The 144,179-nt window shown below is 40.4% G+C and overlaps 6 protein-coding genes and 3 pseudogenes across 6 annotated transcripts; 7 read left to right on the forward strand and 2 right to left on the reverse strand.

The window, feature by feature from the left end:
- Positions 1-6,267: 6,267 nt before the first annotated feature.
- On the forward strand, positions 6,268-7,646 carry LOC129628136 (olfactory receptor 52B2). The gene has a single exon (XM_055547567.1). It carries the CDS (start codon positions 6,417-6,419, stop codon positions 7,383-7,385), a length of 969 nt encoding a protein of 322 aa, XP_055403542.1. The 5' UTR covers positions 6,268-6,416; the 3' UTR covers positions 7,386-7,646.
- Positions 7,647-17,676: 10,030 nt separating this feature from the next.
- LOC129628339 (olfactory receptor 52B2-like) lies at positions 17,677-19,125 on the forward strand (annotated as a pseudogene).
- A 14,312-nt stretch (positions 19,126-33,437) lies between these two features.
- Positions 33,438-34,403, reverse strand: LOC129628262 (olfactory receptor 688). The gene has a single exon (XM_055547679.1). It carries the CDS (start codon positions 34,401-34,403, stop codon positions 33,438-33,440), a length of 966 nt encoding a protein of 321 aa, XP_055403654.1.
- A 21,895-nt stretch (positions 34,404-56,298) lies between these two features.
- On the reverse strand, positions 56,299-57,516 carry LOC129627757 (synaptobrevin homolog YKT6-like; annotated as a pseudogene).
- Positions 57,517-75,017: 17,501 nt separating this feature from the next.
- Positions 75,018-76,762, forward strand: LOC129628284 (olfactory receptor 52L1). The gene has a single exon (XM_055547700.1). The coding sequence runs from the start codon at positions 75,044-75,046 to the stop codon at positions 75,995-75,997; it is 954 nt and encodes a 317-aa protein (XP_055403675.1). The 5' UTR covers positions 75,018-75,043; the 3' UTR covers positions 75,998-76,762.
- Positions 76,763-90,485: 13,723 nt separating this feature from the next.
- LOC129628576 (olfactory receptor 52L1-like) lies at positions 90,486-91,448 on the forward strand. The gene has a single exon (XM_055548036.1). The coding sequence runs from the start codon at positions 90,495-90,497 to the stop codon at positions 91,446-91,448; it is 954 nt and encodes a 317-aa protein (XP_055404011.1). The 5' UTR covers positions 90,486-90,494.
- A 10,984-nt stretch (positions 91,449-102,432) lies between these two features.
- LOC129628256 (olfactory receptor 56A1) lies at positions 102,433-103,377 on the forward strand. The gene has a single exon (XM_055547673.1). It carries the CDS (start codon positions 102,433-102,435, stop codon positions 103,375-103,377), a length of 945 nt encoding a protein of 314 aa, XP_055403648.1.
- Positions 103,378-119,115: 15,738 nt separating this feature from the next.
- LOC129628137 (olfactory receptor 56A1-like) lies at positions 119,116-120,068 on the forward strand (annotated as a pseudogene).
- An 18,415-nt stretch (positions 120,069-138,483) lies between these two features.
- Positions 138,484-139,437, forward strand: LOC129628138 (olfactory receptor 56A4). Its single transcript, XM_055547568.1, has one exon. It carries the CDS (start codon positions 138,496-138,498, stop codon positions 139,435-139,437), a length of 942 nt encoding a protein of 313 aa, XP_055403543.1. The 5' UTR covers positions 138,484-138,495.
- Positions 139,438-144,179: the final 4,742 nt, after the last annotated feature.

A 144,179-nucleotide genomic window follows, 5' to 3' on the forward strand; every position in this document is an offset into this window, starting at 1 on the left:
TCTTTTGATAAACATCTGGATTGTTTCCAGTTTTGGGTTACTATGAGTAAAGCTCCTATAAACATAGATTTTTGTATGAGGCTTTGTGAATTTGTGTTTTTGTTTCACTTGGATAAAAACCTAAAGCACGGGTTTGTGGTTTTTTTTTTTTTTTTTTTTCCTTATAGAGTTCCTAGCAACATATTTGCTCCAAAATTTGCAAGATAGCTGGGAAGAATTACTCTCCTCCCAACAGTGGTAGAGTACTTTAGTTAAGTGCTCACACAAAGTGAAATTTGCCTTTAATGGTGTAAAAATTTTAATCAAACTTTCATTTATTCTGTCTCTTTTTTTCTGTGATTGGCAGATTGACAATTGAAGTGATTGACCTTTCAGGGTAGCTCCAAAATTCTACCTCTCAGCTCCCTTAATCAATGTTTCTAGACTGAATCTGAATACTTTGAAATGTTCACCTGAGTGAGCTTTTTTCTTCTCTTCTTATCAGATACTTAGTCTCTCCAAGCCTCTGTTTTCTCATCTACCAAGTGGATATAAGAATCATGCTTTATCTCAGTGGGTTGTTCCGAGAATTAAATGTGGTAATTTATATTAAACTCTAACACCATATTTGGCAGGGATTTAGTAAGGGCTCAACAGTCATTAGCTGTTATTTTTATGCCTGGGATTTCTGTCACTGCTCTTATGCTGTGTCTTCAAATACTTTGTGTGTACTTTGGAGCTAATAATGATCTCTAGAATTATTGCTCCCTCTTGGCATGAGGGGAAGGGTTTTAATTTCTCCTTTGCTTCATTGATTGAAGGAGAACTGATCCCAGGGGTGCCTCTAACACCTGCCTCCAGAAGAAAGAAGCATGTGGTGTCTCCAGTCTCTAAATATAGGCACTTTATACAGAGCAGGACTAGTGACACCCCTCATGCTAACATGGTCAAGCTCCAACTTTCTCTTTTCATCTCATTCCTCTTCTCTCAGAGCAAACAAGGTTTTCAATTGTTCTCTGCTACTTTCTCAATTCTTCACCAGATACTGTGATATTGTAGGTGAGTTTCATTGAGAGTGGTAGGGGGAGGGATTGGCAGGAGAGTATGTTTATGTGCCTATTTAGGAGTATCAGTAAAGGACACAAATGAATTGGGAGAGAGGAGATGGGTGTGTAGGAGAAAAGAGGTCAGTGAGATAAAGGATGAGAGAGAGACTGCAGCATGACAGAGCTCAGGGTAGGGAGTGCTGGGGGAGATGTCAGTGGGACAAGGAGGTGACACTGGTTAGGAATGTGAATGCAGAAAGTGGCCAGGAAAAGCACCAGAAGAATATGGGAGAAGAGAGACTTGAAAGTTTTGAAGGCAGTTCATACAGCAGTCAGAATCAGACTGTACTAGGACAGAGGATATAAGTGGGGCTGTTCATGAAAATGGCTCAGATTTTGAGCACCACCTTGGAAAAACAACCAAAGTTACTGGTGAAAGGTTAACTGACTAATTCCATGGTCCATTTGTTAAAATGTTTTCTAAGTTCCACTAAACCAGATGCTGTGCTTAGTACTATGAACTCCCAAATCCCAAAGTAAGGAGGACTCTTAAGGAAAGGTTATCGGGTAATCTGGGTGTCAGGTGTGTATAAAGCAGAAAAATTCTCATTCATTCTGCCATCCTACATTCTGCAGAATGGATACAGAAATTGGGAGAAGAGCTTGTGTCTTGGAACTGGGGTCTTCCTTGTTTTTGCCATCACATCATAAGACTATTGCAACATTTACACATGATACCCCACTATATGATTACTTAAATGTTGACAAAATCCTCAAAATGCTTATGAGGAGTGAAACAAATGGGATAGTGGGACATTTTTCTTGAGATGTTTATTTACTAAAAAAACATGAATCTCTATTATCAGTGTCTCTGCAACATAAATAACACTGGCTTTAGATTATGAAGCATTTTACATGCCAGCTTTCAGTGCACATGAGCAAGAGTGAGGCTATTAGAGGTGTAAATCTGAATTTGCTCCAATTTATTAAAATAGTGAGCCATTTATAAATGTTGGTACTTTATGTATTATTAGAAACAAACTTCTTGTGACACATCCCCCAACTATGCTTCCATATACTGTGCTGGACACAGAGGCCAGCCTTATAATCTAGAGTAGAAGGGAGAAGGCTATTCTATCTGTTAGATACATGGCTTCAGTGTTTAGACCCTGTGCACTGTAAAGAACCTGAGAGTGGTGAAAAGCACATGAGATCTGAAACACATGCCCTAGAAAAATGGCAAAATAAAATTAATACTTGTTGAAGTAAATGTCTAGATAATACAACTAGGCAAAAAGTAATTGACTCAACTCCTATACATTTATCTAACAATTATATCTGATGTGGTTTGTGGGTGCATTTTAGTATGTTGTTATGAGAGTTAGAAGAATCTTCCAAAATAAAGATGCATAAAGACATGAAAGGCTTTTATATAACCCCTTAGAAAGAGAGTTCAGTTCAGTTCAGTCCCTCAGTCGTGTCCAACTCTTTGCAACCCCATGAAGTACAGCAAGCCAGGCCTCCCTGTCCATCACCAACTCCCAGAGTTCACCCAAACTCATGTCCATCAAGTCAGTGATGCCATCCAGCCATCTCATCCTCTGTCGTCCCCTTCTCCTCCTGCCCCCAATCCCTCCCAGCATCAGAGTCTTTTCCAATGAGTCAACTCTTCACACGAGGTGGCCAAAGTAGTGGAGTTTCAGCTTTAGCATCATTCCTTCCAAAGAAATCCCAGGACTAATCTCCTTTAGAATGGACTGGTTAGATCTACTTGCAGTCCAAGGGACTCTTCTCCAACACCATAGCTCAATAGCATCAATTCTTTGATGCTCAGCTTTCTTCACAGTCCAACTCTCACATCCATACATGACCACTGGAAAAACTATAGCCTTGACTAGATGGACCTTTGTTGGCAAAGTAATGTCTCTGCTTTTTAATATGCTATCTATGTTGGTCATAACTTTCCTTCCAAGGAGTAAGTGTCTTTTAATTTCATGGCTGCAGTCACCATCTGCAGTGATTTTGGAGTCCCCCAAAATAAAGTCTAACACTGTTTCCACTGTTTCCCCATCTATTAGAGAGATAGTAGGCATAACCAAAAAAATAGAGTTGGGTGGGACTCATTGGAAGAAAAGAAGACACTAGGAAGAGAGGGAGCAGAGTCTGGTCAGGGGCTGCAGGGAAGAAGTGGCTTAACTTCTCCTGCCTGTACTGAATCTTCCCTATAATTCCCACTCCTAGTTCTACTCGGTCCTGGAGCTGAAGCTCTGATGCCCATCATTCTGCCATATCCCTGGGGATTCTGTAAATAATGGAGATAATCTCTGTTTCTGCTTTGACAGATACATGTTTTTCAAAGCACTTGAGGGAAGCCTAGCAGGAAGTTCTGACCCAACTAAGTCCATCACTGTGGACTTTCCTGGTGTACCACCCCAGCCCTCAGACCTTTTTTTTTTTTTTTTTTTCTGAATTGAGAGGCATGTGGAACTTCACTGACTAGAGATTGAACCCTCATCCCCTGCAGCAGAAGTGTGGAGTCTTAACCACTGGACTATCAGGGAAGTCCCCCAGGTCTTGGTTCTGAGATACTATCTGAGAGATATATTTTCTTTTTTCTCTCCTTGGGCACTTCTCTCATCCCTTTCCCTCTTATTTATCCCTAGAAAGGAAACCCTTCCTTTGGTTAGGGTTAGATGATTTAATATTGCTGAATATTCATTAATGTGTTTTGCTTAATGAAAATAATACAATAGGATGATGGCCAAACAGGTTTATAAATAATAATGATCTACTATTCTGAGCCCTTTATATGAATTAACTCATTTAATCCTCTTAATTACCTCATAAAGGCTTCCCTGGTGGCTCAGATGGTAAAGAATTGGCCTGCAGTGCAGGAGACTCAGTTTTGATCCCTGGGTCAGCAAGATCCCCTGGAGAAGGGAATGGCTACCCAGTCCAGTACTCTTGCCTGGAGAATTCCATGGACAGAAGAGGCTGGCAGGCTACAGTCCATAGGATTGCAAAGTGTTGGATATGACTGAGTGACTAAAGCTTTCACTTTTCACCTCATCAAGTTCATTGTTATCCACATCTTACAAAGGAGAAAATGGAAACATGCAGAAGTAAAGTGGCTTGCCTAAGATCATCAAGTTAGTTAGGGAAGAACTGGGAAATTAACCCAGAAGTTGTCTCCAGAAGTCAGGGTCCTCAAATATAGTACCATATTCTCTCCCACTCACCGTGGCTCCTTGCCTCATCTCTGCTGTTCTTTTTTCTTGCTCATCTGCATCTGGATACTCTGAGGGCTTGAGCAGGTTCTCACTGTGAGACTTCGATGTGTGCCTTGTGCCTGTGATCTCTGACTCTTTCCTAAATGAGTCTAAACCTCTCCTGCTTAGAACCCTCAGCAGAGATGAGACAGAGCCCTGGGAAGGCACTGAATGAAATGAAAGTCCTTCTTCACACAGGCAGATGCCTTTTCCAGAACCTCATAAACAGCCAACCAGGCCTCACAGTCCCTCTTCCAGTCTTGAATTTGGTGTCTCACTACTGAGGTCATAAGACATTATTAGAATTATAGGCAGAGAGCCCAGGTTGTTATGAGGTCATATATCAGGTATCATTTATTGAAAAGGTGTCTGTTAACAACTAGTAGGGTCGGGAGAAATGGTGAGAAAAATTTTCAGTAAATTTCCTTCTAAGGAAAATGAATTTGTTTTCTAGTGGGGCTCTTTTATTTTTTTTTAAATTGAAGGATAATTGCTTTACAATGTTGTGTTAATTTCTGCTGTACGACAACATGAAAAACTATATATATATATATATATATATATATATATATATTCCCTCCCTCTTCAGCCTTTCTGATGGGTCTTTTGTTTATATAAATTTGGGGCTCATGCTTCAGAATAGAGGCAGAGCAATGCTACCAGTGGCTCTTCATCTCTGTGCTTATCCCGGGAAAGCTCAGCCTCTCCTCTGAATAGAAGTAAAATGAGTATCTAAAATATATGGTGCTGGAAGGCTGTCAAATTATTAACTCCTCTGAGGCCCTTACTTGTTTGAATCTGGCCCTGGTCCCTTCCCTATGCCCAACTGGAGTCCTATTGCATCCTCTCCACAGCCCATTATGCTCTGAGCAAGTGCATCTGCATAAAGGCAGGGGGATGGACTCATAAACTGGGGCTTTCATTCCTTTGGATGCCCTCCTCACTGGGACCATCTGAATGCCATTATCAGTAGGTCCATCTATTAATAGTATACCATACCCCAAATTCTTCCCTTATTCTCTCTATGGTCTCTTTCCTCCATATTCCCTTCCAGATTTTAAATCACTCATTCCTTCCCTAATCCTAAGAGCTGACAGTCCACAGCTTCAGAAGGAAATAAATCTTACCTGAGTGGTAGGAGGAGTGAAGGCAAAGAAAGCCCTTTGCCTAAATTTTCTTAGCCAAAGGGAAATCTGAATTTTTTGAGAGTGAAGGAACAAGTGGGATGAAAAGGAGGGCTATATTAGCAGAGCCAGAGAGGTGTGTATTGATTTCCTGTACTCAGGATACTTTTCCTTGGGTGCTCTTAAGGATAAGGAGATTTAAACACAACTTTTATGGAATCATTTTGGGGAAGAGCAAGCAATGAATATGAACCCCTCTCAATTTCACCAACTGCTCCACTCCTTACAGCCTTTAGGGAAAGTTTTAATTTGGGTCAGAATGAAGGAATATATTTTTCAGACTCCTTCTGGATTGCCATTTGCTGCTCCATTTCCATGAGTGTCAGGATATTAGGCAAATTTCATGTGAAATGTTCAAAGTAATAGCCAGATAAGTTTAATGTGATTAAATATAATCAAGTTAAATATAGTTTAGCTAATAGGTGTTCAGGAAGGAAATGTATTGTTATGAACATGGGCCATTACAAAGTGATATGTTTTAAGAAAGTATTTTAAGGTTAAAATTTGAGTAAGCAGAGAGGAAAGGGAAGGGAAATTCAGGTTAACACAGAAGGGAAAAAACCTTGTGGGAAGAAAAAAGTACAACACAGGTAAGAGGGCAAATGCTGGTTGGGTGGAAATGGTAGAATGAGGTCAGAAAGGTAGGATGGGACCAAAGTTTGGAAGCAGAGTGGCTGGATGCAGGGTGAAGCCTCTATTGATTCTTGAAGAGTGATCACCACAGAAGCTCTCCCTGCAAATCAAGCATCAAGGGTCAGAAGTCATTTCTACACCCAACTGAGCATTGTCTAGGAGAACATTCCCCTGCAGAGTCCCATGGTTCAGAAACCAATGCTATCTTTTGTGATCTCTGATGTACTCAGAGGTGCTTTCTGTTCCTATGTCTTTCAGCAGACTCATTCGCTTCTGTCATTATAGAGGTGATCCTAAAGTACATCATGACTCACACCAACTTCACCATCTTCCACCCTGCAGTTTTTGTCCTACTGGGCATCCCTGGGTTGGAGGCTTATCATGTTTGGCTGTCAATACCCTTCTGCCTCATGTATATCACTGCGGTTCTGGGCAACAGTATCCTGATAGCGGTCATCATCACTGAGCGTAACCTTCATGAGCCCATGTACTTCTTCCTCTCCATGCTGGCCATCACGGACATCCTGCTGTCCACCACTACTGTCCCCAAGGCCCTAGCCATCTTTTGGCTCCATGCTCATGACATTGCCTTTGATGCCTGTGTCACCCAAGTTTTCTTTGTCCACATGATGTTTGTGGGGGAGTCAGCCATCCTATTAGCCATGGCCTTTGACCGGTTTGTGGCCATCTGTATCCCCCTGCATTACAAGACAATGCTAACATGGCCTGTGGTGGGAAGGATTGCTGTGGCCATTGTCACCCGAAGTTTCTGTATCATCTTCCCGGTAATCTTCTTGCTGAATCGACTGCCTTTCTGCTGGACCAATGTCATCCCACACTCCTACTGTGAGCATATTGGAGTGGCCCGCTTGGCCTGTGCTGACATCACCATTAACATCTGGTATGGTTTCTCAGTGCCCATTGTCATGGTCATCTTGGATGTGATCCTCATCGCGGTGTCATACTCACTGATCCTCCAAGCGGTGTTTCGTTTGCCCTCCCAGGATGCTCGGCACAAAGCCCTCAGCACCTGTGGTTCCCACCTCTGTGTCATCCTCATGTTTTATGTCCCCTCCTTCTTTACATTATTGACCCATCGCTTTGGACGTAACATACCTCGACATGTCCATATCCTGTTAGCCAATCTTTATGTGGTGGTGCCACCGATGCTCAACCCCATTGTCTATGGTGTAAAGACTAAGCAGATCCAGGATGGGGTAGCCCACCGGTTCTTTGGTATTATGGCTTGGTGCTCTGCTTCCTCTCTGGGCTAACGGCTTCCTTTGACTCCTCACTCCCAGCTTTACCAAGGAAACTAGGTGTGAAGCACAAGATTTCCTGGACTGAGAGAGCTTTTGCTTCCCTTCCTCTCTCTCTTCCTTTTTCTTCATCTTCCTCCTGGGTTTTTCAGACACTCCAAGCCTCCTGTCTCTGTACGTCTATTGAATCTTGTGCAGATCTCAAAATGTATGTACTGAGTTATTATGGGTTTTTATTTGTACTCCTAATTGACTGTAAACTCTTTGAAATCAGAAGAGTGTGTGTCAGTCATATTTGTATGCTCAGTACTTCACAAAATGCCTGGAACATAATAAATGTTTGAAAAATGAATGACAGCACATTTACCTCCTCAAAAAAAATAAAATTAAATTAAAAAAAAAAAAAAAAAAGAAAGTGCATCTCTATTATGCACTGAATGATCTGCTAAATTAGTCCACAAACCCAGTGACTGGTAAACCATCTCCTTACAAAGGTAGTTTGGCATCTTAGAGACAAATAAGCTGCTGACACAGCACAGTTCTTCTTACTTCTCACACCTTTGCCATATCTCAGAGACCAGGGAATAACAAGGGTGGAGGAAACAGGGTACTCTTGATATTCTCTTATACTTGGCTTCTGGCTAACCTCAATATTAGGAATTATAGCGCATTGTTCCTGGCCAGGTTGGCAAAATTGGAGTAGTTTCTTGAAGTTACCGATCTTGGCTCTAATTCTTTCATGCTTTTTCAGAAAAGGCCATATATACTCATTTCCTCAACCACAAACTGTGCTAATGGGTCCCCCATCTCTCTCTCCATCCTAGAATTCTCATTTGAGTTTCAGATGCGTAAAAATCCACCTATCAACTGACTGGATCTATATCCTATCATCTCTAGGATATAGAAGTACCATTCATGGTAGCTTTTCTTATTGTTCCTTTTCTTAGAAACTAGATTATGATAATTGTATCAACTTCATTGAGCTGGAAACCCTGGGGAGTTACTCAACTTCTTCCTCTCTAGCCTGCTCCCCAAGAATTGGTTGTTACTGATATTGATTCTATTACTAAATAGATATCTGGGTAGTTTTTGGAGTTGTATCAGGATTCCAGTTCTGTCCCCATCATTTTCCAGCTGTGTGAACTTGTGAAATTTATTCAATGTTTTTAGTCCTCAATTTTTAAGTCTGTAAAATGAGAGTGGAAAGAGAAACTTGTGGGGTTGTTGAGAAGATTAAATGAAATAAACCATATATACAGCACTTATTTTTAGCTCATAGTAATACGTATCTGAGAAATAGTTCACTAAGGCTATCAGTATTGTTAGGTTTCTTTTTAACACTGTTTCTATCCATTACTTATATCCCCTATCATCTTTCACATCAGATATTGCATTAGTTTTTAAATTGATTTCAATGTTTTTAATCTTTTACAGTGTAACCTAAACTATAAATTGACCCAAAGTTAAGCATTCTAAAAGGCATGGCCAATCATACTGCTGCTGCTGCTGCTGCTAAGTCGCTTCAGTCGTGTCTGACTCTGTGCGACCCCATAGATGGCAGCCCACCAGGCTTCCCAGTCCCTGGGATTCTCCAGGCAAGAACACTGGAGTGGGTTGCCATTTCCTTCTCCAGTGCATGAAAGTGAAAAGTGAAAGTGAAGTTGCTCAGTCGTGTCCGACTCTTTGAGACCCCATGGACTGCAGCCTACCAGGCTCCTCCGTCCATGGGATTTTCTAGGCAAAAGTACTGGAGTGGGGTGCCATTGGCCAATCATACTACTTTATGTCAAATATTTTCAACTAGTCTTCATTACTTACAGAAGTGTTTTCCACAGAATATTCTGTAGAAATAATAGGTATCATAATGGATGTTTTACAGAAAAGTTCCGTACTCAAATAAGCATGAAAAATGCTGACACTGTGAGTCATGCACATGGCTATCCAAGAGAGGGCTGGTTTTCAGCCTTTCCCACACATTTGTGACCATAGATATTTGTATTCATGTTAAATAACTTCTTGATAGCACATCAATTTACACTGGTAAAGTAACCTAGTGTTTGATCAGCCACAATTTGGAAGTCATAGGACCATAGAGTAATATCTAGACTAAATATTAATTTAATAACCTAGCCCTGATTTACTTTTCTATCATTACCTCAAAACACATCACCATGTAGTAGTAGTACATTAATATATAATATAGTAATACTAATGATAATAATAATTATAACAAAAGCTAATGTTTAGTAGGAGATCACTGTATGCTAGGAACCATGTTAAGTGCTCTGCTGCATTAACTCATTTAATCCTCATACAACCTCATGAGATAGTACTGTTGCTACCTCTATTTTATACATGGGGCACCAAAAGCTCAGCTAGGATAAATAATCAAGACCACCCAGCTGGCAAATGGTAGAGCCCTAATGTCAACTCCTCTTTGAAGTCTTTGCCAATCTCCCCCAACTCAGAGGTGATCATCTTGTTCTCTGGGTCTCACAGCAATGGTATTTATGGCTTCAGTTAATTATTAATCACTCTATGAAACCACAAGAACTTGAGTTCTGTGAGGACAGAGAATTTGTCTCATTCATTATTATGGTTCTCGAATCTGGCATAGAGGTCACTGTGTATATTAATGGATTGATTAATTTAAAATGTTGGTGAGGTCGTTGACCTTTGGACCTTTCATTATTAAGTAGTATCTAATTTTATGACTGAGAATCATTTGGACACACACACACACACACACACACACACACTGCTTAGCTCCTCCTGACCTACTATTTCTTCTATATACCCACAGGTTTCTATGCTCATTGAGGTCCAGTAATATCGGCAGGGCTTTAACATTCTGTGTACTGACTAGCAGCAATTATATCCACTAGTCCACTCTGTGTCTGTATGTTAGCCAGAGAAATGGAATTGTTAGCAGGTGGAGTTTGGACAGACTGCTGTAGCTAGGAATAGATTACCCACCCTCTCTGGTCAGTGACCTCTGGAGACTAGTCCTAAGGGGATCTGCTTCGTCCAATTAAATGAGATGCTCCCTAAAGACTTAGTAGGGTAGAAACTCTTTCCTTGCCTAAGGGATTCCTGCAGCTGCGGTATAAATACTGTCCTATTTCACTCCACAGTCTGCATCTGGCATCTCCTGTCATGTGTTGGGGAAGCATGCATGAAACTGGGGTAAGTTTCTGGGAAGGGAATAAATATTTGTCTCATAGGATTTTTAGGTTTTCCTGGAATAAAATCCAATAAACTGTTGATCCAGACACTGTCTTCTCAGGCCCTCTGTATAAAGTAGTATAAATATACACTATTCAGAAGTGTGTATATCTTGACATATTGAACTGCTGCAAGCATTTTTGGTACATGGTGCTGGGACTACAGCTAAATTCCCCGCCCCCACCCCAGAATATTACAGTAGTATAAAAAACAGTGGAACATTGAAAAGTAGGTATAGTGAAACTCACAACTTAGTGTAAGTTGAAATATTTATATGAAAACTAGAAAGTATTACAATTTTACTGGTTTTAACTGTAGCCTACCAGACTCCACTGTCCCTGGAGTTCTCCAGACAAGAATACTGGAGTGGGTATCCATTCCCTTCTCCAGGGGATCATCCCAACTCAGGGACTGAACCTGGGTCTCCTGCATTGCAGACAGATTCTTTACCATCTGAGCCACCAGGGAAGCCCACAATAGAAGAAACTCAAATAATATTTTTCAAAATAAAATTATGGAAACATTTAACCATTAAAACCACAGAAAACATGTACAGGTGGCCCTGAAAAGCACAGGTTTGAACTGCACAGGTCCACTCATATGCAGATTTTTTTTCAATAGTAAATACTACAGTACGAAACCATCCATGGTTGGTTGAATCCATGGATGTTTTTTAGTCACTAAGTTGTGTCTGACTCTTTTGCGACCCCATGGACTATAGCCCCTCAAGCTCCTCTGCCCACTCTGGAGTGGGTTGCCATTTCCTTCTCCAATAGGGAGGGTCCACTGTAAAGTTACATACAGATTTTCTACTATTTGGTAGGTTGGTGCACATAATGCTTGCATTGTTCAAAGGTCAGCTCTATGTAGGGACTCCCATTTTTCCTTTTGTCTTGAGTTCCAATGTGGTTGAGTACAGCATTATCAGTCCAATCTTTATTTAAAATTCTGATGTTTTATTCATTGTGATAGTTCATATAATTTTTATTAAAAAAATTAAAACCATAGGTTCTGAAAAGGCTCAATTACAGAAAAGTCCTGAGATTCTGAATCAAAGTGCATACCTTTAATCAACACCTGCAAACTTCGTGCTGTGCTGGCTGAGGCCAAAGGTCAATGTTTCTACACAATTATTGGAGGGAGGAGCACACCACCCAGTCCATCCTGGTGTTGTAAGAAGCCCCTCTCAGGGTAAAGTTCTTAGATGCACAAAGACAGGCGTTGGTACTAAAACTGAAGACCTCATGTGCTTGAGAATCTTCACAGCTTCTATTGGACATAGTTCCTTTTTAGGAATGAAAAAAAATTCTCCCATTTTTGAGCCATTCTTTTATGCCATTCTATGAAATTTCATGTAACTCGAGGGCTTCCCAGGGCTTCTCTGGAAGCTCAGACAGTAAAGAATCTGCCTGCAATGAGGGAGACCTGGGTTTAATCCCTGGGTCAGAAAGACCCACTCCAGTATTCTTGCCTGGGGAATTCCATTGACAGAGGAGCCTGGCAGGCTGCAGTCTATGGGGTCACAGAAGAGTCGTATACTAATGAGCAACTTTCACTTTTCACTTTATGTCAATTCTACAAAATTGCATGTAACTTTATAAATATTTTTAATGATATAGTTTTGTAAATATTTAATGTTCTGCTAATTTGATTTTGAATTGTAAGTGTCAAGTATTCTCTTTTGGGTGTTTTTATGTTTTATTAGACGTGGTTATAAAGGAAAAATTGTATGTTTTTAGAATGTTTTTATGAGTAAATTTAATGTACTGAAAATAAAAATTAAAAAAGATTGTATTAAAGTATTTATCTAGCTTACTGATTTTTGGATACCCTTGTAAATTTTGCACCCAAGGTAAGTGCCTCCACTTACCATGGGTTGCCATTTCCTTCTCCAATAGGTAGGGTCCACTGTAAAGTTACATACAGATTTTCTACTATTTGGTAGGTTGGTGCACCTAATGCCTGAGTTGTTCAAAGGTCAGCTCTACATAGGGGCTCCCATTTTTCCTTTTGTCTTGGGTTCCAATGTGGTTCAGTGCACCTTTCCTGTACTGAACCTCACCTTAAGAGTCAACATCTGGAGGGCAGAGCAGAGAGTCATAAAGAAATGGAACCCTGGTTGATATCTTGAATCTTTACATAAATCTGATACTAGAAACATACTTTTCAATTTCAGGAACAGACATTTCCCTTTGTGCTTGCTCAAGCCAAATCAGGGTTGGATTTTCTCTTAATTATAACATAAAGTGTCTTATTAATAAACACAGTAAAAAAATCTTATGCATTTTAATCTTCAATTTGCTTTTTCACTTAACTATATGCATGGTTAATTTTTGTTATTCAGTCACTAAGTCATATATGACTTTTTGTGATCCCATGGACTGCAGCACGCCAGGCTTCCCTGTCCTTCACTATCTCCTGAAGTTTGTGCAAACTCATGTCCATTGTGATGCTATCTAAATATCTCATCCTCTGTCACCCCTTTCTCCTCCTGCCCTCTATCTTTTTCAGCATCAGGGTTTTTTTTTTTTGTTGTTGTTGTTGTTGTTTTTAAATGAATCAGCTCTTTGCATCAGGTTGTCAAAGTACTGGACCTTCAGCTTCAGCATCAGTCCTTCCAATGAATATTCAGGATTGATTTTGTTTAGGATTGACTGGTTTGATCTCCTTGCAGTCCAAGGGATTCTCAAGTCTTCTTCAGCACCACAATTTGAAAGCATCAATTCTACTCCTTTTCAAAAAATGGAAACAAGACATTTCACTGTAATAAGTGTACCATTATTCATTTATTGTCCTATTGATGAACATGGAAGTTATAAAAATTTTTTTTACTATTGCCACAATGTAGCAATGAATATTCTTATAGATATATCTATAGGTTTTCATGTGGAACCACCAGCTCTGGAGGCTGATCATTTATTTTTATGTTTTCCAAACAATACAAAACTACTATATTTTAATATGATACTGATTTTCATTTTTTTACCTTTGAACATTTGTTCATACATATATTGGCCATTTGTTTTTCTTCTAGTCTGAATTGCCTATTTTGATTCTTTGCACATTTCCTATTTTTTCTTATTCATTTATGCCGACTTTTAGTATTCACGGGCTTCCCTGGTGGCTCAGACGATAAAGAATCTGCCTCCAATGTAGGAGACTTGGGTTTGATCCCTGGGTCAGGAAGATCTCCTGGAGAAGGAAATGGCAACCCACTCCAGCATTCATGCCTGGGAAATCCCATGGACAGAGGAGCCTGACAGACTACAGTTCATGGGGTCTCAAAGAGTTGGACACAACTGAACGACTAACACTTTGGTATTTAAGCATGTTAACTTTTAGTGTATTACATGCTTTGTAACTTTTTTCCCTAGGACTTTTATTTATGTTTGACTACATTTTTGCATAATTAAATTGTTCAATTGTTACTGCTTATGAAATATGGTTTTATTATCTCAGGAAGAGCTTTCCAACCTCCCAGACATTTTCTTTTAATTTTTTTCTTAAGGTCTTAATTTTAATTCTTAACATTTTTGTAGTTTTTAAAACAAGTACATCTTTAATTTATTTGGAATTTCTGTTTTTTACTGAGATGGGAACTGATTTTATTTCCTTAACAACAGTAACGTAGTCCAACAGCCCAATACCATTAACTGAATAGGTCTTCCTTTCTTCACTAAGTTAAAATGCTACTTTGTCATATTCCCTCCACTTCTCTTTGGTTTCTCCTGCCTGCAGGATCTTAGTTCCCTGACCAGGGATAGAACACATTCCCCCTGAAGTGGAAGGGTGGAGTCTGAACCATTCAACCACCAGGAAGTCCCAACTTTATCACATTTGAAATTCTAAATATAGGCATTTCTAGTCTTTTTATTCGGAGAAGGCAATGGCACCCCACTCCAGTACTCTTGCCTGGAAAATCCCATGGACAGAGGAGCCTGGTAGGCTGTAGTCCATGGGGTCACTAGAGTCGGACACGACTGAGCGACTTCCCTTTCACTTTTCACTTTCATGCATTGGAGAAGGAAATGGCAACCCACTCCAGTGTTCTTGCCTGGAGAATCCCAGGGACGGGGGAGCCTGGTGGGCTGCTGTCTCTGGGGTTGCACAGAGTTGGACAAGACTGAAGCGACTTAGCAGCAGCAGTCTTTTTATTAAGCAGTACTCATTCGCCTGATAACAGTAACTAGTGTTTAGTTTTTCTATGCCAGGCAGTTTACAGAAAGTATTTAATTTAATCCTTGCAAAATAAGAATGAATAGTTCATTTCACAAATATGGCTACATTTTTGAGATGTGAAAAACCTGCTCTTTGTTAATAATCAGAAAGTTGGAAAAAAAACTCAGAATTTGAACCTGAGGAAGGCTTCCCAGATGATAAATATTTAAACTTTGCTTGAACAAAGCTATGAAGATTGGAAAATTCAGATTTTGTGTGGAGAATGGATTATGGTCTAATTCAGCTGTGCTAGAGTGCCTAAAGGGGACTGAAGCTAGAGAAGAGAGTAACAGTGGGATTGTGGAAGGCTTTGCATGCTAATCATTATATAGCTTTTTACAAAGATGGAGCCAAAGTTGAAGAAGGAAGCCTATGCCTCTCCCAAAACTGAAGCCAAAGCAAAGGCTTTGAAGGCCAAGAAAGCAGGGCAGAAAGAAGTCCACAGCCACACACACACACACACACACACACACACACAAGATCCAGATATCACCCATTTTCTGATGACCCAAAACACTGAGTCTCTGGAGGCAGCCTCAGAAGAACACCTGTAAGGGGAAGCAAGCTTTATCACTATGCCATCATCAAGTTCTCTCTCACTACTGAGTCAATCATGAAGAATATAGAAGAACATAACACACTTGTGTTCATTGTGAATATCAAGGCCAACACATGCCAGGTCAGACAGGCTGTGAAGAAGCTCTATGACACCGAAGTGGCCAAAGTGAATACCCTGATCTGGCTTGATGGAGAGAAGGCATATGTTCTACTGACTCCTGACCATGGTGCGTTGGATGTTGCCAATAAAATTGGGATCATCTAAACCTAATCCTGGAGAAGGAAACCTGGAGAAGGAAATGGCAACCCATTCCAGTGTTCTTGCCTTGAGAATCCCAGGGACGGGGAAGCCTGGTGGGCTGCCGTCTATGGGGTCGCATGGAGTCGGACACGACTGAAGTGACTTAGCAGCAGCAGCAGCAAACCTAGTCCAGCTAGCTAATTCCAAGCATATATATTTAAACATTATATTTAGATTATCTATCTATTTAAATCTCTATATCTACGTATATTGTTGTTGTTGTTCAGTCACTGAGTTGTGTCTGACTCTTTGTGACCCTATGGACTGCAGCATGCCAGACTCCCTGCCTTTACTCTCTCCTGGAGTTTGCTCAAATCCATGTCCTTCGAGTCAATGATGTTATCGAACCATCTCGTCCTCTGCTGCCCCCTCCTCCCTTTGCCTTCAGTATTTCCTAGCTTCAGGGTCTTTTCCAGTGAGTCAGATCTTCACATCATGTGGCCAAAGTATTGGAGCTTCAGCATCAGTCCTTCCAATGAATAGTCAGGGTTGATTTCCTTTAAGATTGACTGGTTTGATCTCCTTGCAGTCCAAGGGACTCTCAAGAGTCTTCTCTAGCCCCACAATTCAAATGCATCAGTTTTTTGACTCTCAGTCTTGTTTATGGTCCAGCTCTCACATCTGTACATGACTACTGGTAAAACTATAGCTTTGGCTGGGTGGACCTTTATTGGCAAGGAGATGTACTACTTTTTAATATTCTGTTTAAGTTTGCCAAAGCTTTCCTTCCAAAAAGTAAGCATCTTTTAATTTCATGGCTGCAGTCACCATCTGCAGTGATTTTGGAGCCCAAGAAAAGAAACTTTATCACTGCTTCTACTTTTCCCCCTTCTTTTTGCCTTGAAGTGATGGGACTAGATGCCATGCTTCATTTTTTTGAATGTTGAGTTTTAAGCCAGCTTTTTCACTTTCCTCTTTCACCCTCATCAAGAGGCTCTTTAGTTTCTCTTCACTTTCTGCTGTTAGAGTGGTATCATCTGCATATCTGAGGTTGTTGATATTTTTCCTCACAATCTTGATTCCAGCTTGTGATTCATCCAGTCTGGCATTTTGCATGATGTTCTCTGCATGTAAGTTAAATAAGCAGGGTAACAGTATACTAATGTTGGCAATTTGATCTCTGATTCATCTGCCTTTTCTAAATCCAGCCTGTACATCTGAAAGTTCTCAGTTTGCATACTGTTGAAGCCTAGCTTGAAGTAAGTATTTTGAGTATCACTTACTAGCATGTGAAATGAGAGCAATTGCCCTTCATTGGGATTGGAATGAAAACTGACCCTTTTGAGTCCTGTGGCCATTGCTGAGTTTTCCAAATTTGCTGGCATATTGAGTGCAGCACTTCAACACCATCATCTTTTAGGATTTTAAATAGTTCAGCTGGAATTCCATCGCCACCACTAGCTCTGTTTGTACTAATGCTTCCTAAGGCCCACTTGACTTCACACTCTAGGATGTCTGGTTCTAGGTGAGTGACTACATCATCGTAGTTATTCAGATCACTAAGACTTTTTTTGTATAGTTCTGTGTATTCTTGCCACCTTGCCTTGATCTCCTCTGTTAGATCCTTATTGTTTCTGTCCTTTATCATGCCCATCCTTGCATGAAATGTTCCCTTGATAGCTATAATTTTCTTTAAGAGAAAAAAATACGTGTGTGTATATATATATACTTTCCCTGGTGGCTCAGCTCCTAAAGAATTCACCTGCGAAGTGGGAGACCTGGGTTTGATCCCTGCATTGGGAAGATCCCCTGGAGAAGGTAATGGCTACCCAGTCTAGTATTCTGGCCTGGAGAATTCCATGGACTGTATAGTTCATGGGGTTGCAAGGAGTCATACACAACTAAGTGACTTTCACTTTCATATATATATATATATATATATATATATATATATATATATATATATAATTATGTAAGGCTTGTAAGAGGAAACATAAAAAGATTTTTTTTGTTTTGTTTTCTTTTGAGCATACCACCCAGGCTGCAGTACAGCTGATGGCTGTGGAGAGGTTGAGGTTGGGAAGCTAGGAGAGGAAGAGACTAGATTAGTTATGAAGCTATTGCAACAGAATGGGTGAAGGATGGCCAAAGCCTGAGTAGAAGTATGTAAGTGAGAGTGGTAAGTTATGTCTGTATTCTAGACATTGCTGAGTTGTGATCAGGAACCTATGTCTATATTTATGTTTGCGGTGCTAGGCTAGGAAGTGAAAGCCTAACAATATATATGCTAAGTCAAGGCATTAGTGATTGATTTCATTATCTAATGTTTAACTTTAGTGAAACTTATTGCTGATTCTGCTTAATGACTCCTAATTTCTGTGGTCTTCATAGACAGATTCCAAAAGCAGGCATGTTTGGTGCTAACCTCACCACTTTCCACCTCATTGTGTTTGTTCTACTTGGCATACCAGGACTGGAGAACTACCACACCTGGCTCTCCATCCTCTTCTGCCTGATGTACATCACTGCAGTCTTGGGAAATGGAGCCCTTATCCTTGTTGTCCTCAATTAATGCACTCTCCATGAACCCTACAATGTCTACCTATCCATGCTGGCTGGCACTGACATTCTGCCATCCACCACCACTGTGCCCAAGGCTCTTGCTATCTTCTGGTTCCATGCTGGGGAGATTGCCTTTGATGCCTGCATCACTCAGATGTTTTTCATCCATGTTGCCTTTGTAACTGAGTCAGGAATCCTTCTGGCCATGGCATTTGACTGCTACATGGCCATTTGTACTCCTTTGAGGTACACAGCCATCTTAACTCCTCAGTTCAGTTCAGTTGCTCAGTTGTGTCCGACTCTTTGTGACCCCATGGACTGCAGTGCATCAGGCCTCCCTGTCCATCACCAACTCCCAGAGCTTGCTCAAACTCATGTCTATCGAGTCAGTGATGCCATCCAACCATCTCATTTTAACTCTTACTGCAATCATAAAAATGAACCTGGAAATCTGGGGATGGAACCCTGGGGCCATTTTCCCTATCATATTCTTGCTGAAGAGGCTGCCATACTGTTGAACCAATGTCATCCCCAACTCATACTGTGAACTCATTGGGGTAGCCAAACTGGCCTGTGGCTGGCATCACCGTCAATATCCGGTATGGCTTCTCAGTGCCAATGGCATCAGTTTTGGCAGATGTTGCACTCATTGGTGTTTCCTACACTTTGATCCTCCAAACTGTGTTTAGACATTCTTCCCAGGAAGCCTGACACAAGGCTGTCAATACTTGTGGTTCCCATATTGGATTCATTCTCCTTTTTTTCATCCCATCCTTTTTCATTTTCCTTACTTATTGCTTTGGCAAGAACATTTCCCACCATATCCACATCCTTCTGGTAAATCTCTATGTGTTAATTCCCCCCATGCTTAATCCCATCATCTGTGGAACAAAGACCAAGGAAATCAGGGACAGTGTGGCTCACATGCTATCTGTTGTGGGGAAGTCTTGAGAAAGCTCATGGCTCCTTTACAGGTTTTCAAAGCAACAGGAAAAAAGAGAACTTACCAAGTTCTCAAATTTAGACGCTGTAGTGTGTTGCAGAAGAATGCACATGGGCTTTGAAATAAAATGCATCTGGATTTAAATCCTGGCTTCCTTACTTTCTGATTTTTGACGATGGGTAGATTCCCACTTTTTGGAAATTTAGTCCTAACCTATAAAATGAAACATTGTACCTAGGCTCTAAGGCTTAAATTAAATATGTAAACAACATGATACATTGCTTAGCATTTAGTGGACTCTCAGTGTTAGCTATAATTCTAACTTGAAGTTGTTGGCTGAGGAAGATTTTTTAGATTTCATGTATATGAGATTTCCAATGTTTCCAGAGGCTCCTCTACCTCCTGCTTACCTTCCAAGAACATCATCACCTCCAACACCACTGCCATCATAACCACAAGTTTATTTTACAAATCAAATTATATAATGAATATAAAAGAGTGTTTTAAAAATTATACTGTTGGGGTATGGAGGTTCCTTTAAAAACTAAGAATACAGCTACCATACAACCCTGCAATCCGACTCCTAGGCATATATCTACAGAAAAGCATGATTTGAAAGGATACACGCAGCCTCATGTTCATTGCAGCAATGCTTACCATAGCCAAGGCGTGGGAACAACCTAAATGTCCATTGACAGCAGAATGAATAAATATGAATAAATATGAAATATGAAGCATTAGCATGAAAGAAGTCAGACACAAAGACACGTACTATAAAGCTTACATGTGGAATCTAGAAAAACCAAACTAACAGAAACAATGGAATTGTGATTACCAGTGTCTGGGAAGTGGGAGAAATGGAAAAATGTTGGTTGAAGTGTACAAACTTCCAGTCTTAAGACAATTAAGTTCTGGGGATCTAATGTACAATATGGTAATTATAGCTAATAATGCTGTATAATACACTTGAGAATTGCTTAGAGAGTAGATCTTAAATATTCTCATCACACACAAAAAATGATAATCATATGATGGGGTAGAGGTGTTAGTGGTACTATGGTGGTGATCATTTTGAAATATATGAGAGTATCAAGTCAGTATATTGTACATCTTAAACTTACACATGTTACATGTCAAATATATCTCAATAAGCCTGGGAAAAAACACTTGGAGGAGAGCTATCAGTAGTCATTCAACAGACAATATTATCATTTTTTCCTTTTCTGTGTGAATGGCAAGTGATGTTTTATTGTGTCAAATAACTAGAAATTTGAAGTTATGCTTACTAATACAGTCACTGATTTTCATAATTTTCGAATAATGCAAAGCATATTTACCTAACAGGATTTAATGAAGATTAAATGAGATTGTGTTTGGGGCAATTCTTAAGCTGCCAAGTACTCTATATAGAGTATTACAATTATTCTTATGCCCCCTCCAGATGGATCAGATCAGATCAGTCGCTCAGTCGTGTCCGACTCTTTGCAGCCCCATGAATCCCAGCACGTCAGGCCTCCCTGTCCATCACCAGCTCCTGGAGTTCACTGAGACTCACGTCCATCGAGTCAGTGATGCCATCCAGCCATCTCATCCTCTGTCGTCCCCTTCTCCTCCTGCCCTCAATCCCTCCCAGCATCAGAGTCTTTTCCAATGAGTCAACTCTTCGCATGAGGTGGCCAAAGTACTGGAGTTTCAGCTTTAGCATCATTCCTTCCAAAGAAATCCCAGGGCTGATCTTCAGAATGGACAATTCTGGGGATTGGATCTCCTTGCAGTCCAAGGGACTCTCAAGAGTCTTCTCCAACACCACAGTTCAAAAGCATCAATTCTTCGGCACTCAGTCTTCTTCACAGTCCCACTCTCACATCCATACATGACCACAGGAAAAACCATAGCCTTGACTAGACAAACCTTTGTTGGCAAAGTAATGTCTCTGCTTTTGAATATGCTATCTAAGTTGGTCATAACCTTCCTTCCAAGGAGTAAGCGTCTTTTAATTTCATGGCTGCAGTCACCATCTGTAGTGATTTTGGAGCCCAGAAAAATAAAGTCTGACACTGTTTCCACTGTTTCCCCATCTATTTCCCATGAAGCGGTGGGACCAGATGCCATGATCTTCGTTTTCTGAATGTTGAGCTTTAAGCCAACTTTTTCACTCTCCTCTTTCACTTTCATCAAGAGGCTTTGTAGTTCCTCTTCACTTTCTGCCATAACAGTGGTGTCATCTGCATATCTGAGGTTATTGATATTTCTCCCAGCAATCTTGATTCCAGCTTGTATTTCTTCCAGTCCAGCGTTTCTCATGATGTACTCTGCATATAAGTTAAATAAACAGGGTGACAATATACAGCCTTGACGAACTCCTTTTCCTATTTGGAACCAGTCTGTTGTTCCATGTCCAGTTCTAACTGTTGCTTCCTGACCTGCATACAAATTTCTCAAGAGGCAGGTTAGGTGGTCTGGTATTCCCATCTCTTTCAGAATTTTCCACAGTTTATTGTGATCCACACAGTCAAAGGCTTTGGCATAGTCAATAAAGCAGAAATAGATGTTTTTCTGGAACTCTCTTGCTTTTTCTATGATCCAGCGAACGTTGGCAATTTGATCTCTGGTTCCTCTGCCTTTTCTAAAACCAGCTTGAACATCAGGAAGTTCACGGTTCACATATTGCTGAAGCCTGGAGAATTTTGAGCATTACTTTACTAGCCTGTGAGATGAACGCAATGAAAGCAATTGGGTTAATCTGGAAGACTTGTCAGTGATTACTTCTCTTCTCCTCCTACACCTCCTACACGTTGGAGTCTGAAATTGCTGATCATTGGTGGAAGAGTCAGCATGACTTGTTGGAAAAGAATGCAACTTCTCTACACAACTATCTTTAAACACAGCTCTCAAGTCCACCCATCCTGGTTTAAGGGGTGATTACTTGAGGTTTTCTGCTTTCATGTCCTGCTCTACATTAAACTACATATTCTGAGTGGTCACCTAATGGTTCCTACCACTGCTCCACAGCAGTGGAGAATCTGTCTTCCAAGGAGCTGATGATACCCATGTGTGAATTCATCCACAAGCCTCATGAAGTCTGTCCTCAGTACATAGTCTGGAATTATATATATATATATATATATATATATATATATATATCGAGAAAGACACTAAATCTATCGTTCTATGAGTCAGTCACATAGAATTTGTTAGGCAGCGCTGGGGTTCAGAGTCCTGTGCTAGACACACTGACTTTTACACAGGTTCGCTGGGGAGAGAAAAATGGTAAAAATTCATTTAGATCCCCCCGCCAAAGGCACTTGGAATTATTTATCCAAGCTTTGAATTTTATTGCAAAAATTTAAAAATTACTCCTTTATGGACTGTACATGCTTCCCTGGTAGCTCAGTTGGTAAAGAATCTGCCTATGATTCAGGAGATCCAGGTTCGATCTCTAGGTGGGGAAATCCCCTGGAGAAGGAATGGCTACCCACTCCAGTATTCTTGCATAGAAAACCTCATGGACAGAGAAGCCTGGAAGGATGCACATTCAATGTACATTTTCTTCTAGTCTCTTTCAATTTCATCAACATCTTAGTTACATATGGTTATAGGGCTGTTCCCAGTGTACAAACGAGAGAAAAAAGAGGGAGGTTAGATAAATTGCAAAGACACTGTTCTGTGTTTTGCATTGCAGTTAACCAAAATAGAACACAGGTTGTAAGTAAAATTGGAGCTTACTATCTTACCAGATTTAAGAAAGACTAAGAAACTAAGAAGGGTAAGGATATGAAGTCTAGTCAAGGCTATGGTTTTTCCAGCAGTCATGGATGGATGTGACTATAAAGAAAGCTGAGCACAGAAGAATTGATGCTTTTGAACTGTGGTGTTGGAGAAGACTCTTGAGAGTCCCTTGGGCTGCAAGGAGATCCAACCAGTCCATCCTAAAGGAAATCAATCCTGGGTGTTCATTGGAAGGACTGATGTTGAAGCTGAAACTCCAGTACTTTGGCCACCTGATGTGAAGAGCTGACTCATTTGAAAAGACCCTGATACTGGGAAAGATTGAAGGCAGGAGGAGAAGGGGACAACAGAGGATGAGATGGTTGGATGGCATCACCGACTTAATGGACATGCGTTTGGATAAACTCCGGGAGTTGGTGATAGATGGGGAGGCCTGGCTGCGGTTCATGGGGTCACAAAGTCAGGCACAACTGAGTGACGAACTGAACTGAACTGAAGGATATGAAACCATGGGAAGTATGGGAACTAGCCCCCTCCATTTGTCATCTGTTTTTTATCTGTGTGGCAAAACACTTGAAACAGATATTGTACATCAACTATACTTCAATTAAAAAAAATTCATGACAAAAAGATGTAGATAGGTCTAGACTCTGTTGGGATCATCTTCATCCACTCATCAGGGAAGGTAATATTATATTAAACTGAAAAATGAAGAGATTTTGGGGCAGGTGGTCTCACTCATTACCTTTCTTGCAGAAAGCTTTGTGTTTTCAATACAAATTGGCTCCATATACGGTGAGGGAGGTCAGCCTTTGTCAAGCCACAGAAGAATTTGTTAAATTCTTGCCATACACAATTGTTTTTTTACTACGCTGAATGAAAATCTGCTGCTTTCACTGTTAGACAAGAATTTGGCAACATTTAAAAAAATAATTGCTTAATTCACATGCTATAAATTTACCCTTTAAAGCATACAGTTCAATAGTTTTTAGTATATTCACAGTTGTGCAACTATCACCCAGTATCTAATTCCAGAACACTTTTATCTTCACAAAAAGGAATCTGTTACCCATTAGCAATTATCATCAATCCCTCAGCATCCCAGCCACCGACAGACACTAGTCTACTTTCTGTCTCTATGGCTTTGTCTATTATGCACATTTCATGTATATGGAATTATACAATATATGACTTTTTATGTCTGACTCTTTTAATTAGGATAGTGTTTTTAAGGTTCATAAGTGTTATATCATGTAACACAGTGTCAGTACTTCATTCTTTTTTGTTGTTGAATAATATTTCAATATATGGATATGCCTTGTTTTGTTTATCCATTCATCAACTGATGGGCATTTCAGTTATATTCCATATGTGCAACTTTTAAATATAAATTCTTTTCATTGAAAACAATATGTATAGTTCTACTTATATAGGAACTACCTCTTGTATTTATTTTCATTTATATTATTTAAAAAACATTTATTTATTTGGCTGCATCAGGTCTTAGGATTTTTCATTGTGCACAGGCTCTCTAGTTGTGCCTGACCCTGTGATAGCTGAGAAGTTTTTCTTTGCATAGCCCTCTGGCTGGATCACCTCACCATTTTCAACAGGGACTGTTAAAGCTCGGCCTCATCTCTTTGGCCTTGTTCCGGATACAGCTATTAACCCTTGCACAAGTGAAGAGACTAATGAAAGATAAAGACAGACAAGTTGAGAAATCCAAGGATAGTGAGCCAGAGTATAGTCCAGGACAGAATCCTAGCGGGGTGGGCTGCCTCCCTGATTCCGCTCCCAGTGTCTTGGTATTGGCTGGTTTCCTTACTACTGCAGAGGGCACCCACCGTGAGGTGCCATGAAGCTGTCATCAGGTTGGTGTGTCCTTCAGGGCTGCTTTCCTGCCCATGGCTGCTGCTGCTTCTGCTTAGGTGTTTGTGGCTCAGTGCAAATCTATCCCCCTCCCTACCACTCCTGGGGTTTGGGGTCTGCATCAGAGCTGTGAAATGACCTGATCTTGCACCGACACTCCTTGGCTCCCTGCTTAAGTCAGGTTATTGTCTTACTCCAGCAGGAGGGACCCTTGGTGACTTTGGGGGTTTATCTTGGTCATCTGTGAACCATCCCTTTCAAACCTAATCTTGGGAGGCAGTACCACCAGATGAACAGTTCTGCCAGGTTGAATTGTAGGTATAAGCTGTGTTCTCAGGAATTTCCTGGCTGTCCAGAAGTTAGGGCTCTGAGCTTCCACTTCAAAGGGCACAGGTTTGATCCTAAGGTCCTGCATGGCTGGAAAAAAAAAAAAAAAAGATGTGTTCTCCCTTCTATCCACAGTTGGGTTTCTCCCCATTCATTCTAGCAAGTAAAGTCAGTTTTGTTATAATGTGACATGTTACATTATAAAATCTTAAAAATCACCATGCTATGCAAATCCCACATGAAATCCATAGGATTTATGGAAGAATGGAGTTAGGAGCACAGTATGCAAAAACTTTGTCAATGGCATGTAAAAAAAAGAGAGAGAAAAAATATAAACAGTACCAGTGTTTTACACGTTAAATGATTAAGAACAATACAAATACTACAAAGAATACAATACTTTGAAACAGACATGAAGTTTGTGGAAGTAGGTAAACAGATTGAAGCTTGTGAGTTATTTTGAAGTGGTAGAAATAACTTTATCTGAAATAAAATGGAAAGTTGTGAAGTGAATGGAGGTAGCTGGTAGATATTTGGAGTGTGTGCTGAGTGTGTGTGTTTTGTGTACTTCTAACATAGTTTGTTTTCAGCTTGATGCAGCTTTCTCCATTCAACCCGTGTTCAGTTCAGTTCAGTCGCTCAGTCGTGTCCGACTCTTTGCGACGCCATGAATCACAGCACGCCAGGCCTCCCTGTCCATCACCAGCTCCCGGAGTTCATCCAGACTCATGTCCATCGAGTCAGTGATGCCGTCCAACCATCTCATCCTCTGTCGTCCCCTTCTCCTCCTGCCCCCAATCCCTCCCAGCATCAGAGTCTTTTCCAATGAGTCAACTCTTCGCATGAGGTGGCCAAAGTACTGAAGTTTCAGCTTCAGCATCATTCCCTCCAAAGAAATCCCAGGGCTGATCTCCTTCAAAATAGACTGGTTGGATCTCCTTGCAGTCCAAGGGACTCTCAAGAATCTTCTCCCACACCACAGTTCAAAAGCATCGATTCTTAGGTGCTCAGCCTTATTCACAGTCCAACTCTCACATCCATACATGACCACAGGAAAAACCATAGCCTTGACTAGACGAACCTTTGTTGGCAAAGTAATGTCTCTGCTTTTGAATATGCTATCTAGGTTGGTCATAACTTTCCTTCCAAGGCGTAAGCGTCTTTTAATTTCATGGCTGCAGTCACCATCTGCAGTGATTTTGGAGCCCAGAAAAATAAAGTCTGACATTGTTTCCACTGTTTCCCCATCTATTTCCCATGAAGTGATGGGACCGGATGCCATGATCTTCGTTTTCTGAATGTTGAGCTTTAAGCCAACTTTTCACTCTCCACTTTCACTTTCATCAAGAGGCTTTTGAGTTCCTCTTCACTTTCTGCCATAAGGGTGGTGTCATCTGCATATCTGAGGTTATTGATATTTCTCCCGGCAATCTTGATTCCAGCTTGTGTTTCTTCCAGTCCAGTGTTTCTCATGATGTACTCTGCATATAAGTTAAATAAACAGGGTGATAATATACAGCCTTGACGTACTCCTTTTCCTATTTGGAACCAGTCTGTTGTTCTGTGTCCAGTTCTAACTGTTGCTTCCTGACCTGCATACAGATTTCTCAAGAGGCAGGTCAGGTGGTCTGGTATTCCCATCTCTTTCAGAATTTTCCACAGTTTATTGTGATCCACACAGTCAAAGGCTTTGGCATAGTCAATAAAGCAGAAATAGACGTTTTTCTGGAACTCTCTTGCTTTTTCCATGATCCAGCAGATGTTGGCAATTTGATCTCTGGTTCCTCTGCCTTTTCTAAAACCAGCTTGAACATCAGAAAGTTCACGGTTCACGTATTGTTGAAGCCTGGCTTGGAGAATTTTGAGCATTACTTTACTAGCATGTGAGATGAGTGCAATTGTGTGGTAGTTTGAGCATTCTTTGGCATTGCCTTTCTTTGGGATTGGAATGAAAATTGACGTTTTCCATTCCTGTGGCCACTGCTGAGTCTGTTACTAGTGTACAAAATTGCCCAAGGGCAAATGTGAAATTCAATTATGCTCAAATTGTTTCAAAACATATCATTGGTTTTGGGACATATTTGTATGTTCAAACTAAGTGACACAGCAGAACTGAGTGTATGTAATCACTGTCTCCTCTGTCAACAGACTTCCTCTCTCCCATATCTTGCACCTTAGTAAATGACTGTCAACTTAAAAAAACTCTGTTCCACGTATTTATCCCTAGGTCTTTCTGTGGTACTTTCCAGTCTCATTCCTCTGTCCTCAGGATCTGCCTATTATCTTCTAAGCTGCAGTGAACAAGGGGGTACAGGTATCTTTTCAAATTAGTATTTTTATTTTTCTTTGGATAGATACTAAGAGTGGACTTGCTGCGTGATCAGATCAGATCAGATCAGATGCTCAGTCGTGTCCGACTCTTTGTGACCCCATGAATTGCAGCATGCCAGCCCTCCCTGTCCATCACCAACTCCTGGAGTTCACTCAGACTCACGTCCATCGAGTCAGTGATGCCATCCAGCCATCTCATCCTCTGTTGTCCCCTTCTCCTCCTGCCCCCAATCCCTCCCATCATCAGAGTCTTTTCCAATGAGTCAACTCTTTGCATGAGGTGGCCAAAGTACTGGAGTTTCAGCTTGAGCATCATTCCTTCCAAAGAAATCCCAGGGCTGATCTCCTTCAGAATGGACTGGTTGGATCTCCTTACAGTCCAAGGGACTCTCAAGAGTCTTCTCCCACACCACAGTTCAAAAGCATCAATTCTTCGGCGCTCAGCCTTCTTCAAGGTCCAACTCTCACATCCGTACATGACCACTGGAAAAACCATAGCCTTGACTAGACGAACCTTTGTTGGCAAAGTAATGTCTCTGGTTTTGAAAATGCTATCTAGGTTGGTCATAACTTTCCTTCCAAGGCGTAAGCGTCTTTTAATTTCATGGCTGCAGTCACCATCTGCAGTGATTTTGGAGCCCAGAAAAATAAAGTCTGACACTGTTTCCACTGTTTCCCCATCTATTTCCCATGAAGTGGTGGGACCGGATGCCATGATCTTCGTTTTCTGAATGTTGAGCTTTAAGCCAACTTTTCACTCTCCACTTTCACTTTCATCAAGAGGCTTTTGAGTTCCTCTTCACTTTCTGCCATAAGGGTGGTGTCATCTGCATATCTGAGGTTATTGATATTTCTCCCGGCAATCTTGATTCCAGCTTGTGTTTCTTCCAGTCCAGTGTTTCTCATGATGTACTCTGCATATAAGTTAAATAAACAGGGTGATAATATACAGCCTTGATGTACTCCTTTTCCTATTTGGAACCAGTCTGTTGTTCCATGTCCAGTTCTAACTGTTGCTTCCTGACTTACGTACAGATTTCTCAAGAGGCAGGTCAGGTGGTCTGGCATTCCCATCTCTTTCAGAATTTTCCACAGTTTATTGTGATCCACACAGTCAAAGGCTTTGGCATAGTCAATAAAGCAGAAATAGATGTTTTTCTGGAACTCTCTTGCTTTTTCCATGATCCAGCAGATGTTGGCAATTTGATCTCTGGTTCCTCTGCCTTTTCTAAAACCGGCTTGAAGATCAGGAAGTTCACGGTTCACATATTGCTGAAGCCTGGCTTGGAGAATTTTGAGCATTACTTTACTAGCGTGTGAGATGAGTGCAATTGTGCGGTAGTTTGAGCATTCTTTGGCATTGCCTTTCTTTGGGATTGGAATGAAAATTGACCTTTTCCAGTCCTGTGGCCACTGGTGAGTTCTACTAAAACAAAAGGTGGAGTTGGGCTGGGGTAGGTGTCAGTAGAAATGGGTTTCAGCTCTGGGCTGGGCTAGTGGAAAATTAGTGGTGGAATTTAGGGAGAGGTTGATCAGTAGGGTTTGTCAAGCATATGGAGTTATTCCTGAGATTGCAAAGGCTTTTGTCTGTGATTAGGCCATCTGTTGGAGAGGGCAATGGAAACCAACTCCGGTACTCTTGCCTGGAAAATCCCATGGACAAAGGAGCCTGGTAGGCTGCAGTCCATGGGGTCGCTAGGAGTCGGACAAGACTGAGTGACTTCACTTTCATTTTTCATTTTCATGCACTGGAAAAGGAAATGGCAATCCACTCCAGTGTTCTTGCTTGGAGAATCCTAGGGACGGCAGAGCCTGGTGGGCTGCCATCTATGGGGTCGCACAGAGTCGGACACGACTGAAGCGACTTAGCAGCAGCAGCAGCAGCAGCAGCAGCAGCAGGCCATCTGTGCTTGCCAATTGCTGCTCTTAGAAGTTAGGCTCCATAGAGGATGAGAGATAGGGTGCTATCTCCTTCGATGTTTATATTTTAGGAGAAAGTTCCCAGGTCTTGAGAAAGACATTTATTTCTAGGTTGTAAAACTGAGAGAAGATTGAGAGAAGGTTTATTTATATGGCAAAAGGGTAGAGTAAGAATTTACAAGTTTTCTCAAGCAAATGTCCTAAGAATAGGGAGGCTAGATGCTAACAGGGAAAAAATCTGTCTAAAGTTTAGACCAAGTCATCTTGGTTATTGACTAATTGTTTTTCTTTCTAGTTGGCAATCTCAGAATGCTGCTGTATTTGTTTGATGCAGCCTGTTGTCGGGGAGGTATGGGGTGTGCCAGGGGTAGATTTACAGTTAAGCTTCTTTTCCATGTCTCATGGGGCATGAATATTTGCATCCATTTGGGTCGCTGTCCTATTTTCTGACCCAGTCACCACTATTCTGGAACACTTAGCCCTCTTGTCTGATTTTTGGCTCACTTCTTGGTCTAATGGTGTATGTGCAAAAGGCTCTCTCGCCTACCTACTCCTACTCTGCCACCCATTAATCAGCAAGCTGATTTTCTCATGCCCCCACCCCTGCTCTTTTAGAGTCAGATATTTCTGAATCTGAATCAGTATTATGTTTGTAGCAGTCCTTTTCCATGCACCTTTTGGGCTTCCATTCTTTCCGATAATTCTGCTATAGATGTCTTTCTTCTTTTGGAGTTTCTTTACGTTTTTCTCTTTTTAAAATGGCTCTGCATTTGTTTCGTATCGTGTTTTAGATCGACTTACTGTTGACTATCTTGTCAGTATTGCTAGGTTTAGAGTGGAAGGAGGAGGCTGCCGTGAATGCTGTTTGTCATGTAGATTCAGAGATCTTTGGAACTTATTTGCTCTGGAATCTTTGAGACCTTCTTCATGGCACATTATGTTATATATTTCTGAAAATATTGAATGGAAAGAATGTGATGTACATTTTCTGTTTTCAGAAGTTAGTACATTCAGAATGTATTCAAACCCAACTTTCTATAACATTCCACCATCACAGATTGGGAATGTAAAAGGCTTAACTTTTGAGTCTTTCTTGCAATCAGATCTGAACATCAGACTCATTTCTGGCCCACCAGGTATGAGTAAAATTCTGTCGAGACTCCATTTTAAATAACTTCCTTCTTGTCTGGAATGTGGGGATGAATGTGGAGTAAGGTATCTATAGTTTAGAATGACAGAGCAGAAAGTTGAAAGAGCCTGATTCCTTCATGTCACAATTGTTGCTGTTCTTCAGTCGATAAGTCATATCCGACACTTTGCAACTTCACGGACTGCAGCACTCCAGGCTCATCTGAACCTCACTATTTCTTGGAGTTTGCCCAAATTCATGTCCATTGAGTTGGTGATGCTATCTAACTATCTCTTCCTCTGCCGCCCCCTTCTCTTTTTGCCTTCCATCTTTCCCAGTATGGTACAACAGTGCTGCTTTAATAATTCTGAACTGCCTGACTGTGGTGTGTATGTGTGTGTGATGAGAAAAATAAACTCCAGTGTGGCTGGCCACTATTATCTATTGTCTCATATACAGCCAAACACAATCCTAATAGTTTGTTACCTAAAGTTAAGGAGACACATCTCTCTCCTTCCTGATGTTCTGTGCCATGTGCTGGCCCGTCCTTTGCCATAACACTTCTGTTCACTCTTCACTCACTCTCCAGAGTTGGAGGACACTCTTAAGTGTCTTAATCTGAGCAGTTAATGAAAAAAAAAAAAGTTGAATAGAGCTCAGTCCTTTTCTCTCTCCTAGTCTCTAGAACATGTGCCTCTATGGCTCTCAACCATGTGGTAACCCCATTTTTAAAGGTCCTATATCTGCAGGGAATCTGCAGTTGGGGAAGGTCAGTTTGATTCAAGAAATTGCTAACATTCAGCTGACAGCATATTGAAGAAGAGGGTATACAAATCTATAAAATTTAGGCGTTCAAATACATGTTTTTATTGTATTTTCCGTTTTCTACTTGCAGCCAAGGCAGACTTCCGGGAAGATATCACTATGCACTTAAGAAATAAGGAATTATGTTTCACCTACTTGAAGGTGGTGTATCCGCTGCTACTGCTGCTAAGTCGCTTCAGTCGTGTCCGACTCTGTGCAACCCCATAGACGGCAGCCCACCAGGCTCCCCCGTCCCTGGGATTCTCCAGGCAAGAACACTGGAGTGGGTTGCCATTTCCTTCTCCAATGCACGAAAGTGAAAAGTGAAAATGAAGTCGCTTAGTCGTCTCCGACTCTTCGAGACCCCATGGACTGCAGCCTACCAGGCTCCTCCGTCCATGGGATTTTCCAGGCAAGAGTACTGGAGAGGGTTGCCATTGCCTTCTCCGGGTGTATCTACATATATTATTTAGAATTTTTCTGCTTAAGAGGTTTGTCTATTCTCCCTTACATATTTATTTATTGGATCATTTATTTATATCAGAATGGAGTCATGGATATTTATTTTGTGCTTTAGTTATAATCCAATACTAGAACTTCTGACCTGTAAAGAGCTTTTTATCATCACTCCTATCCTTACAACAACAACAACAAGCTGAAAAAAAGAAAATTCAGTGATTTTTCTTGGACTCATCAGAGAATTGACATTGCAGGGTAACTTCTACCCCCAAATTTGGGGGGACAGATAAAGACAGAGAATACAGAGAATCTGGCTAATAGAAGCAGTAGCTACTGGAGCCATAAACCGGTAGGAAACTTCATAGATAATTTAGTCAAATCCTGAGGATGTGTGTGGACTAGTATGAAAATGAGAAACACTTGGAGCTGTAGTCTTAGGGAGGCTCCACACTTTAAATCCAGCAATTCTAGCAGATTCTTATAGTAAAGATCCAAGAATGGATTGTGAAATAAGCCCAGAGCCATGGTCCATGTTAGAGGCCTCCTCTCCAGGGGAAAAGACTTTATTAGAGACATATCCTACCTGGAGTAGGGGATATTTCTCTGACTCCAGGTTGTTTGTTAGTTCTGTGATTTCAGTTTTCTGATGGGTCCAGAAAAACAGTTGATTTTTAGTTTGTTCAGGTTCATCTTGATATAAGGGTGGGAGTGGCAACTTCTACGTTCTTTTTATATGTTGGAACAGAAAAGAAATCTGTCCGATTTTTCTTTGACACTCAGATCTTGGCCACATAGTTTTTACTAATTTGTTAGTTTTCCATTCTCTCTATACCCTTATTCTACCTGGGAGGTTTGGTCTGAATTATCCTTATCAGCCTGTTTGTAGAATTGGAAATCCAATCTCTTGGATGGTAAGATTAGAAGAAATTCCAGTACTTTGGGGATTTATTTTTCCCTCCCCAAAATGTTAAAGGATCTCAGGGACTTAGTCCAAGCACCATATGGAAAGAGAAACAGGCAGTTTGACCCATGCATTAGTACACTACTTTTTATCAGCTGCAATGCTTCTGCTTTGGGTGTATAGGATCACTGTTAAAAAAACAGGTGAAAGCAGATGGTTCATAGATAAGCCTTGTCCATAGATACAATAAAGCCTTTCTATTTAACTCACTCTGTCAAAGGAAGATGATTCAATTCCCTGAGTATTCATGGCCTAAGTTTTGTTGGGTTCCAAGCTCACTCTACAACTTCCTTCCTATTTGACCTTAGGAAAGTTTCTCAACTTTCTTGCCTCATCTGCAAAATGTGTAAATAACAATGGGTCTTGCTTCACAGGGTTGTTCTGGGGATTAAATGAGTTAATATTTGTGAAATGTCTAGAGCAGTGCCTTGCACATAGTATGTACTGTGCAAAATAGGTGAATTAATTTGAATTGATGAACCTACTGAAAGTGAAAGTGAAAGTGAAGTAGCTCAGTCGTGTTGGACTCTTTGCGACCCCAGCTCCTCTGTCTATGGGATTCTCCAGGCAAGAGTACTGGAGTGGGTTGCCATTTCCTTCTCCAGGAGATCTTCCTGACCCAGGGATTGAACCCAGGTCTCCCGCATTCCAGGCAGACGCTTTAACCTCTGAGCCACCAGGGAAGCCCAATCCTACTAATTGCGATATTAAAATTTTGTCCCAGAACAACTGGGCTCCAAAGCCTGTGTGCTTTCAATACCGTTGATAACTTTCTGCTATTTAAAGCTGGCTCACTTCCTAGACATATTCTCACCCAGACCAAACAACCTTTGGAAGCCCACTCTCAGCTCCTGGGTCCTAAGGGCATACACCATAGGGTTAAGGGCTGGGGGGATGACACTATGCAGCACATTGAGAAGAACAGGGATGATGGGAAACTGTCTTCCTGCCAGATGGGTGACGGACACTACAATAACAGCGGTGTAGAAAAAGAGAATGAGGGTGAGATGAGAGCTGCAGGTACTCAGGGCCTTAGATGTTGCTTCAGCAGAGTTCAACCTCAGCACTGAGCGAATAATCAACATGTAGGAAGCAAAGACCAGACCCATGTCACTCCCAACCACAAACCAAGCCAAGGCCAAATGGTAAAATCTATTAATAGTGATGTCATCACAGGCCAGACTGGTGACCCCCAAGTTAGAGCATAGGCAGTGGTCAATCTCATTCCTGGAGCAGTAGTGTCTCTGGGCAGCAAGTACAGGCACTGGGATGGTCAGCAGGCCATTCCTGAGCATCATAGACAGTGTGACTTTGATCACAAAAGTCTCAGTGACTATGGAAGAGTACTGAAGGGGATAGCAAATGGCTATATATCTATCCACAGCCATGCAGAGGAAGATGCCTGACTCCATGCACATGAAAGAGTTGATGGCATACAACTGAGCAAAGCACTCAGAGAGACTGATGATCTTGGCATTAAACCAGAAAATGGCCAGGATTTTGGGCATGATGGTAGTAGCCAGGCCGATGTCCACCACAGCCAAGATACCAAGGAGGTAATACATGGGCTGGTGTAAGGTAGACTCATGATGGATGGTGATCAAGATGAGGAGATTGGCACCAAGAGCTAAGAGGTAGAGTAGAGCCAGGGGCAAGGAGAGCCAGTGTTGCCAGCTGTGAATGCCTGGAAACCCCATTAGAACAAATTCAGACACTTGAAACCTCGAGCCATTGGTTATACTTAGGGTAGTATCCATGTCATGGGATGTCTTCTCAGCATTTATCTGTGAATTAAGGGAAAACAAGAATAGGCTGCGGTTAGCCCAGTTGAGGGTCAAAATTCACGTACAGGTGTATAAGATTCACCAATGACTCAGTTCTTTTTAGCATAACATGTCCTCAACTTGCTTGAGACCCTTGGAAAAAGTTCAGATAAGAACAATGGAAGAGCCAAAACAGATTCTAAGATAAAGCTTTTAGCAGAATAAAAGTGAAGATTTATGGCTTTGTTTTCTTGAAATTTTGAGTAGTTATTTTTAATATGTGGGGGTTATGAACACAAAGAGAACACATATGCATATGTAAAGAATCCAAACTTTCAGGAGGTAAAGTTTAAGGGCAGAAGTGTTTTCCCTGTTCTTGGAGATCTTAAGAAAGAGAATAAGCCACAATGAGAACCTTGCTTTTCTCTAAACAGCACCTGAAGCTGACAAATTGTTTCTGACAAAACCCATCTCATTTAATCTTCATCAAAACAGCTGTTGCTATTCACACATGCATAGAGGATACAGCACTTAAATGATTAGTCTAGATAAGAATCATGTATTGAAAACACTAATAAGTGATAAAGCTTCAGCAAAATTTTAACCTTTTGCATTTAATTTCGGCACCCTTTTCATCAAATCATATCCAAAAGTTCAATACCCTTTAGGAATACCATTTGTTCCTGTTTTGATTATGAAAGTAATGTTAAAGATATACTTAAAGCAATATTTTTATTTAAAAAATTTTATTAATTTAAAGTTTTATTTTAAATACAATTTTAAAAGGTTACTTTCCACTTACAGTTACTACAAACTATTGGCTGTATTCCCCATGTTGTACAATACATCCTTGAGCCTATCTTACACACAGTGGTTTGTACCTCTCAAATCCCTACATTGGCCCCCCCCCACTCCACCACTGGTAACCACTAGTCTGTTTTCTATATCTGTGAGTCTGTTAAAGGAATATTTTTAAATCATCAAATTTATTAATAAAATATATAAAGAGAGAAAATGACCAAAAAACTTCCACCTACTTCCAGATTTTTGTGTGGTATTGGTAGGAAATATGGAAGGCATGTACTGCACACATTTAGACTTTTTTGTTTAAGTGATTTCATGTCTTATTATTGGTCCTTCAATACTTGATCTTCCTTGTTCTGACATTCTTGATTTTGTTCATTCTTGAATTGTTGTATAATATACTCAAGTGTTTGCACCAAAAATTGTACATGGACATTAAGCTTTTGGAATCCATTAATATCTGAGATTCTTTTTGCTACCTTTATCTGTGAATACTCGGAAAAGGCAATGGCACCCCACTCCAGTATTCCTGCCTGGAAAATCCCATGGACGGAGGAGCCTGGTAGGCTGCAGTCCATGGGTTCGCTAAGAGTCGGACACGACTGAGCGACTTCACTTTCACTTTTCACTTTCATGCATTGGAGAAGGAAATAGCAACCCACTCCAGTGTTCTTGCCTGGAGAATCCCAGGGACAAGAGAGCCTGGTGGGCTGCCGTCTATGGGGTCGCACAGAGTCGGACACGACTGAAGTGACTTAGCAGCAGCAACAGCATCTGTGAATACTACCTTGCTAAGTCACTTGAGTCGTGTCCCACTCTGTGTGACCCCATAGACGGCAGCCCACCAGGCTCTCTTGTCCCTGGGATTCTCCAGGCAAGAACACTGGAGTGGGTTGCTATTTCCTTCTCCAATGCATGAAAGTGAAAAGTGAAAGTGAAGTCGCTCAGTCGTGTCCGACTCTTAGCGACCCCATGGACTGCAGCCTACCAGGCTCCTCCGTCCATGGGATTTTCCAGGCAAGAGTACTGGAGTTGGGTGCCATTGCCTTCTCCAGAATACTACATTACCTTGTCAAATATTTAGGTGTCCGTATTTCCTTTCCACATCTCTGTCTTGGCTTCATTTGATGGCAGTAAGAGTAAGGTCAAGGCTCTATCCTTCACCATCTATATGAAGAATGAATGACCATGCCATTTATAGATTATAATAAATGTATATTTCCCATGAAATTGATGAAGAAAAATAATATAGTTTCACTTTTAGAAAACAAAAAAGCTAAAAAATAACTTTAAATGCAAGTAACTATAAATTAAAATCTCAACAAAGGTAATGATGTTTAATAGTTAACATTTAATTTTCAGCATTTTTCTTTGCAATCTTTTTATACAGATGAAGTTTCACATAAGTAGAATTCTGTGCTTTTTCTTAATATAGTACATATAAATTTCCTAATTAGAGAACTCTTTAAAAGCATTTTAAGTCTTAAAAAATTTATAAATTTTATAAATTATCAGTGGCCACTAAAAGTGTTCATTTTTTTTAAATAACATTTTGACTAGCTTTTTTTGGCTTTACATGTATATGTATGTATTTTATTTTGATACTTATATTATTTTCTTTTTTTTTCCTATGTGTGTTTCAGCTTAATTAGAACTCTTTCACCAAAAATTTATGAAAGGTATCTATCGGAAACTGTAAATTTCCCAAATTCATATGAAAAAATTTTGTCTATATTTGCATTATTCTGGGGGAAGGGGCCATGTAGCTTTCATAAAATTCTCAAAGCATTCTGTTTTACAAACAGGAAACAATTACAAGAAATTATTCTTTACTCAAAATTTTGACCAATTTACCTCTTATGACTTTCCATCTTTTAATGGTTTTCTTCTGGTTCTGTGTCTTAACTTATGTACATGGAGTTAATTTTACTGTTAATGAGAAATATTTAAATAAGTAAATTTCTAATAATTATTAGAAATGTCTCTACATTTCTCTTCAAGTGATTGTTGTGCCTTCTGTGTCACATAATAAACTTTTATATGGATACATTTTACCTGGGCAATCAACTATTTCTATTTTTTATGGTTAATTTTGTGCCAATATAAAACTGAATTAAAAGTTTTAGTTTTATAATATATTCAATATACAATAGAACTATATTCTCTTATTACTTATTCTCTTTAATTTCAAAATCTTTTTCATGTGTTTATTTTCCAGATTAACCTTAGAATTCCCATGTTGAATTCTAAAATTGTAGTTTTAGTTGGAATTATGTTAAATTTGTAGATTAATTTTGACAAAAGTTCGCATCCTTATGCTATCAAGTTTTCTCATTCGTAAGTATTATTTTTGTCTGCATTTGTTAAATCTTAATGTATATGTGTCCACACTCTCAGTCTTCCCAAGATGAGGATAATATCATTGCAGTGTTGTATGGGACAGCAACACCCATGCTGAACTCACTGATGTACACTTTAAAAAACAACAATGTGAAAGATATGCTAATTAAGGTGGGCAAAGGAAGGATAATGGCCTGATGGCCTTAGATACCTTGTCTGGCATCCTTGTCAATGAGTCACCGGTCCTTTACTCTTTCACAATTGTCCACAAAGAAGAACTGAATAAAAGATGAACCTATCTCAGACCCAATCAAAAAAGTATTTTTTTTTTTTTGTTCTTCTGTACCATTCTTATTATGACAAATAGTATTTTGGGATGTTTTAAATGAATATGACTTTTTTCGTATTATGTATTCCAATGTTTATTTATGACTGATGGAAATTCATTGACTTTATTTTTTTTTTCAGTGTAATTATATTGTTCTCTTTAATTTCCTTTTTCATTCATCCATTGTGCTAAACTTGTGCCATCTTTAGAACATTTTATGAGTGTCTGTATTACACCACCAATTAATGATTGCAGATAAAGTATATTTTGGATTTATTATATGTTGAAGTTATATTTGTTTTATTTTTGTCTTGTGTATTAGCCATTTTTCTAAACTGTTGTCAGTTCTTAACACTGATATTCTTTTTCTGATGTTCTAGATAAAGCAAAAAGTTGATTGCATACCTTGTTATTTTCTCTTTTTATGGATATTAATTCATCTTAATTTTTGCTTCATATCTCAAAGAAATGGTTGAAAATTCATTATTAATGTGAAATAAGTATGATGGAAAACTTCTTCAGTTTTTTTGGTCAGATTTTAATAGGAATTCAGCTTGAATGTGACTTTAAAGTTATATGTCTTTCTTTTTTTTGGATGTAATAAAGTAGTCTTTTCTTTGAAGTTCCTTTTTGTTCTGAGAATCTTGAATATAGAATTTTTATTTTAGACCCCTCTGTTTATCATTTATTCACTGACAATTTTAGAACTCAGTGTCATTTCTCTCCTCTTTCCTAAATTATGGACCTAAAATGTGGAGAGCCTGAGAGAAGGAAGGAACTAAAGGTGAAAAATCAAACAAGAAGAGCTAACTATGGAGGCCATAGATAAGTTATATAATCAAAATCAGAGATCAGGACAGAATTATGAGAACACAGGATGCATCCATCCCCTTACCCAGAATTCAGGTCATACATTCATTGGTTTGCTCACTATTTCAGAAGGAGCTCTGAAGAGCTTCTCAGGCTGCAATGCCTTCTGTAGATGCTCCTGCTCTCCTTGCTTCAGTTGCTTGTGTTTGGCCTTCTGTTATTCAGAACAGATTCTTGTCCTCACTGGCCACGCCCAGAGTTTGGAGTTTTTGTATAAATTTGATCCCTGAGATGTCTAATCCTGGTGTGCTGCTTTCTAGGCTCTCCCTACTGTATTTCAAGCATCCCTCAGGATCTTTTTTTTTACATTGTGGTAGGAATAGAACCCAAGGGCTCTCAGGGGTTAGCCACTTAATGTCTGGGAGTAGTTTCAACTCTAGTCCCAGGGCAGTCCACCAGATGGACAACTTTTCAGCTCAGGATCCTGAGGGATTACTTACCCTTGTGTGATGAATAGTGCTCTTCATTAAAGAAAGTTTTGAAGTCTCCCCATATCAAAATGTATCTTTACTCCATGCCCTTTCCACAGATTTCCCCCCCATTTCCTGCTTTACAAACGTGAGTAACCCCTTTGTGTCACTGCCCTATCCTCACATCCTGTATGCATCTCATCTCACTGCAATTTAATTTTTCAACATCACACAGAAATTGCTCTTATTAATGACCTCAATTGCCAAAAATATGGCATAATTTTTAGAACTTAATTTTACCTGAAACTTCTTTATTTTTCAGAATTGATAAGTTCCTCCCCTTGGGTCCACTTGTGTTTATTGTCCTTCAAGACATTGTACATTTCAGTTCAGTTCAGTTTAGTCTCTGAGCCATGTCGGACTCTTTGCGACCCCATGGACTGCATCATGCCATGCCAAGCTTCCCTGTCTGTCACCAACTCCTGGAATATACTCAAACTCCTCTCCATCGAGTGAGTTATGCTATCCAACCATCTCATCCTCTGTCGTCCCCTTTTCCTCCCATCGTCAGTCTTTCTAGCATCAAATTTCATGACTGCAGTCACCATCTGCAGTGATTTTGGAGCCCCCCAAAATAAAGTCTCTCCCTGTTTCCATTGTTTCCCATCTATTTGCCATGAAGTGATGGGACCAGATGCCATGATCTTAGTTTTCTGAATGTTGAGTTTTAAGCCAAATTTTTCACTCTTCTCTTTCACTTTCATCAAGAGGCTCTTTAGCTCTTCTTCACTTTCTGCCATAAGCATCATGTCATCTGTGTATCTGAGGTTATTGATATTTCTTCTGGCAATCTTTATTCCAGCTTGTGCTTTATCCAGCCTGGCATTTTGCATGATGTATTCTGCATATAAGTTAAATAAGCAGGGTGACAATATACAGGCTTGACACACTCCTTTCCTGATTTGGAGCCAGTCTGTTATTCCATGTCCAGTTTTAACTGTTGTCTCTTGTCCTGAATACAGATTATTCAGGAGGCAGGTAAGGTGATCTGATATTCCCATCTCTTGAAGAATTTTCCACAGTTTGTTGTGATCCACACAGTCAAAGGCTTTGGCATAGTCAATGAAGCAAAAGTAGATGTTTTTCTGGAATTCTCTTGCTTTTTGGGTAATTCAACAGATTTGGCAATTTAATCTCTGTTTCCTCTGCCTCTTCTAAATCCGGCTTGAACATCTGGAAGTTCACGGTTCATGTACTGTTGAAGCCTGGCTTGGAGAATTATGAGCATCACTTTGCCACTGTGTGAGAAGAGTGCAATTGTGCGGTAGTTTGAGCATTCTTTGGCATTGCCTTTCTTTGAGATTGGAATGAAAACTGACCTTTTCTAGTCTTGTGGCCACTACTGAGTTTTCCAAATTTGCTGGCATATTGAGTAAATCACAGCATCATCTTTTAGGATTTGAAATAGCTCAACTGGAATTCCATCCCCTCCACTAGCTTTGTTCATAGTGATGCTTCGCAAGGCCCTCTTGATTTCGCATTTCAAGATGTCTGGCTCTAGGTGAGTGATCACACCATTGTGGTTTCTGGGTCATGAAGATCTTTTTTGTATGGTTTTTCTGTGTATTCTCGCCACCTCTCTTAATATCTTCTGCTTCCGTTAGGTCCATACGATTTCTGTCCTTTAATATGCCCATCTTTATATGAAGTATTCCCTTGGTACCTCTAATTTTCTTGAAGAGATCTATTGTCTTTCCCATTTTATTGTTTTCCTCTATTTCTTTGCATTGATCACTGAGGAAGGCTTTCTTATCTCTCCTTGCTATTCTTTGGAATTCTGCATTCAAATGGGTCTATCTTTCCTTTTCTCCTTTGCCTTTAGCTTCTCTTCTTTTCTCAGCTATTTGTAAGCCCTCCTCAGGCAACCATTTAGCCTTTTTGCCTTTCTTTTTCTTGGGGATGGTCTTGATCACTGCCTCCTTTACAATGTCACGAACATCTCTCCATAGTTCTTCAGACACTCTATCAGATCTAATCTTTTGAATCAATTTGTCACTTCCACTGTATAATAGTAAGGGATTTCATTTATATCATACCTGAATGGTCTAGTAGTTTTCCCTACTTTCTTCAATTTAAGTCTGAATTTGACAATAAGAAGTTCATGATCTGAGCCACAATCAGCTCCTGATATTGTTTTTGCTGACTGTATGAAGCTTCTCCATCTTTGGCCGCAAAGAATGTAATCAATCTGATTTTGGTATTGACCGTCTGGTGATGTCCATGTGTAGAGTCTTCTCTTGTGCTTTGGAAGAGGGTGTTTGCTATGACCAGTGCGTTCTCTTGGCAAAACTCTATTAACCTTTGCCCTGCTTCATTTTGTACTCCAAGACCAAATTTGCCTGTTACTCCAGGTACCTCTTGACTTCCTACTTTTTCATTCCAGTCCCCTATAATGAAAAGGACATCTTTGTTGGGTGTTAGTTCTAGAATGTCTTATAGGTTTTCATAGAACCATTTAAGTTCTGGTTCTTCAGTGTTACTGGTTGGGGCATAGACTTGGATTACTGTGCTATTGAATGGTTTGCCTTGGAAATGAACAGAGATCATTCTGTCATTTTTGAGATTGCATCCAAGTACTGCATTTCAGACTCTTATTGACTATGAGGGCTACTCCATTTCTTCTAAGGGATTTTCATCCACAGTAGTAGCTATAATGGTTATCTGAGTTAAATTCACCCATTCCAGTCCATTTTAGTTCACTGACTCCTAAAATGTCCAATTCCAGTTTGCCTTAATTCATGGACCTAACATTCCTAAAATGTCCACTTCCAATTTGCCTTAATTCATGGACCTAACGTTCCAAGTTCCTATGCAATATTGTTCCTTACAGCATCAGACTTAACTTCCAACACCAGTCACATCTGCAGCTGGGTGTTGTTTTTACTTTGGCTCTGTCTCTTCATTCTTTATGGAGTTATTTCTCCACTGTTCTCCAGTAGCATACTGGGCACCTACTGACCTGGGGAGTTCATCTTTCAGTGTCCTATCTTTTTGCCTTTTCATACTGTTCATGGGGTTCCCAAGACAAGAATACTGAAGTGGTTTGCCATTCCCTTTTCCAGTGGATCACATTTTGTTAGAACTCTCCACCATGACCTGTCTATCTTGGGTGGCCCTACATGGCATGGCTCATAGTTTCATTGAGTTAGACAAGGCTGTGGTCCATGTGATCAGTTTGATTAGTTTTTTGTGGTTGTGATTTTCGTTCTGTCTGCCCTCTGATGGATAAGGATAGGAAGCTTATCAAAGCTTTCATATGGCAGAGACTGACTGAAGGGGAAATTGGATCTTGTTCTGATGGGTGGGGTCATGTGGCCCATCAGACTGGGATTAAATCTTTAATACAATTTTCTGTTGATGGGCAGAGCTGGGTTCCCTCCTTGTTTTTTCACCTGAGACCAAATTATGGTGGAGGTATTGAAGATAATGGTGACCTCTTTCAAAAGGCCCTGTGCATGCACTGCTGCACTCAGTGCCCCCGACCCTGCAGCAGCCACCACCGACCCATGCCTCCACCAGAGACTCTTGGACACACATGGACAAGTCTGGATCAGTTTCTTGTGGGGTCACTGCTCCTTTCTCCTGGGTCATGGTACACACAAGGTTTTGTTTGTGCCCTCCAAGAGTCTGTTTCCTTCTGGTGGCTCTGTGGTGGGGTTAATGGCAACCTCCTTCAAGAACTTATGCCATACCCAGGTCTGCTGCATCCAGAGCCCCTGCCCCTGTGGTAGGCCACTGGTGACCCATACCTCCGCAGGAGACACTCAAACATTCAAAGGCAGGACTGACAGTCTCTATGGGTTCTCTGGTGCACACAAGGTTTTGTTTCAGCCCTCTGAACATCTCTGGCAAGTATGAGGTTTGATTCTAAATGCAATTTTGCCCTTCCTACCATCTTTCTGGGGCTTCTCCTTTGCCTTGGATGTGGGGTATCTTTTTTGGGTGGTGACGGTGATGGTTGTTCAGCAGCAAGTTGTAATGGAGTTCTTGCAGGAGAAGATGAGTGAACATCCTTCTACAGCACCATCTTGTACTTTTACTGTTAAGTAAATTGGAACAAAAGAGTGATATTGAGTTTGTATTCAGATAAAATGCTCTTTAATGAGAGATGTATTCTCTGATCATTCTATCTAAATTAGCAACTCCAACTCTATATAATTCTCTGCTGTAAATTTATCTCCATGCCACATAGCATCTCATGACATGCATATTGTAAGTCATTTGTTTGTTTTTCTTTTCTTTTTCTCATAGTAAAATGTAAGCTCCCTGAGAGAATGCTTTTTGCCATTTTTGTTCACTGCTCTAAACCCAGTACTTAGATTGGTTCCTGGTACTTAGTAGATTTTTGATAAATGTTTGTCAAATGTGTGAATAAATATTGAGAAGAGGCATATGGGAGAAGTCTCAAAGAATTTAAAAGTATGATGATGGTAATTCTGGTCTCATAGAATGAGTTTAGAAGTATTCTGTGTGTGCTGTGCTATGCTAAGTCACTTCAGTCGTGTCTGACTCTTTGAGACCCCATGGACTGTGCCACCAGGTTCTTCTGTCCATGGGATTCTCCAGGCAAGAATACTGGAGTGGGCTGCCATGACTTCCTCTGGGGGATCTTCTCAACCCAGGGATTGAAACTTAGTCTCTTACATCTCCTGCATTGGCAGGTGAGTTCTTGACCACTAGCGCTGCCTGGGGAGCCCACAAAGTATTCTATTATCCTCTATTTTTTGGAATAATTTAAGAATTCTTCTTTAAACATTTGAGAGAGTTCATCCGTGAATCCATCTGGGGTTGGGCTTTTCTTGTTAGAAGCTTTTTGATTACTGAGTCAACCTTTTTACTTGTTATAAGTCTGTTTATATTTTAGATATCTTGTTGAGCCAGTTTTGGTAGTTTGTATGTTTCTAGAAAAATTTCCCTTTAATGTAGGTTATCAAATTTGCTGGCATGCAATTTTTTATGCTCTTATAATCCCTTTCCTTTTTATGAGCTTGGTAGTAATGTTCCCATGTTCATACTTAATTTTCATAATTTGAGTCTTCTCTCTTTTTATCTTGGTCTTTCTGATTATGCCCCTAGCCCTGGTCATGCTTATGACCTTCCTTCTAGGAAAGCTCCCCAGGAATATGTGGGAGATTTTCAAAGCTCTTATTTGCCAAGGCATCTCACTCCTCAGCCTTTCCTCTCAAGAATTTGGTTTGTCCATTGTTTGCTTTGACTGTCATTCCTTTCCAAATCACAGAGGCTAACACATTTGTGTTTACATATTTTTTGCCAAATGCCCTCAAGTAACCTCTACTATATCTTTATAACCTCTACTTTATTTGGGGAGAGTTCTGAGTTATCTGAAACAAAGACACATTGTTTCTGTCTTTCAGGGAGCCACCAGATGGGTTAAAAAATGATAACAATTCTTTGAGAACAAGGTCTGCTCTACTCCTTCCAGGACCAGGAGCCCACACAGGGAGCATAGGCTGCTCTTTTCAGGAATGTCACCAAGTCACAGAGGGAGAGATGGAGCCTCGGTTAGTTAAAATTCCACAGCGCTCTCCTACTGAGATGCAGTCATCTTTGTATGATTAAGTGCCCACAGGCTTCGCTGGAGTGTCCAGCAGCCCCTCCTAGAAGCTCCCTGTTATGGTTTTGTAACAGAATGCCTCTGGTAATATACCTTCTTGTGAACAGCTTTCTCTGGCACCCTGCAAGTTGGATTTCCAGTAAGTTCTGCTGGCACATGTCACAGCAACTTTCCCATTCAGTGTGCCATCCTGTACCCTCTCCAACAAGGACTGGATCTCAGCCCAGTGGAGCTCTTCCTTTGGAGAATCCATTTCACCTCTAGTGGCAGTGGCTGCTCCTATATCTGCTATTTATATAATCTTTAGAGTTCTATCTACTTACTAGGCAATCCCTTGATTTTCCAATTCCTTGTTATAGTTGATAATTCTTCTTATTTAATATTTCCTGTTCAGGTTATATGGCTTCCCTCTCTTTATTGGACAGAGAATGATATATTGGGGAAATGTATACAAAAAATTATAAACAGTGAATTTGGTAAAGCCTCAGAGCGAAACAAAAATAAATTTTCTTAATGTAATTGTGAGCTATACTAAAAGCTCTAAAATACTTTTGATATAGAAGAGATATGTTTTACATTAATCATCAATGATGACTTGAGACTAAAATTCCAAATGATTTCAGCAAAATTCAGTGTTCTAGTTATCTGTGCTTTGTACAAGCACAGAGTATAAAGCAATACCTATTTTATCACTCTCACAGATTCTATGGGTCCGGAATTCAAGAACAGTGCAGTGGAGAGGTTTTCTTTCTACTCCATGTATCTGAAACCTCAGCTCAGGAACCTCAAATAGCTGGGGGTGATCAAATTCCCGGGGTTGGAATCATTCAACAGGCTTGGCTCCTGGACTGACACAGTTTCAAAGCTGGGCTCAGCTGAGGTTGTTGACTGGAACACCTACCCATGGCCTTGGCATGTGGTTTAGACTTCTTTTTGCATGATGGCAGGATTTTTAGTGGGAGCATCATCCAGGGACCAAATATTACAGGAGGCACAGGTGGATGCTGGATGTGTTTTCCTGGCCAGGACTTCTGTCACAGTCTATTAGCTGTAAGTGAATCACTAAGGCCAGCTCAGATTCAAGGTGGTAGGCAGTAATTAGATTCAACTTCTCAATGGGGAATTTCCTGGTTACATTGCAAAAGAGTCTGAGGGATGGAGATGTTGCAGTCATCTTTGTAATATGTCATACCCAGTGAGAAGCTTGATAGGGAATAAAAGGGACAGAAAAATGCTTTACATTCTTATCTTGAGCTTAGTATTACAAGGACAAAATACTGAATCACTACTACATAATTTGGAATAATATAAAAATACAAATTTGAAAGTGTCCCTAAAGTTATGAATATAGTAACCAGTCAAGCAGATATATTTGATAAAACTTCTAAGTCAAAGAAATGGATATATAGGGAGATCCTCCCTGATAGCTCAGTTGGTATAGAATCTGCCTGCCATGCAGGAGATCATGGTTTGATTCCTGGGTCAGGAAGATCCACTGGAGAAGGGATAGGCTACCCACTCCAGCATTCTTGGGCTTCCCTTGTGGTTCAGATGGTAAAGAATCCCCCTGCAATGCAGGAGACCTGTGTTCGATCCCTGAGTTGGGAAGATCCCCCAGGAAGGGAAAGGCTACCTTCTCCAGTATTCTGACCTGGAGAATTCCATGGATTGTAGAGTCCATGGGGTTGCCAGAGTTGGACACGACTGAACGATTTTCACTCATGAAATGGATCAATTCAGCAAAAGTCAGAAGTAAAAAAAAAAAAAAAAGAGAAAACATAATGAAAATAAACGATGACCAAGGCAACCACAAATATGGAATTATGATAAATGTGGCTAGGTTGAATCTCCCTACTTAAATAGTAAGTCTCTCAGAATAGGTTAAGTAATATAGATGCAGCTAATGCTGTGTTGAAAAGACAGGCCCAAATTAAAATATCAACTGGATATGAAAATAAATGCATGAGAAAAGATAAATAGGCAATTAAAAATAAAATAGTGTGACAGTATTAAATTTATATAAAGCAAAACAAATGAAATGCACATGACAAAGAGGAATAGTTCATGAAGATTAAATAGAAGGCACACCTTTTTGTATTTATGGTGCAGAGTGCAGAGAGCATAATTAACTGCTCTGATCTTTCTGTTGTGTCAGAAATTTTGCTGAGACTCTAGGTTGCATATTGGATTTTCATGTATTTTTAAAAGAGTTGAGACACATCACCACAGCAGTTGTTGGCAAAGGTCTGCAATCTGGGCTGCTACACATAGACTCACATTGTGTAGAATTGCTTTCAGTCTGAATCAGTGGCCACTGTCCAACAAGAGTGAAGTAGGAATTCCTTTTGGAGGAAGTTTGTAGCCTTTGTTCTTGGGTAAGTTTCTAGGCGTAACTCTTAGGATGGCCTGTCTCAAATGGTGGACTGACTGCCTGCAGGTCTGCTGTGCTGCCCAGCAGCTACTTCCCTGGTGGGGTGAGCTCACGGTTTCTGATGTTGTTTTGGGCCCAGTGCTGTCTTCCAAGAGGCTGTTTTCCAAGGTTGACTCACACGCATACTTCCTGAGGTCTTTTTCCAGACTGTGGTCTCGGGTATTTTCTTTGATACAAATGAGTCAGCAGACCGTGTTATGCCTCTCTGAATCACTGCATCATGGATAAAGTCTTTATTAAGAATCTAGCAGAGGAAATGGCAACCCATTCTAGTATTCTTTCTGGGAAAATCTCATGGACAGAGGAGCCTGGTGGGCTATGGTCCATGGGGTTGCAAAGAGTTGGACACAACTGAGTGAGTACACACATGCATCTTGTACAGAGTTCTGTACTAAACTCAGAGAACATACAAAATGATCAAGGATCAGAGTTGAATGCAAAAGTATGCATTTTTGTTAGATGTTCAAAAAATAAAATTAGATTTAAATAATTGGTTATTTGGAGCTACTTTTCTAAGGCATTTCTGGGGCCATTGTCTTCTTTTCCTAGAAAGAATATTTTGCTACGCAATTCGACCATTTTTTTTCCATGTGTGTATCATATCTCAAAGCACGTTTTTTTTTTTATTATCTCTTGGTTGTCTGATTGTCACAGCATGCTGTGATTTCTAGCATTTTTTTCCTGGTAAGAGACAAAGGCAGATTATAACCCAGGTTTATTGAGAGCTAAAACTTCTGATTATTATGACTTTTAAGTTAAAGAACTGAAGGATTGTGAGGTTTCATAAGTTGCTCAAAATCATGCAGAAATTCTGGAACCCAGCAAAACTAAGAGGGAGAACAGTGTGAAGGTTATGCAATCAAACTTCCAATCTCTTGAATCCCAGCTATCACGCTTGAAAACTACTGGAAGAGGCAAAAAAATGGAAGTAAAACAAAATTTAATATTTGTTATCTGTTCAGTTCAGTTCAGTCACTCAGTTGTGTCTGACTCTTTGCGACTCCATGAATCGCAGCATGCCAGGCCTCCCTGTCCATCACCAACTCCTGGTGTTCACTCAGACTCATGTCTATCGAGTCAGTGATGCCATCCAGCCATCTCATCCTCTGTCGTCCCCTTCTCCTCCTGCCCCCAATCCCTCCCAGCATCAGAGCCTTTTCCAATGAGTCAACTCTTTGCACGAGGTGGCCAAAGTATTCAGCTTTAGCATCATTCCTTCCAAAGAAATCCCAGGGCAGATCTCCTTCAGAATGGACTGGTTGGATCTCCTTGTAGTCCAAGGGACTCTCAAGAGTCTTCTCCAACACCACAGTTCAAAAGCATCAATTCTTCGGGGCTCAGCTTTCTTCACAGTCCAACTCTCACATCCATACATGACCACTAGATAACAGATAATTGGTTATTGCTGATAATTGCTAAACTGTCTTTCAAAGAGGTTTTTCTACCCCTTTGTTACAGTATGGGATTTTATATTTTTGACATACACTGAAATGTTGCTTCATAGATACACAGTAGTATTTTACATATCCAGAATTTGTTTATGAGTGTCTATTTCATCACATCCATGCCATAATTAAAATTTTCAATTTAAAAATCTTTATTATTAGAATAAGTAAAAATTGATATTATAATTTTGGTTTACCTTTCTCATCATAGTTCTGTGAACTTTGACTATTTTTTAACTTTGACATTTTAAAAGATTTTTTCCCCCCATTTACATACTTAGGTAATTTTCTATTTTGGCTTTATGTACAACCCATCCTTTATGTATATGGCTTTATGTACAACCCATCTGCATCATGATGCAGAATACATCATGAGAAACGCTGGGCTGGATGAAGCACAAGCTGGAATCAAGATTGCCAGGAGAAATATCAAGAACCTCAGATATGCAGATGACACCCCCCTTATGGCAGAAAGCAAAGATGAATTAAAGAGCCTCTTGATGAAAGTGAAAGAAGAGAGTGAAAAAGTTGGCTTAAAGCTCAACATTCAGAAAACTAAGATCATGGCATCTGGTCCCATCACTTCATGGCAAATAGATGGGGAAACAGTAGAAAGAGTGACAGACTTTATGTTTTTAGGTTACAAAATCACTGCAGATGGTGACTGCAGCCATGAAATTAAAAGATGCTTACTCTTTGGAAGAAAAGTTATGACCAACCTAGACAACATATTAAAAAGCAGAGACATTACTTTGCTGACAAAGGTCCATCTAGTCAAAGCTAAGGTTTTTCCAGTAGTCATGTATGAATGTAAGATTTGGACCATAAAGAAAGCTGAGTGCTGAAGAATTAATGCTTTTGAACTGTGGTGTTGGAGAAGACTCTTGAGAGTCCCTTGGACTGCAAGGAGATTCAACCAGTCCATCCTAAAGGAAACCAGTCCTGAGTATTCATTGGAAGGACTGATGGTGAGCCTGAAACTCCAATACTTTAGCCACCTGATGCAAAGAACTGACTCACTGGAAAAGACCGTGATGCTGGGAAAGATTGAAGGCAGGAGGAGAAGGGGATGAAAGAGGATGAAATGGTTGGATGGCATCACCGACTTGATGGACATGAGTTTGAGTAATGATGAGTTGATGACGGACAGGGAAGCCTGGTGTGCTGCAGTCCACGGGGTTGCAAAGAGTCAGACAGGACTGAGTGACTGAACTGAACTGACAATAAAGAATGAACTGAACCCATCCTATAGTATTAAGAGAAAGAATGTTTTTCAAGTGCTTAGCATGGAATCTGAAAGCATAACCTTATTCTTAAGTTTTACTCTATGAATATTATCTCTATATGAATTTTCTGGAAATATTTTTTCATTCATTTTCTATTACATTCTAATTAATTTTACATATGCATACACTTAAACTTTTATATATTTATAGTAATTGCACTTTTAAAATTAATTATTTCATGACTTTTAAGCTTTCAATAATGTAAAATCCAATAGTTTAATAAGTATTCATATGCTTTTTCTTTACAAAAATTTATTTTAAAATTTTGTAATCAGTTCGGAATTTGACACAAAGTGAGAAAGTCCTAAATTAATTTCACCCACAGATAGCTAAAAGATGCTTGCTCTTTGGAAGAAAAGCTATGACAAACCTAGGCAGCATATTAAAAAGCAGAGAGATTACTTTAGCAACAAAGGTCTGTATTGTCAAAGCTATGGTTTTTCCAATAGTCATCTATGAATTTCTGGAAAAGGAAATGGCAACCCAGTCCAGTATTCTTGCCTGGAGAATTCCATGGACAGAAGAGCCTGGTGGGCTACAGTCCATGGAGTCACAAAGAGTCAGACATGACTAAGTGACTAACACAGGTATAGATATAAGAGTTGGACCAAAAATAAATCTGAGCACCCAAGAATTGATGCTTTTGAACTGTGGTGTTGGAGAAGACTCTTGAGAGTCCCTTGGACTGCAAGGAGATCAAACCAGTCAATCCTAAAGGAAATCAGTCCTGAATATACATTGGAAGGATTGATGCTGAAGCTAAAGCTCTAATACTTTGGCTACCTGATGCGAAGAGCTGACTCATTAGAAAAGACCCTGACACTGGGAAAGATTGAAGGCAGGAGGAGAAGGGGATAACAGAGGATGAGACAGTCAGATGGCATCACTGACTCAATGGACATGAGTTTGAGCAAGCTCTGGGAGATGGTGAAAAACAGGGAAGCCTGGCATGTTGCAGTCCATGGGGTCACAAAGAGTCAGACATGATTTAGTGACTGAACAACAACAGATAACTAAATCATTGTTGCACCACTGTTCAGTAAATAAACCTTCCCATCATTTTGCAATGCGCTTTTTTTTTTGTCAAAAAGTAAATTCAAACATATATTCAAAGATCGTTGCCTGACCAGTCAGTTTTCTCTATTTTTAATGCCAGTACTAATTGAATTAGTATATTTACCATATGATAGAAGAGGGTTTTGCTAATAATTTTGGATAATATTTTCAATTAAAAAAAGATTGGTTGTATTCAATTCAAACATACAAAGGAATATGGAAGAACTGATTATCTTAATCCCATTGATTCATTCCATTCAGAAATTTGATGGAAATTTCTGTTATAAGTGTCATAAGTAGTTTTAGAAATTTTTACCTTATATTTCTCTTTTACTTCTTTATCTTTTGAAATTAGCTAGTATTATTTTAAAAACCTTTGGATCATTATTGCTTTCTAAAACATTTCACAAAACATAACTATTTTACACTGCTGCTGCTGCTGCTAAGTTGCTTCAGTCTCTGTGCAACCCCATAGAACGCAGCCCACCAGGCTCCCCCATCCCTGGGATTCTCCAGGCAAGAACACTGGAGTGGGTTGCCATTTCCTTCTCCAATGCATGAAAGTGGAAAGAGAAAGTGAAGTTACTCAGTCGTATTGGACTCTGAGAGACCCCATGGACTGCATGCAGCCTACCAGGCTCTTCCATCCATGACATTTTCCAGGCAAGAGTACTGGAGTGGGGTGCCATTGCCTTCTCCAATTTTACACTACTGCTTTCCAAAGCTAATTATTTAGGAGATTCTCCTTGGTTTTTTTTTTTTTTTGGTAGGAAGGTGCATTGCTAAAATTTTACTGGGATAACTTTAATTAATATAAGCTCTTATTTATATTTTGCATCTTTTAAAAATCTTTATAATTTTCTAAACAATATAAAGAAACACTGATGGTGAACATCCTTGTCTAGATCTGGACTTTAAATAGTATGCTGCTGGAGCTCTCCTCAGTGTGGTGCTGGTGAATCCATTCAGTTCAGTTCAGTCTCTCAGTTATGTCCAACTCTTTGTGACCCCATGAAATGCAGTATGCTAGACTTCCCTATCCATCACCAACAAGCAAGTTTGAACTTGCTCAAACTCATGTCCATTGAGTCAATGATTCCATCCAATCATCTCACCCTATGTCGTCCCCTCCTCCTCCCGCCTTCAATCTTTCCCAGCATCAGGGTCTTCTCCAATGAGTCAGTTCTTTGCATCAGGTGGCCAAAGTATTGGAGTTTCAACTTCAGCATCAGTCCTTCCAATGAATATTCAGTACTGATTTCCTTGAGGATTGACTGGTTTGATCTCCTTGCAGTCCAAGGGACTCTCAAGAGTCTTCTCCAACACCACAGTTCAAAAGCATCAGTTTTTTGGCACTCAACTTTCTTTATGGTCCAAGTCTTACATTCATACATGACTACTGGAAAAACCTTAGCTTTGACTAGATGGACCTTTGTCAGCAAAGTAATGTCTCTGCTTTTTAATATGTTGTCTAGGTTGGTCATAACTTTTCTCCCAAGGAGCAAGTGTCTTTTAATTTCATGGCTGCGGTCACCATCTGCAGTGATTTTGGAGCCCAAGAAAATAAAATTTGTTTGTTTCCATTGTTTCCCCATCTATTTGACTTGAATTGATGAGAGCGGCTGTCATGATCTTAGTTTTCTGAATGTTGAGTTTTAAGCCAACTTTTTCATTCTCTTTCACTTTCATCACGAGGCTCTTTAGTTCTTCACTTTCTAACATAAGAGTGGTATCATCTGCATATCTGAGGTTATTGATATTTGAATGCTTTTCAGATAAACAATCTTAACTGGTTTGGTGATTTTATGTCTATTTCTAATTCTTGATTTGGTTTTTTAAAATCAGAAATGAATGAATTAAATAACTATCTCTGTTCAGGCTCTTGCATCTGTAATTTAAACAGAATGCTCTCTTGCTTTCACCATCCTTTCAGCATTTACTGCATGCCTCCCCTTGTGTCAGGCTCCAAGAGGTAGCAGTTCTGGGACTCTCCTCCGGTAGGGGTTTCTGTTCTTTCTAATATGTACACTTTTCTCACTTGTTTTCCAGACCTCAGGCCTTTGTCTCTATACAGATCTTGAGAGAAAAGAGGGCCAGAATTGCAATGATCACACTTAGGAAACAAAGTGAGAACACCGACAGAGGAGGAAGAAAGAGGCTGGGCAACCAGAACAGAGAGCTGGCACACAGGGCAGGAAATCAGCCTCCTCCTCACACCTCGGTCTCCCGGTCACTCCCTGCTAGGAGGTCTTGGAGAGATTCTCTGTGTATGGAACTGCCTTCTGTTGCTGTTGTTCAGTTGCTCATCATGTTTGACCCTTTGTGACCCCATGGACTGCAGCACCCCAGGCTTCCCTGTCCTTCACTATCTCTCGGAGATTGCTCAAACCCATGTCCATTGAGTCAGTGATGCCATCCAACCATCCCAGTGAGTCAGCTCTTTGAACCAGGTGGCCAAAGTATTGGAACTTCAGCTTCAGCATCAGTTCTTCTGATGAATATTCAGGGTTGATTTCCTTTAGGATTGACTGGTTTGATCTCCTTGCTGTTTAAGGGCTCTCAAGAGTCTTCTCCAGCACCTCAGTTCGAAAGAAGCAATTCTTCGCTGTTCAGCCTTCTTTATGGCTTCTATTCTCTTGGCTACACTCTTGATTTTGCTGCAAAGAGTACATCCTTTGCTCTCCCCTGGCGTCTGGGTTGTTGCATAGATTGGAACTTGGAGGTGCCCTGGACCCTTTATGTTACTCCCTTGGTCCTCCAAGAAGCTCTCTCTAATCTTTTTTCCTGTGTGCATCGAAACTTGATGTTTTCTCACTGCAGCCTGGAAAGACCTTCAACAGTCTTAGGAGCATATCAAATTCATCTCAGGGAAGAGAAGTACTCAGGCCTCAGTCCCTTGGGAAGCACTACTAGTATTCATTTCTGCTGATGAAGGTTTAGAGAGAGGTGTTTTTCCATCTGTGTGACTCTATCAAGGCCTGACCCTCCCACAAGACACAATTTTCTTCACCCTCCATAGGGACCATTTTCCAGCAGATGTATTCTCTCTGTTTTATGTTTTACTATATCTTATCTCATGGGTTATCTGTCCCATATAAGAGCATATTTATACTTCCTCTTCTAAATACATTCTACCTGACTCCCCCACCCCCAGACCCACTTTACACCTTGCTCTGTACCCAGAGAGGGTATTGCCTCTGGATGTTGTTAGGTTTGGCTAATAGGAAGCACTGGCAGTTGATCAGAGGCAGCAAGAAGGACAAGTTGAAGGATTTATCCCCCTGAGTCACCCCTTACAAGTCCACTCACTGTTCTGTAGTGCCTGGGGCCTCTCCTAAGGCCACTGCTCCCATGAGGTGATTCCCTTGATGACTCTGCCAGTCGTGAGCTCTCCATTGCTGTCCAGCCTAGGGAGGGTAATGCCTTTGATGTTACCAGCCCTGGTGTATTTTGCCACCCCTGCTTTATTATTATTATTGTTTTTAACTCTTCCCATGTATTTTGACAGTTCTCTTCATTATACTCTCTTCAATCTTTCCTTTTGCACGTATCATCTGTTTCCTGTTAGGACTTTGACTAATACACCTCCTGATCTCAACTTTCTTCCACCCAGCACCCTTGTCCTAAATCTGCTCCCTCTCTTTCCTTTCTTCCACAAATTCCTAAAGCATTTCTCTCAATGTGTAGCTCCCAGTTCCTTACCTCTCATATTCTTTTAAATCTACCTGAGATTTAAATATCAATAACCTCAGATATGCAGATGACCTCACCTTTATGGTAGAAAGTGAAGAGGAACTCAAAAGCCTCTTGATGAAAGTGAAAGTGGAGAGTGAAAAGTTGGCTTAAAGCTCAACATTCAGAAAACGAAGATCATGGCATCCGGTCCCACCACTTCATGGGAAATAGATGGGGAAACAGTGGAAACAGTGTCAGACTTCATTTTTCTGGGCTCCAAAATCACTACAGATGGTGACTGCAGCCATGAAATTAAAAGACGCTTACTCCTTGGAAGGAAAGTTATGACCAATCTAGATAGCATATTCAAAAGCAGAGACATTACTTTGCCAACAAAGGTTCGTCTAGTCAAGGCTATGGTTTTTCCTGTGGTCATGTATGGATGTGAGATTTGGACTGTGAAGAAGGCTGAGTGCCAAAGAATTGATGCTTTAGAACTGTGGTGTTGGAGAAGACTCTTGAGAGTCCCTTGGACTGCAAGGAGATCCAACCAGTCCATTCTGAAGGAGATCAGCCCTGGGATTTCTTTGGAAGGAATGATGCTAAAGCTGAAACTCCAGTACTTTGGCCACCTCATGCGAAGAGCTGACTCATTGGAAAAGATTCTGATGCTGGGAGGCATTGGAGGCAGGAGGAGAAGGAGATGACAGAGGATGAGATGGCTGGATGGCATCACTGACTCAATGGACATGAGTCTGAGTGAACTCCGGGAGTTGGTGATGGACAGGGAGGCCTGGCGTGCTGTGATTCATGGGGTCACAAAGAGTCGGACATGACTGAGCGACTGATCCGATCTAACCAAATTGTTTTCCAAAGTGGTTCTAACATTCTACATTGTTACCAACAATTTGAGAGTTCCAGTTGCTTTGCATCCTCATCAGCACTTGGTATATGTGTGTGTGTTAGTTGCTTAGTCGTGTCCGACTCTTGCAACCCCATAGACTGTGCCCACCAGGCCCCTCTGTCCATGGGATTCTCCAGGCAAGAACACTGGAGTGGATTGCCATTTCCTTCTCCAAAAGGAGCTATAGAAAGAAAGAAAGTGAAGTTGCTCAGTTGTGTCCAACTCTTTGTGACCCCATGGACTGTAGCCTACCAGGCTCCTCCATCCATGGAATTTTCCAGGCAGGAGTACTAGAGTGGGTTGCCATTTCCTTCTCCAGCACTTGATATGGTCAGTGTTAATTTTAGCCATCCTAATATGTCTATCATTGTAAGTTATTATGGTTTTAATTTGCATTTCTTCTATGACTAATGGTATTGAACATCTTTTAATATGCTTCTGAACTTGTTGGCTATCCATAAATCTTCCTTTGAAAAGTGTTCAAATATTTTTTACTGTTTGTGAGTTGTCTTATTATTTCTCTGTATAATTTCTTTACATAATCTGGATTCAAATCCTTTCTCAGACCCATGCAGTGCAAATATATTCACCAAGTCTGCAACTTACCTTTTATTTTTATTTATTTTGCAGAGTCACTGAGCTTTATGGTTCCATTTGGCCCCAAAACACACTTTTACTGGCCTCAAGTTATCTTTTCAAAAATAACTAGGCATGTGAATTTAAACGTTCCCCACCCCCAGGGGCCTTCCACCATTCGGTTCCTCCCAGGAGCTCCAAAGCGGAAGTTGAGTCTGTCCCACTCGGGTCGTTGCGAAGTGGCTCTGCTTCCTGGGGTGGGGGATGGGGGTGAGGTTCTGATGTGAATGACGGTGATGTGCCAGCGCAGAGGCTCTGCTGATGGCTGTCACATGGTTGCACAGGATGACTTTTATTTCCTGGCCATTTTATTTATTTATTTATTTTTTTTAATTTTATTTTATTTTTAAACTTTACATAACTGTATTAGATTTGCCAAATATCAAAATGAATCCGCCACAGGTATACATGTGTTCCCCATCCTGAACCCTCCTCCCTCCTCCCTCCCCATTCCATCCCTCTGGGTCGTCCCAGTGCACCAGCCCCAAGCATCCAGTATCGTGCATCGAACCTGGACTGGCAACTCATTTCATACATGATATTTACATGTTTCCTGGCCATTTTATAGAAGACTTTCAACTGTATTCCCAGAACTTCAGATTTGGACACCAAGTCATCGAGCTTCTCGCCTGGCGCTACTAAAGACTCCATGGTGTTGTGCAGAATGATGTTTCTGCACATCTGCACTGGTCTCATTCAGTTCAGCCTGCACTTTAGTCATGGAGTGAGCTTCTTGGGGGTTCTGGTGTCTACTGAGGTGACTGTCCAGGCCTGTGTACTGGATGGTATAGGGGGATCCAACTGGCCAGTCTATCCTGTGGACCTGCTTGGAGAATTCGTCTAGTACCTTCTCTAGCAAGGTAGAAGACCCCCAGGATGGATGTTCACTGTCAGCAATGACCACTTCTGCAAGACTGTCATTTCTCACGAAGACATAGCACAGATATTCTTGTTCCACAGAAGTTTGGCTATCTTTTGCAGAGCACTCCACAATCAGGATCCCTTGGAGAAGGAAATAACAACCTACTCCAGTGTTCTTGCCTGGAGAATCCCATGGACAGAAGAGCCTGACAGGCTACAGCCCATGGGGTTGCAAGAGTCAGACATGAATTAGCGACTAAACCACCACCACCACCACCAGCACCACAATCAGTTGGCTTGTGCAGGCGGTGAATTCCTAAACGCTGGACCTCTAGAAGAAGCTGAAAGAGGACACATCATATGTGGCTTTGAGCAGCACTGCCTTGGACTCACCTTTGTACAGACACTTAGGCTGTACAGCTTCATGGCACTGCGCCCTCGGGCCGGCCACCCACCTGGTGGTGGCCGGGGCTCACAGGGATCAGCATGGTGCCGCCCCTCGAGGGGCCGACGGGTCAGCCACCTGCTTCCTTCTGCCTTTTATTTCTAAATGGTGTCTTCTGATGAGCCGATTTTAAAATTTTGGTAAATTCTAATATATCAATTTTTATTTTATAGTTTTAAATAAAATTATAAAATAAAGCTAATGAACTATGCTGTGCTGTGATTAGTCACTCAGTCATGTCTGACTCTTTGCAACCCCATGGAATGCCCCACTAGGCTCCTCTGTCCATGGGGTTCTCCAGGCAAGAATACTGGAGTGGGTTGCCATGCCCTCTCCAGGGGATCTTCCAAAACCAGGAATTGAACCCAGGTCTCCCACATTGTGGGAGGTTTCTTTACTGTCTGCGCCACCAGGGAATCAATTTTTATTTTATAGCTTAAAATAAAACTATAAACTAATAAAATAAAACTAGTAAACTATAGTTTAAAATAAAACACATTTTGTGTCCTATTGAAGAAATTTTTGGTTAACATAAAGTTGCAAAGATTTTATCCTATTTTTTTTTCCTAGAAAATTCATAATTTTAGCTTTTATATTGTCTTAAGATTTTTGGATTACCTTGTTCAGAGGATGTGACTGCTGATTGATACCTGAGCTGGACCTGGGCAATCAGGATCCTCACTCCCTCCCTGTCCTTGGAATGGGTGTGCCACCCACCATTCCCATAGCCAGACCCATTTTCGAGGATGCAGCTGAACAGAGAGTCATGTGTTGTTGAGACCATCTGAGTGAATCCACTTAAGATTTCTCTATAAACTCCTAAGATTCTGGCTGGTGGTGTGAAGATTTACTCATCTTGTGGGTGCCCAAGACAAGCCTCCTAAGTAAATTCCCCTGCTTATTATACTTGCCATTTGTCTGGGATGGTCCGTGTCTTCAATTTCTACTTGGTCTCCATGGAGGAAGTTTATATTTTGTATATGAATATCCAGTTGTTTCAATACCCCTTATTGAAAAGTTTATACCTTTCCCACCACAGTACCTTGCATGTTAGTTAAAAAAAAAAAACCAAAAAAACCTGATTATTTATATATGTGTGTGTGTGTATTCTGAACTCTCCTTTTTGTTCCATTGAGCTATTAAACTATCCCTTATGTTAATATTACACTGTCTTGATATTGTAGATTTAAAACATCTTGAAATAAGTCCTCAGACTTTGATAACTTTTGAATTGTTTCCAAAATTATTTTTGTTCTGTTGGGTCTTTGCATTTCAGATAAGTTTGAGAAAAAGTTGTCCAGTTTTTACAAACAAAAAATCTTTTGGGATTTTCATTGAAATTGCATCACATTTATAGATCAATTTGGGAGACTAGACATTTTAGTCATATTGAGTTCTCCAATGCATGAACATAGTATTTCTCTTCATTAACTTAAATCTATAATTTCTCCCAGCTATGTTTTCTAATTTTCAGTGCAAAGACTCAGATATAGTTTATCAAATTAATTCCTGAGTATATTATGTATTTTGATGTCATCATACATAATTATTTTATGAATCTAATTTTCCAGTTTTTCATAGCTATTAATACTGTGTACAAGTGCAGAAAATCAATTTTGTTTTGACTTTATCAAATGACTCTGCTAAATTCACTTAATAGTACAGATCGTAGGTTTTTCTACTTACAGTCATGTTGTATTCAAGTGATAATCATTTTACTTTTATTCCCAGAAATGCTAAGATTTTATTTTATTTTATATGTGTTTTTCATCATTTATTTTGTTAATTTGATGAGGTAAATCAACTTTTTTGAATGTTAAATTATCTTTCATTCCTGGGTAAGCCTTGTCTAAGTTCAGTTCAGTTCAGTTGCTCAGTCGTGTCCTACTCTTTGCAATCCCATGGACTGCAGCATGCCAGGCCTCCCTGTCCCATCACCAACACCCAGAGTTTACTCAAACTCATGTCTATTGAGTCAGTGATGCCATCCAACCATCTCATCTTCTGTCGTCCCCTTCTCCTCCTGCCTTCAGTCTTTCCCAGATTCAGAGTCTTTTCCCATGAGTCAGTTCTTCGCATCAGGTGGCCAAAGTATTGGAGTTTCAGTTTCAACATCAGTCCTTCCAATGAATATTCAGGACTGATTTCCTTTAGGATGGACTGGTTGGATCTCCTTGCAGTCCAAAGACTCTCAAGAGTCTTCTCCAACACCACAGTTCAAAAGCATCAATTCTTTGGTGCTGAACTTTCTTTATAGTCCAGCTCTCACATCCATACATGACTACTGGGAAAACGACAGCTTTGACTAGATGGACCTTTGTCAGCAAAATAATGTCTCTGCTTTTTAATATGCTGTCTAGGTTGGTCATAACTTTTATTCCAAGGTGTAAGTGTCTTTTAATTTGATGGCTTCAGTCACCATCTGCAGTGATTTTGGAGCCCCCCCAAATAAAATCTCTCACTGTTTCCACTGTTTTCCCACCTATTTGCTATGAAGTGATGGGACAAGATGCCATGATCTTAGTATTCTTAATGTTGAGCTTTAAGCCAACTTTTTCATCCTCCTCTTTCACTTTTATCAAGAAGCTCTTAAGTTCTTCACTTTCTGCCATAAGGTTGGTGTCATCTGCATATCTGCGGTTATTGATATTTCTACTGGCAATGTTTCATCCAGCCCAGTGTTTCTCATGATGTACTCTGTATATAAGTTAAATACGCATGGTGACAATATACAGCCTTGAGGTACTCCTTTCCCTATTTGGAACCGGTCTGTTGTTCCATGTCCAGTTCTAACTGTTGCTTCTTGACCTGCATACATATTTCTCAAGAGGCAGGTCAGATGGTCTGGTATTCCAATCTCTTTCAGAATTTTCCACAGTTTGTTGTGATCCACACAGACAAAGGCTTTGGCATAGTCAATAAAGCAGAAGTAGATGTTTTTCTGGAACTCTCTTGCTTTTTCTTTTTTTTTAAATAAATTTATTTATTTTAATTGGAGGCTAATTACTTTACAATATTGTATTGGTTTTGCCATACATCAACATGAATCCACCATGGGTATACACGTGTTCCCCACCCTGAACCCCCCTCCCACCTCCTTCCCCGTACCATCCCTCTGGGTCATCTCAGTGCACCAGCCCCAAGCATCCTGTATCATGCATCAAACCTGGACTGGCGATTCATTTCATATATGATATTAGACATGTTTCAATGCCATTTTCCGAAATCATCCCACCCTCTTCTTCTCCCACAGAGTCCAACAGACTTCTATACATCTGTGTCTCTTTTGCTGTCTCGCATACTGGGTTATCATTACCATCTTTCTAAATTCCATATATATGGGTCAGTATACTGTATTGGTGTTTTTCTTTCTGGCTTACTTCACTCTGTATAATAGGCTCCAGTTTCATCCATCTCATTAGAACTGACTCAAATGTATTCTTTTTAATGGCTGAGTAATACTCCATTGTGTATATGTACCACTGCTTTCTTATCCATTCATCTGCTGATGGACATCTAGGTTGCTTTCATGTCCTGGCTATTATAAACAGTGCTGCAATTAACATTGGGGTACACGTGTCTCTTTCAATTCTGGTTTCCTCGGTGTGTATGCCCAGCAGTGGGATTGCTGGGTCATAAGGCAGTTCTATTTCCAGTTTTTTAAGGGATCTCCACTGGCAACTTGATCTCTGATTCTTCTGCCTTTTCTAAATTCAGCTTGAACATCTGGTTCACAGTTCACATACTGTTGGAGTCTGGCTTGGAGAATTTTGAGCATTACTTTACTAGCGTGTGAGATGAGTGCATTTGTGCAGTAGTTTGAACATTCTTTGGCATTACTTTTCTTTGGGATTGGAATGAAAACTGACCTTTTCCAGTCCAGTGGCCGCTGCTGAGTTTCCCAAATTTGCTGACATATTGAGTGCAGCACTTTCACAGCATCATCAAGCCCCATCTACTCATCATCATTTTTATATATTGTTGAGTTTGATTTACTAATCATTTGTAAAGGATTTTTATATATCTGTTCATGAGGGTTATTGGCCTGGATTTTCTTGTTTTGTAAGTCTTTAATTTGTTATCAGTTAATACTGACCTCATAAAATGAGGAGGAACATGTTCCCTCCTCCCCTATTTTCTAAAAATTTGCATAGGATTATTGTCTATTTCTTAATTGACAATATTTATCAGTAAAGACTTGATCCAGTTTCCTCCTCTTGACTTCATTGCCACAGATTTCTTCTCAGATTTCACTTATTCTTACTCATTCAGATATCATGTCTTTCTTCTCATGTCCAGAATATAGATAAGAAATCTACTAAGTCACTAATTAATTATCATCACTGCTGTGCTTAAACAACTCCCTTGTTCATTGTCTTCCTTGACCTCATATTTAACACAGTGTTATTCGGAAGAGCACTTAAGACCTGTTGCAGCCTGGGTTCAACCTCCCTCTTAAATCTCCTTCCTCTCCACTAATCCTTCAATTTTCAGTTTTTGGCCATTCAGCTAGAATTCCAGACTTTAGTAGTTTTGGTATCTTTAATGCTAATGTCTGATCCTGAAATATTCTATTCTCACTTTTCAACTTTCCTCTTAATATTGTCTCATTAGTATATCCTTCCTTGATTCCCACAGGCATGATTAGATTCTGTCTCTCCAAGGTGTTTCCATCTCTCCAAGGTGTGGCCACAGAAATCTTTGCTTGTACCTCTGCTTGCCTTTGGTGATGCTTTGCTTTAGCTTGATGTGTATCTTTCACCTGACTCTATAAATCCATATTTCTTTCTTTCTTTTGCAACCCTTAAGAGGAACTCAAGAAATACTTTTATTGATCTAGATTATTGATCCAAATCCTCTTGAATGTTCTTGGAGCTTTGGTCTTGTCCTGATCTCTTGATGTTTTACCCAATTTCTGAATTTAGATGAGGATTTGAGGATTTCAGTTAGATGGTCCATGTTTACGTTCATCTAATGTTTTAGTATTAATAATTTTCTTTTTGGGGGGCCAAAGGGCACATGGCTTGGAGGCTTTTAGTTCCCTGACCAGGGGTTGAACCTGTACCCTTAGCAGTGAAATCATGAAGTCTTAACCACAGGACTGCCAGGGAACCCCCAACTTCTCTATTTTCTGAGTCTTAAGTTCTTGTTTCAGTTCCTCATCCTCTCCTTCAGTTCCACTCAGATTGACCTTTGTATTGCTCCTGTCTACTCATTCCTCCTCCAATGAGGTTCTGACCTGATAGTTTCTACCTTATAATACCAATATCCTGAAGTTTCAGAGATATCCTAGCATCCTCTAAGATAGAATGATCTGTCCTAAGCTCATTGTTACCAAGCTTGGCTTCAGTGTTAGAAAGTTGAGTGCTTCACGTTAGTGTTCATAGTCTTGGCTCTACCTAAGATGACACCACCTGTGTCTTCTTCCCTCTGGAATTGGGTTAGTACCCTTAGAACACAGCTTTCCTAAATGGAGGAACTGGTTTTGGGCAATGATAATTTCCAATCAAATTGTGCTATTCTCTTTTAATATAACTTGTGTTAACGTCTATCTTTCTAATTAAGGATTATCTTTCTGAAGACATACAAATCTGGCCAAGTCCTGAACTACAAATTTTCATGTATTTGTTCTTATTTTTCCTTTGGTTTCATTAAAAAAATACTTTTTTTCTTCAAAAAACAAATTCTTTTTTCCTTACTGGATTTGAAGAATCCATGAAGACTCATGCATACCACCACACATGTCCTTTTACGTACACACTCAATTTTTCCAATCCTTCTCAATCCAATGCAATGTCCAGATCCTCTATTCTCTTGAATATTCTCTCATTGATTAATCTGGCACCGCTTTAAGGAGTGATTTTAGTGACTGAGTTGAGTCAAGTGTAGAGAAATTGGTTAAGAAGAGACAGAGCTGAAGGTAATCTCACTAAGGTGAGATAAGATATGGATGGCAATACCTACAGGACTTGGCCTGCCCTTGTGTCTACCATTTTGAAATCTAACACAGGAGACATTTGGCATTTTCTCCAGCCTTATTCCATGGCCAGATTCTCTCATCTTATAAACACTGTCACCTATTAATCCATTCTTCCTCTCACAGTCCCACCTATGTCATGGGGTCATATAGGTAATATTGTAGCTGGTCCTGGTGTTGTCCCTCCCCATCTCCCTGCCCTCCTCTTACTTTCCCTAAATCAGGTTGCTTGGTGATTAAATTAGGTGTCCCATTTCCCATCACAGCATGTCTCTCCTTGCTTCTGGCTGCAGGCCCTTAGCCCTCTCTTGACATGGCACCCTGGAATATGATGTTCAAAATATTCCCTATTGGGGCTGTTCCCTGAGGACTCAGTAACTAGAAGAGACCCTGTTAGACCTTTGTTTGAAGAGGGAGCAGAGTACTAATTGGTGTCTGGGTGGTGGGAGTTTCACTTTGGATCCCTATAGGCAGTGGCTGAAAAGGTGCCCATTAAATACCCTGTTCTTGGGACCTGACTGGTAGCTTAACTTCTCATTCCTCGTAGGTCAGTGCACCTCTTTGGTGAGTAATGTTTAAGGGTAGGCCCAAGGAAGAGAGATTCGTATAGGCTACATCTACAACTTAATTTTTCCCCCAACCTTCCCAGATCTGGATAATCTGATAGGCTGTCTGGGGGTAAAAATGCATTGTATTGATAACAGTAGGGAAAAAGGGGAAATATCACCAATATTGATAATGTGTACATCATCATAGATCTATCTAGACCTTTTTGTGTTGTATATGGGCTTCTCTGGTGGCTTATGTGGTAAAGAATCTGCCAGCAATGTGAGAGACCCAGGTTTGATCTCTGGGTTAGGACGATCCCTTGGAGAAGGGAATGGCTACCACTCCAGTATTCTTTCTTGGAAAATCTCATGGACAGAGGAGGCTGGCAGGTTATAGTCCATGGGGTCACAAAGAGTCGGGCAGGACTGAGTGACTAACACTTTCACATTGTGTCATATACAAGGGCGGGGGCGGGGATTGGGTGTGTGAGAATTACTTCCTCCAAAGCAAGCAAACATTCTGCTGGTTCTGGCCCAACAGTAAGTTATTTATAAGTTGGCTCCTCTTTGAAGCCTGCAGGGTGAGCCTTAGGGAAACATTTATGGAGGCCCCTGCATCTGCCTCCAGGAATCCTCTAGCTCCAGAATTCTTAATCTCATTTTACTACTTCCCTGATGGAAATAAAGGAGTTGAGCTTACTGAATTAGACTTTCCCTTGAGGCATAATGTTTATAATGAGGGACATTTGCTGGGTCCTCAGGGGATAGTTGGGCCATTAGATTTAAGTATTTCCTACACAGTCCTGAAAACACTGTTTCATTCCACAAAGTGGGCTGAGGCTTAAGGTTGGGCAGCTTTTTGGATAATATGAAACAGGTGCTCAGGTGATCAAAGCCACATTTCTTGACACCTTCCAACACCCCTTCCCTCACAGCACCATATTCTGGGGATGCTGAGGGAAACAATGTGTGTTGGGAGGTAGAAAAGGAACATTATCTGGGAGGATATAGTATTTTTGACTGGGTGGCTCTGGGTTACTACTAAACAACATCCACACACGGGATGAAACTACCTTTTTTTTTTTTTGGAACTTATCATCTTTTGTCAAATCAAATGCATTGCCTCTGAATTGCTAAAGTTTCTGTTGCTCTTAATCAGATAACTCCTAATGCCTCATTTACTTCTTGTAATTCAGTGACAATAAAATGACTGTTTCTAGCATTTGATAAGGAATTTTCACATATTGTATGTCACTGGATTCTCATGATCCTGTGAGGTAGGTTTTAGTATGTTCATTTCACATGTGAGGACACTAAGGCTTGAAAATGGTTAGATGCTTTGCTTAAAGTCACACAGCAGACATATGGAAGAAATAGTACCTCGAACCAGGATCTTGACTTCTGGTCCAGAGTTTAATACCAAGACGCCAGAACTATAGGTCCCCTCAAATCTCCTTATCTTCCAAGCCCTTATGCCTTCTGCTGTTATCACATAGTCTCCTTAGCAGCTATGGTTTAAGGTATGGGCAACAGTCATGTAATTTCTCTTGGAGAGAAAAGCAAAATGTTCTTGGTCATTTTAAAGCTGCACTGTTTCTTGTTTTTTTAAATTGTAGTATAATTGCTTTAAAATGCGGTGCTAGTTTCTGCTATATGACGAAGTGAATCAGTTATATGTATACAATGTAATATTACTCAGTCATAAAAAGGAATGAAATTGGGTCAGTTGTAGAGATGTGGATAGACCTTGAGTCTGTTACACAGAGTTGAGTAAGTCAGAAAGAGAAAAACAAATATTGTATGTTAATGCATATATGTTCCTTCTTTTCTGAACTGTGCTCCTGGGCTAACTTCTGCTCCTTTCCCTCATGGTTAGAGACTCCTTCTTGCTGCCATTGAAAGTATGAGAGGAACCCAGCTGTAATGTCTCTGCCTGGAATGTGAATCAGTCTTATGCTCCAAAACCCTCTCAGACCCTAGGCCCAGGTCTCTGCATGTTCTTGTGCTTTTCTTTGGCATGAGAGGACTGTGGTGCTGGCGGTGTTGGGGGATGCTGGAGAGACACCTAATCCCTAAGTCGTTCTTCATCTGCCATGCTATTTGGTTCCTGTGCTGCCCACTCGTGGCCACAGTGTCCTGGGCATTCTTCCTCTACTCCGTAGCAGTCACTATTCTCTTGAAGACAAGATGATAACCTCCTAGCTCGTGGATCAGTGGATGTGAGGTCTTGTCTGATTCTGCCACTAATAACTCTGGGACTCTGGGTCTTTTACTTATTTCTAGACCTTAGTTTTCTAACCTAAAAAATGATGGTTTGAGCATAGTACATGTTGGGGATATGTATAATTCTGTACACTTTATGTGATTACATGAAAAACTGAACTGGAAGGTATATCGGATCATTTTATTTTCTGTTCTCAGCAGTATAGGTGTGATATAGAGTTTTTGACTTTCATATGATAATTATTAAAAAAATTTCTGTTCATTCCAGGTCACCACAACTCTGAACTTTGTGTCTGCTGCTGCTGCTAAGTCGCTTCAGTTGTGTCCAAATCTGTGCGACCCCATAGATGGCAACCCAACAGGCTCCCCCGCCCCTGGGATTCTCCAGGCAAGAACACTGGAGTGGGCTGCCATTTCCTTCTCCAATGCATGAAAGTGAAAAGTGAAAGTGAAGTCCCTCAGTCGTATCTGACTCTTTGTGACCCCATGGACTGCAGCCTACCAGGCTCCTCCATCCATGGGATTTTCCAGGCAAGAGTACTGGAGTGGGATGCCACTGCCTTCTCCAGAACTTTGTGTCTACCCATGTACAATACCACCTTGAAGGAGAGGGAGATACAGAAGGTGGTGAAATCAAGATATCTATTGAGATTTTGGGGAAAGAAGCAAGATATACATTTGTGAAATGATTGGCGAATAATCCAAGGAGGAATCTAATTAGTGTTGGAGTCATCGGGGACCATTTATTCTGTAACCTGGAAGTCAGTGGAGTTTGGAGAAGTGGAATGTCTCCAAATTAAGGAATTTTCCAGATGTTAGGATTTGGGGCAGTTTCAGATGAAGGTTGGTTGTAATAAGACTTATGTGAGGTCTATGCTGATTAGATCAATCACTAGCATTCAGAATTTGGGAATAAGAGCATGATGGCAAGGAGTTTCACTTACAACAGTTCCTGGGCATCTACTTGAATCTGTGATTTACTTAAATTATGTCAACTGTTCCAGGTCACAGATATAGTAGGAGGTGTAATTCTGGAAACTGGTTTCTGCTTTTTTTTGTTCAATGCATTTCCCACTAGACCAAGCTGACTTGCCTCTTTCGTGTTTAAAGATCTTGCAGAAATATTGACTAAATTGAAAATTACTTTTGACTATTTTCTTAGAATAATGGGGAAAGACTGATGGTGATGGTGGAGTTAGTGAGACCACATGTTCTGAGCTCTTAACCTTCTCATTGAATTTAACCTGCTTGCCTTTCTTTGCAGGGGCACTTCACACTTCTAAGTGAGGTGACCACCATGACTTTTCCCAATAATTCTCATCTCTTCTCACATACTTTCTTCTTGGCTGACATCCCAGGACTGACTGCTGTCCGCATTTGGATCTCACTTCCCTTTTGCTTCATGTTCTTCCTGGCAGTGACTGGGAATGGTATCCTGCTTTTTCTCATCTGGACAGAATGCAGTCTTCACCAGCCCATGTTTTTATTTCTTGCCATGCTCTCCTCTGTTGGCCTGGTTCTCTCTCTCTCCACTCTGCCCAAGATGCTGGCCATTTTCTGGTTTGGTGCTACAGCCATCAGCTCCTACTCCTGTCTTTTCCAGATGTTCTCCCTCCATGCATCTCTGCCATGGAATCAAGAGTGCTGGTGGCCATGGCCCTGGACCGCTTTGTGGCCATCTGTAACCCACCACGTTATGCAACCATTCTTACCCCAGTAGTTGTTGCCAAGATTAGAGGCCTGGTGGTGCTTTGAGGTGTGGGTTTGACCACCTCCTTTCCAGGCCCAGCCCATGGGCTGCCCTACTGTGGCTCCCACACAATTGCCTACACCTACTGTGAGCATATGGCAGTGGTGAAACTGGCCTGTGGGGCCACCACCGTGGATAACCTCTATGCCTTTGCTGTGGAGATCTTTCTCGGTGCTGGGGATGTGGCCTTTATTGCCTACTCTTAAGGGCAGATTGTGAGGACCATGATTCATTTGTCTTCATCTGAGGCACATGCTAAAGCAGGCAGCACACGTCAGCTTACGTCTATGTCATTCTCTTTTTCTACGAAGCAGGCTTTCTTTCTGTAATCATGCAGCGCTTTGGCCAACCCACAGCCTCTGCTGCCAAAGTCATCCTTGCCAATCTCTACTTGCTCTTTCCCCCTGCACTGGACCCCATTGTCTATGGAGTCAAGACCAATCATATCTGGGAGCACATGTGTAAAATTCTAAGTCTCAACTGTATTGATCCCACCTGAGTGTAGTTCTCATTAGTTGGACTTTGGGGGCCAAGGTGACCCTCCCCTGTGTGATGGGAGCCCCATAAGACCATGCTACTTACCTGGTGGGGACAAAGAAGAGAAAGCAAATGAAGTTATCCTGAGTGTTTAGAAGTTGGGAAATCTCTTCTGCGACCTATGGTGTTTAGATATTTAGATGAAAATCGAGAAAGGCTGGGGTGTATCAGATGATCAGTTAGCAAGTACTTTTTTGGATACCTTTTCCCCTAAAAGTTTGTTATTTACTTGTCTTGACCAAATAAGTGCATCAGGTAATTAAGAAATAATTAGACTTTAATAGATCTGGATCAAGTGACTCAGGAGTTCAAATGAAAACATGGACCACCTCCCACCACCATGACGCTGACACATAGCCTGTCTGTGGAACAAGTAAGGCTCCCTCTATCAGAAAAACTTTGGCATCACAGAAACTGGGGTGGCAAATTCTGGAGATACTTTAAGTCTTATGATCATGAGAGAAACTCTGTAAAATATTCATGTTCCATCTGACTCCAAAATTGCCAATAACATTTGAAATCTTTATTCTTTGTATTTTTCTAGCCTGCTTTTGAGATGGATGACCCTCTATGGTTCTTATAGTATTATGAATTTTTAACTTCTCAGGTTAATAATAATAATTTATTTCCTCATTTTTAGTCTCTGGTACAAAGACCTGAGTTAAAGTTTATTGCACACAATAATTATTGTTCTAATTCTTGCTTTGTTTATTTTCTGTCTTCACTTCTAACTCTCTTGCCCATTGTCTTTTAGTTTCTACCATTGGTACTCACTGTAATGTTTCTTGTATACTGTTAAGTATTTACACACTCTTGCAATATATGTAGTGTTGAGTGAGTGTTATGTATTTGTAATAACATGTTTCCTTCTTTAGTTCTTTGAGAGTCCAGCTTCCTCCAGTTATGCATTTTCTGGGCTCTTCCTAATGGAAATGCATCGTCCTGTCCTTTTCCTTGACATTTCTACTCATCTTGAATTTCAATTCAAACCTCACCTTCTTGAGGAAGATTTTTTTGAGCTAGATAAGGTCACTTGTTTTTTGAACCCAGAGTACACTGATTGAATGAACGATCTCTGTCCCCCATCTCCAGTAAATTGTGAGTTAGATGTGTTGTCTTCTTATCATAGTACCTGGCACATAATAGGCACTCAATAAATGCTTTGTTCAATAAGTACATCTCATTCTTTTCATGGACTGTGTCATCACCAGCATATTTCCTCATCAGTAACATTGTGTTTTTCCATAAATAAATACATAAATCTTCATAAGTGTAACAGTAGGTACTCAATACATTTTTATTGGAGAAATTAAATAAATTTTCACAAAAATGTCATTGCCATTGCAATCACTATTTATAGTACTCTCTTCACTACCATTGTCATGACTAAGGGCACATTAACTCAGTCTTTTCAGGTGTTATAAGTTCAACTGCTGGTATTTTGGATACTATGCAAACATATTAGAGGACATGTTTATAACACAGACTCTGCTGTGCAGAAGCAAGGAACAAAGAGAAAACTAGCATTTGTCTTTCTTCTTTTCTTTATTTGCTCTCTTTTTCTTCATTATTTTCTTCTTCACCCTGAGTATTTACCAGGTTGTCAGTGTCATGATGAAATGAATTTGAAAATATAGAAATTATGATAAAATGTGATAGTGCTATGGTAAAGATTGGTTCTAAGTTATAGAGTATTAATTCTCAATGGGAGGCCATGGGCAGAGATGGGCATGGGTTAGACTGGGCTTAAATTGATGCTATAAATGACCAGAGTTTAGAGACTATGAGCCTGAATTATTGGGTGGGTAAGTGGACCAGGATTAAATTTATGGTCCCTATGGGGAGTCTGCCTCAGTCCTTCTCTGAAGTGGCTTCTGTTCAATGCACATTGAATGATCCCATATTTTTCTCTGTTAAATATTAATCTGCAATATTATTAGTAAGAAGAAAGCTTTTCAAAGAAAGGGCAAAAAGAGGAGGACCCCCTTTCTCTTATCCCTGCTCCACTGATGGGAGTGGAAGAAAGATGGGCAGAAGAGAGGGAGCAGCAAAAGCTGCTCCATCAAAGCTCCATCAGAGCTCAAAGCTCTCTATTGATGGTAATTATCACTTAAACCTCCATCCACCTAAGGTATTTCCCTCTACAGCTCTGTGGTTGCTCCCTCTTTGTATTAACATTAGTGTAAAATTTTGATAATTTGAGCAGCTCTTGTTTTCCTCTTATTCTGTGGTACCCTGAAGCTTAGAGAATAAAACTACATTATAGATAAACTCTGTCATTTAATGTCTACTAAATGTGTATGAAGATGGTACTCTCATAGTTCTCATATTTTTCTAATGAAAATGTTACACTTCCTACTAAGTGGGGAACGTCCATTTTCTCACACCTCTTTTACCTCTGATTTGGAAATGAGTTTACTGTTCTTGTTCCTAAATGCAATGTTCAGTTCTTTATTTATTTTTGTAAAAACAGACTAGCAATCAAACAAGCACAGACTGGTGCTTTCAAGGTTTGTGTCATTCACACGTATCATCCTCTACCTCTCCCCGTTACTAATATCTCTTCTTTCATCAAATGATGGCTTAATCAACATCTTCTTTATTATTTGGCTACCCATAGTCCTGAAGGGAGACTTCAGGGTGAGTGACCCATTGAACACTCTAGGTTTTCTTATTCTTCTTTTCTTTATTCCCAAAGATCCTATCTCATTTATTGATTCCCATGATATATACTTATACTTGAACCTTGTTAAAGATTGCTATGCTTGTTTCCAACAGATGTCCCATCATCTATACTTCATTCCTTCCTATCCATACTCCTAGTATGAGGCTTAATAATGAGATTCTGATTGTTTCAACCTTCTGCTTAAAATCTTCATAACTTTCTGTTGCCCTTTAAAATGACCTAAAACGTGCATGTTACAGTCTTACTTACAGGCCAGGCTAAGTCCCTGAGAACTACATTCCCCAATGTCATGATTTCTTTAGGTCTTTGAAAATACCAAGTTCCCTTCTCTCCTGCCTCAGGGATTTTGTATCCTCAGCTTACTCTCACCCTTCTCTTCACTTTTAACCCATTCTTTTGGTCATGAACTTGAATTTAGGATGGCTTCCCTGAACTCTCCAGGCTGAGAATGTTCTCATAAAACACTTTAGTTTTGACTTATAACACTTATAACTTCTACTAGTTATTCTTACGATCATGTATTTAAAAGTATCATTCCATGATCTGTGATCACAAGGACTATTTTATCACATCAGCTGTTGGTGGCTGTTTTTTTGTCCAACATCTATTAGAGTACTTAGATTTGGTAGATATTTAATATCTATTGAATAAATGAAAAACTAAGGCTTCCCACTAGCTATAAGTGAAATGTTTGTAGACTGGAAGAATGAAAAGACTGCACTAGAAACTTTATTCCAAAGGAGAACACGGTCCCTGGGGTCGACTGGTAGCTGCTTTATCTGAGATGGGACCAAGGGCAGAGTTTACCTGGTGATGCAAAGATGTGATAAAGAAGATCCTAGCCTACCTCATTGGAAACTTCTTGGGATGAGTTGTCTGAGATGTGTATTTATCCTATACTTGCTATAGTATTGAAGTTGATGTTTGTATGCTTGCCACAATTCCCCAAAGAGAAGAAGAGTGCTCAATTCACCTGAGACAGGTGGCATTTATCTTAGGTTAGGTCCTCTAGAATAAACCTAATGCAGAGATTTGTATGTAGGTGGCTTATTTTGAAGTATACTTGGAAATAACACCTGTCAAGAGTGAAGGAAGCAGGATGAGGCAGAGAAAGAAGTTAAACTGTGATCCAGTTATCCCAGATGCTGATGTTGATTTCTTAGGGATGCTCTTGAGCTGGGATGGTGCTTCAGTGTTGCTTCATACAGGAGAAAATATGTCAGGATGTTGTATTTATACATAGACCAGTCATTGAGCAAGATCTACACTCAGGAAAGAGAAGCAATTTTGTGTGAATCAGCTCTTTGTCCAAAGGAATGGCTCAATTATGATAACTTTTAGCAACAACATTCACAGTAGATGGAAGATGGAACCTACTGAAGTACAAAATCCACTAAAGTATTTATTGGGTCTGAGTTTGACCTGTGAATATGAGAAGTCTGAGCTTACACAGCAATGTGGGGTTTCTTAGCTTCCTGAACATGAGGTTTCTTATCATAGTAATCAGGATGTACAGGCTTAGGAATGATGACCAACACTGGACCAACATTAGCCATCTGGTCAGGGCTAGGTACCACTCCTTGCTTACCCAATCAGCTGTTCCTGGGACAGCAGACTTAGCTCTGTGTGCCTCTAACCAATCGGAAGGTTACATTTGGCTGTATTCAGATGGGTTTGGGTGGCCTCTGGGACCTGCCAGTTGGTAATAACATCTTCCCTGCTCAGTACCTTGTTCACAGTCACCAGGACTGCTTTGGAGAAGTATCATAAAAGGCTTTGCCTTTGAGGTAAGATTACAGAACCAACTATGAGTTTGTGTATAATTTATAGTATAACTGATATACATCACTTAATATTTATAAACACTTGTAAGACATAATATTTGCTTTACCATTAGATGAGGCATCATAGACAGAGTTTAAGTATCATACCAAGACTTCATTTATAGAATGTGAATGGTGCAGAATTAAAATTTTATTTATTTTATTTTATTTTTTAACTTTACAATATTGTATTGATTTTGCCATATATCAACATGAATCCACCACAGGTATACACGTGTTCCCCATCCTGAACCCTCCTGCACAGCTTGTGTTAGCCTGTTACATCATGAAGTCTCTGCCAGCTAGCTGATAATTATAAATTTCAATGAGACTTGGTCCTTTAGTTGATATAAACCATTAAGACACTTAAAGAATTTCTATGATATAGATAAAACAGAAACTTGTGGATGAACAAAGAAGGATAATAAAATAAAATGCCCATAACTCAATCAGTGGTTCAAACATAGTCAGTGAATCCTTTTTAAGAGGCAGAAGACAGTGGACTCTGAAGTTTGAAGAAACAGCAATTCAGATAAAGAGCAGGAGAAAGAATCCATAAAAAGGCCCATGTTAAATAGGATGGTATACTCATATTATTCCAAAAACGTAAAAACGGTTAAAGTAAACTATACATGTGGGAATATTTTAAGTACAAGTCAAAGATAGACAAAAAGATAGACTTTGAAAACCTTGTACACCAGTCATAAATGTAGGTTTTATTTCACAGATTAAATGAACTAAAAAAATTTAACTGTAGGAGTGACATGATGACATCTGCATTTTAGATGCATTTAAGGGAGGCCTGGCGTGCTGCGATTCACGGGGTCGCAAAGAGTCGGACACGACTGAGCGACTGATCTGATCTGAATAACACTTTGGCTTGAGAATAGAGAGTGGATTGAAAGGATAAGTGACAAAAGCAGAGAGATTTAAGGAAACAATCCAGTTTGGAGGAGTAGGGAGTATGACCTAAACATGGACATTGGGGGTTGAGAAAAAGAAGTGGATATAAGGAGGGTTAAAAATCCAGTCAACAGATACTGTGATTATGTAAAAAGGATGAGAGACAGAATTGCGCATGCTCAGTCGCTCGCACTGAGTAATGCCAGAATCTTTCTGTAGCCCACCAGGCTCTTCTGTCCATGGGACTTTGCAGGCAAGAGAGACATAATAAGCAAGGGTAATTTCAAGTTCGTATACTGGGTTGGATAAATTGACAGTGATGTAATTCACAAAAACATGGCAAAAAAGTGGAACAGATTTAGGAATAGGTAAGTTAATTCAGTTTTGAATATGTTGAGCATGTGGTGTAGATATTTAGGAAGCAAGTGGAAAAGTGGATTTGTATTTCAGAAAGATATTTGACTTAAAAAAGCTGTTTGGAAGTATATAAATTAAAGCATATAAACACTTAAACTCATGTGAGCTCAATCAGAGATAAAGTACAGAATATGGAAGACAGGAAAGAGTGAACCCTTGGAATCAGCAACATATAACTAATAGGTAGATGGAGAAAGCGGTGGACTGGGGATATGAGAGAAACAGTGGTAGAGTACTAATTCATGGAATCTGAGGAATACTAATTTAAAAAATAGCAGGCTGGTTTATAGTGTTGATCAATGCCAAGGGGCAAAAAAAGAATTCTTCTGTGTAGACAATTGCAGACTAGAAGTAATTGAATGTTTGAGTTTCAACATATCTCTAAAAGCAGCCTACGCTTACGCTTATCCCTAAATGAAACTAGTCTCTCTTAATTAGGATATGTGGATATCTTGCCTTTGCTAAATTATCTGAAGAAAAAGAGATTTTCCTCCTAGTATCTGATTTTATTCCCTTGTGTTACAGTTTAAACTTCTTTCTTCATCTCATGAAGATGGTAGCCAGATCGGGACAGTGTGATAACACATAAAGAATGAAGAAATCATGACTTTGGTTTTTTTGCCTCTTCCCTTTCCAAGCCATTGATGACAACCCTGAGTAATTCCAGCTGGAGGCTGATCCAGCCATCCTTTTTCCTGATCGGCATCCCGGGTTTAGAGGAAAGCCAGCACTGGATAGCACTGCCGCTGTGTGTCCTTTACCTCCTTGCCCTACTGGGCAATGTCACCGTCCTCTTCACCATCTGGACGGACCCATCCTTGCACCAGCCTATGTACCTCTTTCTGGCCATGCTCTCTGGCATTGACCTGGTCCTGGCCTCCTCCACTGCACCCAAAACCCTTGCAGTGCTCCTGGTTCACGCCCATGAGATTGGGTACACCGTCTGTCTGATCCAGATGTTCTTCATCCACGCGTTCTCTTCCATGGAGTCAGGGGTACTTGTGGCCATGGCTCTGGATCGCTATGTAGCCATCTGTCACCCTCTGCACCATTCTACCATCCTGCATCCCAGGGTCATAGGGCACATTGGGATGGCGGTGCTGGTGCGGGGGATACTCCTCCTCCTCCCTTTCCCCATCTTGTTGAGGAGACTTGTCTTCTGCCAGGCCACCGTCATAGGCCATGCCTACTGTGAACACATGGCTGTGGTAAAACTTGCCTGCTCAGACAGCACAGTGAACCGAGCCTATGGGCTGGCAGTGGCACTGCTTGTGGTTGGTCTAGATGTCCTGGCCATTGGTGTTTCCTACGCCCTCATCCTGCAGGCAGTGCTGAAGGTACCAGGGGATGAGGCCCGACTTAAGGCCTTTAGCACATGTGGATCTCATATGTGTGTCATCCTGGTCTTCTATGTGCCTGGAATGTTCTCCTTCCTCACTCACCGCTTTGGCCGGCAGGTGCCCCATCATGTCCATGTTCTTCTGGCCACACTCTACCTCCTGGTGCCACCTGCACTCAATCCTCTGGTCTATGGGGTGAAGACTCAGCAGATCCGCCAGCGAGTACTCAGGGTGTTTGACATAAAAGGACAGATCTGAACACATCCCAATCATTTTCTTCAGAGGTTCTTGCCAGCCATGCTGCCAGGAGCCCATGGTTGGTCTTCGCCACATGGATCAAGTCCATTGTTATCATGAGAAATCTTTCTGGTCATAATAGTCTCATGGCAAAGAACATCATGAACACTTGGCTCCGTGGCTGATTGGGATGTGCCTAGAGAGCCTGATTGTGAATATTTCCTCCATCCTTTATTTCCTAATCCAAACATTTCTCTATTCCTGGTGATGGAGGGGTTTGGGGTTAGGAGACACACATGATGGCTCTGGATATGCCATTTTTTCTATCTAATGACTGACTGTGCAACATCTCCTAGAGTGTATATGGAAAGTTCCAGTGTTTGTCCTGCTTTAGTTCTGAGTGTCATCAAAACTTGTAAGTGCTATGAGCTTCAGGTCACTAGGCTCCTGTGTAGTAAGAACCTTTCTCAAATTGTTTGAGACAGTCACAATGTGAGAAAATACCTTTTCCTGAAATATGGGTGTTATTTATTTAAAACAAACTTATGTGGAGCAGATACTGTGATAGGGAATAATGTGATATCCCTGTATTTAGTGTAGAAACACATGTGAATAGTGACTTTCTTTTTTAAAAGATCTGTTGTATTTCAGATTTATTGCATTTTAATTTACCTATATTTTTCTTTGGATAAAGAAAGAATAAGATAAAGTGTTGAATTTATGTATTTTATAAGTATTAATTTAACCAAGCAAAAGTAACCTGTAATTATTTGTATCTCACAACTATAACATATGTTAGAATATGATGTTGATAAACATAGGTTTATTAGTAAATTTAGAAGCAGTTATGCCAGTGGATGCAAGAGTTGGACTGTGAAAAAAGCTGAGCACTGAAAAAAAAAAAAAAAAAAAGAAAGCTGAGCACCGAAGAATTGATGCTTTTGAACTGTGGTGTTGGAGTAGACTCTTGAGAGTCCCTTGGACTGCAAGGAGATCCAACCAGTCCATTCTAAAGGAGATCAGTCCTGGGTGTTCTTTGAAAGGAATGATGCTAAAGCTGAAACTCCAGTACTTTGGCCACTTCATGCAAAGAGTTGACTCATTGGAAAAGACTCTGATGCTGGGAGGGATTGGGGGCAGGAGGAAAAGGGGACGACAGAGGATGAGATGGCTGGATGGCATCACCGACTTGATGTATGTGAGTTTGAGTGAACTCCGGGAGATGGTGATGGACAGGGATGCCTGGCATGCTGTGATTCATTGGGTCGCAAAGAGTCGGATACGACTGAGCGACTGAACTGACTGACTGACTGATGCCACTTAAACTGAGTTACTCTTTCTGAAATGTGGATATGGAGTGATTTCAATGAGGCCTCACTCCATCTCTGCTAACAGGAACTGGGTAAAAAGTTATAAAAGGATTGTCGTAATTGATTTGTTGCCTGTTTGTGGGATATTGCCTTAATATTGATCTTCACTATTTTGAGTCCCTAGAAAAGTTACAATGTTTTTTAGTCCTTGAAGAAATCAAGTCACTGGTACCTAGAAGTAAGATGCTCAAGTGATCAGAGTATCCTATCTTGAGATTCCATCATGGTAGAGTAGATGGTTAGTGTTTCCAATTTCTCCTTCCTTTGTAAATTTTACTTCTAATAAGTAGTTTTATATTATAAAGCTGAGTATGAAGTCTTTAATTTGGTTGTCACACATGGGTGAGTAAAGGAGGATTGGTCTGAGTTCTTATTGCAGGAGGGATTACATATTCTCATCACTCTTTTCTAGGTGTGGGATTTAAACTATGGTAAATTGTCCTGGGGAAGCCAGTCTATGCTATATCACACACACTGGAAAACAACTACTTTGACACTAGAGGTATTTAGTTTGAGTAGATTATAAAAGGAGTAATTTGCTTTGTCCTTCCATTTATAGTACTTTCCAGTGCTTGGAATGTGGATGTGAAGCAGCTTCCTTGGATCAAAAGATGGAAATGTGTGTTGAAGATGGCAGGGCTACATTATAGAAAAGTCTGTGTCCTGATTCTTCCTGGGCCACCAAACCTGGCTTATATCTGTGACAAAAATGAACTTAAAGTTGGTTTAAGCCAATGTATTTTGGGGGGATCTTTGTTACAACAGACTAACCTATAGCTTAAGCAGTATACAGTCTTCATCTCAGATCTTTCTAGTAGTATACGTATTTCTCTGCCTGAAGGACATCTTTTAAAATTTCCTTTTGAAAAGATTTGTGGTTCCTGTCTAAAAATCTATTTATTTTACTCACATCCAAATTTAGTATGAGAAAGTTATTTAAATTATTGCATTATTTAATTTTCTACTGTGTCTGTGGTATATCCTCTATTTCATTCCTAGCAGTGTTTGCTTGTGCTTTTTCTCTTTTCCTTGATTACCCATGATAAACATTTATCAGTATTATGAAAGTATTTCACTGTGTAGCCATTCAGCTAAGTGTTAGTACTGATGCTTTGGATTAACCTTCTTGTCTTTTCTGCTGGTTTACTGACATTACCTCAGAATTAACTGATTCTCTCTGTCTGGCCCCACAGCAATAACAGGGCTTGGAGATTCAGCAACACCTCCTTCATTTATAGAGGGAGCTGGTTTCCTTGTCACTTTGTGCACAGGATACTAAACTGACCCATCTCCTCTGACACTACAAGAATAATTTCTTCATTAATTCACTGAATGATTTTTCTTTTATGTTATTATTTCTATTTATTCTAAGCTTGGAGCATTCCCTAGATCTCCTAATAAGAACATTTCCTATCTCTAAATCAAGCTTTAACTTCTCCAATTACTCTTTCCCTAACTCATAATTCTATCGTCCACATTTACATTGGTTTACAGATTTTTTTCATTTTGTTTTTTTCTATATTTCCAATCCAATTTGACTTATGGATCCATAAAATTCAGAAAATATTTGAACCAATTGTTTTACACTTCCCTGTATCCTAGAACTGTTATTGTTATTTTAATAATTCTTTGTCTATTAAATGAGACTTTTGGGAGAGAGAGAAAAGTACATCATATTTTCAGTCCAGCATCCTGAATCAGAATTATTACATTTTAGATTTCATTTTTTGGTATTAGTAGTTTTGTATATAGCTTCCATTTTAAGCCATAAGCTTCTGGTAGATAGGAGTCTTTTGTGTTCCATTTACTTCTCAAAGCTAAATGTCTGACTTAATCTCCAGTGCAAGAAACATCTTCAGTAATTGTAATACAGGATGAATACACAAACTTGGTACCTCTGCAGAGAGTGCTTCTTTTATTCTGTTAGTAATTTTTGGTGTGGTTTTTTGTTTAGGATTAGGAATACAGATTTCTCATTCTAGAATTAGATGTTCCTCAACTTGGTAGAAACAGAGTGCCTCTTTGAGAGAAAAAAGCTCAGGAGTACTGCTGGAGATTAGAAGCACAGGTTTTCTACTCTTAATCCTCTCTGTATTCTTAGGAGTAGTGATCACTCACAAGGAATTAAAGAGGGGCCAAAGTAATGTATGGATGTGAAATTTGGTCTATAAAGAAAGCTGAGGTCCAAAGAATTGATACTATTGAATTGTGGTATTGGAGAAGACTTTTGAGAGTCACTTGAACAGCAAGGAGATCAAACCAGCAAGGTAATCAACCCTGAATATTCATTGGAAGGACTGATGCTGAAGTTGAAGCTCCAATACTTTGGCCACCTGATGCAAAGAACTGACTCATTGGAAAAGACCCTGATGCTAGGAAAGATTGAAGGCAGGAGGAGAAGGGGACAATAGAGGACGAGATGGTTGGATGGCATCACCGGCTGAATGGACATGAGATGAGCAAGCTTGGGAGTTGGTGATGGACAGGGAAGCCTAGCATGCTGCAGTCCATAGGGTTGCAAAGAGTCAGACATGACTGAATGACTGAACTGACTGAAAGTAATAATAGAGCTTAATAACTTCCATATACATAGCTCTCCAATAAGTCATGACTGATATATGTGGAAGCAGAGAACACAGAGGGGGCCATCAATTTCATTCCCTTAATTCTAGATCTTAGGATCGCTGCTTACTCCCTTCCCCAATCTGGGGACATACTTGATGTGAAAATTTGGCTCAAAGTACAAATATCTTTGTTGTTCTTGCTTAGTTTCTGAGTCTTTTCTGACTCTTTTGCGACCCCATGGACTGTAGCCCCTGTTCATGACTCCTCTGTTCATGGGATTTTCCAGGCAAGGATACTGGAATGGGTTGCCATATCCATCTCCAGGGGATCTCCTCGACCCAGGGATAAAACCTGTATCTCCTGTATTAGCAGGAGGATTCTTTACCACTGAGCCATCTGTAGGATTCCCATAAATGGATGAAGATCTAGAAAAATGTAAACTACAAAAAGATAATGGCTGGCTCCCGAGTTTTCTTTGGGAAGCCGATCATGGGTACTTATGCAAGTGAACTTATGACATTTGAATATGATGCAAAAGAGAGTCCATTGCTGTCCTTATAGATCCTCTAGGCAGTCAGTGAAATGGACAGGTTGGAACAGGCTACCTACTCTTAGACTCAACAACCCCACCACTACTCCAACAGTCTGTCCGGTTAGTGACCTTTCTTCCCTTATGTAAAAACAAGCAAGAGAAAGTGGAGGATAAGGTTCCTTCTTAGTAGGCAGCAGAGGGCGCCTTTCACTTTCTTTGGGTGAGGTTGATGATGTTATAAGGGCTTTCCTAGTAGCTTAGCTGGTAAAGAATCCCCTTGCAATGCAGGAAACCTCAGTTCAATTCTTGGGTCGGGAAGATCCCCTGGAGAAGTGATAGGCTACCCACTCCAGTATTCTTGGGCTTCCCTGGTGGCTCAGATGGTAAAGAATCTTCCTGCAATGCAGGAAACCTGGGTTTGATCCCTGGGTTGGGAAGATCTCCTGGAGAAGGGAATGGCTACCCACTCCAGTATTCTTGCCTGGAGAATTCCATGGAAAAAGGATCCTGACAGACTACAGTCCATGGGGTCACAGAGAGTAGGACACAACTGAGTGACTTTCACTTGATAATGTTAAAGGAAGGTTGGAAAATGTGGGGGGAGAGGGGTACATTTTTGTGCTGGGTCATAAATTATGTCAATAAATTTCAAAGAAAAACCCAACATATATTTAAACTGAAAACAATAACAATATATGTCATGATAAGGTCCAAACAACCAGAAATTAAACAAAATACCTCTAAATAATCTGTGATTCAAGTAAGAAATCATAGAGAATATTAGAAAATATTTCAAACTATAATGACATGTAGTAAAAGTGGAATATAGCTAAAGTAGAGGGAAAATTACACTTTTAAATGTTTATATTAGGAAAGTACGAAGATTTAATATCAATTATCTAAGGTGACAACTTAAGAAGTTAGAAAAAGAAGTATAAATTTAGACAAGGTAAAAAAGATTAAGGAATTATTAAAGATAATAGCAAAATGAATAAAATTGGAAGCAGAAACAATAGAGAAAATTTAACAATTCAACAAAAGAGCAAAACTAGTACTTTGGAAAGATTAATAATATTGATAAAGTGCTGATAAGATCATCAAAGAAAAAGAGAGAAACACAAAGGATAAATATGATGATTGGAGAAATTTTTATGTAGACTATAAATCTTGACTTAGGCATACACTTCCTGTTTCTGGCACCTACCCCAACCCTAGGTTAACTATAACATTGTCCCAGTGAACCCTGGACTGTCATTTGCAGCTGCAAATGCTTTTGGATTGTCATCTGCCCAAACCCACCATGTAAGTTATCCTATAATAAACTGATCCATTGGGTATGGAGCTGCCAGCCTTGGTTTTTGGTTTCAAGATAACTATTTCAGTTCAGTGGGCACTTGTTTGTTCCGTTCATCCTCCAACACTTGGTCACTCCCAGAACAGTCCTATTCAAGCCTAGCTCCAGGGACAGCTGCCCCAGATGGACAACTCTTCCAGGTTAAACTGCTGTGTTCTCCATTCTCTCAGGCTTGGTTTCCTCCCCACTCACCCTATCAGGTATAAGTTGGTTCTCTTATACATAACACATGAATTCTTTAAATTCACTATGCTACACAAAATCCCATGTGAAAAACCATAGGATATATGGAGAAATGGAGTGAGTAGGATAAAAAAAATAGAAAACAATATACAGTAGAGTTTTGCATATTAAATGGTTAAAAAATACTCCATTGAATATAATGCTTTACTTTGAAAAATGCAGGAAGCATGCTTGTGGAAACTGACAGAAGACTTGCAGCTTGTGAATTATTTTGAAGTGGTAAAAGAAACATTATTTGAAATTAGATGGAAATTTGTGAAGTGAACTAAGTAAGGTACCTTGTAGCTGTTGGGGATGTGTGTATTTGTGTGTTTTGTATATTCTTATGACGGTCATTTTCAGCTTGATGCAGTTTTCTGTGTTTAAGTTATACAAAGGCAAGTATGAAATTCAAATATCCTCAAAATGTTTTCTAATATATCACTGGTGTTGGAACACCTTTATACGTTCAAACCGAGTGATACAGCAAAACTGACTGTATCCTTTTTTCCACTGTCAACAGTTTTCCATAATCCCAACGACTGCCAAAAAATATCTCTGTTCCACAAAGTTTTGTCTAGGTCTTTCCAAGTACTTCCCGGTCTCACCGGGTATCCCCAGATCTGCCTTTCACTGACCTATTATCTTGTAAGAGGTATCTTGTATATTGCCTTTACTTATTCATTTTTTAAAGCTATGATCATTCAAAATCTGTCATATCACTACCTTGAAACTGCTTGCTAATGAATGTGCATAAAATTAAGTAGAGTCCCACTAGAGAGCGGAGCATATACTCATATTAGAATAATTTAAGAGTGGTTTACTTGTGAAGGGACTATTCATAAGAATGTGGTCTGTAAGAGATCCTAAGCAACAGTGCAGTTACTTAGGGCTTGTAACATCACTTGTCAAATGAGTGACTGTATTTCCACAGCACAGATGTATCTAGACATCACAGATCATGTCTTGATACCCAATTTAACAAAAACAAAAGGTGGAGTTGGACTGGTGTAAAGTGTCAGGAGGAATGGGTTTCAATCATGTGCTGAGCTAGTGGAAAAGTACTGGAAGGTTTTAGGTGGGGGTTGATCAATACGGTGTGTCAAACATATTGAGTCATTCTTGAGATTGCAAAAGCATTAGTCTGTGATTAGGCCATCTGGGCTTGCTAACTGCTGCTCTTGGAAATTAGGCTCGTACTCTCCATAGAGACTGAGAGATGGAGTGCTATCTCCTTTGATGCATGTATATATATATATATATATATATATATATATATGTGTGTGTGTGTGTGTGTGTATATATATATATATATATATTTAAAACTTATGTATTTGTTGGCTGCTCTGGGTCTTCGTTGCTGCTTGTGCTTTTCTCTAGTTACAGTGAGTGGGGGCCACTCTCTAGGTGTGGTGTGCAGGTTTCTCATTGCAGTGGCTTCTCTTGTTGCAGAGCACGGGCCCTAGAGCACCTGGGCTTCAGAAGTTGTAGCATATGGGCTCAGTAGTTGTGGCGCCCAGGCTTAGTTGCTCTGCACCATGTGGGATCTTCCTGGATCAGGGATCGAACCCATACCTCCTGCATTGGCAGATGAATTCTTTACCACTGAACCACCAGGGAAGAATCAATGTTTATATTTTAAGAGGAAGTTTCCACGTCTTTTGAAAGACATTTCTAGGTTGTAAAATTGGGAGGAGGTTGGGAGAAGATTTATGTACATGGGAAAAGGGCTGAGAAAGAATTTACAATTTCTCAAAGTAGAGTTTCTCAAGCAAATATTCTAAGGAAACTAAGGAAACTAAGGCTAGGGGTCTGTAGTCTTAAAGAAACCTTTCCAAAGTTTAGACCAAGCCATCTTGGTCATTGGGTAATTATTATTATTTTTTCCTAGCTGGCAATCTCAGAATGCTGTTGTATTTATTTGATAAAAACTGTTGGGGAGTTGCGAGGTGTGCTAGGGCTTGGTGTATGGTTGAGCTTCTTTCCCATGTCGCATGGGGCATGGCTATTTATAGCCATGTGGATCACTGTCCTATTTTCTGACCCAGTCACCACTATTCTGAACACTCACTTCTCTTGTGTGACTTTTGGCTCACTTCTTGGTCTAATAGTGCATGTGCAAAAGGCTAGTCCTGCCTGTCTAGTATCAGACATTTCTTAATAAATATTATTTTTCTAGTAATCCTTTCCTGTGCACATTTTGGGCTTCCATTCTTTCCCATTATTTCATCACAGCTGTCTTTCGTCTTTTGAAATATGTCCATATTTTCTGCTTCATAAACACTTCTCCATTTGTTTTGTATCATATTATAGATTGATTTACTATTGAACATCATGTCAGTATAGCTAGTTTTTAGAGTGGAAGGAGGAAGCTGCAGTGACTTCTGAGTTTGTCATGTGGATTCAGAGATCTTTGGAACTTATTTACTATTTGGAGTTTTTGAGACTTTCTTCATGATACAATGTCTTATCAATTTTGAAGCCATTGCATGAAAAGTACATGATGTGTATTATCTGTTTTTACTAAGAGTAAGCTATTCAACTTAGAGACATTACTTTGCCAACAAAGGTTCTGCTAGTCAAGGCTATGGTTTTTCCAGTAGTCATGTATGGATGTGAGAGTTGGACTGTAAAGAAAGCTGAGCACCGAAGAATTGATGTCTTTGAACTGTGGTGTTGGAGAAGACTCTTAAGAGTCCCTTGGACTGCAAGGAGATCCAACCAGTCTATCCTAAAGGAGATCAGTCCTGGGTGTTCATTGGAAGGGCTGATGCTGAAGCTGAAACTCCAGTACTTTGGCTACCTGATGCAAAGAGCTGACTCATTGGAAAAGACCCTGATATTGGGAAAGATTGAGGGCAGGAGGAAAAGGGGACAACAGAGGATGAGATGGTTGGATGACATCACCAACTCAATGGACATGAGTTTGGGTAAACTCCGGGAGTTGGTGATGGATAGGGAGGCCTGGAGTGCTGAAGTCCATGGGGTCGCAAAGAGTCGGACACGACTGAATGACTGAACTGAACTGAACTGAAGCTATTCAACATCATTCAAACCCACTTTTCCATAACTCTCTTCTATCATGGAGACTGTGAAGCTGAAATACTTAACCTTTGAATCTTGGACCTAAAGATGGACATCAGACTCATTTCGATCAATCAAACGCAAAAGTCTGTTGAGACTTTTCTTCCTTCTTCTTATCTGGAACATGGAATTGAAAGCAAATGATTGTAATCATAACTTTAGATTTGTTGTTGTTGTTGTGCAGTGGCTAAGTTTTGTCTAATCCTTTGTGACCCCATGGACGGCAGCATACCAGGCTTCCCTGTCCTTCACTACCTCCTGCAGTTTTCTCAAACTCACATCCATTGAGTTGGTGATGTCATCCAACCATCTCTTCCTCATTTTCCCCCTTCTCCTTCTGCCTTCAATCTTTCCCAGCACCAAGGTATTTTCCCATGAGTCGGCTCTTCTTATTAGGTGGCCAAAGTATTGGAACTTCAACTTCAGTGTCAATCTTTCCATTGAATATTGAGGACTGATTTCCTTTAGGATTGACTGGTTTGATCTCCTTGCTGTCCAAGGGACTCTCAAGAGTCTTCTCTAGCACCACAGTTCGAAAGCATCAATTCTTTGGCGCTCTGCCTTCTTTATGGTCCAACTCTCACATCCATACATGACTACTGGAAAGATCATAGATAGCTTTGAGTAGATGTAGCTATACTTTATATTTAAAAATCAAACACATAGTGTTTGATGTTTCAGGCTTACAGTGAAGTTGTTAACCAGGAATTTATGAATGATCTCTATGGTAGTCTGTGAACTTTGTAAACATATGGTAACAAACCTCATCATCATTATCACTCTTATCATCATTACTATTTATTACCATTAGGAGAGAGTCTACTTAGCATTCATTAAATTTTAGACCATTTCACTCCTCAAGTAAAAATTGCAGAATGCTGTTCTTTACTCAAAATTTTGACCAATATTCACGTCTTAGCCTTTAAATTTTAAATAGCTGAGCTTTTGGTTTTGTGACATAACATTTATATGAAATTAATTTTGATGTTAATGAGAAGTATGTAAAGAAATTTGTTTTGAATTATTAAAAAATAGCATCTACATTTCCCCCTAACTGATTATTATGCCTCCTTTGTCATATACATAATTTTTATATGTATTAATTCTATGCCTGGAGAATCCCATGGACAGAGGAGCCTGGTGGGCTACAGTCCATAGGGTTACAAAGAGTCAGACATGACTGAAGAGATTAAGCACACACACACACATGCATTAATTCTATATCTGGGTAATTTGTTTTTTCATATGTCTTCCTGGTTATTTTTGTGCCAGTATCAAACTGAATTAAATAGTCTATTTTTATAAAAACTTAATGCACAACTGGACCATATAACTTAAAACTACAATTTTAAAGCTCTTTTTATGCATTTATTCTTCCAGATTAACCTTAGCATTCATTCATTGGGTTCTAAAATATCACAGTTTTGGTTGGGATTTTGGTTAGATATGATGGCAAAAGTCTGCCTCTTTGGGAACCTACTGGGAGGAACTGTTTCAGGATCAATATTTATCTCATACTTGCTGTAGGAATGGAGTTGATGTCTGTGGACCTGTCACAATCCCCTAGGAGAGAAGCACTCAATTCAAAAACGTGTGGCATTTGTCATAGGTCGGATAAGACTTGGAGGTTTGTATGCAAGAAGTTTATTGTGAAGCATACTTGAAAATTATACCTGGTTATGTCTGTCAGGATGTCAGGGAAATATGGAGAAGAGAAAGAGGTTAAACTATGATCCAGTTACCCTAGATACCTAAGCTAATTCTATGCGATGCTCTTGAGGGAGATGGTCCTTCAGTGTTGTTTCAAAGTGAACAAAGAGGGTCAAGTCTGTGTGTTTGTATATAAACCAGACACTGGCTGAGAACTGCACTCAGGAACAAAAATTGTCTTGGATGAATCAGCAAGGGAGAGTGACTTAATTATGGGCTTTTAGCACCTGACACTTTCAACAGATGGAGGAATGAACACATTTAACTATGGAGTCCACTAAAGAATTTGCCGGGGCTGAATTTGACCTGTGAATATGAGAAGTCTGATCTTACAGAGCAATGTGGGGTTTTCTAGCTTACTGAGCATCAGGATGTACAGGCTTGGGAGTGATGATCAACACTGGACAAATGGGACCTTGGATCAGGTGAAGTTGCCACTCCCTGCTCTGTCTCTGTCCAACTAGCTATCCCTCGGGTAGAAGATGGCTCTGTGTGCCTCCAGTCATTCTTGAGGCTAACTCTGGCTCTGTCCAGGCATGTTTTTAGTGTCTTCTGGGACCTGGCAATTGGTAATGACAGTTTCCCTGCTCAGCCCTTTTTTTGCAGTCACCAAAGGTGACTTGTACTACCTTGGGGCAGTACAAGAATGGACTTGCCTTTCAGAGTGAGGATGACAGAACCAGCTAAAAGTTTTTGCATTGTATTTCAGTTGTGGAAAATGAGGTCAGGTTTGGAGCTTAAGGTTCTGGGGTAGGCTCTTGACAGATGACTTCCATCTTTCCCATAATCCTTGCAATAGGAGTTATTTCTTGGTTGACTACTATGGCTCTGAGTCTTCTAATATGTTTGACACCTCTTAGTAGCTCTAAGTTTGTTTCCCTTTGTCTCAGAGACGTTATCCTCCAAACTCACTGATTCCTCAAAACTAACCCACTCTATTTCAATCCCCTTAGCTTCTACCCTTTAAATCACACATGCTGCAAGCTAATCTGCGAGCTTGCATATACTTCCCAATGCCAGTAAATCTCCATGGTCAGCTGAGCCATTCACAGGGGCCTTTAGCATTCTCCTAGGTTGGCATCCTCATCACATATGGTGCATGTAGGTATGTCTTATTTACCTAATTCAGCCAAGTCTTGCCAGAGCTAGTACCATGCTTCACATCCTTGGAAAACTTGAGTTGCCCAGACCTATGTGATGCATTTTGTTTCCTCTTTGGTATTCAGAGATTTCTGTGTGGGCCTTCTGGATGTAAAATCTTCTTTATCACTGATACTTCCAAGCTAGGCAGAAGATCATTATGGAGACAGAACTGGGACTCAGTTTCTTCAGCTGAGCAGACAGGGTCCTAGTGAAACCTTCTTGAGTCTGGGAATTTCCTCCTCTTTCTAAGTTCTCTTCATGTTGCTAAGTCTTGCTCAATCCTATGTTGGGACTGACCAGTGTTCTTGCCTGGAGAATCCCATGGACAGAGAAGCCTGGTGGGCTACAGTCCGTAGGGTTGCAAAGAGTTGGATACGACTGAGCTACTAACACACACACACACACACACACACACATTGGGACTGTAAAGCGTGCATTGTCAGAAGGTAGGCTAGAGGTCAAGAGAACTATACCCCTGTTCTAGACATTTCATTGACTATTTATGTGTCTCAGATTTGACATTTGACCTCTACATCTGAGGGTTTGAGCTCTATTTTTCTCTCTCCTAGTACGTCATCCCCACAAACCCACACTTTTTGTGTCCTCGCCTAATCTCTGGGTCCCTGCCTCTCCCTTTACTACTGTCATAAAATCCACACCACTGTAAAGAAGGAGATTAATGGCACAGGGACAGGCCACAGCCTGCAGAAGAGCCTTCTTGCCTGTAGTGACAGAGACTGTGCTGGAACTGACCACCATGAGGAGTTCCTCATTTCTGACACACACCTAGGATTCTGCCACAGCTTCCTATGGCAGAGAGATTCAATGTGGTTCTTCTACCATGAGGCAACCAGAATATCACCTGGTGAGGAGCACTGAGGCTTAGTCAGTCCATGTCTCATAGATGCCCCACCATCTGCTACATCATTCCTGTTCCTTAAGTTCAGGGTCTGTCTTGTCAAGTTCTCATGATTCCTGGTGGCTTTATATACACATTTATTTATTTTAAATGTACTCATATAGATATTTATTTATTCACCAAACATTACTGGGCACCAATTAAATTCTGGCCTTTTTGGGACTTGCCCTGTGACTGCAAGCATGCATGCATGCATGCTTATTTGCTAAGTTATGTCTGACTCTTTGCAATCCCATGGATAGCCCGTGAGGCTCCTCGGTCCATGGGATTTTCCAGGCAAGAATACTGGGGTGGGTTGCCATTTCCTTCTCCAGGGTATTTTCCCCACTCAGAGATTGAACTTGCATCTCTTGTATTGGCACAGAGATTCTTTACCACTGGCCACCAGGAAAGCCCATAAGCAAGGGATAGTCCCCACTTTTTAATGACTGACAGACTAATGAGTTTCATAGTCCAAAGTAATCAGTGCAATGACATGGCCAGTAAGATGATTTTATAGAAAAGTAAAGGAGACACGCCAGGTTGCCTCACAGAATTTGGGGAAGGTTTCATAGAAGAGAGGTCACTTGGACTAAATTTACATGAATAATTAAGAATGGACATCTTCAAATATTGTTACTTGTCCTCTGCTTTCTGGCCAGAGAGCTAAATATGTCTTCATTTTTAGGTTCCTGGGAATAAAGTCCCTTCTGCTTTTCCTCTACAAATCATTGAGGGATTTCTTATTTACTTTAGTAATTAATGCTTAACAAACAGCTCTCAGCCTTCTCCCTAGACTCACAACAACCCAGTACAAAGAAGAGGCAGGTTGTACTCAGACACATGTCTCTGCTCTTCTCCTTTGTGCACTAAAGTTTATCTTCATCTTCCTCCACTGCTCTGCTGACACTGCTCCTATCAGAGCAATGGGTGGTGGCCTTCCACAAATGCGCAGCTGTCCTCTGACTCCTCAGCTGATACGAGAGAAAGGGGTTGAAACTTGTACCAGAAAGAAAGTAGTTAAGAGAGAATTAACTTCCTCATTGCGTAGAATGTTCAGCACTGTAATATGAAGTTTTATAAAATTGTGAGATTTTTCTTAGAGGTGTCAATGAAAAATGTTCTTTTACTTGTCGATTTGAATCAGGAAGGAAAGCAAAAGGTGGGAGATATGTGCCTCCAGGCATTTAAGATTTTGTACCTGCCATGGTCACAGTTTCGGGGTAATATTTTTTGTTATCATTGAGTTGCAAAAAAGATAGTTGAAGTGATGTATAGATTTATAATCCACAAGAACTGAATCCTGTCTGACTCTTATTGACAATACATAAATACAAGTGTGTAATCCTCTCTTACACTGAAAAGACAATTATTTCACACTGTGTCTGTCTTTTAAGACTAACACATATAAACAAACATATCTAGTTTAAAGATTTTTGTTTTAACTCTGCAGAAGTTAAACATAGTAGCTATTTAATTTGTATTTCTTGTTAAGTGGGGCTTTCAGAAGCACTGAATCAGCATGATAAGAGACAGACATAGCAAAAGTTTTAAATAGAGAGTTATGGGGACAAAAAATGCATCAGGAATGGAGAAATTATGATTTTGGTTTTTTTGCCTCTTCCCTTTCCAAGCCATTGATGACAACCCTGAGTAATTCCAGCTGGAGGCCGATCCAGCCATCCTTTTTCCTGATCGGCATCCCGGGTTTAGAGGAAAGCCAGCACTGGATAGCACTGCCGCTGTGTGTCCTTTACCTCCTTGCCCTACTGGGCAATGTCACCATCCTCTCCACCATCTGGACGGACCCATCCTTGCACCAGCCTATGTACCTCTTTCTGGCCATGCTCTCTGGCATTGACCTGGTCCTGGCCTCCTCCACTGCACCCAAAACCCTTGCAGTGCTCCTGGTTCACGCCCATGAGATTGGGTACACCGTCTGTCTGATCCAGATGTTCTTCATCCACGCGTTCTCTTCCATGGAGTCAGGGGTACTTGTGGCCATGGCTCTGGATCGCTATGTAGCCATCTGTCACCCTCTGCACCATTCTACCATCCTGCATCCCAGGGTCATAGGGCACATTGGGATGGCGGTGCTGGTGCGGGGGATACTCCTCCTCCTCCCTTTCCCCATCTTGTTGAGGAGACTTGTCTTCTGCCAGGCCACCGTCATAGGCCATTCCTACTGTGAACACATGGCTGTGGTAAAACTTGCCTGCTCAGACAGCACAGTGAACCGAGCCTATGGACTGGCAGTGGCACTGCTTGTGGTTGGTCTAGATGTCCTGGCCATTGGTGTTTCCTATGCCCTCATCCTGCAGGCAGTGCTGAAGGTACCAGGGGGTGAGGCCCGACTTAAGGCCTTTAGCACATGTGGATCTCATATTTGTGTCATCCTGGTCTTCTATGTGCCTGGAATATTCTCCTTCCTCACTCACCGCTTTGGCCGGCAGGTGCCCCATCATGTCCATGTTCTTCTGGCCACACTCTACCTCCTGGTGCCACCTGCACTCAATCCTCTGGTCTATGGGGTGAAGACTCAGCAGATCCGCCAGCGAGTACTCAGGGTGTTTGACATAAAAGGACAGATCTGAACACATCCCAATCATTTTCTTCAGAGGTTCTTGCCAGCCATGCTGCCAGGAGCCCATGGTTGGTGTTGGCCATATGGATCGAGTCCACTGCTATTGTGAGAAGTCCTTCTGGTTGTAATAGTCTCATGGCAAAGAATATCATGAACACTTGGTGCCACGGCTGATTGGGATGCACCTGGAGAGCTAAACTTGTAAATATTTTCCCCATTCTTTCTTTCATGATCCTGACATTTCTCTACACCTGGTGATGGAGGCATTTGAGGATAGGAGAAATAGATGATAGCTCTGATATGCCATTATTCCTATCTCTGTCTAATGACGGACTGTACAACACATCTGGAGTGGGTATGGGAAGTTTTAATGTTTGCCTAGTTTTAGTTCTGAGTGTCATCAACGCTTGTAAGTGTTGTGAGCTTCAGGTCACCAGGTTCTTATGTAGTGAGCCTTTCTTAAAGCATTTGAGACAGCCACAATGTGAGAGAATTCCTTTCACTGCAATATAGGTGCTATTTATTTAAAATAAACTTAAGTGGGGCAGGTAACATAATAGGTTCTGGAAATAATGTGATCTGATCTCTATTTTAAATGAAAAAACACGTGTAGTGATTTCTCTTTTTTAAACGGTCTATTTGTATTTTAACTTTATTGTGTTTTAATTTACCTATAATTTTACTTAAGATAAAAAGGGAAGAAATATTGAACATATTAGTGTTTTATAAGTACAAATTTAATAAAGCAAAAGTAGCTATGTATTTATTAGTGTCTCATAACCGTAACATGTGTAGAGTCTGGTGTTGATAAACATAGCTTTATTAGTAAATGTAGAAGCAGTTATGCTACTTAAATTGTTTCTAGAACGTGGATACCTAGTGATGTCAATTAGACCTCCTACCATCTCTGCTAACAGGAGCTGGGTAAAAGCTTACAAGAGGATTGTCACAATTGCTTTGTTTTCTGTTTGTCAGATGTTGCCCTACTATTGAACTTAATTATTTTGAGTCCCTAAAAAGTTTCAATTTTTTTTTAGTCCTAGAAGACATCAAGTTACTGCTACCTTGAGTATTAGAGAAAAGATGATAGCTTTGGATATGTCATCTTTTCTGTTTTCATCTAATAACTGACCTTCAGGATCATCTGGGTTAAGGGTGGAAAGTCCTAACTTTTGGCAGATTTTAGTTTCAGAGTGTCTTCAAATCCTGTAAGTTAGTGGTGTGAGTTCTAGGTCATTGCGTTCCTGGGGGGCAGCAGAATTTCTCTCAAAGCAGTGTGATAAGACATCTTTTGTTGCAATATGAATGTTTTTATTTATTTAAAATAAATTTAAGATGGGAAGGCACTACAGACCTATTCTATAGGTCCATAGAATAATAAAATCTCTATTTCCAAGGAAATATCTCTCTCTTTATGTGCATATGTGTATATGTGTGTGTGTGTATAGTGAATTTATTTTAAAAACATCTGTTTGTATTTTAACTTATCCATAATTTTGTCTAGGATAAAGAGGGAATAAAACCAAGTACTGGATATATGTTTATGTGTTTTATGTCTTAATTTAACAAAACAAAGCAAATATGTAATTACCAGTATCTGACAAGCATATAATGTATTAGTGTCTGGTGTTAGTAGACATAGGTTTATTAATACATGTATAAGTAATTATGCTGCTTGAAAGAATGGGCCTTTCTGAAATGTGGATATGGAGTGATGTTCGTAAGCCCTCCGTCCACTTCTGCTAATAAGAACCGTGTCAAAACTTACAAGAGGTTTGTCACAGTTGGTGTATTGTACTCTGTTGGATGGTGCCTTGAGATCAGGCTTAATTATTTTGTATTCCTAAAAAGTAACACATTTTTTTCAGTCCTGGAAAAAATCAGGTCACTGCTACTTAGAGGTAAGATGCTCTAGTGATGAGAGGTTCCTATCAGGGTAGAAAAGGTGGAGTAAACGGTTAGTGTTTCTAGTTGTTCTCTCTCTCTCTTTTTTTTTTTGGAAAATTTTACTCCTAATAAATAGTCTTTTGTTATAGAGCTGAGTTGGAAGTCTTAATTTGGTTGGCACACGTGGGTGAGTTAGGGAGGACTGGTTCGGGCTCTTATGCAGGAGGAATGACACAGTCTCATCACCTTGGCTCTAGGTCTAGGACTTAAAACTCTGCTAAGTTGTCCAGGGGAAGTCCAGGCTATGCTGTATCACACCCATTGGGCAACTGCTTTGATAATATGTATCACACTCACTTGCAAACAAAGTAAGAGGTACTTTAGTTTGAGTAGATTATACAAGGAGTAATTTGCTCTCTCTTTCTGTTTTACCATTTTCTGATGCTTGGAAGGCAGATGTGAAGGAGCTTCCTTGCATCAAAAGATGGAAATGCGTGTTGAAGAAGGCAGAGTAACATTATTGAAGAGCTTGTGTCCTATTGCTCTCTGGGCCACCAAACCTGACTTAAACCTGTGACAGAAATGCACTTGTAGGTGATTTAAGCCACTGTACTTTGAGGAATCTTTGTTGCAGTTACTGGCTAAAACCTAAAAATACATGTTTTTGTTTTAGATCGTTCCAGTGGGATACGTATGTCTTCTAGAATTTCCTTTGAAAATGTTTGCAAGGTTTTGTTTGGGTAAAATGCATTTATTTTGTGCTCATTCAAATTTACTATCAGAGAACTATTTATGTCATTTTCTTCTTATATTTTATTTTCCATGGTGTCTGTACTGTATCTCCTATTTAATTCCTAGCAGTGTTTATTTGTGTTTTTTTCCTGCTTACCTTGGTCATCCATGTTAAATATTTATCAATATTATTAAAATATTAAAATAGTTAAACTGTATGGCCATTCAGTCAAATGGTAGCTTTGGCTTTCTTTTTTTTAAATTAGAGGATAATTACTTTACAATATTGTGATGGTTTTTGTCACACATCAGCATGAATCAGCATTAGGTATACATATGTCTCCTCTCTCTTGAAACCCCTCCCTCTGCCCTCCCCATACCTCCAGGCCATGACAGACTGCTGGCTTTGGGTTCCCCGCGTGGCGCATCGAACTCCCACTGGCTGTCTGTTTTACATGTGGTAATGTATATGTTTCAATGCTATTCTCTCATCATCCTACCCTCTCCTTTTGCATTTAACTTTCTTATATTCTCTGCTGATTTAGATTTCTTTACTTTTCTACCATCTCAAAGATGCATTAAAAAGGATACCAAACTATTATTATTTATTTTATATCTATTTTTTTTTCACTTTTTGGCTCTAGTGAATTTCTAGTGAATTTTCTAATGGATTAGTTTTTATGCTTATTTAGCACTGACCTTTCTTTTTTGCTAGTTTTCCACAAAACTTTATATTCTTACCCTATATGTCTGTTCATTGATTAAAATTAACTGGTTTGGGTAGGTGGTGTGAGTTTCCTCAGAGGCTGTGAAGGTCACAGCCCCTGCGCCCTGATGGTAGGACTCTATAGGTCATTTGCTCACAGGCAGAATTCCCTTTAGGCTGTCAAGAGAAAGATGAAAAAGTGCAGTGAGTTTCTTCTTCTTTTGCTGAAGTAGAGAAGTTTTATGTCTGAAGCCAGTGATGCTATAGTGTATTTTGCTGATCAGTGGACTGTTTTTCCATACTTTTTCTCTATTTCTAACCTTGAGTACTGACAGTATCTCAGAATTGACTCTTGAGATAGAGTCAATTGACTCTGATCCTCTTCATCCAGCCCCACAGAAATGACAGGATTTGGAGATAGAGCAGCATCCTCTTTATTTATAGAGGGAGCTGGTTTCCTTGTTACTTTGTGTGCACAGGATACCAAACACATTCATCTGCTTTATGCAGTTCAATATGAGAAAATTTCCTCATCAATCCACTGAGGACTTGTCTTCCATTTCTATTATCATTTCTATTATCATTTCTATTTATTCTAAGCCTAGAGTATTCCCTGAATCTCTTAATAAGAATACTTCCCATCTTCACACCAAGTTTTAGCTTCTCCAATTCCTCTTTCTCTAACTCATAATTCTACCCTCCATACATACATTGGTTTGCAGGGTTTTTTATTCTGGCTTTACTATAAATTCAATCCAATCTGACTTTTGAATTCCAGAAATATCTGAAAGTATTTGAAACAGTTCTGTTACACTTTCCCATATCGTAATACTATTACTGAATTATTTTTATGTTTCTTTACTCATTATATTTAAAATTATATTACAAATCTATAGTTATCAAAACAATATTGTATTGTCATAAAAACAGACCATATATCAATAGAACAGAACAGAGACCTCAGAAGTAAACTCATGCACGGTGGTCAATTAATTTACAACAAAGGAGCTGAGAATAAGCAATGGGAAAAGAATAGTCTTTTTAACATATAGTGTTGGAAAAACTGGATAACCACATGCAGAAGAATGGAATTGGATCCCTATTTTACACAGTACTCAAAAATCAACTCAAAATGGTCTGCAGGCCTGAAACCATAAAAATCCAAAAGAAAACACAAGGGATAAACTCCTCAACATCATTATTGGCAATAATTTTTGGATTTGACATCAAAAGCAAAGTCAACAAAGGCCAAAATAAACAAGTGGGACAACATCAAACTAAAAAGCAAAGGAAATCAGCAACTAAATGAAAAGGCAACCTATGGAACCAGGGAAAATATTTTCAAAATGTCTATCTTATAAGGGGTTCATATCTAATTGTATAAAGACCTCATACAACTTAATAGCAAAACAAAACAAAAACAAAAAACAAACTGATTAAAAATAGGCAAAGGAATTGAATAGATATTTTCCCAAAGAAGACATCCAAATGGCTAACAGTTACATGAGAAGGTGTTCAATATCACTAATATCAGGGAAATGCAAGTTGAAACCACTATGAAGTATCACTTTATACTTGCTGAAATCTATCGTCAAGAAGACAAGAGATGGCCAGTGCTGAGGAGGCCATGGAGAAGAGGAAACCCTGTGGGCTGTGAGTAATGTAAATTGGTGCAGCCACTGTGGAAAGCATTATGGAGGTTCCTCAAAATGTTAAAACTAGAGCTACATATAATCCAGCAATCCCACTTTTGGCTGTAACTAAAGGAAATGAAATCTCTGTCTTAAATAGATATCTGCAGCATGATTTACAATATCCATGAAGCAACCTAAGCATTCCTTGACAGAAGAATGGATAATGAAAATGTGGTATATATACTATATATATCTAATATATAGCTGTGTAAAGAAGAAAATCCAACTTTTTGTAACTACAAGAATAGAACTTGAGAGCATTATGCCGAATAAAATAAGTCAGTCAGAGAAAGACAAATACTGTATGTTCTTACTTACATGTAGAATCTTAAAAGCTGACCTCATAGACACAGCGAAAGAGTTGGTGGTTGATAGACATGGAGTATGGGGATGGGGGAAATGGGCAAAGTTGCTCAAAAGGTAGAAATTTCTGGATAAAGACAAATAAATCTGGAGATGCAAAAAGAAAACTTTGAGCGAGAAAGAGAGGAAGTGAAAAATGTTGTCAATTCAAGACCTTCAATCAGAATTATTATAATTTTAATTAAAGTCCATGATATTCTTTTGTTGTATATATCTTCCATGCTATGCTTGACTCCAAGAAGACAAGAGTCTTTTATATTTCTTTACTTCTCAATACTAAGTGTCTGACTTCTGAACACAACAAATGTCCTCAATAATTATTTGTAATATTAGATTCAGTTAATGCTCAAACTTGATACCTCTGCAATGAATACTTTGTTTTTCCTTTTACTAACTTTTATTGTGATTTTCTGTTTGGGACTGGGAAGACAGATCTCCCATCCTAGAATTAGATGCTCTCACCTGACAGAGACAGGGTGCCTCTTGAGAGAAAGAAGCTCAAATGTGCTATTGGAAGTTAAAAGTGCAAATTTATCACTCCTTAGTAGTTTAGTTTAGTTGCTAAGTCGTGTCTGACACTTGCAACCCCATGGACTGTAGCCCACCAGGCTCCTCTGTCCATGGGATTTTCCAGGCAAGAATACTGGAGTGGATTGCCATTTCTTTCTCCAGGGGATTTTCCAGACCCAGGAATTGAACCCTGGTCTCCTGCATTGCAGACAAATTCTTTAACGACTGAGCTATGAGGGAAGCCCAATGCATTTCTAGCAGTAAAGAAGTGCCACAAAGAATAAAAGAAGTATTAAAGTAGCAATAATTGATGGCTCGGGGTAAGGAATCCACCTGCAATGCAGGAGACTAAGGAGATGTGAGTTTGATCCCTGGGTCGAGAAGATCTCCTGGAGGAGGACATGACAACTTACTCTTGTATTTTTGCTAAAAAAATCCCATGGACAAAGGAGCCTGGTGGGCTACAGTTCAAAGGGTCACAAAGAGTCAGACACGATTGAAAATAATACATTTCGTATGCATATCTGTCTGGTAAGTCATGACTGGAAGATACATGTGGGAGCACAGGACAAAGAGGAGGCCATCAACTTCATTCCCTTAATTTTGTGTATTAGGATCTTTTCTTATTCCCTCCCTGCTCCTGGGTCCGGGGACATTTAATGTGAAAATTAGCTCCAAGTAAAATACTTCATCATCTGCAAGGAGATTTGCAGGGTTCCCGTTAAAAGATGGAGTCCTAGCAGAATGTATTAATAAAAAGCAAAATAAAACAATAAGTGGCTCCTGGATTTCCCTTGGGGAAGCAGGTCACAGGCTCTTCTATAGGCGAGTTTATGATATTTGAGTGTGATCAAGGAGAGGCCACAGCTGTCCTTACGGATCCCCCAGGCAGGTGGTGAAACAGAACTTGGAATGTACTTCCTACTCTTGAGATACAATAGCCCCATCCACTCCTCACAACAGTCTCCGTCCAGTTGTATTAGTGATCCTACTTCCCGTATGGAAAATCAAGACAAGAAGTGGAGAGAGGGGAAGACAGAGCAAAGGTATTCACTCTTATTATTTCCAAAAAAAGCCTTCTTCCATGAAAGTGGAAGTTGAGGAAATAAGGTTCTTCCTTGATAGGCAGCAGTGGGTGTCTTTCACTTTCTTTGGGAGAGGCTGATAATGTGACAGGAAGGTTGGAAAATGTGGTGAGGGACAGGGTACATTTTTGTGCTGGGTCATAAATTATGTCTCGATAAATTTCAAAAGAAAAAAACTAACACAATTAAATTGGAAAACAATAAGATGTTATCATAAGTCCCAAACACTTGCAAATTAAAACACATCTAAATAATCCATGGCTCAGATAAGACATCAGAGAGAATGTTAGAAATTATTTCAAACTAATTGATAATGACACATAGTAAAAGTTATGGAGGGCAGTTATACAGAAATTAGAGGGAAAATTATAGTTTCAAATGTTTATATTAGGAAAGAATGAAGATTTAATATCTAAGTTGACAACTTAAGAATTTAGAAAAAAAAGAATAAACCCAAGGTAAACAGGAGTAAGAAATCAGTAGATAAGACCTGAATCAATAATACTTAGATCAGAGACAGAGAGAGATCAGTCGCTCAGTTGTGTCCGACTCTTTGCGACCCCATGAATCGCAGCACGCCAGGCCTCCCTGTCCATCACCAACTCCCGGACTTTACTCAGACTCATGTCCATTGAGTCAGTGATGCCATCCAGCCATCTCATCCTCTGTCATCCCCTTCTCCTCTTGCCCCCAATCCCTCCCAGCATCAGAGTCTTTTCCAATGAGTTAACTCTTCGCATGAGGTGGCCAAAGTACTGGAGTTTCAGCTTTAGCATCATCCCTTCCAAAGAAATCCCAGGACAATTAAAAAAAAAAAATCAAAAGAACAAAGTTGATTCTTTGTAAAGATTAATAATGTTAATAAAGCTTTGGTAAGATTTATCAAAGAAAAAGAGAGAAGCACAAAGGATCAATATAATTATTGAAAAAGTTATTACACAGGCCATACTAAAGAGTAGAAGGATAATAAAGGAACAACACAAACAATTTTAAGCTGACAAAATCAATAATTTACCTATGAGATTATAGGATACACAAATAATGTGAATTCCAGCCCCTAAACATCATAAGTGCAGACTTGTGATTAAGAATTCTCAAGGTATAGTCTTTCCTTTTGCAAAGAAATTCTACCCTTCCCTTCCCTCTTTCTTTTTCTGTTTGGTGAAGGAAAAATAAAAATCACACAATGAATCTGACTGATTTTTATCACAAACCACCAAGAGATAGTCAATTATGTCTGTCACTGAAATAATTACCCACTCAGAGAAGTGGTTCAAAATACACTGAAGAAGGAGGAAGGAGTCAGATTATACATGACCTTGAATTAATTAATTAGGAAAAAATATGTTGATTCTATTACACTCCAAATATTGTGTGAAACACATTAATGAGATACAAAATCAATGTGGATCTAATGCTCAACGAAAGTAACTGCCCAGTTTATGTGTAGTCTTGAGCAGTAAATTTTATGAGAACTGGTTTTATTTTATGAACAATGGGAGAGTACTGATACCATAATGTAATGTAAATACTGTAATGGAATCTTGATGAGGGCAGAGACCTTAACTATTTTATTCATCTTTTTATTCCTGTGACTATTCTACTACTTGAAAAATGGTTGATAATAATAAATGAACACATATTGAATGACTGAGGTTTACATAGGATAAATTAGCTGCCCCAATTCAGGCAGATATCAAACAGCAGAGTTGAATTCAGGATAATATAAAAAAGCAGGGAAGGGTATGGTGTCATTAAGAAATTTTGGAACATTTCAATATAACATTTCAGAATGCTGAAAGTGGAATAAAGTAATATTTAAGAGGATGATCTGTGGAGTCAAACAGATAGATATAGATTTGAACTTCAAGTTAGTTTCAAGTCCTGTTTCCCACCTTTTAACTACCACCTAGTAGCACCTTAACACAAGGTAAGATGAAGGTTCCCGGGAGATCCAGTTCATTACCAGCCGCAGGGCCCCAGTATCCTAAAGTACCACTGCTCCCAGCTGGCTTGGAGGAGGGGATAGAACAGTGTGAAAACTGACTGCAGGCCATAAAACCCTCTACACTTTTTCAGCAGAGCCAAGGAAGCAGTTTCAATCTGGTTACTGGATGCAGGCCAATTGACGTTTTAATTTGGAGCCGATCTGTTGCATCATCTGTGAGTTTCAGGGCTAAGGGAGGGAAGCAAGTCTGTGTTGGACCTGCAACAGCTGGGTCGTCGAAAGACTCAGAATGGGAGACATTCTCATTCTAATAATGGCTCTCTTGATAACAGAAGAGAAAGGCTGGTGGTACTGGATGGATGAAATTCAGAAATTCTAGGTTCCTTTTGGAAGAGAATGATCTTGTATAGTCTCAGCAATCCCATATCATTAAATACAAGGGATCCTATGGCTGGGAATTTCATTCAAGTATGTGACTAAAAATCCATTTGGCTTGCTCAGAAAACAGTCTAAGGGACTTTAGAAAAAGAAAGGATGGGAGATTGTTTGGAGTTTAGTATGACATTGGGCACCGAGCCCATGAGTTCAGTGAGGAAGCTGGTGAGGAGATTTGATTATTGCTTTCACCCAACATGTTCCAGCAGAGTAGTGTTAACAAAAAAGTCTCCTCTAATTATTATACAGGATTCACATTCAACAGAAATAGATTTCTCTGTAATTTTTCTCCTTAGTGGTCTTAGTTTTTCTCTTCCTCTTAAAAGTCAATGGCATGTTTACATCACACAAAATATCTTCACTTTCCTAAATTGCCCCTCATTATGAGTTCTCAAGTCCCATTTATCCCGGAAATCTTCTTCTAGGTGTTAAAGTTTCAAAAATGTCCCTTAAATCAAGGTGCACTGAACTGCACATGGTGTTCTAAACATGGTTGAACCAGAGCAAAGCAGAGAATAATTATCATTTTCCCTCTAATTAGTGTTGCTTCTTCAAGTAGAGAGTTAGTTTTTAATCATTCTTATCACCTGAACATAAAAAAACATCAACTTAAATTTGTTTCTATACTTCTACCTGGCAGTACATCCAGGCATCTGATCCTTTTTTTCTCTGTGCTTATTCCTTCTTTTCCCCTCCTTTATTACCCTTTACACTAAGTACACTCTTCTCAGTGAAATCCAGGTAGCAGAAGGATGAACTTAATTAAAATAGTTCTCTGTGATGTAAGGAAGGAATGAGGACAGAGAAGTGGATGAATCAGAGACTAAGATTTGTAAAGGGTATGTTACAGACTGGGGGATGCTTCCCAGATGGTGCTAATGATAAAGAACCTGCCTGCCAGTGCAGGAGACATGAGACATGGGTTTGATCCCTGGGTCAGGCAGATCCCCTGGAGAAGGGAATGGCAACCAACTCCAGTATTCTTGCCTGGAGAATCCCTTAGACTGAGGAGACTGGTGGGTTACAGTCCATAGGGTTGCAAAGAGTCAGACAATACTGAAGTGGCTGAGTACTCATGATCATAGAATTGAAAGTATAAATTTTTCCATCTCCAATTTACTTTGGTGTGTGACTAAAAAGTGAGGAAAAACTAATTTTTTAAACTACTATCTAATAAATTATGTCAGCAATACTCACCAAAAAGACCTATAGTTAAATGTGATTTTCTGACATCTTTATAAATTATAGATTAATCTGTAAACTAGTGAGCATTTCTGGCCTATGGGATCCATAATTAGCCAATTTGCTTTGGTCACTGTCCCCTGGAAAATTTTTTATAGTTTACAGTATGCTTTAATGCAGTGATTCTTCTTATTTTCTTTTAAATCTTGTGGCTTATTTGCCTTATTGCTTTTCCATTTAACTTTAGCAATAATTTGCCAGGCTCTCCCACCATTAATATGTAGCTTTAGAAAACTTTGCCTTTATTTGGGATTGTTCTTCTGTATCTCATCAGTTTTCTGGATGAGTAAGTGCTAGAGAATATTTCAAGAGTTTTGTTTTTTATTGACCTAATTCCTGTGCCTTACCATACATAAACCCAAGTAAAATCTCCTCAGTTTAGGATTTACCTCATGACATCACCCAGCAACTACTCCTCTGCTCCAGCCTCCAAATTCCTCCTCATCTGCTTCCCTAACTACCAGAGTTGGCAGCACTGGCTGGCCTTACCCTTCAGCTTCCTCTTCCTCCTGGCCATGGGGGCCAACACCACCCTCCTGATCACCATCCGGCTGGAGGCCTCTCTGCACGAGCCCATGTACTACCTGCTCAGCCTCCTCTCCCTGCTGGACATGGTGCTCTGCCTCACCGTCATCCCCAAGGTCCTGGCCATCTTCTGGTTTGACCTCAGGTCCATCAGCTTCTCTGCCTGCTTCCTCCAGATGTTCATCATGAACAGTTTCCTCCCCATGGAGTCCTGCACATTCATGGTCATGGCCTATGACCGCTATGTGGCCATCTGCCACCCACTACGATACCCATCCATCATCACTGACCAATTTGTGGCCAAGGCTAGTGCTTTCATCATAGCTCGGAATGCTTTGCTGCTTTCACCTGTTCCTATTCTCTCTGCCCGGCTCCGCTATTGTGGGAAAAATGTCATTGAGAACTGCATCTGTGCCAACCTGTCTGTGTCCAGACTCTCCTGTGACAATATCACTGTGAACAGAATCTATCAGTCTGTGGCTGGTTGGACTTTACTAGGCTCAGATTTCATCCTCATCTTCATTTCCTATATCTTCATCTTAAGAGCTGTGTTCAAGCTCAAGACCGAGGGGGCTGCTGTCAAGGCTCTGAGCACGTGTGGCTCCCACTTCATCCTCATTCTCTTCTTCAGCACCATCCTTCTGGTTGTGGTCTTGACAAATGTGGCCAGAAAGAGGGTCCCCATGGACATCCTGATCCTGCTCAATATCCTTCATCACCTCATACCCCCTGCCTTGAACCCTATTGTATATGGGTTTCAAACCAAAGAGTTAAAGCAGGGGTTTCAGAAGTTGTTGCAGAGGGGGTTTTAAACACACAGAAGAAGGCCTTCTGTGGAAACACCTATTACTATTTCCTCTGTTTCTATTTCAGGATTTGTGATTCCAGAAAGCAAAATAATGCTTGATAGTGAACATTTCCTACCCAGTTTCTGTCCTTCTGGTATCAAAATTCATTTGCATAGAGTGGGTAAAACTAATATTCTTAGGTACCTAACTTTGTATCTAAATATTATATTTTTAAATAATCTCATCTTCATAACAATACTGCAGGACAGGGATTACTATTCCACTTTATGTATTAGAAAACAATAATTTATGGAAAAATATTGACAAAGGTCACATCTGGTGAGTGGTAAAGCATCAATACAAGTGCAGGTCTCTGACTCCAGAGCCTTCCATGACACAGCATTCTTTCCTCGGGTACAGCTGAAGCTCTAGTTCTGCTCTTCAGGCCATGATCTCTGGGACGTTTTTGTGAACCTGCAGCTAATAAGTATATTCTCTCTAGATCCTCTCCCTTGAGAATCAGGAAGAGCTAAGCAGAGGCACAGAGCTCAGAGAGATCACCATCTCTATCTCATCATGACTGTTCCAGCTTCTGTTACAAAAGTATAATATTCATAATGGTACTGCTTATGTCCAACAGAATCCTCATATGCTTTATGGAAACTCTTTATGGAAAGGCTGGATACTGAGGACCCAAGTGGAGGTAGAAGTGGGGAATGAGAAGACCAGTAATGTGGGGAAAGAGAAGACCAGTAATGTGGGAAATGGATAAACTGAGTGTGGTGGTTTATGGGGACCTTCTGTTTACTTAAAACCATGTACCATCTGGTCTGGAGCTGTACTCAAGAGGAGAGTATAAGTATGGCATATGGTTAAATTTCTGGATGTCACAATCTAGTGAAAATGCGTGAGAAAACATAATATATTATTGTAGTTGGTAGGCAGAGATGTCATTATTTACATTGGTAGTAGGGACCTTAGGGTTTGGGCTTATCCTATAGGCTTTCCTAAAGGTCAGATAGAATTCTTATTTGCAAAATTCCATAGAATGAAAGCAAGGGCCGCTCTATTAAGAGGTCCTCAAACACTGGTTCCAGTGAATAGATCCCAAAATTATTAAAGGCCTTTGAAATGTAGATAGTACTAGTATATTGCTTTCAACTAATACTATCTTTATTTTTGAATTGTCTCTTGACTAGTAAACTACAAATACTAGATGAAAAAGTATACTCTATGGTGTTAGAGTATTAAAAAAAAATGGTGAAAGCTGGAGAACTGGTTAGGGGGTGGGTGGAACATTGCTTGATTTCTTTGCAAAAAGCATGGAAACATGGTTAGAAAGTATTTCAGAGGAATTTCTTTAAAGAATGAACAGAACTTGATTAACAATTGGGTATGTGAGAAGGAGAGAAAAATGACTGTATTTCATGTTGACACTTCTGTGGATTTTATTATCTCTAACCTTGGTTGTTCAAGGAATATTGGCCTAAAGTTATCTTCTTATGAGTGAAGACAGAGACTGGTTCCCGAGAGTCAAACACGGTTGACTTGGAGGCCTGGTTGTGCAGTTGTCTTTACTTAGCCCTTTGACTCCATGAATAAAAGATTTATAGTTACATGCTTTTTCCTGAGACACTCATATTAGTTCTGAGTACACATACTATTGTCCATATACACCAGGAAGAAAATTTTCATAGATTTTCCACTTAAAAATGAATCTAAGTGCCATCCTTAAACTTGAAGGTCCTGAATTAGTCACATCTCACTTGATTTCACATTTTTTCAATGCCACTGCCTTTCCTCCAGTCCTAAAATCTATTTTCTTCAAATTTTCCTGGCTATATTTTAGAGCTCCTAAATCACTATAACTTCAGGTTCCCCCAGAAGTATACCCCCTTTTATTGTGGTGCAGAGTCCCCTTAAGATACTACGTCTTCAGATGTAAAACGTGTCTCCTCTGGCTGTGGGGAGGGTAGAGGGCTTATGCAGTCATAAATCCAACCCTGAACCCAGGGAGGTATCAGAAGTAGGATGGTGCTTTCATCTGCTTGTTCAGTATGATTATACATAGTTATGAGGGACTTTAGCTTGTAAATATGGAGCAAACAAAGTCAAGATTTATCCTCTCACTTGAAACAACAGCAAAATTGGGCAAAAATATATGAAACAATGGTTCTGAAGGCATTGGACATTAGGCAATGGAGGATAGGAAGTAAATGAGCTAAGTCCCTTGTACTGGAGAAAGAGTGTTGAGCATTCTGAGGAGGAATTCCAGACTATGTCAAAGGGAGGGTGAACTTAAATGTAGCCTGACAGGCTTCCTGTGTTGAGGACACGGGGGTCAGGGGATCCTAAGGCAGCTAAGAATTCACAGGGCAGAGTACTGGAGAAAAGAGAACTGCCTAGAAGGAGAACTCCAAAAATCTGCAGAGGGGCTCCCATAAAGTATTCAACAGAGTACTGATCAATGAATTCTTCTGTGGAAACTATTCAAAAATATCTGAGAAAACAAAAGCAAGAACTCACATAACCACTCCAAAGGGAGGGTGGGATGGCCTTTCAGAGTTTTCTGGGTCTTTCCTGATGGCTCAGATGGTAAAGAATCTGCCTGCAATACAGGAGACATAGGTTCAATCCCTGGGTCAGGAAGATGCCCTGGAGAAGGGAATGGCAATCCACTCTAGTATTCTGCCTGGAGAATTCCATGGACAGAGGAGCCTGGAGGGCTACAGTCCATGGGGTCACAAAAAGTCAGGCACGACTGAGCAACTTTCACCTTCACCTTCAGAGTTTTCTAAACTGAGGTGTGTGTGCCAGGCATTTTTCTTCTCTCATCAACTATTCATTGGATGGGGGTTGCCCCAGGGAGGGAGCATAACATTGGAGGAGGCAGCCCCTTTTATCAAGGGCAATGTCCCAAAAGGAACACAGCTGAATGCCCTTATCATGGTTACAGTTCAATGTAAAAGACGAAGTCTTAACCCACAAAATACATCAGGGAAGTAAAAGGGATTTTAAGGATCAGAATAAAAATGATTAAATTAACGTGATTTTTATATTTTTATATGGTATAATAATTTAAAACAATGAACAATTTTTAGAATTAGTTATATATTCAGTAAGATGTTCAAAGATAAGATAAACTTGAAAAAATTAGTAGTTTTCTTTTTTCCTTTTTTAAAAAAAAATTTGGCTGCACTGGGTCTTCATTGCTGAGCACGGGCTTCTCTAGTTGTGGTGCATGGGCTTAGTTGATCCAGGCATGTGAGCTTAGTTCTATGACAGGGGATCAAACCCGTCCCTACATTGGAAGAAGGATTCTTTACCACTGGATCACCAGAGAAGTCCTTCAATAGTTTTCTTTATATCAGCAAAAATTATCCAAAAATATTAGAAATAAACATGACACTTACCACAAGAGGAATTTATTAATATGTAGAAATTGGCATCATAAAAAATACACAAGACCTTTAAGGACATAATTTAAAAATTATGCTAAGCTATTTAAGTGAAACTTCCACTTTACTTTTACACCTTAAAAGTAGAGAAAACAATTTATGTGGAAAATAACATATGAACATTTTAAAGATGTCAGTTCTCCCCATATTAATTGATAAATTCAATGACATTTCAAGAAACACTCCATCAAGATTTTCAGAGGAATGTTTGTTACAGTTTTTCTTAAATGTATATGGAAGGTGAAAGTCTCACTAAATGGAAGAGAGATTTTAACAGCATTCATGTTAACACATATATGTGAAATCTGTTTAGAACAATGGAACCTATTTTGCAGGGCAGAAATAGAGACACAGACATAAAGAATAAGTCTGTGGACACAGTGGGAGGATAAAGAGAGGGTGGGATGAATTGAGAGTATCATTGACATAAATATACTACCATGTGTAACATAGCTAGTTAATGGGAAGCTGCTGTATAGAACAGGGAGTTCAGTTTGGGGCTCTGTGACCTAGGGGGTGGGATGGTGGGGGTGTTAGGGAGGCTCAAGAGGGAGGGGAAATATGTATACATATAGCTGACTTATTTTGCTGTACAGCAGAGACTAACACAACATTGTAAAGCAATTATCCTCCAATTAAAAAAGATTCAAGTTGCACCTTAGATTAGATAATAAAGCATACTACAAACTCATGATTTATAAAATGGTTTTGCCTAGCTAGTGTAAAAGCATGGGATATAAATGATATGATATAAATGTATATATATGATAATATCATATATACATATATAAGATAATATCATATATACATATATAAGATCTTCAGTTCAGTTCAGTCGCTCAGTTGTGTCCGACCCTTTGTGACTCCATGGATTGCAGCACATCAGGCTTCCCTGTCCATCACCAACTCCTGGAGCTTGCTCAAACTCATGTCCATTGAGTTGGTGATGCCATCCAACCATCTCATCCTCTGTCATCCCCTTCTCCTCCAGCCTTCAATCTTTCCCAGCATCAGGGTCTTTTCCAAAAGGTCAGTTCTTTGGATTAGGTGACCAAAGTATTGGAGTTTCACCTTTACCATCAGTCCTTCCAATGAATATTCAGTATTGATTTCCTTTAGGATTGACTGGTTTGATCTCCTTGCTATTCAAGGGACACGCAAGAGTCTTATTCAACACCACAGTTCAAAAACATCAGTTCTTCAGTGCTCAGCTTTATTTATACTCTGAATCTCACATCCATACACGACTACTAGAAAAACCATAGCTTTGACTAGATGGACCTCTGTAGGCAAAGTAATGTCTCTGCTTTTCAATATGCTGTCTAGGTTGGTCATAGTTTTTTTTCCCAAGGAGTAAGCGTCTTTTATAAAGATTTCATGGCTGCAGTCACCATCTGCGGTGATTTTGGAACCCAAGAAAATAAAGTTTCTGAGTGTTTCCATATCTATTTGCCATGAAGAGATGGGACTGGATGCCATGATCTTTGTTTTTTGAATGTTGAGTTTTATGCCAGCTTTTTCACTCTCCTTTCACTTTCATTAAGAGACTCCTCTGTTCCTCTTTGCTTTCTGTCATAAGGGTGGTGTCATCTGTGTATCTAAGGTTATTGATATTTCTCCTGGCAATCTTGATTCCGGCTTGTGCTTCATCCAGCCCAGCATTTCACATGATGTACTCTTCATGTAAGTTAAATAAGCAGGGTGACAATAAATAGCCTTGATGTACTCCTTTCCTGATTTGGAACCAGTCTGTTGCATGTCCAGTTTTAACTGTTGTTTCTTGACCTGCATACAGATTTCTCAGGAGGCAGTTAAGGTGGTCTGGTATTCCCATCTCTTGAAGAATTTTCCACAGTTTGTTGTGATCCACACAGTCAAAGGCTTTGGCATAGTCAATAAAGAAGTAAATGTTTTTCTGGAATTCCCTTGCTTTTTCTATGATCCAGTGGATGTTGGCAATTTGATCTCTGGTTCTTCTGCCTTTTCTAAATCCAGTTTGAACATTGGAAGCTCTCAGTTCATGTACTGTTGAAGCCTGGCTTGGAGAATTTTGAGCATTACTTTGCTGGTGTGTGAGATGAGTGCAATTGTGAGGTAGTTTGAGCATTCTTTGGCATCGCCTTTCTTTGAAACTGACTTTTCTAGTCCTGTGGCCACTGCTGAGTTTTCCATATTTGCTGGCATACTGAGTGCAGCACTTTCGCAGCAGAATCTTTTAGGATTTGAAATAGCTCAGCTGGAATTCCATCACCTCCATTAGCTTTGTTTGTAGTAATGCTTCCTAAGGGCTGCTTGACTTCGCATTCCAGGATGTCTGGCTCCAGGTGAGTGATCACACCATTGTGGTTATCTGGGTCATGAAGATCTTTTTTGTATAGTTCTTCTGTGTATTCCTGCTCTATTCTGTGTATTCATTATAGAGGTGGCAAGAATATATATATATATATATATGTGTGTGTGTGTATATATATATAGTCTATATGTATAAGATCATATTTTATATATAAGATATTTTATATTTTATGTAAAAGATATTTTACATTTTATGTATAAGATATTTTACATTTTATATATAAGGTATTTTATGTTTTATGTATAAGGTATCTTATATATAAGAATATTTATATATAAGATCTTAACATACACATAAAAATAGATGAAAAGCACACAACTGATTGTTTATACCAGTTATTTCTAATGGGTTCTAAGATTTTACTGGATGACTTTAAATGATGTACAATATCATAATTTGAATACTAGAATGTCAATGTATTATTTTGTAATATAGGAAAAATGAAAAGTTATTGATTGGACTATATTGTTCAGAGTGAGAATTTGAACGATTAATGTTGGATTGGTGGGAAAAACACATGAGTGTTTATAAGTAGAAAACAAATGTGAGAAGTCAGTGAATTCAGGGACCTATTTAAAGGTCATCAGTTAGGAACTCATGGGAACTAGTAAAAATGAAGAGAAGGCTGGGAACTACAAAGCAGCTCTTTCACTGTTTAGGGCTGGACTACAGTACCCCTTTTAAAATCTTAGTTTGGCCATCAGTCGGTTCCGGCGCCCTCTATGCACAGCCGTATTGCGTTCCAGGTGCACACCTCGCAGCACAAGAGTAGAGCTGTGCTGAGTTCCCGGCAGAAACAGCTCCTTCCCTGCTTGCCCTGAGTTGTTATCAGCTCTCCTCATTATTATCTATTATCCATGCACTCAATCCTCCAGTGCAACATAAAGCATCAGGAAGCTCCATACATGTAGCAGACTACTACAATTACACCAATCCCAGACAAATTTATAAAGGGCACTGGAATAAATTTCTACTCTTTTTCTAATGCAAGGTGGCTCCCAGGTGATGGTGTCTGCAGATGCATCAGATGAGACAACAAAGAAATGAAATGAATTATGTATTGCCTAACTAAATTATTTGTCTAAAATCAGTGAGAGGCTACAGGCTAAAGTCTGTATATCAGATTATTTCTCTATTGAATATATTCTTTATCTGAAGTCTAAACTTCTCCAAAACTTTTCTCAGATTTATCCTTAGTTTAAGAAATTATACTGTGTGTATACTATATGTATCCCTCTTATTATTAATTACTTCACTTACATACATTTATTTTTCATACAGTGGGCATCCCTTAGCTGGGAAAACTGGAAATGCTTGAATACTTAGTTCAGCCTGTACTCAAAACTTAGTCTTTCTTGTTTAAACTACCAGTTTTTTCTTTATCTCATTTTTGTGGCTGATTCATCTCTAAAACTTAGATTTGAAACATCCTACTTTCTGACTATCACCTTCTAACTGCAGGTTCAAATTTTTAACTATCCTTAATGCAGTCACAATTGTTGAACATCAAGACTACCAAGCCACTGAAAAAAATCGCCTTCATTTTATTATTTTTCTTTTTTGTTGACTTCTCAAGCTGAGCATCTATGGCCCATCATGCAATTATGCTCTTGGAAATAATCTGACCTCCTTTGTTCTTTTCCTCCATTGTAGTTGCTTGAAATAACCCAAACACTGACTAAATCTAAATATCTATTTCTTTTGTGGAAGATTGAAGCTTTCTAGAAAAAAATCCCCTAAGTAAACTTGTTGATTTCACATTAAATTTATCATTATGAACTTCAAATGTAAGCTCAACAATACCCAGAAATCTCACTACGTGATATCATTATAGTAAATGGGTCCATGTCTACTAGGTTATCAAAGAGAATCCTAGAATTATATTTGATTTCTACACTGAATGCCTCATTTTCTAATTCATCAGTATATTTACTTGACTATTCTTCCAAAATTTGTCCACTCAAATTCATTTCCTCTGCCACCAGTCTGGTCCAGGCCACCATCTTGTCTGGTTAAGTAACAGTCTTCTGACTGGCTTCTCTGCTTCTACTCTTGTTTTTCTTCCCATTCATACCTCTCTTCCTTAAGACCATTTTGATTCAACAACTTATCTAAAGTAATGCTCCCACAGTAATGTTCTATGACGGCTTTTGACAGGATTCTGTATATTTTCTTTTGTAAAATTACCAAAGCTTTCTACATTTTAATTGTGTGATCAAAAGAATAAAATTCAAAGCATATTTAATTAAAAAATGGAAAATATATACACATAGTTCAAAGTTTTAAAAGTTAAAGGTATTCAGTAAAAATAATTAATTTTCCATATCAGTTTTATTTCTGACTGCATATGTTAGAAAACCTAAATAATTATGGCCTAAACAAAATAGAAAATACTTTTTCTTCCATGTAGAAGAGTCTCAGAAATGGACATCTAGGACTGAAACCAGAGCTTCACTGGTTTCTCTATTTCTGCTTTACCATGCTTAGAATCTAATGTTCATTCTTAATGTTACTGATAGTTTAAGGTGCTTACTAGAAATTCAGGCATCAATCCTGTGCCTGTTCTATGTGGAAGGAGAGAGGGCAAATGACCTTCATTCCTCAGCTAAATTAGTTCACTTTAGAGAGTTTTCTTGGAAACTTTGCCAAATTACATCTACTAACATTTGAAACCTGAGAGGTGTAGTATTTTGGTAGTATATGTGGGTACCCAAATAAAATAATGTTTTTTGTTTACTAAGGAAGAATGGAGGTATTAGGTAAATAACCAGTAATCTCTAACATACCATTTTACCCATCTGCCAAGTTTGACAAATTTGTCTTTCTCAGAAAGAATTACTCTTACAGGTTTGTTGTGTATCCTTTCAGAGGTAATTTGATTTCATCTAAGAACATATAATAAAGTGTGTGTATATATATACACACTTATTTATATTATATTCTTGGTGTAGCATTGCAAAATTATTTTGTATAGCATTCTACCTGCTGTTTTTGCCTCTTGCTTCTTTGCTAAACAATGTGTCTTAGAAATTATTCAAATAAATACATTTAGAGATGCCATTTTCTTTTAGCAACCATATAATTAGAATGCATTCTTGGTGAAGGCAAGGACCACATTTGCTTATTTACCATTGTATGGGTTGGCCAAAAAGTTCGTTTGGGTTTCCATATGCTATTACGGAAGAACCCAAACACGCTGTTTGGCCAATCCAATATTCAGTGTCCAATACAGTTTGTGGATCACAGGATGTAGTTAGTGCTTGTTTAATGGCTGGGTCATGCAAACAGCAAATGCCAGAGCTGTGATTCAAATCTGCTTGTGATTTGAATGATTTTATTCCTTTATTTAATTCACAACCTTGATGTCTTAAACTAGATTGTCAGATTTCCTTTTATTTCTCTGCATTCTTTAGGGGATAAATATATTTATTAGTTAAATAAATCTTAACAGTTTTCTGAACTTGATGTGCTAGGATTTTGTTTAGGATTTCAATACTTACAGTCACATTCATCAGATTAGTGGTGACAATGGGAAAGGGTCATTTAGAACATAGACACTGAAGTCAGACGGATGTAGCTATAAATGTAGCCTAACTGTGTACCTTTGGGCACATTTCCATCTCTCTATCTACCCCCTACACACAGTAGGGATAATAGTTTCTACTCCAAAGAGTTGCTCATCCGTATCTAAGAGAGATGATTCAATGAGAAAAATTATATAAAGAACTTAAGTAGTTTAGGTCACTCAGAAAGCACTCAAAACACAGGACTTATTGTAATAAAGACTCTGTAGTCTCTTTTTCTCCATTTCAACCAGGTTTGTGTGTCAGGGCTTATGCACCAGATCCCTGGCTTCTGGGCAATTTTTTACCTTAGTTTCAAACCAGCCCATTTTTCACATCTTAACTCCCTACCTGCAGGAGCATCATATGACACAGTTCCCAAAGGACTCAGCTTCTTACCCATCAAGTCTCTGCTTCCCAAGTTACCTTTTCCCATCTGGGTCTAAGAAAAAGGGTAGGAGAGGAATAGGAGCTCATAAAACCCTCAAGATTTATTTAGCAAATTCCCAACATGGTTTTACTACAGCTGATACATCATAAAAGACTCATCCCTCTACATCTTCTGTAAATTCCAGGGCTAAGGGCAGATCAGATCAGATCAGATCAGTCGCTCAGTCGTGTCCGACTCTTTGCGACCCCATGAATTGCAGCACGCCAGGCCTCCCTGTCCATCACCAACTCCTGGAGTTCACTCAGACTCATGTCCATCGAGTCAGTGATGCCATCCAGCCATCTCATCCTCTGTTGTCCCCTTCTCTTCCTGCCTCCAATCCCTCCCAGCATCAGAGTCTTTTCCAATGAGTCAGCTGTTCGCATGAGGTAGCCAAAGTACTGGAGTTTCAGCTTTAGCATCATTCCTTCCAAAGAAATCCCAGGGCTGATCTCCTTCAGAATGGACTGGTTGAATCTCCTTGCAGTCCAAGGGACTCTCAAGAGTCTTCTCCAATACCACAGTTCAAAAGCATCAATTCTTCGGCGCTCAGCCTTCTTCACAGTCCAACTCTCACATCCATACATGACCACAGGAAAAACCATAGCCTTGACTAGATGAACCTTTGTTGGCAAAGTAATGTCTCTGCTCTTAAATATGCTATCTAGGTTGGTCATAACTTTCCTTCCAAGGGCAGATAGCCAGGCTCTATTGGATCTAGATAGGAAGAATGACAAGGCAGTCAAGGATCCTTTTCTAATAGCCTCCAATAAATAGGAAGAAAAAGGCAATGACAAGGTGAGAGGTATGATAACTTTGGATGCATTAGCATCTAGAAACCCTAAGCAGATCCATAAGGAGCCAATTAGTTTTCTTTCTTTTCTCTGCCTTCCTAGAAGAGGACCCCATTTCATTTCTTGGTTAGGAGACTTAGTGAAAGTAGAGAATTGGCCTTCATCTTGCTTGACCAGAAAAGAAAGGAAGTCTATAAATCCTACAGTGGGATAAAAGGTGTACAAATGCTGAATTAGTATGTCACTGGACATCTGGCACATGGACTCAGGGGAAAAAAAAACAAAACTGATGAAGTTTTCCCCAAACTCTGTCCCCATAGGTAACTTTCTTTAGACTGACAGAACTCTATCTTTCACATTTAACCTAACTCAGTTTCTCTGTGATTTTTCTCCAATGGTTCTAGTTTTACCCTTTTGCCGAAGATAACCATTCAAATATTTTCAAGTAATCACTGATGTCCTTTGCAGATCATACATCTATCAGTTCAGTTCAGTTCAGTCGTTCAGTCATATCTGACTCTTTGTGACCCCAAGAGCTGCAGCATGCCAGGCCTTCCTGTCCAGCACCAACTCCTGGAGCCCACCCAAACTCATGTCCATTGAGTCCGTGATGCCATCCAACCATCTTATCCTCTGTCGTCCCCTTCTCCTCCAGCCTTCAATCTTTCCCAGCATCAGGGTCTTTTCAAATGAGTCAGCTCTCTGCATCAGGTGGCCAAAGTATTGGAGTTTCAGCTTCAGCACCAGTCCTTCCAATGAACACCCAGGACTGATCTCCTTTAGGATGGACTGGTTGGCTCTCCTTGCAGTCCAAGGGACTCTCAAGAGTCTTCTCCAACACCACAGTTCAAAAGCATCAATTCTTTGGCACTCAGCTTTCTTTATAGTCCAACTCTCACATCCATACATGACCACAGGAAAAACCATAGCCTTGACTAGAAGGACCTTTGTTGGCAAAGTAATGTCTCTGCTTTTGAATATGCTGTCTAGGTTGGTCATAACTTTCCTTCCAAGGAATAAGCGTCTTATAATTTCATGGCTGCAATCACCATCTGCAGTGATTTTGGAGCCCTCCAGAGTAAAGTCTCTCACTGTTTCCGCATCTATTTGCCATGAAGTAATGGGACCAAATGTCATGATCTTAGTTTTCTGAATGTTGAGCTTTAAGCCAACTTTTTCACTCTTCACACATCTATATTTTGTAACAATTACTTGACCCCACAAAGGGGGTCAATGCTTTTTATTATGTTTTAACTTCCTATGACTTTATCTCAGTCTGACAAAGAATTTTGCAATACATAGTGCCCTGAATTGGATAAGATACTCCAGAGGGCTAATTCAAACAGAGTTGAGAAAGACTCTCAATTTTGTTTTTGACATTGTGCTTCTATGAAATAAATGAATAGATATGATATTCTCAGACGAACGCCTGGTATATATGAGATGCTTGATATATACCAGTGAATATTGTTGATCCAGCTTTAGAGTCCGTAAATTATTTTTTATTCCGTGTACCAATACTTACGCTTCTAAGAACATCTAGAAATTTGCTTCTTTTTCCTTCTTTCCCATTCCAGATTTTCTCTCCTCCTACCTGCTATCCAATGTTAAACAGTGAAGAAATTGAATTGGACTTTAATAAGCTTAGAGTCCAAGTGATGACACTGGGTGGCTGAAGGCAAGTACCTTGGACTTGATGAGTTTTGGGCAATAACCCTTTCACAAGTAAATGGTGAACAAGTGATGAATGGAAGCAGATAAACAGGAGAATTGATCAGCAAGAAGCCTTTGAGGAGGTGCATGAACAGGTAAAAATATTATGTCAAACAATGCTAGAAAACGACAAAGTGCAAAGAAGGGCACTCTACAGGGGTGAGAAAACAGAAGATGAGGAGGAGGAAGGTCAAGAAGAACAGGAAAGCTGGGTGCAGAGAGATGAGATTTTGTATGGATAAGTTGGTAATATTTTAAGCTGAAGGAAATTCAAGAAAATTTGTACTAACATAGCAAGAACAATAGAGTGATTCTGAGTTTGTTTTAGGGCAAGGGCAAAATATTTATTAAGTCAGAGAGCTAGCCTAGGGTTTTACCATTCACCAAGGGACAGGCTCTTGAGCAGCACCTGCAGACAGTGGCATGAATGAGCCTCCAGGTTCTAACATGCATTGTGTGGCATGCTCTGTCCATCCCTTAATGTCCACCATAAAAACCCTCAGTGACTACCATTTGTAGTATTTTTTTAAAACATTTTTCTTTAAAAAATTTTAATTTATTTTTTATCTTATGTTGTAGTATAGTTGATTACCAATGTGATAGATTTGGGCAAAGTGATTCAAATTATGTGTGTGTGCTGTGCTCAGTCATGTCTGACTCTTTTGCGACCTCATGGACAGTAAACCACCAGACTCCTCTGTCCATGGGATTTCCAGGCAAGAAAACTGGAGTGGGTTGCCATTCCCTTTTCCAGGGGATCTTCCTGACCCAGGGATTGAGCCCATGTCTCTGGTGTTGCAGGCAGGTTCTTTAACACTGAGCCAATTCAAATTATACATGCATCCTTTTTCAAATTCTTTCCCCATTTAGGTTGCTACATAATACAGAGCAAAGTTCCCTGTGCTGTTGAGTAGGTCCTTGCTGGTTATCCATTTTAAGTATAGCCACCATTTGTACTATTGATCAGAGCTTCTCCTTTCCCCTCCTCCAAGTTCCTTCAGCACTGAAACCCTGGCTAATTCTCCACTTTCACTCTCCTTCCTTGAAATTTTCCATCTGTGTAAAACACTAAGGTCCAGTATTTTGCAATAGGCTTTTGTTAAGAATCTATGGGGCATTAGAGACTGTTGATGTGTATCAGTGAAAAGTGCATGTTGTCAGTCCTCAGATATTTCAGAGTAGGGTGGAGGGAGACAGAGAGGTACAAAATCAATTGTAAAAAATTACAAAGAAATGATAATAGTAAAAAAAGTTGCTTTCTTAATAAACAACTACTTCAATTATCTTACTTTCCATCTGAATTTGTAATCTTTCCCCAAATAGGCATGCTACAGAACTGGAAAAGGTCAGTTTTCATTCCAATCCCAAAGAAAGACAATGCCAAAGAATGCTCAAACTACCGCACAATTGCATTCATCTCACATGCTAGTAAAGTAATGCTCAAAATTCTCCAAGCCAGGCTTTAGCAATACGTGAACCGTGAACTTCCTGATGTTCAAGCTGGTTTTAGAAAAGGCAGAGGAACCAGAGATCAAATTGCCAACATCTGCTGGATCACGGAAAAAGCAAGAGAGTTCCAGAAAAACATCTATTTCTGCTTTATTGACTATGCCAAAGCCTTTGACTGTGTGGATCACAATAAACTGTGAAAAATTCTGAAAGAGATGGGAATACCAGACCACCTGACCTGTCTCTTGAGAAATCTGTATGCAGATCAGGAAGCAACAGTTAGAACTGGACATGGAACAACAGACTGGTTCCAAATAGGAAAAGGGGTACATCAAGGCTGTATAGTGTCACCTTGCTTATTTAACTTATATGCAGAGTACATCATGAGAAACGCTGGGCTGGAAGAAGCACAAGCTGGAATCAAGATTGCTGGGAGAAATATCAATAACCTCAGATATGCAGATGACACCACCCTTATGGCAGAAAGTGAAGAGGAACTAAAAAGCCTCTTGATGAAAACGAAAGTGGAGAGTGAAAAAGTTGGCTTAAAGCTCAACATTCAGAAAACGAAGATCATGGCATCTGGTCCCATCACTTCATGGGAATTAGATGGGGAAACAGTGGAAACAGTGTCAGACTTTATTTTTTTGGACTCCAAAATCACTGAAGATGGTGACCGCAGCCATGAAATTAAAAGACGCTTACTTCTTGGAAGGAAAGTTATGACCAACCTAGATAGCATATTCAAAAGCAGAGACATTACTTTGCCAACAAAGGTCCGTCTAGTCAAGGCTATGGTTTTTCCTGTGGTCATGTATGGATGTGAGAGTTGGACTGTGAAGGCTGAGCATTGAAGAATTGATGCTTTTGAACTGTGGTGTTGGAGAAGACTCTTGAGAGTCCCTTGGACTGCAAGGAGATCCAACCAGTCCATTCTGAAGGAGATCAGCCCTGGGATTTCTTTGGAAGGAATGATGCTAAAGCTGAAACTCCAGTACTTTGGCCACTCATGTGAAGAGTTGACTCACTGGAAAAGACTCTGATTTTGGGAGGGATTGGGGGCAGGAGGAGAAGGGGACGACAGAGGATGAGATGGCTGGATGGCATCACTGACTCAATGGACGTGAGTCTGAGTGAACTCCTGGAGTTGGTAGTGGACAGGGAGGCCTGGCGTGCTGCGATTCATGGGGTTGCAAAGAGTCGGACACGACTGAGCTACTGAACTGAACTGAACTGAACAATATGTTTCATTCTTGTCTAGCCTTTTCCCTTAACTGCAAGCTTGAATGAGCCTTTTAGCTATGTAGTCAGCCTTCTCTAGCTATACTTTCTCACTTACTGAATCTTCAGCTCCTTTCATTCTGGTTTCTATTGCCACCAGTCCAATGAATTACCCATATCCAGGTCACTGATGACACCTTTTCAATAAAATTTAATGACCGTTCATATTCTCATATTATTAGACTTTTGCTTAGCTGACAAGTTGATCCTATGCTCCTTAAAATTTTCATGGAGAAAGAAACTTCTCCTTTATCCTATTATCATTTTGCTTTTCTTAAACTGGTACCTCACTGACTAAATTTGTTGCACATTTTTAATGTTGTGAGGTTACTACCTATCATTCTCTTTTCAAATCTTAGTGTTTATACTGATTCTTTTTTTCTCTTTCATAGACTGTAGCATTAATTATCTGGAGAAGGAAATGGCAACCCACTCCAGTATTCTTGCCTGGAGAATCCCAGGGACAGAGGAGCCTGGTGGCTGCCGTCTATGGGGTCGCATGGAGTCGGATGTGACTGAAGTGACTTAGCGGCAGCAATGTTAATTGTCAAGTCCCACCACTCTATCTTTAGGATATTGCCTGGAATTTTCCTTCTTCTTTATATCATTAGCAACCTACATAGTGAGAGCTATACTTTTGAAATCAATTAAACAAAATTACCTTTTTTTATCTGACCAAGCAAATAGTCAAGACAAGACTTTTCAGCTCAGGATTCACTGGATGACCTCACTCAGCAACTACTTCACTCCTTCAGTCTCTGAATTCCTCCTCATCTGCTTCCCTAACTACCAGAGCTGGCAGCACTGGCTGTCCCTGCCCCTCAGTCTCCTCTTTCTTCTGGTCCTGGGGGCCAGTGCCACCCTCCTGATCACCATCCCGCTGGGGGTCTCTCTGCATAAACCCATGTACTGTTTGCTCAGCCTCCTCTCCCTGCTGGACATGGTGCTCTGCCTCACTGTCATCCCCAGAGTCCTGGCCATCTTCTGGTTTGACCTCAGGTCCATCAGCTTCTCAGCCTGCTTCCTCCAGATGTTCATCATGAACAGCTTCCTCCCCATGGAGTCCTGTGCATTTTTGGTCATGGCCTATGACCGCCATGTGGCCATCTGACACCCACTGAGGTACCCATCCATCTTCACTAACCATGTTGTGGCCAAGCTAGTACCTTCATTGTTGTAAATGCCCTTCTCACCCTACCCATTCCCGTTCTTGCTTCCAGGCTTTATTATTGTGGGGAAAATGTCATTGAGAACTGCATTTGTGCCAACCTGTCTGTGTCCAGGATTTCCTGTGACAATTTCACCCTGAACACAATCTACAAGTTTGTGGCTGGTTGGACCTTACTAGGCTCAGGTTTCATCCTCATTTTCATCTTCTACATCTTCATCTTAAGAGCTCCTTGAACATCTTAAGTGTTCAAGTTCAAGGCCGAGGGAGCTGCAGTCAAAGCTCTGAGCATGTGTGGCTCTCACTTCATCCTCATTCTCTTTTTCAGCACCATCCTTCTGGTTGTGTTGACAAATGTGGCCAGAAAGAGGGTCCCTATGGACATCCTGATCCTGCTCAATATCCTTCATCACCTCATACCCCCTGCTTTGAACCCTATTGTATATGGGGTTTGGACTAAAGAGATCAAGCAAGGAATTCAGAAACTGCTGCAGAGAGGGATGTGAATTTGTAAAACAGATTTAGAATTCTATCTGCCTTTCCTTCTCAGTGATTTTCCCCAGAAATGAGCTAGAGAAAAGCCTGACCCTGGTTTCTTCCTTTGTTCTTGCCTGGTTCAGGAGAGGGTAGGCAGGAGGAAGAAACTCATTTTTCTTGGGCAACTGCTTTGGTCCTGGGCAGTTACAGTGAAACAGTTTAATCTTCACAACATTCATGTAGCTACTACTACTTCCATTTTACATAGTAGAAAAAACATGATTTTAAGAGAAAAAACTACTGGAGATATATATATGGCAGATATATGACAGAGCAGAGATTAAAATCCAGGCTCTAGAGCCTGGTGTCTTTCTACAGAAATGTCCCACCCTACTTTCCTTTGCCTGTGTTTTGTCCTTCTGGATGTCCATGGGTATTTCCTGCCTGTATCTCCTATTTTGAGAGGGACGAGTTCTCAGAGAAGACAGAGCCCCGTGACAAAGAACCTGCAGGACCACAGGAAAAGAGCACTCATAAAAATAATAAATCAGTGCTAACCTTTTACTTGGAGAAGGCAATGGCACCCCACTCCAGTACTCTTGCCTGGAAAATCCCATGGATGGAGGAGCCTGGTGGGCTGTAGTCCATGGGGTCGCTAAGAGTCGGGCACGACTGAGCGACTTCACTTTCACTTTTCACTTTCATGCATTGGAGAAGGAAATGGCAACCCACTCCAGTGTTCTTGCCTGGAGAATCCCTGGGACGGGGGAGCCTGGTGGGCTGCCACTTATGGGGTTGCACAGAGTCGGACATGACTGAAGCGACTTAGCAGCAGCAGCAACCTCTTACTATATCCTCAACAGCCTCACTGTCCTCAGGGAGTCTAGAGAATGAGGAAACAGTTTGAGGTGGGGGGAGAGTGGATACCAACGGAGTAAGAAATTAGGGAATCAGGACAGTAAGTTGGCCACGTCCCCATGGGTTTAAGTGGCACATGCAGTGAATTGAAAGGCAGGTCTTATTTGTTGATTAATCTCAATAGCTCTAGTTGAAGGTGAAAAGACAGAGCGAAGTGTCACATTTGTGGATAAAAGTGGATCCATTCAGGAGAAAATAAATCTCACAGATTACTTTTAGAGAATTTAAAGTAAGCACTTGATTAAAGAAGTATTGGACACATGAAAATTAAAAAAAAAAAAAAAAGGAAAAAAGAGGGAGAGGATGCTGGAGTAACACAGGGATAGTACCTGAGGGAAGAACCTTATACTTGGGAATTGTTGGGTCATTAGGAGCCAGCAGGTTGGCGGTGGGCTTGCTGAACTGGGTTTCACAGCTCTGAGGAGGGGAGCAGCCTCTGACTGGTTACTGGTGTCACAAGGGCTCCGTGGAGGTGCCCTTAGAGCTGGGACAGAGACCTCTGAGCAAGGATTCTATCCTGATGCTGGTATCTCTGAGGAAGTTTAGAGAGGCTGACTTGATTCTGGGAATTCTGAAACTCTAACCCAAACAAAATCCAAAGCAACCAACCAACCAATCCTGGAAGCTAAAACCAATTTCAATGCCAGAATGAAGAGTCATTGCTGAGGGATACTGATGAAAGGGGAAGGAAAAAGTATCCCACCTCACCCCCCACCGCCTCCACCGTCCAGTCTTTGTGTGTTGCTCTCTGTAGGTAAAAACTGAGAGGGATCCAGCTGACCCAGAGTCCTTGAGTCTAAGCCCCAGCATCACAAGATGTTTGGATGGGAGGGTGTAGCTCTGAGTGACAAGAGGTAATTACTGGCACAGCTCCAAATGTTTGAGTCTGAAAACTTAGGACCATGTGAAGGACAATTATACAGTCCCTGCAGTATAGGATACCACCCGGTGGGCTGGAGACAGAGTCAAGTCCTACAGGGCAGACAGGTGAAGAGATGTGACGTGATGCTGTAGGGGTAGCTTTCAAAGTCATGAAAGAATTTGATATTAAGCTGGTAACGGGAATGGAGATCCACTGCTCCACCCTATGGGGATAAAAATAACTGCAAGTCAATGCTGATAAGGGCTCCAGGGGCAGATTCTTCCAAAGAAAGCCACACTTAATAACAGTCTAAAAGGAAAAATGACATCTCTGCAAGATAGTGCTCTTCATACCCCCAGACCTGGCTCTCATTTTCTCAAGTCAGAGCCACAGATGTGATTCAGTATTTGTCATTTTTTAAAAAGAAATTCTTTGATAGCACTTCTATCTCATGGCTGCCCAAATAATATTTTCCACCATCATCTCCTACTGTTTCTCAGAAGACAGAAGGGCCAACTTCAACACCTCTTGCCTAATATGATAATTATAGTAATATTAATGAAATTAAAAGCTCAAATATTTTGAATGCTTGCAATATTCCAGTTTTTATGCATGATAATATTTAATTTTCATAAGAGTCTTTTGTAGATGATTAAGGTTAAGAGGACCATAGTTTCTTAGAACTGTCAAGCCCAGTGCAAGTGGTTCAGTGAACGAGACACAGTGGTACCAAGACAGGCTTTGGGTGAATCTACGTGTAGATAAAGAGAATGGAGGAACAGGGTAACTCAAAGAGCCTGATCTTGAAAGGCAGACACAACTCAGCTGTAAAGTAATCATAGCATCGCAAAGGTACTTAGTTGAAATCTTTGAGTGCTGTCTTGAGTGGATAGAATGAAGTGGCATAAACTAAAGGAGTTTTAAATTGGTGGGGTATCAATGTCCAAACTTCCAGTTATAAATAAGTATTGGAGGTGCAATGTACAACGTGATGACTATAGTTAATACTGCTCTGTGTTGTATTTGAAAGCTGCTCAGAAAACGAATCCTAAAAGTTCTCATCGCAAAGAAAAATTGTTTTTCATTTTTTTGGCTATCTATATGAGATGTTGGATGTTAACTAAAATTTTGTAGTAATCATTTCACAGTATATGTAAGTCAAGTCATTGCTGTGTGCCTTCAACTTATACAGTGCTATATGTCAATTATATCTCAATAAAACTGAGAGGAAAAAAAATAAAATGGAGGGATATAGATTTTTTTTTTCAGTTTACTTGAGAAGGTCTGTGAAGAGTCACTTTGCTAATTGTGGTCCAGTTGTACTAGAAGGGGGTGTACAAAGAACAAGAGGAGGGGGAGAAAGTTGATCTGTCAAGGCCACTCAGATTAGTCACACTTATATGAGGAACACAGAGTCTTTTGAGAAAGATCTGAAACCGCTGAACACCGCTCTCTAGGAACAGGGCAGATTTAAATCAAGATTCAGCGGCAAGAGAAAGCAACAAGTTTCCTGGAATTAAATTATCTGGAGGAAAGAGAGTCTATGCTGGTGATCAATGTTCAAAACAAAGACCTAAACATTGTTAAGGGAGCAAAACTACATTTCCACAGATCATAAAGTAGAGTTTGAGAGCCTCTTAGCACATAGCCATTTGATACTGTAGTGTGTTCAGTGTGTTCGGGGTGTACTCTGAGCATGTGGGTGTTAACCATGAAAGATATGACCTCAAAGGCGGACTGTGGGACATAAAGACTGTGCAGCCGGGAGTCTCAACAGGATAGCCTTACTGCAAGGAGTAAAGAAATGCTTCCTTGTTGACATGTCAACGGTGCCCCCCTGTGGCTATAAGTAGGAATAGCAATATTGGAGTGAATTTGATTCTCAACCTCTTCTCATTCTTAAAAGGAAACTGACAACTCTGAAAAATTCCTGGGATCTCCAATACTCAGCGGGAGGGCTAGGGTAGATTTGAGACAAAAATACTGTACTTCCTGCTCAGAAGCCTGTGGGGGTGGGGGGGTTGAAAGATTAGAAAATAAAATGATATAATAATTTACAATCTGGTTTCCTTTATTTTTCAGTGACATTTAATAACAATATCAAATCAATCACATGAATCAGATATTCACGTTGCTAGCTTACATCTTGGCTGTCTCTGCCCACTGAAGTCAAATAAAAAATATGGAGACTGAGTTTGGAGGAAATAGAAAGGTGGCTTTAATTTTTAGTCTGCCAAGAGGGGAACAGGGTAGGCTCGTGCCTCAGGAACTGTGCCCCCTCTCCATGAGAAGTCTAGGGGCTTATATAAGATGAGGGCTTGCAGTCAAGAGTCAGTGATGAAGAACAAAAGTGTTAGGATCATGTCTCCTTCTTGCATTGTTTCAAAAATAGTCATAGGCTGGAGTCAGAAACCCAGTTATTGAGTCGGGCAGTTCAGTAGCTCGGCAGCCTTCTTTCTGATATGCAAAATAGAAGAACTACAAGGGGAAATTAAAGGATGCTTGCTCCTTGGAAGAAAAAGTATGTCTAACCTAGACAGTGTACTAAAAAGCAGAGACATCACTGCTGATAAAGGTCTGCAGAGTCAAAGCTATGGTTTTTCCAGTAGTTATGTATGGATGTGAGAGCTGGACCATAAAGAAAGCTGAGCACTGAAGAACTGATGCTTTCAAATTGTGGTGCTGGAGACGGCTCTTGAGAGTCCCTTGGACAGCAAGGATACCAAGCCAGTCAATCCTAAAGGAAATCAACCATGAATATTTACTAGAGGGACTGATGCTGGAGCTGAAGCTCCAATAATTTGGCCACCTGATGTGATGAGCCAACTCATTGGAAAAGACTCTGATGCTGGGCAAGTTTGAGGGCAGGAGGAGAAGGGGCAACAGAGGAAGAGATGGTTGGATGGCATCACTGATTCAATGGACATGAGTTAGAGAAGCTCTGGGAGATACTGTAGGACAAGGAAGCAGTTCATAGGGTCACAAAGAGTTGAACATGACTTAGCAACTGAACAACAACAACAAGGAAAAGAGATATTAGGTGCAAAATGTAGCTCTTGCAGAGTTAAGGGAGCAGAAAAGCAAACTGAGTTACAGACATGCAGAGTTTGAAGGAGTTAAAGTAAAAAAAAAAACCTTCGAATGTTCAGGCCTACTCACTGTTCTGTTTATCTTTTCTGTTCTTAGGAAAGGGAAAGAAAAAAAATTCATTCTTCTCTTTTCCTTTCCACTACAACATCGATAAGGGTATATTGTATCATAATATTTAATAAGATTCTAAATTAGGTGTATTTTGCTAAGGACTATATGAAATAGTAACTTTTTCCCCATTTCTTCATCTATACAACCAAAAAGTAGTTCCTGAGTGCTTCATGTGTAATTAGCACAGTAGTGATTAGCATAGATGGTTACCAAGAGGTAAACTACTTTCAGAGAGATTTTGGTCAAAATACCATGAATTATCATTTTTGAAAATTTGCAGGAGAGACAACTGAGTTAAAAGATAAAATACTAACGGTCACTCAACTACCAGGCACAAGAGTGAAGAGAGAGAAATTAGGCATATTTGCTACTTAATCTAGTTTTCTTACTACACTGTCTAGGGATTGATCTACATTTTTTTCTACTTTAATTAGATAGTTGTAGGGTTTTCTGAAGTTTTTCATGTTCTAAATTATAGATAGCAGAGGCAGTGCACATCAAAATCCATGATATATTGAATTAATAAATGCCCATAAAGTTAGTTACTGCAGTAAAAATACCACAAGAACTTAACACAATATGTTTACTTCTCATTCACACCCTGATTTCAGTGCATGGGGGCTTTGCTTCATGTTGTCATTTAGACATGAAAGGACAACAGAGGAAGAGATGGTTGGACGGCATCACTGACTCAATGCACATGAGTTAGAGAAGCTCTGGGAGATACTGTAGGACAAGGAAGCCTGGTGTGCTGCAGTTCATAGGGTCACAAAGAGTTTGACATGACTTAGCGACTGAACAACAACAACAAAGGAAAGAGATATTAGGTGCAAAATGTAGACCCATGCTTCTGTCATATTTGGGTATTCTGCATTATAAGGCCTTACAGACTTTCACAGATCCTTCTGCATCTGACTTTCACACACTGAGGCTTACCAGGTGGCTCAGTGATAAAGAATCCACCTGCCAATGCAGGAGACACAAGAGCAGTGGGTTAGATCCCTGGGTCGGGAAGATCCCCTGGGGAAGGAAATGGCAACCCACTCCAGTATTCTTGCCTGGAGAATCCCCATGGACAGAGGAGCCTGGTGGGCTACAGTCCATGTGATCGCCCAGTGTTGGACACGACTGAATGACTGAGCATGAATGTGTCACACAGTGAAGGGAGACAGTGTGCAGAATCTTGTGGGATATTTTAAAGGCCAATCTGGGAGAGATTTACATCATTTTCTTTACCATTGTGTTGGCCAGAATCCTCACATAAATCTAGCTGCCTAGAGGAGAGGCCGGGTGACTAAATATTTCTTTCTTAAGAGAAATGATATGAGAGACTCTCACATGTAACATATACTTGACTCTTTCCAAGTGAGGCTACCCAAACTCTCATTTAGTCACTGAAGGCAGCACAGAGTCCAAGATCACCAGGAATGTGTGGTCTTCTTCATCAGTCCTGATGTGGCTCCTCTTGGACCATCATCTTCATTCTTTCATCACATATTTAATGGTGGAGCAGAAACTGGGTACTAGCCATTAAGAGTCTAAGTTGAAAGTGAAGCATGGGGTACATTTCACAGAAACTTGTCAATGGTAATGCTGGAATGCTTTGGGGGCAGGCATCACATCTTAATCTCCTGACAGCTGGGGAAGATCCCTAACTAGATACTGGTTATGTTCTTTGGGAGAGGATCTCCTGACCATTGTTTTCTATGTCCCCTTGTTCTTTTTTTGGGGGATTGTCCCCAGTGACATTAAATGAAGCAGGCATTGGAGCATGTGACTTCTTTCGGAGGTACTGTATTTGTAGCCTGTTCCCTGCTCATAAAATATTAGGGTCAACAACTATTTTAATTGTTTACCAAAAGCTTTCTCTAAAAGCCAAGCTCATTTACAGCAATTGTTTTCTAAATGTTGTTTGTTTTGGTCACTAAGTCTTGTCTGACTCTTTTACGACCCCATGGACTGTAGCCCACCAGGCTCCTCTGTCCATAGGATTTCCCAGGCAAAAATATGGGAGTGGGTAGTCAATTCCTTCTCTAGGGGATCTTCCCGACCCAGGGATTGAACCAGCGTCTCCTGCACTGCAGGCAGATTCTTTACCACTGAGTCACTTGGGAAGCCTATATTGGGAAATGTATATGCTGAGTTGCTAAGTTGTGTCTGACTCTTTGCGACCCCATGGACTGTAGCCCGCCAGGTTCCTCTGTCCATGGGGATTCTCCAGGCAAGAATACTGGAGTGGGTTGCCACATCCTTCTCCAGAGGATCTTCCCAACCCAAGGATGGAACTCAGGTCTCCTGCACTGCAGGCAAATTCTTTATCCACTGAGCCACCAGGGAAGCCCAAGAATACTGGAATGGGTAGCCTATGACTTCTCTGGGGGAACTTCCCAACCCAGGAATCGAACCGGGGTCTCCTACATTGCAGGAGGGTTCTTTACCAGCTGAGCTACCCAGGGAAGCCCTCTGATATGTTAGTACTAGGTCAATTCCAGATGCTAGAATCACACTGTAGTGTAAGCACCTGACAGGTGGCTTTTTTGATTATAATGTAAGTGCCTGGCATTGGGCTTTTGATTGCTGAAGCATATGCTTTAAAAATATTCATCTCCTTCAAATAAAACAAAAATAAGATATTACCTCAGAGTGGTCAGAATGGCCATTATCAAAAATTTACAAACAATCAGTGCTGGAGAGGGTGTGGAGAAAAATAAACCCTTCTCTACTATTGGTAGGAATGTAAATTGGTATAGCCTTTATGGAGAACATTATGGAGGTTATTTTATAAACTAAATATAGAACAACCATATGATTACCAAGGGGGAAAGTGGGGGTAGGGATAAACTGAGAGACTGGGATTGAGATAGGAGGTAGAGAGGCTCCAAGTTGAACATCATCAGCCAGACTCCTTTTGCATTTCCTGAGGCAACAGATAGGTGGGCTCCAGTTGAGAAATTTACAATGAGCAACCCTCCCATTTGTTCTCCAAAATGGAAGTAACACAGAAACAGGGTAAATAGCCAGTCTTTGTCTCCAGTAAACATGTCAAGGGAATAATCAAGGCAAGGACAAAGAGAGGCAAAAACTCTGTCTGAGTAAAGGATTGAGAGATCTCCCCTTCCTTCTCTTTTGGGACAAGGGAGACACTATACATGTGCAGAAAGGCTCCCTGGAGTCAAAAGTCAGAGAATAATTCCAGGCCATAATGAGTCTTGCTCTTCCCAGAAGCCTTCACTTTGAGATCCATCTTGGTAAAGGTGTGCATGCTCACCCCAGGGGAGGGTCCTGAAACAGATTAACACGGGCGGGGGACAAAGCAAGATGATTGGCCTCAAAGAGGGCAAAGATCCAGAAAACTGCCCCCTTATAAAGGATTAAAATTTCCCAAAGGAGCGACTCTCTCTCTGAGCTCGTCTGTGCCCCTTTCTGCAAGTACTTTTCAACAAACTTTTTACTTTACCTTCTGCCTCCTCTCCTGAATTTGTTCTTGATGAGGCAGGCAAAGACTAGGGGTCCTGGCTCTAACTGCTGGCCCCATGTGGTTCAGTAATTAGGACTCCTGGTCTGGGAAACTAAGACCTTGCTTCTAACTACTGCTCACTACTGCTTGCTGTAAGTTGACATTCACTGCTGTGCACATCTGAAATCAGGACTGACATATACACAGTGCTATATGTAAAATGGGCTTCCCTGGTGGTCAGATGGTAAAGAATCTGTCTGCAATGCAGGAGATGTGGGTTTGATCCCTAGGTTGGGAAGATCCCCTGGAGAAAGAAATGGCAACCCACTCCAGTATTCTTGCCTGGAGAATCCCATGGACAAGGAGCCTAGTGGGCTACAGTCCATGGGGTCGCAAAGAGTCAGACACGACTGAGTGACTAAACACCGCATATGTAAAATACATAACTTAAAGGACCTACTATAGCACAGGGAAATCTACTCAATACTCTGTGATGACCAATATGGGAAAAGCAATTTTTTAAAAAAGTGGATATGTGTGTGTGTGTGTATGTGTGTGTGTGTGTGTGTGTGTGTGTGTGTGTATATATATATAACTGATTCACTTTGCTGCACAGCAGAAACTAACACAGCATTGTAAATCACCTATGTATATTCCAATAAAAATTAATTAAAAAATAAAAACATTCATCTCAAATAAACATATCGCCAGTGACATGATTAGGTAAAGAACCAGGATATCAGCCTGTGAAATTTTAGAAAGCTCTGGTCCTGTAAATAAATGATCTGCTGATTGTCTCTGCTTTTCTTTTCTTGTACTTTAATTCTCTCTCTTTTGTTTTAATTCACCAATAGTGAAACTGTGAAACCTTGGGACCTCACCCTTGACCCCAGTAAAAGCCTCAAGTCCATTTTGCAACCTCAGGTCCATTCTCTGTCTCTCCCTCTTCTGTACCCCTGACCTTCTTGTGTGGCTCAGGTATACTCTACCCTATAGGACGTGTGAGGAATAAACCTTGTTTTCCCAAAGTTTCTTGATGTTTGTGGCTGAGGGGTATCTTGTAATCATAGTAAGAACTACAAGGATTCATTCAGCCTCAGCCTTGGCTCTGGTTGGGAAAATATCTCTGGGGGTTTCCTGCAAGGAATCAGTTCAGTTCAGTCGCTCAGTCGTGTCCGACTCTTTGCGACCCCATGAATCGCAGCACGCCAGGCCTCCCTGTCCATCACCAACTCCCGGAGTTCACTGAGATTCACGTCCATCGAGTCAGTGATGCTATCCAGACATCTCATCCTCTGTCGTCCCCTTCTCCTGCCCCCAATCCCTCCCAGCATAAGAGTCTTTTCCAATGAGTCAACTCTTTGCATGAGGTGGCCAAAGTACTGGAGTTTCAGCTTTAGCATCATTCCTTCCAAAGAAATCCCAGGGCTGATCTCCTTCAGAATGGACTGGTTGGATCTGCTTGCAGTCCAAGGGACTCTCAAGAGTCTTTTCCAACACCACAGTTCGAAAGCATCAATTCTTCGGAATAGGAACCCATAATTCCAGAGATGTGGGTTTGACCCCTGAGTTGGGAAGATCCCCTGGAGAAGAAATTGGCAACTGACTCCCAAGAATGCCTGGGAAATCCCATGGACAGAAGAGCCTGGCAGACTGCAGTCCATGGGATTGCGAAGGGTCAGACACCACTTGGCAATTAAACACACACCCCAGACATTTTTAGCCAATAGCATCACAAAACGCATAAGAATTTTCTTTGGCATAATGTAACATTTTTCTTTCTTTTCTTTATTTCCTTTTTTCCCATGACACTTCTTTTCTGCATAATTGTGTCTATCTAAGACTATCAGTCTTGAGAGGACAGCTATTCACACCATCTAGTCTCTTCTCAGTGGTGGTTTCTATGAGTCTTTGCTACTCAGTTCAGTTCAGTTGCTCAGTCATGTCTGACCTTTTGCAACCCCATGGACCATAGCATGCCACGCTTCCCTGTCTTTCACCAACTCTCCGAGCTTACTCAAACTCATGTCCGTAGAGTCTGTGATGTCATCCGACCATCTCATCCCCTGTTGTTCCCTTCTTCACCTTCAATCTTTCCCAGCATCAGGGTCTTTTCCAATGAGTCGGTTCTTCACATCAGGTGGCCAAAGTATTGGAGCTTCAGCTTAAGCAATGGTCTTTCCAGTGAATATTCAAGACTGATTTCCTGTAGGATTGACTGGTTTGAGCTCCTTGCAGTCCAAGGGACTCTCAAGAGTCTTCTTCAACATCACAGTTCAAAAACATCAGGATAACTTGACAGCTGCCAAAACAAAAAGTGAAGAACTAAAGAGCCTCTTGACCGGGAGAAATCTCAATAACCTCAGATATGCAGATGACACCACCCTTATGGCAGAAAGTGAAGAGGAACCAAAAAGCCTCTTGATGAAAGTGAAAGTGGAGAGGGAAAAAGTTGGCTTAAAGCTCAACATTCAGAAAACGAAGATCATGGCATCTGGTCCCACCACTTCATGGGAAATAGATGGGGAAACAGTGGAAGCAGTGTCAGACTTTATTTTTCTGGGCTCCAAAATCACTACAGATGGTGACTGCAGCCATGAAATTAAAAGACGCTTACTCCTTGGAAGGAAAGTTATGACCAACCTAGATGGCATATTCAAAAGCAGAGACATTACTTTGCCAACAAAAGTTCGTCTAGTCAAGACTATGGTTTTTCCTGTGGTCATGTATGGATGTGAGAGTTGGACTGTGAAGAAGGCTGAGTGCCAAAGAATTGATGCTTTTGAACTGTGGTGTTGGAGAAGACTCTTGAGAGTCCCTTGGACTGCAAGCAGGTCCAACCAGTCCATTCTGAAGGAGATCAGCCCTGGGATTTCTTTGGAAGGAATGATGCTAAAGCTGCAACTCCAGTACTTTGGCCACCTCATGCGAAGAGTTGATTCATTGGAAGACTGTGATGCTGGGAGGGATTGGGGGCAGGAGGAGAAGGGGACGACAGAGGATAAGATGGCTGGATGGCATCACTGACTCGATGGACGTGAGTCTGAGTGAACTCCGGGAGTTGGTGATGGACAGGGAGGCCTGGCGTGCTGCGATTCATGGGGTCGCAAAGAGTCAGACACGACTGAGTGACTGATCTGATCTGATCTGATGAAAGTGAAAGAGGAGAGTGAAAAAGTTGGCTTAAAACTCAACATTCAGAAAACTAAGATCATGGCATCTGGTCCCATCACTTCCTGGCAGATAGATGGGGAAACAGTGGAAACGGTGACAGACTTTATTTTTTTGGGCTCCAAAATCACTGCAGATGTTGACTGCAGCCATGAAATTGAAGAATGCTTGCACATTGGAAGAAAAGTTATGACCAATCTAGACAGCATATTAACAAGCAGAGACATTACTTTCCTGACAAAGGTCCATCTAGTCAAGCTATGGTTTTTCTAGTAGTCATGTATGGATGTGAGAGTTGAACTATAAAAAAAGCTGAGTGCCGAAGAATTGATGCTTTTGAACTGTGGTGTTGGAGAAGACTCTTGAGAGTCCCTTGGACTGCAAGGAGATCCAACCAGTCCATCCTACAGGAAATCAGTGCTGAATATTCATTGGAAGGACTGATGCTGAAGCTGAAACTCCAATATTTTGGCCCCTTGATGTGAAGAACTGACTCATTTGAAAAGACCCAAATGCTGGGAAAGATTGAAGGCGGGAGGAGAAGGGAATGACAGAGGATGAGATGGTTGGATGGCATCACCGACTCAATGGACATGAGTTCGAGCAAGCTCGGGAGTTGGTGATGGACAGGGAAACCTGGCGTGTTGCAGTCCATGGGGTCGCAAAGAGTCAGACACGACTAAGCGACTAAATTGAACTGAACTGAACTGAACTATCATTTATATACATTGATGGCCAAGCAAAAATCCAACTGTGGCATGAGACAGGTGAGAAATAGGAGAATCTTCGGAAATTTCTATGGCTCTTCTGGTCTCTCTCAGACACTGTGTACCTTACATCATGATCTACCTCTTGTTTGCATCTTCCAGATGATTTATTAAGTAATTATCCATGTTTTATTTTAGACATAAGAGAGAGAAGCAGAGGGACACACTTAGATCTCTTCCATGGTTTTCTGTCATCCCCATCACCTGTAGTAGGAAGGAAGAGAAGGCACTGGGTGGAGCATAGGTAAGCTGCATGCCAGGGATAGAAGTCCAATGGATGTGGTGCAGAGATCTGAATCCCTCCCCAGACCCAGCTCCCAGCTCAGGACCATCTAAATATTCTCCTGAGACCTTCCTTGCCATTCTGCCATGGTTACCTCAGGAGTTCAACATTTAATTAAATGATGATTTTCTGCTCAGTCTTTGAGTTCATGTAGTTTGTTTTCTCTCAGGAGACACTGTTGTTGGGACCTAACTGGGAAGGGGAACTAGAGGTGTTTATATGTAGGGAAGACAGACCTTGATGGATTTCCTCAACAAAGTCACTGAATTTGTTGCATTTACTTGGATGTTTATTTATTTATTTTTTATTTATTTATTTTTTTTATTTTTAAACTTTACATAACTGTATTAGTTTTGCCAAATATCAAAATGAATCCGCCACAGGTATACATGTGTTCCCCATCCTGAACCCTCCTCCCTCCTCCCTCCCCATTCCATCCCTCTGGGTCGTCCCAGTGCACCAGCCCCAAGCATCCAGTTTCGTGCATCGAACCTGGACTGGCAACTCATTTCATACATGATATTTTACATGTTTCAATGCCATTCTCCCAAATCTTCCCACCCTCTCCCTCTCCCACAGAGTCCATAAGACTGTTCTATACTTGGATGTTTATAATAGAATTAAGAACTGTGCCCTGTTTGAAAAATAGGCTGAGAGTTTCCGAAGACCTATGATCACTCCTGTAAAAGTAAGTATTGATTTGTCTGCAGACTGAGCCAAAAGAGGGACATTTTTGGGTCCATGTGTCTTGTTTCCTCACAGGTGAGGTGGGTGCAGGCTCCCTGACTTCCTAGGTACGTTGATTACTTGAGAGAAGTCTGAGAGCTCTGTACTACATTATCCAGCTGACTAGTATCAGCTAGAAGATATTCTTGAGACTATAACTTTTCATTTCTTTTTCCTGCTGTGGGGTAAATTCTGCCTTGCTTAGAATCATAAATTTGATTTTCTTTTGCACCAATCTTTTTCCCTCAGCCAAATGGATTGCATACTTTACCAAATAATAAACACAATATAGTGATCACCATGCCTCATTCTTCCTGCTCTTCACTGAGTTGGTGGAATGATCAATGTGCCATATACTCTTGAGAAAGAACCTCCTGACACTCACTTTTTTCTAAAGAGACTTGAATTTTAATATTTGGAAGTCACCTTTATTATCCTGCCTAGGCTATGGTTAGCTATATGAATTGGGTAGATAATTTAAACCTGCCATATTTTAGTTTAATTTTCTCACAAGCATGGACAAAATCATTTTTTTAGCTGTATGATTTTGTAAATTCAATTGTATACATAAAAACATTAACTACAATCATTCAATAGCTTTGTCATTCGAAGAGTTGACTCATTGGAAAGGACTCTGATGCTGGGAGGGATTGGGGGCAGGAGGAGAAGGGGACAACAGAGGATGAGATGGCTGGATGGCATCACTGACTCGATGGACATGAGTCTCAGTGAACTCTGGAAGTTGGTGATGGACAGGGAGGCCTGGCGTGCTGCGATTCATGGGGTCGCAAAGAGTCGGACACGACTGAGCGACTGATCTGATCTGATCTGATGTTTCCTTAATAATCTCCCCTCTTCCTCTCTCCTTCTCTCCCTTCCCTTTTTTTTTCCCTATCTTCCTCTCCTCTTTTTCTCTGCTCCTTTTTTTTTTTCCTGCCCTGATATCTCCTTCTCCAGCAGTTGTGTGTAGGAGCGTGTGAGACCTAGAACAGACTCCACCTGGACTCCTCTCTGTGATTCCTGTGCACAAGGTCCTACATTTAGCCTGAGTGTCCCTTTCCTAAGAAGCATATGAAGACCTTCACAGGAGAGGCTATTTTTAGGTCTGATTTTCAGTTCAGAGTGGTGGCTGTACTGGTGGCAATCCCTCTTGTTTTCCCAAGAAAGCAATGTTAAGTGTTGCTCTGTATAAGATGTGTATTGTTAACAGTAGCATTTCCTACAACCATAGTGTCAGTTCAGACAAAGAACAGTCATGAAGGTGAAATCCTGGACATGAGTCCACTTGTAAAGAGGGCCACTCCCAGCTACTTGCTTGGATCCAAACCACTGATCCTCCCATCACATGAGATGGGACACATGGAAAGTGCTTCCTGGCCCCCACGGTTGCCTGTGGTCCATGCTCCTCTGAGATCCCTGCTCTTTTGATCGCTGGGGGTGCTCCTCTGTCACCTCCCTACACAGGCTTACCATTGCTGAGGGTAATTTATTCTGTCCTTTCCCCAGAGGTGCAACTATAGAAATTTTTTTCTGAGAAGGTTCTCATCCCTCAGTTTTCTTACACTTCTTTTCTTGGGGTTTCTTTTTCTTTATTCAGATTCCCCAAGAGCTTTTGATCTCTCTCTCTCACTCTGTTCACAGTGCTGAATTAATACACTCTATTGGGAAATAGACCACAGGGCCTTGGGGTACAGGTGTCTGACAAGGGGACCAACCCCTGTGAGCAATGAGGATGGAAGGGGCACAGTGAAGCTAGAGCCCGTAAAATCGGCCTGTAGAGCCTTTGGAAGGGCCAGTTCAGGTACTTTCCTCAACAACCAGAAGCAGCAGCAGTGCAAACTTCTGGAGGTGGTAAGTCCAAGCTGGGGCCAGGAAAATGTGAGGAAGGAGGCAATGAGGAAAGGAGGCGAGTCCAGGAATAAAAAGGAGATGGAATGCTTTCAATAGGGCCTAGTGTAGATGTTGATCCTGTGAAGCTACTTAGATCCTGTGGCCATACAATGTATATGGGCTTCAAACAACTCTAGGCTCAAAGCCCTTCACCCATATCATGGCTGGGAGACCAAGGCTGTGTGCCTGGCTGGGTCAGGATTTTTATTTCCGACCTAGTCTAAATCCATCTGTGAGCCAAGATGATCATTCCTTTTTCTAGGCAGCCATTTCTGGGCTTGGATACCCTATTATATTTTTGGTTATTTAAGACTTATCTGACCTTTCCAGATTCAATATATAATGGTCAGAGAACATGTTTTCTTTGTTAGCACCTGGAACAAAGAATCACAGCAGCCACTCCTTTATAAATATCAGCCTGTGAGTAAAAACTAATGGAATTGGAATATTGGCAATCAAATCTACGCCCTAGATGGCCAACAAGTCCTCACTTCTTAGAATAAAAGGCCTTACTTTCAATGAGGAGAATACATATATAGAGAAAAAAAATGGTTCCAGCTACTAAGGAATTTAAAAGAGACTATAAGATGGAGCTGAAAGTATATTGCTATACTATATCAGTGTTATTGGAGGTCTGAAAGGGACATTTCTTTCCCGTGTCACTTAAAAGACTTTTGGTGATGTTCTTAACTCTAGTCTCCCTGCATCTCGTCTTTTCGTACACCAAATTCAAGAGTCCTCCTCATCCCTCTAATACATCGTTTCTTCTCCACCTACATGCCTGTGTTCAGATCTTGATCATGTTTCCTTTGAACTATTCAGGATTCTCTAAAAGGCTTGTGTGCAAGTCTCCTTTGTCCCATCTGTAGCACGGCACTTCCCTGTGTCAAATTCTCTGTTGATTCCTTAGGATGTACCTGACAATGCCTATTGCCAGGTGGGCTGTGAATGGCGGCATATGCTCCTTCATGCCTGTAAACTTTGTCTCCTGACGCTCTTCTCTCCCATTTCCTCTCCCCAAAGAAATTGGGATCTACCAGCCCAGAAAACCCCATCATTATTTATTACTGAGTCCACCTAGGCAGACATTTCTTCTCTTGCCATTACCTATAAGAGTGACCCTCTCCTCTCTCCAGGTGAATGTTATCCCTTTTTGTTTCCTGTTCTGATGCTCTTAGCTTGTCATATCCCTGGGCTAACAGAATCTCAGGAAATGATCCTTTTTGTCCCCCCAAAAACACTGAAGCTAAATATCATTTATCTGTTTTATAAATGAGAAAACTAGGTACCAAAGAGTTTAAATAGCTGTCAGGGTGGTACAATGAGTATAAAAGCCAGAATTGGAATTCCTTTCCATCTAAGGTCCACATTTCAAGCATAACACATTGTTTCATTCATCTGTACTTCTCTTTCCAGTTGTTTGTAAGATCATCTTTACTAGAGCCACAACTATACTGTATTGTAAGTATTGGTAGGTTAATTTTCCTCTATTAATTAAGCTCTCAGAAGATAACTGTTTTTCCTTAATCCATGTTATACATTTGTATGCTTTATGATAAGACCAAGTACTGAGAAGGCACTGACTCTTTCTCATTTGTTCAAATAGATCAAGCCACTCTGAGGATTCAGAACTTGAAGTTATTGGAAAGGAGAAGCCTTTTCAGGAAAGGTGGATATGTTTACTATTCTTCTTATTTCTCTGATTCACATAGGGTAATTTTCTTAATCACAAATGGGAATACAGGACAGAGTTGATACATAATTTTCCCTATTGCTGTTTTAATCCCAGAATCCTGGTTTGTCTTAAAAGCCCTACAATGGGTAGAAATTGTGTGTGTGTGTGTGTGTGTGTGTGTGTGTGTGTGTGTATGTGTGTGTGTGTATGGGTTATATTGATAAAATCTGCATTTGGGAAGTCTGAGACATTCAAAGTGAAAGTCCTTTTTCCAATTCTTATCTGACAGCAAAAGTCTGATACCTCCTTGCACACACTTCACCCTCCTGCATGAGACTTGTCAGATAGTACTCATAAGCATCATTAAGAACCTCAACTATGTTGATTATATACCGCCTGGGCTCCTGCCTTCATCCTGCCATGATTCTCTGGCTCTTTCCTGTTCTTTGTTCCTGCATTCATTGTTGTCAGCCTTCTTAGTATTTGGTTCACCCTGATCTCTGTTTAGCAGTGAGGGGGATAAGACAGTACCCAATCCAAGAAACAAATGGAATCAAAGCAGATAAGTTTACAGAACAGATTCCAAATGCTGGGATCATTGGGTCCGGCCACAAGAAATCACAGATAATTTTGCTAACAAGGTATATGAATTCCTATTGAAGTTAATATGCCTAAAACTCACTCACTAACTAGTTTTCTATTTTACTTTTGGTAACCTCCTGGTATCCCTCAATACTGATAACCTCTTGGTATCCCTCAATACTGACTGTCTCTGTCACTAGGATAGGAAATTCACAGTCTTTTCTAAAGGACTCAAGCCAAAGAAAGCACTCTTCAAATTTCACAAAGAGAAATAGCAGCAAATAATCCAGTAAGAGAATGATGAACATTATGCCTTGAAGTAAAATCCTCTTTGAGGTTGGAAGAACATATTCTCCTTGGGTGGGGTCAAGGAATATTTGCCTCTAATCTTTTACGAAGATAAAGAATCCTGAAGTCAGTCCCTGTCCAATTGTACAGAAATGGCTGGGCTTTTCTAAGACTTCCATGTGGTCAGCTGAACAGAGCCCTCTGTATGGCTGTCCCTTCTAAACTCTGAGGGAAGCAAAACCTTAATTAAACTGTGCTTATTGAGGCTAAATATTGTGAAAGAGCTCTAGAGTCAGATTCCTTGGTTCTCAGTCCTGGCTTCACATACTAACTTTTAAATTCTGATCAAACTATCTTGCTCCCCTTTATCTGTACACTTTCATTATCTGCAAAGTTAGAATAACAATATTAATTACACTTAAGTGCTTTTAAAAGGATGATATGAGTTAATGAATATAAACATTTAGCATAATATAGCATAAAGTTTGTTCAGTTAAATGTCAGCAATGATTGATGATGGTTTGAAAACTTCATTGGGACAGGTTAAGAGCATATCTAGAATGCATACTTTCTGTGGTAATATATTCTGTCTTACATTTTAAGGACTGAATTTTCAATGTGATCAGAAAACATTACATGATATCATACAGCAACTACTCCACTCCCCCAGTCTCTGAATTCCTCCTCATCTGCTTCCCTAACTACCAGAGCTGGCAGCACTGGCTGTCCCTGCCCCTCAGTCTCCTCTTCGTCCTGGCCATGGGGGCCAACGCCACCCTCCTGATCACCATCCGGCTGGAGGCCTCTCTGCACGAGCCCGTGTACTACCTACTCAGCCTCCTCTCCCTGCTGGACATGGTACTCTGTCTCACCGTTATCCCCAAGGTCCTGGCCATCTTCTGGTTTGACCTCAGGTCCATCAGCTTCTCAGGCTGCTTCCTCCAAATGTTCATCATGAATTGCTTCCTTGCCATGGAGTCCTGCACATTCATGGTCATGGCCTATGACCGCTATGTGGCCATCTGCCACCCACTACGATACCCCTCCATCATCACTGACCAATTTGTAGCTAGGGCTGCCATCTTTGTGGTGGCCCGGAATGGCCTCTTTTTTCTCCCTGTTCCAATCCTTTCTGCCAGACTCAGATACTGTGCAGAGAACATCATCAAGAACTGCATCTGCACTAACCTGTCTGTGTCCAAACTCTCCTGTGATGACATCACCTTCAATCGGCTCTACCAGTTTGTGGCAGGCTGGACCCTACTGGGCTCTGACCTCATCCTTATCATTCTCTCCTACTCTTTTATCCTGAAAGCTGTGCTAAGGATTAAAGCTGAGGGAGCTGCTGCCAAGGCCCTGAGCACCTGTGGTTCCCACTTCATCCTCATCCTCTTCTTCAGCACAGTCCTGCTGGTCCTGGTCATCACTAACCTGGCCAGGAAGAGGATTCCCCCCGATGTCCCCATCCTGCTCAACATCTTGCACCACCTCATCCCTCCAGCTCTGAACCCCATAGTTTATGGTGTGAGAACCAAGGAGATCAAGCAGGGAATCCAGAAATGGCTCAGGAGGTTATAAGGGGTAAAAAGAATCAGATCCAACTCCTAGAATTGTTAAAGAAAGTCAGGAATTATTTGTATACTGGAAAGGGAATTTCACTTTTTAATTCTGAAATGAATTCTGATTTTTCTTTGCCTTAATATCTTAGATAAGAATGAAAACATTCCTCCATTAATTTTTGTTTCCTATTGCTTCAAAAGAATTCTTTCTTTGTTACATATTTTGGGGAATTTTTCTTGGCAGAATCCTTAAACGAGAGGCATGGCAAGCCTTAGTCAATGGCGTAGGATTAGATTAGGAGTGTTTGACCACTAAAGACACAGAATATATATGATAACCTTAAAAAGGTCTGCTGCCCCCTGATTTACAAAGGATGTGGAAACCTTCCCTGTCTCCAGTTTCAACCTGATAGAGCCCTACAAGACTTCTGCATTGTGAAGGGTTGATTGGGCTAGACTATAGACATTACTCTGACTCTCAGTGTTAAGAGCTTTGCCCTGAGCATCCCTGACATTCTTCTCTGGCACTTGTGGCAGAGGTGACATCTTCCGGCTCCTCAGATCATTTTGGACTTGATAAAATTTTCCATCTGTGCAATGTCTCCATTTTTTTTTTAACCATCATTTTGCAGAATGAGTAAGTGTGAACATTTTGTTTAGTACTCTGCATGTTATTGTCGTTGTTTAGTCACGAAGTCAAATCTGACTCTTTGCAACCCTATGAACTGTAACCCGCCAGACTCCTCTGTCCCTGGGATTTCCCAGACAAGAGTACTGGAGTGGGTTGCCATTTCCTTCTCCAGGAGGTCTTCCCAACCCAGGGATGGAACCTTGTCTCCTGCATTGCAGGTGATTCTTTACCACTGAGCCTCCAGGGAAGCCCACTTTGCATGTACATACATTAAATTGTGTAGACATTAAATGGGTGGTTACTTATTACCATTTTCCTAAGCACACTGCTTCCTGTTGCACTCTGAATAGGAGGAAAATCATTATCATACATCCCATTTACCTTGGGGTAGAAGATATCCATGCCATTTTAGTGCTCCTCTGTCCCTACAGTCATTTCTACCACTAGTTTATTCTCTTGAGAAAATTTTACTTACATGAAGGCTCAAACCACTGGACCCCAAAACATTGAATGCCACTTAAAACTATGAATTGAGCATACTATATTCATATCTATTTCAGTCTGAATACGCCATGAGGCTTCCTACAAGCATATCTTCTTGAATTCCAAGAGACAGTCTCTGGTTATAAGTGGCTATGGTATCACTCCAGTACTCATACATTTTGAAGCTCTCTGGCTTCTAGTGTTACTTGGTGCCCCCAGTTCTCTCCACTTTCCCATCTGGTATAGTCAAGGGATCAAAACAGGCTCTGATGCACCAATCATGAAACAGCAATCTGCTTTCACCAGACCTAGGCAGCTATCTTAGTAAATTATCTTACTGACTTATGGCTACACAGTGTGTAGATACTTGACAGCTTTGCAACCCCTGCCTAGAGCAGTACAGAAGAGTATAACTATCAGTTTATCTATAAAATAACCAAAGAGATAAATAGAGCTCATAATGCTATATATCATGTTTTCTTCAGATCCCATGGACTCCTTAATTTACTCTAATTTTCCTTCTTAGGGAAGAATAGCTCCTGCATCTTTTCTCAGAACCATCTATGACTTGGTGCTTCCTCTGAGAAAAGCTGTTAAGATGTTATTCTTTGCTTCTGAAATATTCTCAGTAGAAAAGAGTGATGGTATCATTCATTGTTGTTATCACCTTTGTCTGCCTCCATCCTGTCTGTCATGATTTCTCCTTTCTTTGATTGATTATCCTTCCTAGTTTAGACTCTTCCTGAGTGAGGATTTTTGATTCTGGCATGCTGACAACACATTAACCAGGTAGTAGCAGATGCCCCTGGGATCCCAGTTTCTGTTCAGAAAGAGGTGCAGAGTTGGAAGAATAAAGTATAGCAGGGTTATCTCTACCCCTAAGCTTTACTTATGGTCAGTACTAGCATTGTCAGATGGGATGAAGCTGATATCCAACCCAAGGTTCCCTTCAGAAGACGTAGAGTTAGGTTCACAGTATGAGACATAGTATCTTGTCCAGCTATACTCCGTCACCTGAAATACACAGTTGCAAACATAGTCCTGGAATTCAGGTAAGGTGGGAAAGACAGATTGTGTCTCAGCATCATCTCCAGCTCCCTCACTCCTCTTGCTGGTACCCAGAAGCTTTCTAAGGCATTTCCCTTTTGTTTCTGCATGTATTCAGATGAAGCTTATAGTCACCCAGTGAGTGCTGCTGCTGCTGCTGCTAATTTGCTTCAGTTGTGTCCGACTCTGTGCAACCCCACAGACAGCAGCCCACCAGGCTTCCCCATCTCTGGGATTCTTCAGGCAAGAACACTGGAGTGAGATGCCATTTCCTTCTCCAATGCATGAAAGTGAAAAGTGAAAGTGAAGTCACTCAGTCGTGTCCGACTCTTAGCGACCCCATGGACTGCAGCCCACCAGGCTCCTCCCTCCATGGGATTTTCCAGGCAAGAGTACTGGAGTGGGTTGCCATTGCCTTCTCCAACCCAGTGAGTGAGTCAGATTTTAATGCCCTTATTGTCCTATCATTAATACTAAATACTTCATTTGTCCTTTCCTACTTCCATTCAGAAAACGAAGATCATGGCATCTGGTCCCATCACTTCATGGGAAATAGATGGGGAAACAGTGGAAACAGTGTCAGACTTTATTTTTTTTGGCTCCAAAATCACTGCAGATGGTGACTGCACCCATGAAATTAAAGACGCTTACTCCTTGGAAGGAAAGTTATGACCAACCTAGATAGCATATTCAAAAGCAGAGACATTACTTTGCCAACAAAGGTCCGTCTAGTCAAGGCTATGGTTTTTCCTGTGGTCATGTATGGATGTGAGAGTTGGACTGTGAAGAAGGCTGAGCGCCGAAGAATTGATGCCTTTGAATTGTGGTATTGGAGAAGACTCTTGAGAGTCCCTTGGACTGCAAGGAGATCCAACCAGTCCATTCTGAAGGAGATCAGCCCTGGGATTTCTTTGGAAGGAATGATGCTAAAGCTGAAACTCCAGTACTTTGGCCACCTCATGCAAAGAGTTGACTCACTGGAAAAGACTGTGATGCTGGGAGGGATTGGGGGCAGGAGGAGAAGGGGACGACAGAGGATGAGATGGCTGGATGGCATCACTCACTCGATGGACGTGAGTCTGGGTGAACTCTGGGAGTTGGTGATGGACAGGGAGGCCTGGCGTGCTGCGATTCATGGGGTCGCAAAGAGTCAGACATGACTGAGCGACTGAACTGAACTGAACTTCCATTTAAGCCACTGTACAGTAGGTAATAAGGGAAAGTAATACATCTGAAGCACATTACACTTTATGCCCATTTGCATGCACTCACCATAATCAGAGTGCATAAGAGGAAATGACCCTCTTTAAAGGATAATATTCCGACTCAATGGACATGAGTTTGAGCAAACTCTGAGAGATAGTGAAAGATAGGGAAGCTTGGTGTGCTGCAGTCCATAGGGACACAAAGAGTTGGACATGACTTAGTGACTGAACAATGACAACAAAGTTAAATCCTCATCTAAATGTAACTTTTCTAAGAGTACACTTAATGTCTGAAATAAATTTCTCTCTGTCTTCAGTCTTGAATATTTGTTTTTCAAACATTTATACTCCTTATGTAGACTGCCCCAGTTTCCCCACAAGTCTTCCTGGTTCAACTCTCTACCTATTCGTCACAACTCCCACATTGAATTTTTTTATGTGTGTGTTTTCTCCAGTCCATGTTCTCCCCCTCCTTTTACCCCATTCCTCCTTCACCACTTTCTTTTTCTCCTCCTCTCCTTCCTTTCACAAGAAATGTGCCTATGCTCTAGGTTCAGATGTCTAAAATGGTCTTAGCCCCACTGTGGGCTGTGGGAAAAAAGGGACAGAGAAGAGTTCTTGGAGATAAAAATAGACTCTGGATCCTCCAGAGGGCTGGACTAGAAGGTGCAGCAAGCAGTCATAAATAACAGCAGCTCACAGTTCAGTCTGCTCAAGCTGGTAGGTCTGGTTTGTATCTGGGAAGATCATTAAGATGGGAATGGTGAGGCATGTAGAACTTCAGGTATTCAATATAAACAGAGAGAAGAAATTCTTGTAGTAGAACTAAAGCAGGTCTGGTTCTGCATAATCAGTCTACCACTTTGCAAAAATGTGGTGCATCACAGCTTTCAAATGGGAGCAAAGTGTTTCTAGTGTAAGCTGTGTATTATCCACTGAGATGTCTGAGTAAGTGTTCTTGAACTAAATTTATACATTCATTATTTCCTGTGGCAACTAGGGAGCAAGAGTTTATATTTTCAACTGTAATTCGGCCCCTGCTCTTGAAGATTGCTCTAGAAGCACCAGAAGAGAAAGTACCAGTAATCTCAGCTGCCTTGATTTCCCCTGCCTTGCCTTCCTATTTCATTCTGCTGTGTCCTCCAGTGCTTTTTCCTACTTCTCTAGCTAAGACAGAAGAACTTTTCTATTGCTCGAGCCTTCATGCTCTCCAGAGGACTTGACACTGTGTGCAGAGTCAATATTTTCAGTTCACTGATCCAGGGAAAAGAACACAACAACCAACTGGAAACAAAGCAGATGAGTTTATAGAAATATATTTATTTCCTTAAGGTAATTGGAATCTGGTAAGTTTGTATGGGTTGACGAACACAATAAAGAGTTTCTATCTTGATT

Source organism: Bubalus kerabau, chromosome 15 (genome assembly GCF_029407905.1).
Source record: "Bubalus kerabau isolate K-KA32 ecotype Philippines breed swamp buffalo chromosome 15, PCC_UOA_SB_1v2, whole genome shotgun sequence".
Classification (NCBI taxonomy): Eukaryota; Metazoa; Chordata; class Mammalia; order Artiodactyla; family Bovidae; genus Bubalus; species Bubalus kerabau.

Bases quoted from the DNA above. Each gene is read 5' to 3' on its own strand.
- LOC129628136 (XM_055547567.1), top strand. From the start codon at position 6,417: ATGACTCACACCAACTTCACCATCTTCCACCCTGCAGTTTTTGTCCTA.
- LOC129628262 (XM_055547679.1), bottom strand. From the start codon at position 34,403: ATGGATACTACCCTAAGTATAACCAATGGCTCGAGGTTTCAAGTGTCT.
- LOC129628284 (XM_055547700.1), top strand. From the start codon at position 75,044: ATGACAACCCTGAGTAATTCCAGCTGGAGGCTGATCCAGCCATCCTTT.
- LOC129628576 (XM_055548036.1), top strand. From the start codon at position 90,495: ATGACAACCCTGAGTAATTCCAGCTGGAGGCCGATCCAGCCATCCTTT.
- LOC129628256 (XM_055547673.1), top strand. From the start codon at position 102,433: ATGACATCACCCAGCAACTACTCCTCTGCTCCAGCCTCCAAATTCCTC.
- LOC129628138 (XM_055547568.1), top strand. From the start codon at position 138,496: ATGATATCATACAGCAACTACTCCACTCCCCCAGTCTCTGAATTCCTC.